The 140,003-nt window shown below is 45.8% G+C and overlaps 3 protein-coding genes across 6 annotated transcripts; 2 read left to right on the forward strand and 1 right to left on the reverse strand.

Annotated features, from left to right (window-relative positions):
* Nucleotides 1-11,110: 11,110 nt before the first annotated feature.
* cyb561a3a (cytochrome b561 family, member A3a) lies at nt 11,111-18,072 on the forward strand. Its single transcript, XM_083912278.1, has 7 exons — nt 11,111-11,129; nt 13,692-13,811; nt 15,286-15,490; nt 17,014-17,222; nt 17,353-17,507; nt 17,604-17,760; nt 17,854-18,072. Exons 2-7 carry the CDS (start codon nt 13,695-13,697, stop codon nt 17,878-17,880), a joined length of 870 nt encoding a protein of 289 aa, XP_083768404.1. The 5' UTR covers nt 11,111-11,129; nt 13,692-13,694; the 3' UTR covers nt 17,881-18,072.
* Nucleotides 18,073-22,376: 4,304 nt separating this feature from the next.
* loxl2b (lysyl oxidase-like 2b) lies at nt 22,377-69,053 on the forward strand. 3 transcript variants are annotated; one of them, XM_083912271.1, is made up of 14 exons: nt 22,377-22,442; nt 25,102-25,461; nt 25,679-25,854; nt 41,285-41,496; nt 44,845-45,061; nt 47,872-48,055; nt 51,769-51,920; nt 52,942-53,109; nt 58,461-58,626; nt 59,107-59,347; nt 60,929-61,044; nt 62,498-62,634; nt 62,741-62,852; nt 64,848-69,053. In XM_083912271.1, the coding sequence occupies exons 2-14, from the start codon at nt 25,113-25,115 to the stop codon at nt 64,916-64,918; spliced, it is 2,301 nt and encodes a 766-aa protein (XP_083768397.1). In that variant the 5' UTR covers nt 22,377-22,442; nt 25,102-25,112; the 3' UTR covers nt 64,919-69,053. The 3 variants fall into 3 exon arrangements, with proteins under 3 accessions (XP_083768397.1, XP_083768399.1, XP_083768398.1); XM_083912273.1 differs by having other exon boundaries at nt 47,875-48,055; XM_083912272.1 differs by lacking the exon at nt 22,377-22,442 and adding an exon at nt 23,271-23,277.
* A 17,853-nt stretch (nt 69,054-86,906) lies between these two features.
* On the reverse strand, nt 86,907-114,374 carry LOC310946010 (golgin subfamily A member 7-like). 2 transcript variants are annotated; one of them, XM_083912282.1, is made up of 6 exons: nt 114,329-114,374; nt 112,148-112,273; nt 106,731-106,883; nt 102,322-102,423; nt 99,584-99,636; nt 86,907-89,851 (listed from the first exon to the last, which is right to left on the reverse strand). In XM_083912282.1, exons 1-5 carry the CDS (start codon nt 114,335-114,337, stop codon nt 99,595-99,597), a joined length of 432 nt encoding a protein of 143 aa, XP_083768408.1. In that variant the 5' UTR covers nt 114,338-114,374; the 3' UTR covers nt 86,907-89,851; nt 99,584-99,594. The 2 variants fall into 2 exon arrangements, with proteins under 2 accessions (XP_083768408.1, XP_083768407.1); XM_083912281.1 differs by having other exon boundaries at nt 86,907-89,854.
* Between the last annotated feature and the right edge of the window lie 25,629 nt (nt 114,375-140,003).

A 140,003-nucleotide genomic window follows, 5' to 3' on the forward strand; every position in this document is an offset into this window, starting at 1 on the left:
GAAGTGAGACGAGAAAATACGATGGAGGGTACGAGCCAAAAGGAGCCTTTCTGACCGGTTGGGTCTAGACTGAATGGATTTTTTTGGTTCTTTTTGCTATTCATATTGTAGATCGGACTATTGGACCATAATCGCCGTATGAACGATGTTAATAATTACCAATATTCCAAATCGTAGACCATCGCTTTAATGTTATTCGTCACAACGCCGGTTTTCCCTCTGTGACGTCAAAATGTGTGACCAGTTTAGGATTATTCTAATTGTTTAATGAATCTATGGATTATTTTTTAGATCCACTGATTGTTTTGTCTATAAACTGTCCCAGTGAACTACTGCAGTGAGCCCCACCCACCCCGAACCATAGAGGCGTACAGTGTAATGCACCTTTATCCCTGATAGCAGCTGCTACATGTTGTGATAGCAACTGGCCGAGTTGGATGGGCGGACGCTCCTTTCTCTGCTGTGTTTGAGTTCATCCCAAAGATGTTCTGAGGGACATGTGTCAGGGGATCGGCCCGATCTTTGACGCCATTTTGTATGACGAACTCTTAAGTTGTACATCCACATGTTAATGTGCGTTCATGAGCTGCTCAGACTTCCCTTCATTTGCCAATCATCTCCGCAGCCCGCTGCCTCATGTTCTCCTTCATTCCTCATTCAGCAAGTTGAATACCACGCTGCGTTAGCTGTTCATTTGCTCTGTGTCTTTACATTACCATTATAATTATTGATGGGATAACCGTGTCCGTCAATTCGGATACCAGCCCTGCGGTGTGTATTCACAGCCGGAGCGTTTAATAGAGCTGTCACAGTAACATTCAGCTAAATGATACCTCTGCTGTAACAAATCAGCTGTCTGACTCTCATGCATCAAACTAATGCTCTTTGAGAACATTATTAAACATTCTCTCGCGGCCGTCCGGTGTACCAGCCAAATTACCACTCAGGAAAAGGTGATTCAAAGGGACGTATCGCAGATCTGAGCGCTCGGATGCTCAGGGGCCGTATTATACTTTGTCACATGAAATACAACCGTGTTTGACTTGAATTGAAATCAGCTCGGGCTGTTAAAGAGCTGCTTTTCAAGTAGAAAGTCTAATGATACACAACTATCGTCCAGTGTAAATGCTTTTAGATGGTCTGGTTCTGTTTACAGGGTCAAATCCCTGCTGGGGCCCTTCTGTGTGGAGTTTGCATGTTGTCCCCGTGTCTGCGTGGGTTTTCTCCGGGTTCTCCGGTTTCCTCCCACAGTCCAAAGACGTGCAGGTGTTCGGTTCATTGATGACTCTGAAATCGCCCGTAGGTGTGAACTGTTGTCTGTCTCTGTTCGTCTCTATGTGTCCTGTGATAGACTGGCGTCCTGTCCAGGGACAAGCGGTTGAAGATGAATGAATGAATGAATTAATGGTTCTGTTTACACTTAAGTGGTTGCAAGTCACAACTAAGGAATCTAACCAACAAACCACCTCTAAAAAGGCTCATTCTTCCTCAAATTCAAATTCCAAACCAGACGTCCTTACGTATTCATATCTCAATGTGACACTACCAACATGTGGTTCATGAATATGTGCCTGTGGTGCAGCGAGGAATGGAAATTTGAAGTTGCTCAACACTGAAGCTTTTCTGCCCAAGCTCACAGACTTTCACTTTCACTTATGTCAGAGCTCAACAGTGAGGTTCCACAAGTAAACATCCCATTCATATTCTGAATCAGGTTTGGATTATTGGCTTTAATGTCTGAACCATCAAAGGTAGACTCACAGCGAGCTATGAGATTGTGAATTGATGGTTTATGTTCCCGTAGAAGCCCCAAGTCTACAGTATATGGTATCAATGTTGTTTTAAGTAAAACCTGATGTAGTCATCATGGAGAAGCACTACACTGCCCTCAATCCATAAAAAGTGCAACAGCGATGTCTGGACCAGCTACCACTGAACTCTACAATCATTCATGGACACAACCGGCTGGTTTCAAGGCTTCAAACTCTTTATGCAAGGATTTTTTCTGAAGGTCAGTGGAGTTAAATCACTCCTGGTACTGAAGCCGTTCAAAAAGATCTATGATCCCATCCAGAGCATGAACCCACACTCCACTGAAGACCTAAGAAAGGCCCGGGATTCTGATCTGGGAATAGTTTTTAGAGGCGATCAATGGGACTCCATCTTAAATCTGATACACACATCGTCTACGGCTAAGTACGTGTTAATCCGACTGAGGGTGGTGCATAGAGCTCACTTCACTAAGGCCAGGTTGGCAAAGATCTATCCGAATGCTGATCTGTTGTGCCCCCGATGTAGAGGTCGGCCGGCAGACCAAGTGCACATGTTCTGGCTGTGTCCGAACCTCCTATTTTGAAAGCTTTTAGTGAGATTTTTGGGACCCAGTTAGATCTTGATCCGATCTGCGCCCTGTTGTTAGTTTTAAAGGTATTTGGGCATAAACCAAATATTTGAGAACTAAAAATTTGGACCTGATGAATTCAGTTGTCCATTTAATGACATTTACAACAGGACTAAAGAAGTGTCGGCTCTGGAGTAGGGTCTTTGGCTCACAATACCCACAGGCCCACATCAGTCCTGTACACCAGGACTGATCCTCTGTCTGATGCTACCTCTACCTGGAGCCCCTTCAGGCAACAGAAGTCCCCACCTTGTCATGTGACTTTTTAAAATTTATTACACATTAAATATACACAGGAGTATAAAAAATGGCTTTACCATGTGGTTATTTATAGTGTTATCATGATATGAGCTTACATATATCTAGACAGATGATTATGGCCATACCCCCCTGTCCTATTGCAAGTCATCAGAACAGGGACTTAAGTCGACTCCAGTCTAGGTCACTAAGGGCGCACTCACACTGTCCTTCCGCGCCCCGGGCTTTAGGGTCCTTGTCCCCCCCTCCAGGCCCGTTTGTACTCACACTACCTGGGCCTCGCGCAAATGCTTCTTGCTGCCTACACGTCATCACGCCGTAACACGTCACACGCATTGATTTGATGTCATCGCGATGCGTGGTTTTGTTTCCAGATCTTTCCATAGACCTCAGAGTTTTTGTGCGTCTTGTCGACTGTTTTTGAATCTTTTCATCGACCAAATCTGCAGTAAACACTCCACCTCCGCATCACACCAACGTGAACCTTTCACCGCCATTGTTTGAAATGTCCGCGCATGGTCCCTCCTTCTTTTTTCTATGTCCCAACAGGCGCACAGGAAATGACCTCAGAACCGCCGTAGGCCTCGTGCTCGTACACGTGCGCACGCATGTGCTTGTACATGTGCAAACGTGCTTTACAAAAGCCCACCTCTCTCAGACGGACCGTGGATGGTGAGTGCGCCCTAAGTCTCAAGTCCTCGTCTCTGGCTGATAGCAACCCTACGGGGACTTATTACCAACTCTACGGCACTCTACAGCTCTGCAGAGCCTTTGAGTGTATTTGAACACGTTGTTTTGATTCAGTCTCACCGCTCTCATCACTTTTGTCTTTAGCCATAACAGGCTAAACTCTAAAATTCGACTGGTGGATGCTTACGCTGCTGGCTATCTGCCTAACACGCCACGAGAACACGCTAGTCATATAATATGTCAATGTTGCCAAACAATCAATGAATGCAGCTTGAAATCCAAATGTATCAAGCCTTCAACAAGGAATCTAACTCTCCTTCCCTGAACCACACACTATTCTCTCTTCTAGCATCTTCCATCCCTATTTTAGCAATTTGACTCCAGTTTCCTGTAATTATTGGTAAAACCCCAAGAAGCCCAGCTGCCTCTCAGGAGAATTATCCTCCATTCTGTGATAACGGCTCCATTGGCTCCTCACAGCTGCCTATCATGGGGCTGACGGCAGACACCCAAAACCTCTAATGTGTGTGATCAGGAACCAAAAGGCCTCTGGGACTGACATCCAGTCGTGACGTTACCATTGCTCCCCTTTGAATAAAACACTCCGAGGTCGTTTCCCCATTGCTCCGACACAATGCCTATAATAAAGCACTGTTCAGCACACACGCTCTGAACACTTTCAAACAGAAACCACGTTTTCACCGCCATTGTGCCGTTCGTTTAAGAATGATAGATGAGTTATACAATTCCCGTCACATTCATGTAAGTGCTGTTCCAACAGGATGCTGGGTACTTCTTACGCGCAATTTTGAGTGAATAGGGCCTGATTTGATCATTTACGATGATCACTCCATTCAGGCCAAGTAAGAAGGATATAAGGCAGCTTGCCAGGCGTTATTCTAAGAGCTCTGTTAATCAGTGTTGAGAAGGGACTAAAAAAAGACTTCAATCTATTCACAGTGGGCAAAATTTAAAAACTGGGACAAAGTTGCGGCCAAACTCAATATCTACCAAAAAAACAAAAAACTTAAAATGTGCATGTGTCCCTTCTCTCCAGATGTGTAACGTTGACCCTTTCCAGTGCAGCTCCTTGTTCTTGTCGTGGTGTTTCTTCTGTTTGATTCTTTGGTTACAGCCACGGTGACAAACAGCTCTTTACCTTCAGACGCAGATCATCTGCTGAAAGATACTGTCCTCCATCTTTCTTTTGCGCGTTTTTGTGGTGTTTTGTGTCTGTTTTTAGTCGTTTTGTCATCTTTTTGTGGTGTTTTCATCAGTTTTTAGTCGTTTTGTCATCTTTACCTTCAGACACAGATCATCTGCCTCCCACCGCTGCTGAAAGATCCTGTCCTCCATCTTTCTTTGGGTCGTTTTTGTGGTGTTTTCATCTGTTTTTAGTAATTTTGTCACGTTTTTGTGGTGTTTTGCGTCTGTTTTTAGTAATTTTGTCACGTTGTCAGGTAATTTGGTTGGTTTTTAGTAATTATGTCATGTTTTTCATCTGTTTTGAGTCGGTTTTTTTTTACTTTTTGTGGTGTTTTCATCTTTCTTTACTAAAAAAAAAAAAAGACGTCCCTTCTCTCCAGATGTGTAACGTTGACCCTTTCCAGTGCAGGTCCTTGTTCTTGTCGTGGTTTTTCTTCTGGTTGATTCTTTGGTTACAGCCACGGTGACAAACAGCTCTTTACCTTCACACACAGATCATCTGCTGAAAGATCCTGTCCTCCATCTTTCTTTGGGTCGTTTTTGGGGAGGGGTGGATTAAGTGTGTCCGCAGAGACTGGTAGCATGGATGCTCATGTTTGTTAACAGAAAAGTAGACGTGTGTGAGCTTTATACCCGCGGGCCAGCTCTCAGAGAACCTTGATATGATCTTGTGGGCCAAATATAATTAAACCGCGAGCCAGATTTGGCCCACAGGCCTGAGTTTGACACCCCTGGCTTAGAGGTTATCGCTGTTTCCTGAAGGAATTTTGAGAACACACAGATCGCAGCCACATGCTGGATCTCAAGGCTGTCAACGACAGAGTTGTCTCGCTCCACATCAAATATCAGTGTCTCTCTTTCAGCTTCTCTCATTGCTTTGCCACCAAACCCTGGGCCTGAAAACACTGACCTCTGCTAGAGAGTGTTTCTCTGTGAGACAAAGAGCCCAACAAATGAAAATAAACTTTTTCCCGGTCTTCAGGCCCGCTCCATCGGCCAGAGAGGACAATAGAAGTGAAATTCAGCTGCAAAACATGAAGCTACGAGAGAGAGTGTAAAAGATAAGATGAGAGAAACTTGATTGTCCGTCACAAGGGACAGAAATTTGTCTTTGACAGGTTCAATTTACACAAAATAAATAAATATGTACAAAACAGACAGACCCAAACAACGACGATACATTAAAGCCAAAAGATGCAAGCAGTGCAAAGGGGGTGACTGAGTGGAGTGAGATGTGTCGCCTATTTGTGACTGTTCAGTGTTCGGATGGCAGTGGGGAACGTAGCCTACTTCCTTCAGTGCTGGAAAAGGAAAAGGCGTGAATTGGGCCCCGTTCCTTAATCTGAATTCGTCGTACTGATGTACAACTCTGCGGGGAGACTGAATTGTAAAAGGTAGGAGAGGTCACCGTGACAGGATTCTGGATGACTTCTTCAGAGAACGAAGGGGTAATTTCCTCGTCACAGAGTCGAAGTCGGCCCTCGGCTCATTGCAAACAGAGCGGCTCCGCACTAGATCGGTGTGACATCACACATCTCGACTCTTCACATCGGCACAGAATCGTTCGTTCCACTTATTTCCTGGCGTAATAACTGGAGTGTCAGTGTCAGTGGGGTGCCCAGCAGCGACTGCGTTTCCTACACTTTGTCTGGGAGGATGGAGGGCTTCTCTGACCCCAGCTGCTGCACAATCAGACAGTCTGCTGGCGTGCACACTCAGCAGTTGACAAAGCGTGCATTCAAGGATAAAAAAACAGACCATTTGAATGTGTAAATACCAGTAAATTACAAAAGGGGACCGGAGCATAAGTCAGCGGAGGAAGCCTCGACAGCTGGAGGCGTCTGTCACGGGCAGCCCCTTTGCTCTGACATCTCCATATGTAACGCATGTGTGTAGTAAAATGATAAACAGTGTAAAAAAAATTGAATTTCCCCAAGAGGCATTAATAAAATATACTTAAATATTATTAAAATGTTGTTTTTTCAGAATCCATCCACCTACAGTAGCTCTGCAGTAAACATTTAACCCTTGAACTGCGTCAGTCTGGTCGCCAGAAAAAACGTTGGCGTTAGAAGTCGCTGCAAACCTCAGAAACGTTGATAATTAGCGTTTTTGGGAACGTTTTGCATCTGTGTGCAAAGTACCTTTCCCATGCTAACATCATTTTGATCCATGTACCTGTGATAACGAGACCCTTTTCCTCTGTTTCCCGAGATAAGTAATTTGATAGATAATGAATGAAACGTGATAGGCCGGAGTTTGTCTAATTGTCCCTGTCTAGTTTTGTTGTCTAATTTCATATTACACTCCTGCTGCAACATGTCCGGCTGTGTTGTGTTTGGTTTACAAGACTTTATTTGTGACTTTTGATGGTAGAAAATCCCACTATACGCTCAGTTGCATTCAGTTATCTGAAGTAGTACAGGGACACAGCGGAGAGGGGAGCAGACTGGGGTTTTCTCGGGAGGGGGTCTTTAAAGAGACAGTCGCTGCAACACAGGGCCTCAGACAGAGGCTGCAGCAGCCGTGAGCAGAATGAGAAAACTAAAGTGTTGATCATTAAAGCATGTAAATGTGTTCTAGTAGAAACACAAAACACACGTATGAACCTGAGGAATAGTATGAGAGGTCCTGTTTAAGACATTTTGGATACAGTGGCCCGTACGTGTAGCATCGTGTACCTTTGGTCCCCACAAGATCAGTCCTGCAGAGCCTGGTTATCCCCGCACTTTTCCTCTGGACACCACGAGGCTGACTTTGTGGTTTTGAGAAAAATGTCTCAGCATTTTGTGGTTTTGACCAAATACTTGCCGCCTCACTTTGTGTCCAGTGTTAGTTTTGCTACAAACTCTATTATTGTAGCAAAACTAAGAGGGCCCATCCATCTTCAACTGCTGGTCCCTATCAGGATTGCGGGGGTGCTGGAGCCAATCCCAGCTGACATTGGGTGGGTACACCCTGGACGGGATGCAGGTCTATCGCAGGGCACGTAGAGACAAACAACCATTCACACTCACATTCACACCTACGGGCAATTTAGAGTCATCAATGAACTGAACACGTGCATTTGGACTGCGGGAGGAAGCCGGAGAAAACCCACGCAGACACGGGGAGAACATGCAAACTCCCCAGCCCGGATTCAAACCTGCAACCCTCTTGTTGTGCAGCGACAGTGCTTACCACCACACTGCCGTGCTGCCCCAAACTAACGAAACTGGTGAACATGCAAAATAATACCCACTGAAGGTTACCAATCGTCACTGTGAGCACGTTAACATGTTGACGCTTGCGTGGGTCATTCAGCCTGAGAGAGCCGCCGGCACAGGCTGGAGAAACCACCACAGCCTGTGAAAGAATGAGACAACGTTAGTTAGAAGTAGATGAAACAGAGACAAATTAACTCGGATGTCCTCAGCCCGGAGCTGTCCCACCGTGTCGCACAGCCATCTCTGCCCACTCTGCTCAAGCATCCTCATCCTCAACACTGGGGGGGCGGGAGAAGCTTTTGAAAACTTCACTTCAAGGAGTCTGTCGAAGGATCTGAGAGACTGTGATAGTGTAAGGCAGGGACTAGCACCCAGTGACAGTTTGATTGGTGTCTGTTTTAGAGAACAGTGCTGTAGGGCAGGGGCTCAGGCGCTCTGTTTGGGAGACGCATTGATGCACCTTCGCTGAATTGATGTGACACTTTGAGAGAAGTGCTGAATGTATCTCTGCCAAACCGCTGAATGATTCAACCTGCTCTCGTAGTTGACTCATTTGCAGCAAAATGTGGTTAAATCTAGGGCAAGCTTTCTTTTATCTATATTTATATCATCATCTTTAATGCTCTTCAGCTAATGCGGGCTCAACCCTCGAGACACAAGACTCAAGTTGGCCAGACCAGTGGACCACAGCTCCAAATTTGGCCTTTTCATTCCGTGTGAAGACTTCTGAAAATGTCCACATTTGTTATTTTTATGAATCAGAAATCAATGAACAGACTGATATATCTTAAGGGCGCACTCACACCCTCCGTCCGTCCCCGTGCTTTAGGGTCCTTGTCCCCCCCCTCCAGGCCCGTTTGTACTCACACTACCTGGGCCTCGGAGAATGCTTCTTGCTGCCTATACGTCATCACGCCGTAACACGTCACACGCATTGATGACGTCATGGCGATGCGTGGCTTTGTTTCCAGATCTTTCCGTAGACCTCGGAGTTTTTGTGCGTCTTGTCGACTGTTTTTGAATCTTTTCATCGACCAAATCTGCAGTAAACACTCCACCTCCGCATCACACCAACGTGAACCTTTCGCCGCCATTGTTTGAAATGTCCGCGCATGGTCCCTCCTTCTTTTTTCTACGTCCCAACAGGCGCACAGGAAATGACCTCAGAACCGCCGTAGGCCTCATGCTCGTGCTCGTACATGTGCAAACGTGCTTTACAAAAGCCCACCTCTCTCAAACGGTCCGTGGCCGGCAAGCATGGCACATCTAGGCGCGGTACGGTTGCACTCACACTGGTCAAACGAACTAGACTTTAGCCGTGAAACGTACGGATGGACAGTGTGAGTGCGCCCTTGCTCACATTTTACTTTACATCCGAAAAACACTGCGACTGCAATCACTGAGGCGTGGCACTTAAAGCAAAACAGTCACCGTGGATGTTACCGCACACTCATGCAACTGGAATGATGCATCAAATTATATGTGAACCTTTCGCCGCCATTGTTTTAAATGTCTGTGCATGGTCCCTCCTTCTTTTTTCTATGTCCCAACAGGCGCACAGGAAATGACCTCAGAACCGCCGTAGGCCTCGTGCTCGTACACGTGCGCACGCTCGGGCTCGTACATGTGCAAACGTGCTTTACTAAAGCCCACCTCTCCCAAACGGGCCGTGGACAACAAGCTGGCCACAGTTATGCGCGGTACGGCTGTAGAGGTTTTTGTTGAAGTGCCTAAAAAACATGCTAGCACAGCAGTGGTGTAGCCACAGTGGATATTCTATCAAATTCTGACCAATGAAGAATAACAGTGTTTCAGAATAAATCAAGTATTAATAATGTGTTCTCATTTTGATCTCCGCTGAGCACATGTATCTTCATATGCACAGCCATTACTGAGAAGCCGTCTTTGCCAATGAAAAGTCCCATACACATGAATAGGATTGTATACACCTTTATTTACCTGTGTAGTGTAGTTTTATGTATGATCATACAAACTGTGTGCAGCACATTAGAAGATACTGAGAGTAGCATATCAAACCACTCAAATGCATGACACAGACCGGGCCTGCACAGAAGGGCCAATAAGAGGCCAACACTGCCTCCAGGTGGAGCTGGAAGACAACACATCTCTACAGGTCAGTCACCACGCAGCCAGAGCCCTCTTCCTTTAGTTGGGTGCCTTTCTCACACACACTCGTTGTAACCAGAGCCAACAACCACACAGGCTGCGAGGAAAGCACTCATTTCAGACTGTGAAGGTTCTCATTTGTTCCAGGTCGTTGTTATCCTCAAGCAATTTCAGTCAGAAGCAACTGGACTTGGTTATTTGTCTAGGAAGACGTTTCACCTCTCATCCAAGAGGCTTCATCAGTTCCTGTACGCATCTGACCAGGCTGGGACTGGACCAGGACCAGGACCAGGCTGGGACTGGACCAGGACCAGGACCAGGACCAGGACCAGGCTGGGACTGGACCAGGACCAGGGCCAGGACCAGGACCAGGCTGGGACTGGTCCAACTAACTGGTGTGGAGATCCAGGTATTTAACCTCTCACGAGGCCGATGATGTCACTGGAACCCTTTGTGCTCCAAGTGTCATCGACCGTCGTTAGAGTGGCCGAATGTCGGTTCATGTACGTATCTGACACTTATTTCAGACATTTTTTTAAATTGTTATTAGTATCATACAACCTCAGACTTGTTCAGTGGCTGATGTCAAGTAGTGTTCCTGTTATAGTGAAGGTTTTCGTTGCCACCGTACTCTACGGGGGAATTGGAGGGATTATATCTCCACACTGGTCTGGGAACGCCTCGGGATCCCCCAGTTAGAGCTGGTTAATGTGGCCCGGGAAAGGGAAGTTTGGGGTCCCCTGCTAAAGCTGCGGCCCCCGCGACCCGACCCTGGATAAGAGGCTGAAGATGAGATGATATATATATATGTGTGGTGTGTGTGTGGAACAAGCAGTGGCAGGGCGGTTTTGCCTGGGACGGTTCGTCGCTACAGTTCAACTGGCACCCCGTCCTGATGGTAACAGGTCTGGTTGTGGTGTACGGCAACGGTGAGTCCCTGTATTGCACCTGTGCTTAAATTCTATTGTCTCTTTCCCTGCTGAGTCTCTTTGTTTTCATTTCTGCAACAAATGTATTTCTCCTAATTGATCAATAAAGTTTTATCATCTTATTTTATCTGAATTAAGAGCTAAAGGAAACCTCATTAGAAGAACTGTGGGTAAAAATCCTCAAATTATACAGCGCGGGACTTATTAATCCATTTTAAAGTGGCAGCCTACATCAGGGGCAGGCTGGCGACGGTTGAAACCACATTTCCCACAATGCCTTGCGCTGTCAATAAGGAAACGAGACGGCAGCAGGTAAATGGCTCTTCCTGAAATGATTGTTTGAAAACAGTACACGGGGCTTTTTATTCCCTCGGTGTTTCATGTTGTTGTCAGTCGTGTTTGTAGAGGAGGAGTTGGTGTGAATGAGGAACACGGATATCCGGGAATATTCAGAGTTTATGTGTGAAAGTTATGCGTAACTGTGGACGCGTTTGATAACTCTGCGCATAGAGAACAAGCGCACCGACACACAACAGGAATTAATGTGATAAAGACGGAAATTAGGACCTAAATGAGACTGTTTTGGTGTTGTTTAGACGCTTGGTTAATGTAAGAATGTAAGTTTCAAAAGTTAGATAGGAAATAGTTCGCTGTCATAATGCGTCAAAGTCTCGCGAGAGTGTCAAACTGAAGCTCTAACCTGCTGAGTCATGATTTGTCTCTTTGCCAAAAAGCAATTGCATTGTTTTTTTTTTTACTGACACTAACTTTATTACTTTATACACACACACACACACACACACACACACACACACACACACACACACACACACACACACACACACACACACACTCTCTCATACATACACACACACATACATACATATATACACACACACACACACATACATACATCCACGCACGCACACACACGCACACGTATACATACACACACACACACACACACACATACATACACACACACACACACATACATACACACACACACACTCATACACACATACATACACACACATACACACACACATACATACACACACACATACAGACATAAACACACACATACATATACACACAGACACACATACACACATCACACACACACGAACACACACACATACTTACATACATGCATACATACACACACACACACACATACATACATATACACACATACATACATACATACATACACACACACACACACATATATACATACACACACACACACACACACACACACACACACACACACACACACACACACACACACACACACACCTAAAAAGAGGCAACAACTGTCTGGTGTCACTATTTTAAGTGAGGTAGGTATTTGGTGTAAACAGCATCACTGACCTTAACACCTGTGTTTTGTTAAACTGTGCTGGAGTCACAGGATAAATGCTTAGCTGACAAATCTGCTGCGTTTAAATCCATCCCATAATGATCATCCGAGCTGCTCTGGTTGCTAAGCAATGGACCCCCACAATTTCAAGTGCTTTCAATAGTCTGACATAACATTTACTCAACCAGGGCCTGACCCATCAGACCCATCAGACCCATCAGACCCATGAGACCCATCAGACCCATCAGACCCATCAGGCCCATCAGACCCATGAGACCCATCAGACCCATCAGGCCCATCAGACCCATGAGATCCATGAGACCCATCAGACCCATGAGACCCATGAGACCCATGAGACCCATCATACCCATCATACCCATCATGCCCATCAGACCCATGAGACCCATCAGACCCATGAGACCCATGAGACCCATGAGACCCATCATACCCATGAGACCCATGAGACCCATGAGACCCATGAGACCCATGAGACCCATGAGACCCATCAGACCCATGAGACCCATGAGACCCATCAGACCCATCAGACCCATGAGACCCATGAGACCCATGAGACCCATCAGACCCATCAGACCCATCAGACCCATCAGACCCATCAGACCCATGAGACCCATGAGACCCATGAGACCCATGAGACCCATGAGACCCATGAGACCCATCAGACCCATCAGACCCATCAGACCCATGAGACCCATCAGACCCATGAGACCCATCAGACCCATCAGACCCATGAGACCCATGAGACCCATGAGACCCATGAGACCCATCAGACCCATCAGACCCATCAGACCCATCAGACCCATCAGACCCATCAGACCCATGCTGATGTTAGAGGGAAACAATCACACACACAGATTGTATTTGTTGGGCATCTCATCTCATCTTCAGCCTCTTATCCGGGGTCGGGTCTCGGGGGCAGCAGCTTTAGCAGGGGACTCCAAACTTCCCTTTCCCGGGCCACATTAACCAGCTCTAACTGGGGGATCCTGAGGCGTTCCCAGGCCAGTGTGGAGATCTAATCTCTCCACCTGGTCCTGGGTCTTCCCCGAGGCCTCCTCCCAGCTGGACGTGCCTGGAACACCTCCCTAGGGAGGCGCCCAGGGTTCATCCTTACCAGATGATCCTGAACCACCTCAACTGGCTCCTTTCAACGCAAAGGAGCAGCGGCTCTACTCCCAGTTCCTCACGGATGCTGAACTTCTCCCCCTCTCTCTAAGGGAGACTCCAGACCCCCTCCTGAGGAAACACATTTCGGCCGCTTGTACTCGCGACCTGGTTCTTTGGGTCCTGACCCAGCTTTCATGACCACACGTGACGGTAGGAACCAGGACTGAGCGGTAGATCCAGAGCTTTGCCTTCCTCAGCTCTCTTTTCGTCACAACGGTGCGGTAGAGCGGCAGAATAATGTTTCCGTGGGCCTGATGCTTCTAATAGCTCTGCAAACCTGATTAATGTCTCCCATTCACACTTTCCATCTTATCTGTCGACAGCAGATGCAGGCTGGCCCCTCGTCTCCCAGCTGTTCCTCCACCCCTGAGTGCTTCTCCCTCAGCCGCCGCAGCACAGCCGAATGTGGAAGTGAGAGCTCAGCCGAACCAGAGAAACACGAAGTGAGTATCAGTTAAAGAGTAACCAGGGGAAACCGCGTGATCGAGCAATAACTTGTGGAGTTCAGTTCAGTATTATAGAGCAGGAAGCGTTGCCAGTGTTAAAGCAGCCGCGGACGAGGTAAGGCACGCAACACAGCTGCACATTTTTAGTGATGATCGCGCAATCAGGTAGGGATCAAACCGTTGAGCTCGGTGCTTAAACTCATTGACGATGATTCAACTGCTTTTGCATTTTAGTATTTTGAGTTGAGATAGTTTATGGGGATTTGAGTACATTTTTTCACGTGTTTGAAAATACAAGGTGTTATTTTTATGACACATTAAAGTGTATGTTAAAAATGAACACTCAACACAATTTCGAGTTAAAAGTGCAATTATGTGGCGTTACGAAACAACACCAAGGGTATTAAACAGTTCAAATATCACCACAGTGTTTTAACTCAAAATCAGTGATTCAACGACTATTGCATTTAAGTGTTTTTATTTTCTACAGTGGACGAGTTGAGATGGTTTAAAGGAGTATTGGAGTTTTTCACGTGTTTAAAAAGGGTTAAAAATACACTTTAATGTGTCATAAAATAACAATGTGTATGTTAAAAATGAACACCCAGAGTGAAAGGGAACAGCACAATTTTGGGTTAAAAGTGCAATTATGTGGCGTTACAAAAAAACACCAAGGGTGTTGAATTTTAACACTATTAAAAAGTTAAATTGTTACTTTTTCTCAAAGTGTAATTTTTACTCAAAACTCAGAAAAAGTGTTAAAATAAGACTGTGGGAGTTGAATTAAAATTCCCAATTTTAAGGCTTTTTTTCATGGGTTTAAAAATACAGTTAAATGTGTCATGTATGTTAAACAACGCAATTTCGAGTTAAAAGTGTAATTATATGGCGTTACGAAGGAACACCAAGGGTGTTAAACAGTTCAAATATCACCACTTCTCACAGTGTTTTAACTCAAAATCAGTGATTCAACGACTATTGCATTTTAGTATTTTTGAGATGGTTTAAAGGAATCAGAGTACATTTTTCCACGTGTTAGAAAGGGTTAAAAATACACTTTAATGTGTCATAAAGTAACACTGTGTATGTTGAAAATGAACACACTCAGACTGAAAGGGAACAGCACGTTACGAAACATCACCAAGGGTATTAAAAAGTTAAATTATTGCTTCTTCTCAAAGTGTAATATTAACTCAAAACTCAGAAAAAGTGTTAAAATGAGACTGTGGGAGTTGAATTAACACTCCCGATTTTAGGCTACAGCATCTGAGCAAAGGAAAGAGGAGCATCTGTGCCTTTAAAGTTATTCAAAGTCATGCGGTCGTGATTTCTGAGCACAATGGTTTACAGTTATACCTTGATGGCGCCCGAGCCTGGACCAAATCAGGGCTAACTGGGCAGTGACCACCTCACGTTGGGGTTATATCGATACCATGACGGATGAGATTGAGGTGTTTTTTTATCGGTTTAGCCTCCGGATCTCTCCAGGATGAGGTCCATCGTGAGCTTCTACATATGCTACCTGCTGTGCCTGTGCCTGGGCCTGGCCTGCGTGGTGTGCGTGTGCGTGTGGAACAAGCAGTGGCGCGGCGGTTTCGCCTGGGACGGTTCGTCGCTGCAGTTCAACTGGCACCCCGTCCTGATGGTAACGGGTCTGGTGGTGGTGTACGGCAACGGTGAGTCCCCTTTTTTTAATTTTGGATTGTTTCGTTTCTGTTTCTCACTTCTCTGTGTTCCTGTGACAAACTGCATTTAGATCAGTAGAGATCGCAGGTTTCAGAGCGACCTGGCGTATAATTTGATGAGTCATTCCAGTTGCATGAGTGTGAGGTAACATCCACGGTGACTGTTTTGCTTTAAGTGCCACGCCTCAGTGACTGCAGTCACAGTGTTTTTCAGATGTAAAGTAAAATGTGAGCTTAAGGGCGCACTCACACTGTCCGTCCGTACCGTGCCCGAGCACGTTTCACGGCTAAAGTCTGGTTCCTTTGACCAGTGTGAGTGCAACCGTACCGCGTCTAGTTGCGGCACGCTTGCCGTCCACGGCCCGTTTGGGAGAGGTGGGCTTTTGTAAAGCACGTTTGCACATGTACGAGCACGAGCGTGCGCACGTGTACGAGCACAAGGCCTACGGTGGTTCTGAGGTCATTTCCTGTGCGCCTGTTGGGACATAGAAAAAAGAAGGAGGGACCATGCGCGGACATTTAAAACAATGGCGGTGAAAGGTTCACGTTGGTGTGATGTGGAGGTGGAGTGTTTACTGCAGATTTGGTCGATGAAAAGATTCAAAAACAGTCGACAAGACGCACAAAAACTCTGAGGTCTACGGAAAGATCTGGAAACAAAGCCACGCATCGCCATGACGTCAATCAATGCGTGTGACGTGTTACGGCGTGATGACGTATAGGCAGCAAGAAGCATTCTCCGAGGCCCAGGTAGTGTGAGTACAAACGGGCCTGGAGGGGGGGACAAGGACCCTAAAGCACGGAGCACGGGACAGACGGACAGTGTGAGTGCGCCCCAAGTGGAAGAAGGGGCCTTTCAGCCATGAGCTCATCACATTATACCGGTGGTTACTGTCTGTCCTCTTTCAGATACTGACCCTCTGCTCCCAAAGGCTGTGCCAACAGTGTGTCACTGTGATAAGATTGAATTAGGTCCTGATGGGCAGGTGGTACCTTGCATGGCAGCAAGACCTTGGCATGTAGAGCCCTTTGAGTGGTTAAGACTAGAAAGGTGCTATGCAGTGTAAGAGCGCTGTCTCCATCCTGTCCTGTCTCTCATACAAAGTGCCTCAACAAATGCACGGTCTCCTTGAGTGCTTGGAAGGCACCTTTACATAAAATGTATTATTATTAAATGCAACTTCTGCAACTGAAACAGGCGCAGCGTCTCCACACGGCCACGACACAGACTTGTAGTATAAAAGGTCAAATAGCCCCTGCTACAATTACAATTAGGGGTGGCCGATACGGCAAAAATATTTTTTAATATATATTTTTTTACGGTAAAATCACCTTCAGTGAGAATCTACAATGTCAATAGTCATGAAAAGAAAGGAAACTCATTGAAGGAGGTGTGTCCATACGTTTGCTCTGTACTGTCTAACAAAGCATTTCTTATATAATATAATTGTCTAATATCGTCACATGCACATACCCCTAACAACAGTGCACATGTTGTCGCCTCGTCCCTGCAGGAGCTGTGTTGTACCGCGTCCCCCTGACCTGGGGTCAGAACAAACTCCCCTGGAAGCTGTTGCATGCGACACTGATGCTCCTCGCCCTGGTCCTGTCGATCGTGGGACTCTGCGCCGTGTTCGACTTCCACAATGCTAAAAACATTCCCAACGTCTACTCGTTGCACAGCTGGATCGGAATCGCTGCTACCGCTCTCTTTGCCACGCAGGTATACGCCCTACTTATAGAAGCTGAATCGCTTTATCAGTCGAATGCAAGTGAGCCATGATTGAGCTTCGGTCGTCTGCTTTTGTGTGTTTTGTGTATCTGTGAACGCCCGCGTGCATCGGTCCCTCCAGTGGGTGCTGGGTATGGCTGCCTTCCTCCTGCCCTGCTCCCCCGTATCCCTCCGTGCCCTCCTGAAACCCGTCCATGTGTGGATGGGAGGCAGCATCCTGTGGCTCAGCATCGCCGCCTGCATCTCCGGGATCAACGAGAAACTCTTCTTTGTTCTGTGAGCGCTCCATATTTCTCAGTTACTTGACATTGATTCTTTACCTTAAAGATAAAACGATGAAGTAACCCTCTCAAATGCGTTTTTTCCCCACAGCAGTGGAACTCAGCCGTACGCTAAACTTCCACCCGAGGCTTTGCTCGGAAACTCGTTGGGAGTCTTGATCGTAGCCTTCGGCCTGGTCGTCCTCTGGATTTTGTCCAAGCACGAATGGCAGCGGCCGGTCTCCAGGCCCGAGGACCTGGCTTACACGGTGAGGACATCAGTGCGGTCGATACGCAGTGAAATCAGAGGATTTCTTTTAATCAAGTGTTACATTTTCATTCTTATCCGCTCTCTCCCGCAGCCGGTGCTTCAAGAAGAAAACGAATGAAGTGAATAAGACAAAAAACGCTCACTGCATCAAATCCATCCATGCGAAATCAATGCAACCGTCACAGATCAGGACTCCCCGTAACGACCCAAACGTTCTCATGGATACAAGCAGCTGTCTGAGTAGTATGTGAGATCTCTATGTTTGTCGTGGGTGTAAATATTTATTATGAAATTATATTTAAGATTGCTTTTTGCCAAAGAATAAAAAAAAAGTGTTCTATCAACGCTGTGACATTTTCCTCTGACACTGTTTAACCTCTCGCACGATGCACACGAGCGAGGGGAAGCTGGCGTTTTAGAATGAAAAGTGTTAAAATTAGCTTGTGACTAAATCTTGTTACACCATTGGATCCTCAACAAAACAGCCTAAATTTGGCATGCGCTTAAACTGATATTGATTTGTTGTAGGTGTCCGCTGGTCCTGTCCGTAGCAGCACATTTCTTCTACGCCCGTCGTCCTGTGAGTTTCCCCAAACTGGAGATAAATGCTGCTACTGTAGGTTACACAGTGACTATGGATAAGTCCCTCATATAACCACACTTCAAAAAATCCAAACCATCCCTTTTTACTTAAGATGAAGTCAGATGCCATCATAGATTAGTATTACACTGTAAAATATGCACTGTACTGTAATTCTCTAATGTGAAGTCTCGTGCAAATCTCATCTCATCTCATCTCATCTTCAGCCTCTTATCCGGGGTCGTGTCGCGGGGGCAGCAGCTTTAGCAGGGGACCCCAAACTTCCCTTTCCCGGGCCACATTAACCAGCTCTAACTGGGGGATCCCGAGGCGTTCCCAGGCCAGTGTGGAGATCTAATCTCTCCACCTGGTCCTGGGTCTTCCCCGAGGCCTCCTCCCAGCTGGACGTGCCTGGAAGACCTCCCTAGGGAGGCGCCCAGGGTTCATCCTTACTAGATGCCCGAACAAATCTGGAAAATCAAAATGTATTTTCTTTAGAAGAAAAGAATATAAATACATAATACAAGAAAATACAATCTTACTTTCATGACCGAAAGAACCAGGTCGCGGGTCCAAGCGTCTGAAATGTGTTTCCTCAGGAGGGGGGCTGGAGTCTCCCTTAGAGAGAGGGGGAGAAGTTCAGCATCCGTGAGGAACTCGGAGTAGAGCCGCTGCTCCTTAGCGTTGAAAGGAGCCAGTTGAGGTGGTTCAGGATCATCTGGTAAGGATGAACCCTGGGCGCCTCCCTAGGGAGGTGTTCCAGGCACGTCCAGCTGGGAGGAGGCCTCGGGGAAGACCCAGGACCAGGTGGAGAGATTATTTCTCCACACTGGCCTGGGAACGCCTCGGGATCCCCCAGTTAGAGCTGGTTAATGTGGCCCGGGAAAGGGAAGTTTGGGGTCCCCTGCTAAAGCTGCTGCCCCCGCGACCCGACCCCGGATAAGAGGCTGAAGATGAGATGAGATTTTCTTTAGATTGTGTATTTTACATGTCACCTTGTGTAGAGCGAGCAACTGATTGTGTTTTCCAACAACTATCAGGACATGAAAGCAGTTTGATTAATAGATCGTCAGAAATCTGCAGAATGCCTCTCGTCTGCTTCAGGGCACCCTCCTGGGTAACCATGGAAACCACTTTCATCTATTTTTCCCCTTAAACTACAATGAAAGCAAACAATAGGATTGAGTTAACGCGCTGCTCATCTTTACCTCAGCTCTGCCACGCGGACCTCCGTTGAGACAGCGATGCAGCTGCTCCTCTCAGGTCTCTCCTGTAATCTTTCCCCCAACAGTGAGATGAACCCTGGCTCCGTCAAAACAGAAAAAGACGTCAAAGTTAGCCGTAGGTTTGATTAGGCTGATACTATTCTGGTCCAGCACAGACAGCCCCTCCAGAGTTTGGTTTAACAGTTGACTTTAACAACAATTGTGAACTGAAGTTCTTTGTTCGCCAAAACCACAAAAGACAGAAGTGAAGAACAGCCCCGAGGGAAGTCTGCGGTAGATGTGAACAACACGGGGCTCAACATAGACGTGTGCGAGTGAAACCAGCCTGACACATAGAGAAGCGTTGGACAGGATGACAGAAGAGGACACCATGGAGTGTATAGATCAGAACTCCTATTGTCATGGGAAGCCTGGGAAGGAGGCGTTATCCTTGGTTGTTGCATTGCAGGACCTGGGGGTGTGTCGCTTTGAACGGACGCCGCACTAGTTCACAAAAACGCTGACAAAGCTGCACCGCGGAGTCACTAATGATGCGTTTGTGGGTTATGCTGAGAGGGAGAGGAGGTGACCCGACAATAAGACCTAAACACATCATTATGAAGTGGAACATTAGCTACGGTAAGTGTGCCACAAAGTCGGCAACACCCTTTTACACAAGATGGCAGCAGAGTAGAGTCCAGAGCACCGAGGGGTTCAAACACACTAAAGATGTGAATGCTGCACTCTTGTGATCAGAGTTACATCCTAAAGCGTTGCTATCACAGAGGGCCACATGAAGATGAGACCGGCGGGCGAAAATCCTCCTACACACGACCGGTCAAAGCTGCCTTTGTGTACTTTTGGGAATGTAGTTCAGGTCAAATATGTCACTGATGTCCTCAAAAGGCATTGCACCACAAAAGCAGTATATTCAATGTGTGTTATTGCCATTGAGTTTAGAGCAGTGGTGATGATGATGACGTACCACCCCAGTTAATACCAGGCTCTCTCCAGTCCCACCACTGAGACCAGTGTTCAAAGACGGCAGCGTAGGCCGACGCTATTCAGCTACGGACAGGAAGGTTTAGTCCTGATCAGAAGATTATTTACTGTGGACTGTCTTCGGCCAGGAGGGCGACACGGTGGAGTGGTGGTCAGCACAGTCGCCTCACAGCGAGAGGGTCCCTGGTGCAAATCCCGGCTGGGGCCCTTCTGTGTGGAGTTTGCATGTTGTCCCCGTGTCTGCGTGGGTTTTCTCCGGGTTCTCCGGTTTCCTCCCACAGTCCAAAGACGTGCAGGTGTTCGGTTCATTGATGACTCTAAATCACCCGTAGGTGTGAATGGTTGTCTGTCTCTGTTCGTCTCTATGTGTCCTGTGATAGACTGGCGTCCTGTCCAGGGTGGACCCCACCTCACCCCCTATGTAGTAGTATTAGTGTTTAAAAAAGACGTTTTAATGCCTTCACCCTGCTGCCCCGAGCTAATCAGTGTTAGCCACGTCTGGCTGTTAGCGATGCTACTGGATTTCTTGATTTGTTACACAAAAAAAATGTCTCGATGGCTTATTTGATGCATGTAAGTGCCGAAAAAGACGATGAAACTGCACCGGAGTTACACTTTAATATGACTCATCAGTGTTACAACTGCCCCCAACCACTCTGACTTGTCGCGTCACATTTGAATCGTATCGTCTTCGATCATTAATTAGCAAACAAATAAGTTTCTCATATCAAAAGAGTGTATGGTAGTAGTCTGTGAGTTGTAGGAAAATGTCTAAAATGTTGCAGTTGCCCCCAGTCTCCCCTACTTTTTTACATTTTCTGAAACAGCTAACCTACATTTAACGACCCCCAAACTGGGTTAACCATATCATACTCTTACGTAGGCTGTTGAAATCACATTCGTCATCAGGTCTTTTTCCAGCAAAACGATGTTCCTCCATTTTCCTGGTTGTTTAAAGGTTGAATATTTAAAATCTTTATTGAAAACTACATTTAAAAAAACAAAAACAATACACATTTTTTTGACGGGTTTGACAATAACTTTCTGTTTACATTGTAGCCTTCCAGCCGCTGGCATTGCCGGTTGCTAGGGTTGTCTGTTGTTCGGCTCAGCTACGTTCTTTGTCCCAGCAGCTGAGTGAGCGGAGACGGGCAACAACCAGAGTCAATATAGGCCGAGCATTCACTCCATGGACTGAGAGAAAGGAGAGAAACGCCATTCAAACGCACGCCCACATGGCTACGCTGCTCCTTGATCGCTAACATCACTTTCATCTTTGCTGTAACGGCTAACGCTAACAGCTAACAGCTAACGCTAACTGTCAAACTCCTCTAATATTTGTTTTTATGGTGTGATTTTCTGGAGGGGACGGGTTCAAACAGGCTCAGACAGACTCCGCTCTCCTGTAGGCTACTGGACCGGGTCTGACGGTTGCCGACATGGTCTGACGGTTGCCAACCTGGCAACCCGAGTGCTTTTAATTATTGTTTTGTTGTTGCGACTACTACCTTGAGACACTAGATGGCGCTGCTCTGCTCACTCTCCATATTCCACCTTTAATAATGCCTTTGGACACTTTTCCCGACGGTCTTTGAACGCAGCATTGCCGTTTCACAACACATACACGTACACATACTGTCATGTGTGCTGCGTTCAGGGCGGGTCAGGGTTTCACGCCGTCGCCGGTGAGCTCATCGTAAAGGTGGGCGTCAGTGGGCGGGCCCGACATTAGAGAAGGAGTGAAAGTTTCCGAGGGGAGGAGGAGGAGGAGGAGGAGGAGGAGGAGGAGGAGGAGGAGGAGGAGAGCCAGCTGACTCCACACACCGCTACTGCAGCCCGCCGGAGCACACAGCACCGAGCACACAGCACCGAGCCCCAGGACGGAGCAACACAGTAAGTCCAGCCACATCTTAAAAACGTGTGTGTGTGTGTGTGTGTGTGTGTGTGCATGTGCATGTGTGTGTTCGTGTGTGTGCATGTGTGTGTGTGTGTGTGTGTGATGGTCCCTTCTGACAGTGCTGCTTTGTTTCTGCAGGTTTCTTTTTATTGTTTTGGACCTTTAGTGTCTACATCATGCTTTAAGTGTGTGCCCTGTCTTTCTAAAATATGTTATTATTAATAAAACATAAGCTTTTAGGTCACTTTGTGCATCATTTAAACCTGTTGCATCACATCTGAGCCCTGCACAGAGCTACTGTGTGCTGGTTTCATGTGTTTTTAATGTTGCAAACACTGTGTTGCTGCAATCTCGGCCTTGCAGAAATGTTTTTGTAACCTCAATGGGACTTACCTGGTTAAATAAGTGTCATAAATAATAATAAAATAGGTATAAGTCAACTATTAACTAACACGTAACCAATCTATCAAAGTCATCCATCGAGCAGAAATACAGAACATTTGCTGTATCCTTCAACGGGAGGATTTGCTGCTTCCCTCTGTTTCCTATAATACGTTTTATTGCGTCTGTGGGGACGAATTCTCCTGATTCGAATGAGATCCTTTGTGTTTTTCTTGTATTGGTAAAAACAGAGAAAACGTCCCAATCCAAACCTTCTTCCTTTGGTGAATCTCGGTCTCAGCTCTCGCACCGAAGCTCTCCTAAGGGCGCCTCAGAAAAAGGGCACGAGGAGAAGAGCAGTCGACATTCTTATAAACTGACATTTTGACCTTCTCGACCGAAGCGCCGACCCCTGCAGCCGGAGCTGGGACTCGTGTGTGTGACCTCCATGTAGGTGAAAGCACTTAGACACTTAGACACTTAGACACAGACGCCCGCCTGACGTTCCTCACGACATTAGATTACTCCAGATTAGATTAGAGTTTAAAAAAAGCGGTTATTTATATAGAATCGGTTTGAAACCAGACCGATATGGGACTTTTGAGGCCGATATCGACTTCAGAGAGTAAATTTTAACAATTACTCGTGGTTGATTAAGTGAACGTGTGAGTTTGAATGAAAATAGACCTTTCCTAGATGTATCGTGCACTGATTTCGCAACAATATGACTCTGCGATGGTACTCAGACGGCTGCTTTCCTACACAAATAACCTTTTTAAAAAGGATATTAAACATTATTATAAGCCAACATTATGTATACAATGTATTCAACATACTCAGGTAATGAACGCTGGGAGAGTAAAGACTAAATAAAATAGAAATAACTAGTTAAATAGAGTTAAATAGACATCCTGTTGAGTATCAGTACCATTTAAATAAAGTATGAAAAACATAAATAGATGTATGACCATTTCTAAATCACCTCGAGCATCATTTTATACAATATATGTTAAAATCTTTTCATATCTGCACATATGAGTAAACATATACGCCGACGACATACATGTATCTGTGAATATCGTGTGGCTCTATCCGTCCGTCCGTCCGTCCGTCCATGTTCCTGCAGAATAAGGGAGCAGAGGATTCAGATGTTTAGCTCTCTGGTTCAGGGAAGACGTTGTGTTTTGTTCCTCTGTTCGATTGGATGTTTTCGGTGCCGACCATGTTTTCCTAACGGCAGCGCGGCCGTTTGGACTGACTGACACGCCGTACGCACACCCAGAGGCTGCGGGCTTCATTCCATCTGCTCATTTTGTAATGTGTGTCCCGTCTCCAGCTTGTGTAACCACTGCCACGTTACAGCGGGGGGAAAGTGGAAACCCTGCAGTTGAAGTGTCGACCGTCTCCTGCCAGATGTTTTTAAAAAGCACAAGATTCTGAGCTAAACAACGAACGGGTCGTGGAAACACAGCTGTCGGTGAAACTGTGGCGCGCGTGTATGTGTTTGCGCAACCATGAAGACTTGTTTACATCAGTCTGACTTGGAAGTGTGATTTATTCGCCTTTAAGGCTGGGGAGAAGCAGCGGCCGAGCCCTGCGTTATGTCAGCGGGAGCTTGCTATTACATCACCCTGCAGGTCTGGTTCAGGTTTGAGTCCTGCTGTTCTTTCTTCTCGTCTGCTGAACTTAACCCAAAGAAAACTATAGGATTATGCAACTGTTTCTCATGAATTCATATTTACCCTCTCTGTACCATATATCACAATCATCTTTCAAACCATAACCAGTGGTGACCCCCCAACCCTCATCCCCCCTTTGCTATTTAAGGGCGCACTCACACTGTCCTTCCGCACCGTGCCCCGGGCTTTAGGGTACTTGTCCCCCCTCCCTCTCCCCCCGCTGGCCAGGCCAGTTTGTACTCACACTGCCTGGGCCTCGCGCAAATGCTTCTTGCTTTCCATACGTCATCACGCTGTAACACGTCTCACGCATTGATTGACGTCACACACGTCGTACACGTGCGCACGCTCGTGCTCGTACATGTGCAAACATGCTTTACAAAAGCCCACCTCTCCCAAACGGGCCGTGGACGGCAAGCGTACCGCTCCTAGACGCGGTACGGTTGCACTCACACTGGTCAAAAGAACTAGACTTAAGCCGTGAAACATGCTTGGGCACGGTACGGATGGACAGTGTGAGTGCGCCCTAAGTACCTTTATGAAGAGCCGTCTGAATTTTAATGAGTGCTTCTCTCTCTTTTTATCTTTTCATCAGTTCCAACCACAATGCTGACCACCCAGTGTTTGCCCCGCTGCACTCTCATTCTGGTAGCCATATTAGAGGTGGCCCTTGCCCAGTATGAACACCTCGGCTACCCACCGGGCTACCCCGACCCAGAACAGGAGCAGTACATCGCCCCCCAGCTGTCTCCAGACACTCCCAGGATCCAGCTCCGATTGGCGGGAGATAAGAGGAAACACAACGAGGGTCGCGTGGAGGTTTTCTACAACAATGAATGGGGCACTGTCTGTGATGACGACTTCACTATACATGCCGCTCAGGTGGTGTGCAGGGAGCTGGGCTACCTGGAAGCCATCTCATGGTCACCGTCCTCAAAATATGGGAAAGGACAAGGTATAAAGTAAAGCCCCGTTACCCCTGTGCATGGCCTTTCAGCATTTGATGTCTTTGTACTTTTACTCATTGGAAACTCATTCATGGTCAGTGCTTCACATTTTTAAAGAAGCCAGGTTAGCCTTCAAACTCTATTCCTCTTTGTTTCCACTGCTAAAGGGAAGAATTCCTCCTCACGGGAGGAGGACACTGATGAATTTCTCTTTTGTCTCATCAGGACCCATCTGGTTTGACAATCTCCACTGCACTGGGAAAGAAAAGACCTTGGCGCTGTGTCCTTCCAATGGGATCGGGGTTTCAGACTGCAAGCACAGTGAAGACGTGGGCGTGGTGTGCAGCGACAAGAGGATCCCGGGATTTAAGTTCGTCAACACCCTACCCAACCACGTAGAGGTAAACTTGTCCGAAATCCCATACACTCCGTCAAGGCTCCACCAAAAGGCGTTGTAGCCCTTTTGTTAACTCAAGCTGTTTTTCCTGTCATCTTTTTTACTGTCTGCCTAAAGGATTTGTTTTCTCACACCTTGACAGCTGGGTTTTATGATCTGTTTTGTTTCTTCACTTTAAAGGTATAATCTCAAAGATTTTCAGGTCATTTTTTGTTATCATTGGGCCAAAAATCCTCCATACGAACCTTTCAGCACATGATAATTAAAGAAAAAGCTAGATTTCTGCACCTCCTCTTGGCTGTTTTCAGACTTAAGCCTGTGACGGGAGACTTTGGCGTTCTTTATTGGCTGTTCTGCAAATACAGACGTGTGTGTACGTCCCTTCAGATGGTGAAAGCCTGATTCAGTGACAGGAAATTCAGCAGAAAAAGTACTTAATACTTAAAAGAGCCTGAACCTGTCAATAAACGCAATAAAACTTGTGAAAACTGTGTCAATATCGGCGAAGCGTTTCAGAGATGGAGAGAAAATGTCGCTAGCAAAGTTTAGCCTTCCGCTAACTGTAGCTAAAGGTTATCACCGAAAAGACTGTGAATGTTCTCATGTGTCCAGGTCGTCGTTATCCCCAAAGCAATTTCAGTCAAAAGCAACTGGACTTGGTTATTTGTCTAGGAAGACGTTTCACCTCTCATCCAAGAGGCTTCATCAGTTCATGTACACATCTGACCAGGCTGGGACTGGACCAGGACCAGGACCAGGCTGGGACTGGACCAGGACCAGGACCAGGATGAGGACCAGGCTGGGACTGGTCCAACTAACTGGTGTGGAGATTGAGGTATTTAGGGCGCACTCACACTGTCCTTCCGTACTGGGCCAAAACCGTTTTTTCAGCTAAAGTCTTGTGCGTTTGAGCAGGGTGAGTGCACCCGCTCCGCGCATAACTACGGACAGCTGGCCATCCAACGGGCCTGGGGCGCGGGGGGAGAGGGAGGGGGGACAAGTACCCTAAAGCCCGGGGCGCAGTGCGGAAGGACAGTGTGAGTGCGCCCTTTAACCTCTCACAAGGCCGATGATGTCACTGGAACCCTTTGTGCTCCAAGTGCCAACGCCCGTCGTTAGAGTGACAGTCGTTGGTGGGAAGTAGGTTTGGACTTTGTTAGTGCTCTATTGGGTCTTAACGACAGTCGTTGGAGTCACAGGAGGCCATTTGTCAACAGTTCTACCTTGAGGTTAGATCGTTGGATCTCCTGCGAAAGGATTCCTGTTGCTTTTGACTGAAATTGCTTTTGGGGGTTATCACCAAAGACATTGAAATGGAGATCTTTCAGATTGTGACTTTAATAGCGTGATCACACTGTCCTTTTGGTCGCGGCCAAAACCGGTTTTTCAGCTAAAGTCTAGTACCTTTAAGCAGTGTGAGCGCACCCGCTCCGCGCTCAACTGGGGCCAGCTGGGCCGCCACGGCCCGCTTGAAAGAGGTGGGCTTTAGCGGAGCCGTTTGCACATGTACGAGCACGAGCGTGCGCACGTGTACGAGCACGAGCCCTACGGCAGTAGCGTTATGTCCGCCTGTTCGGACATGTAAATAGAAGGAGGGACCATGCGCGGACATTTAACAACAACAACAATGGCGGTGAAAGGTTCACGTTGGTGTGATGCGGAGGTGGAGTGTTTGCTGCAGATTTGGTCGATGAAAAGATTCAAAAACAGTCGACAAGACGCACAAAAACTCCGAGGTCTACGGAAAGATTTGTAAACAAAGCCACACACACGCGATCAATGCGTGTGACGTGTTACGGCGTGATGGCGTATGGACAGCAAGAAGCATTGGCCGGCCCTGGCAGTGTGAGTACAAACTGGGCTGGGGTGCGGGGGGGAGAGGGAGGGGGGACAAGTACCCTAAAGTCCGGGTCGCGGTCCGGGAGGAGTACGCCCTTAAAGTCAATAACCCATAGTGACTGTGTTTTAGTTACAGTCCATTCTCTGTAGCCTGCAGTAAAAGCATGTCAGCGAAAGTGAAGTTAAACTGGTAATTATTAGGTTTTGCACTCATAACTGTCAGACACGTCCGGCCCGGACCTTTGAAAAGCGCCGCTGAGCGTTGCTTTTGTGAGCCGGCCAATAAGCTTGAACCTAATTGCCACCAATAGCAGAATGCTATCTGTCTGCTCGCTGTGCAGGCCTCATGAAGCCACATTCCTATGTTATGAGCAAATTGCAAACCCGAGCAACTGCCTCGCTGTCTCTCTTTCTGACTCTGCTTCCTCTGAGAATTTAATAACGAATGCAGTTTTTTCTCATAATGCCCCTCAAACGTGTGTGGACAGCTCAACGGAGCTTTTCTTTTCCTTAAGCATCTGTCAGGACTTTGGGGGGTGGGGGGGGGTTGTGGTTGGCTTGAATTGGAAACTATTAAAGCGGTCCATGAGCTTGTCAGTACACCCTGTGACTGAAGAGTCTGTTCAAATGGCTGTAACATTTTCATAATAACAAGGTATTAAATGACACTGAGAAATCAATTTGAATGTAGTCGCTTATAGCAGAGGTTTGTGTGTGGAAGTGCAGGGGAGGCTCTGGCTCCTATTACATTAGTTGTCAAAAGAAGATCACATGTTGGCCTAAATGTTTGCTATTTGGTTAAAGAGATAGTTTAGAGATACAGTAGTATGAGTGAAAGTCACCCCCCCCTATAGTACACTAAAGGGGGGTGAGGGAGTACCTTATTCTAAGCTTTGTCGGAGCCCCACAGTCTCAAATGTTGAAAATCCCTGGATTAGGGTACATCCACACGATCGAAAACACCCTTTTCATTCTCCGTTGTTCTTAAAAAGTTTTCCGTCCACACGGCCTCGGCTCAAGAATTATCCGCATCCACACAAAAACCAGTGAAACTGACTCCAAACGCTGTAGTACACATCCCAGGCCTGGATGTGGCGCTGTAACTGCAACAGAAATACACCAACAACGGAGAAGAAGAGACGGGGAGACGCTGTGGAGAATCCAAACACCGGAGTGTTCCTCTCCAAATCCTCCTCCATCCTAGAGACAAACGTGTCCCTGGTTCTGGTCTTAGTGGAGATTTTTGTGCTGTTCTGGACTCTGATGCACGGATCACTCTGCAGTTAGTGTCCTCACTGAGCAGAGGGTGCTGCTGGGAGCCCCTTCACTCTGCAGTTAGTGTCCTCACTGAGCAGAGGGTGCTGCTGGGAGCCCCTTCACTCTGCAGTTAGTGTCCTCACTGAGCAGAGGGTGCTGCTGGGAGCCCCTTCACTCTGCAGTTAGTGTCCTCACTGAGCAGAGGGTGCTGCTGGGAGCCCCTTCACCGTCCCAAAGCACTCCCAGGCGCCACTTTCTCACTACATTTAGAGACTTTTCACAGCTTCTTAGAACTGGATTAAGAAACAGAGCCTAGAGCAGTTTAGCTCCTTATTCAGAGCATCAGGGAAAAGGGAGACATCTGTGCTGGGCCTCATTCAGTCCCATGCATGTGGCTCAGAGTCCAGTTCAGTAAACAGTCTCTGGGTCCGTCTCTGTCCTCTCACGCAGCAGCACTGTTCTGTTGTGACTCTGCGGGGTTAGAGGTCAGAGAAGGGGCGATGATGGCATCGTTTAACAAAGTATGAGGTTTCACCGTCCAGACGATAACGCCATGGGGGGCGTTTTCGAATCTTCCCTCTCTGGGACCCCAAAAAGATACTGTTTTCAGGCTCTGATGACGCCGGCTGCTGTGGATGGTCGGCCAAAATGATACAAAAGTTGTGCGGTTACAGGAAAACGCGCGTCCGTGTGGATGGGCCCTTATACTTATGAACCTACAGAGACTCATCACAGCTTTTGGCTTCCCAGAGCTCAACGTTTAGCTGTCCGGCTCACAACTTTACTGTTTTGATTCGCTTTCATTGCTCTATAGCATTGTTTTCTAAAGCAGCTGGCAGCCATATTATAGCAAAAAAGCTCCAAAGACCCACCGTACACAAGGCGCCTACATTACCCACAATGCAGGCGCAACTGCAGAGAGTTCAGGTCAGAGATTCAGCGTGTTATGCTAGTACTGTAGCAGCCTCTCGTCTCAAGCAGAGATGAGCAGAGGCTACAGAGGTCTCAGAACACTTAATTTTAAGGGTCTGGTGTGTCTCTGCCTTTACTCAACACTTCCAGATGCGTTTGAGGCAATTTACCGTATCAGATGTCACACAAAAAAAGAGGTCTTTAGGTTCACAGACACAAATGGTAAAGATTAGGATTCTCCAGCGAACACGGCTGGAGAGGTCTGGAGTCAAATGGGGATAGTAGCTGAAAAAATAAAACTCACACTCAGCTTTTCCACTCACTGAAAGAAGTCACGTGGACTCCCAGCATGTAATACCCAGACGGCCAGGCCCGGCTACCACACACACCCTTATCATCTGGAAGTGGTAATCTGGTGACTCACCCACACACACACATTCTGGGGTGTAGCGGTATGACGGCATGTCGCGGGGGGTTTTGTGGCATGGGATGATTAAGGGTTAGGAGCATGCAGAGGCACCACTGGGGCCTTCTCAGGTGATGGAACAACGTCCAGCCAGTCCACCACAGAGGAAATACCCAGAGAGTGAGCTAAGAAGGAGGTGAAACATGAACCTCGCACGCACGTGTTGCTGACCTTTGACATGTGTTCAGATGCTCTCTGTGACCGCCGTGTCTTCTCACATCGTTGAAGTCTTTTTAACCGACTTGTCTACTTGCAGAAAATAACCATCTCTTTCCATGAAGTTGTACTTTTGTGGTCTGCGGAGTTCACGTGTTTGCATGGACTCCAGCGACCGTACATTGAGCATTGTTTCTCAGTCAACTGCATGGTAAACACCCAGTGTTCACTTCTGGGACATTTACAGTCACACTGTTTATTTATACTCCTGTAATGCTTTGAGGAAGTCCGCTGCCTCGCCTCAACATTTCAGTTTGTACAGAAACGGCCAGCGAGAATTGCTGAGGTCTGACCTGTGATCATGCGAATGCGTTACATTCCATTTCAAACCAATTTCAACATCAGGGCTTATGAAATGTGATGTTTGGCAGTGCCCGTTTCCATGCCGGTCCAACAAGCCGCCTCATTTATCCAAATTATATGAACAGTGATGCAGTCAGATTTCTCAACCTGAGTTATTCAAGTCAACACTCAGAACGGGACAAAAACAGCAGTTAGAAACGTCTGCGCAGCGTCCTGTGAGGGAGGATTATTCTTAGTCGTTTGACTTTACGGGGAAATGTCAAGTGATGTGGAGACCGGCTACACAATGGAGCATTATAGAAATGTCTGTCAGCAGTGAAGGGAAACTGGAGGGATGTAATTTGGGCTGAGTGTTGTAATTGTTGTAGCCATTTTTGGTGCAAACGTCTTCAATTATAAGTCATCAAAAGCTCTCGAAAATGGGTTATAATGGTGTGTTGATATCTGACAATAACTTCTCTAAAACTGGTCTTTTTGCTTTATTAAGACATCTGCAGTCTTACCTTGACTGGGGAAAACGTCCCAGACATCTATTTTCAGCGTCTTCTTATTGTCCCGCTGACATAATGAAACATCATCTATTTTGATTTTAAAATAATCTTTTGAGAAGACAAACATTGGCTAGTTCCAGTGTCGATGTTCTTGTATGTCTTAAGTCATCATGTCTAGTGTTGACTGGATTCAACTATTTAATGGCATCACCTTGGAGCGACTGTGGCTCAGTAGCAGAGTGGATCGTCCTCCATTCGCGAGATTGGTAGTTCGATCCGTAATTGACAATGTAAATAATGATAGTTGCAGCTCTACCAACTATAAGATGAATCATGATCCTAAACATTTGATTCGCTGCAAGAATGCATTTGGAAAACGGACGACAGGGTAAAAGTACAAGACTGGGAACGTAAACCATCGCAGCGTTCAGTGTTAGCAGCTCACTACGTGGTCGTGGGTTTGTGGGGGGGGGGGGTTTCAACATTTCCATGATAACAGTGAGTTCCACCAATCAGAGACGCAGCTTTGTCCCTCCCATCGGACGCTCAGGGTCTCTGGGGGTCTATGGGGCAGTGGGCTGGCCCAGACGCTCAGCTTCTGCATCATGATTGGATGAGCTGTCTGAGGCGGAATCCTTTTTTGATTGACAGCTAAATGAGCGAATCAGCGATCTTGAAGAATAAACATCCAGCGGAGCATTTGCCAAGTTTTTCATTCCGTTGTTCTGAACTGATCCGGAGACTTTACCGATCCCCAGAGACTTTGTCTTGTTAAAAACGACTAGCGTTGTGTTTGGCGACTCTGTTCTGTCACTCTACGGTTTATTTCCCCAACGAGCAGCTGCAGCTGCGGAGCTACCCCCCGTCACTCACACTCACAGGCGGTCACACATCACAATAGCCTGGCGCAGCAGCTCCAGCTGGGCCAATGGCTGTTTAAGCAGCCTAGCTCTGCTGCCATTAAGATGACACTCAAGTCCCTCGAAAAAGAGTCTTTTCAAATGTAATACATGACATTTGCAAGCAAGCCAACACCATCTTACACAATATCTGAACAATAGCCTAAATTGGTCCACTGGAGCATTTTCAAAGTGTCAAAGTATTCCTAATAGTAGAGCATAGCTTTAATATGAATGTATATAAATGAATGGAGCCCCTACCCCTACGGTACTAGAACCAAAACGGTCCTTTCTATTCGCATTTTCTTCTTTTACTCTCCTTCCACTTTCTCCCCTCTCATAAGTAGATTACAAGCAGCGATGAAGTCACCCCAAGCGCAGTTTACAACCCCCTATTTTCCTCTCTTTAGTCATTTTTTCCTTCTGAGGCCTTAAGGTCAAATCTTCCACTTTCCTGCCTGTAAATCTCCAAGCGTGTTGTGGTAAGGCGCCATAAATTGCGCCCTGTCAGCCCTTCAGCATGTTTGCACTATGAACGTGGATTAACGCTTGGCTGCCCTTTGTGTCACAATCTTAAAGTGGTTTTAACTATTTCATTATTTTTTCACACAGCTATTGGATGTTTCTGCAGCGATGTAAAAGCCTTCGCCCCGAGGCATAACATTCCCACCGTGCAACACAGGCGGATGTTTGGCCTCCGGAGACTCTAAAATGAAGTGCTCCATCTAACATGAGTGCGAATGGAGGATCACACTTGGGGCAGAGCTTTCACAGACAGTGTAATTTTTTTTTTTATGTTAAAGTAAGACACATCCGAGCTGTTCTGGCCGACAAACGTGCGTCAGTGTCACAGGAAGTATGCCTTGGATTGATCTGAGTGTTGTGATGTGTTTCTAGTCATGTGCAGAACAGATCTGTCACATTTAATCCGCGGCGTTGTTCGAGAGGAATGCGATGTTGTCATTTGTCTGCTGTTTTTTCCTTTCTCTGGTTCCTCTGCACAGCTGTTCTTTTCTTTTCTCTGTCACAACGTGTAACGCGCTGACAGAAGAAATACACCCACGCCGTCAGTGTCTACAGTTTAACGTGGATTTAAAACTAAGCATCGTTTTTGGGTTTTGGGAATATTAGTTTGACAAAACATTCCCAACTTGAGCTGCAGCGTTTTATGGCGCTTTCGACCATGCCACGCGGTTTTCATCAGTGAATGGAGTTGTCATGGAGGCGGATCTGTTGACATGTGAGCTCAGTGGCTGCACTTTTAGGACTTCTCATTCGTGTTGGCTTAAAGTTTAAAGGCTTACAGCGTGCTCACACTGTCCTTTTGGCCGCGGCCAAAACCGGTTTTTCAGCTAAAGTCTAGTACCTTTAAGTAGTGTGAGCGCACCCGCTCCGCGCTCAACTGGGGCCAGCTGGGCCGCCACGGCCCGCTTGAAAGAGGTGGGCTTTAGCGGAGCCGTTTGCACATGTACGAGCACGAGCGTGCGCACGTGTACGAGCACGAGCCCTACGGCAGTAGCGTTATGTCCGCCTGTTCGGACATGTAAATAGAAGGACGGACCATGCGCGGACATTTAACAACAACAACAATGGCGGTGAAAGGTTCACGTTGTGTTTACTGCAGATTTGGTCGGATGAAAATATTCAAAAACAGTCGACAAGACGCACAAAAACTCCGAGGTCTGTGGAAAGATTTGTAAACAAAGCCACACACACGCGATCAATGCGTGTGACGTGTTACGGCTTGAAGGCGTATGGACAGCAAGAAGCATTGGCCGAGGCCCAGGTAGTGTGAGTACAAACGGGGCTGGGGCGCGGGGGGGAGAGGGAGGGGGGACAAGTACCCTAAAGTCCGGGTCGTGGTCCGGGAGGACAGTGTGATCACGCCCTTAGAAACACCAACCCCACATCAAAGAACTAGTGCCGACAGAGACTGACTGTTGACCTCACGTCTCTTGTGTCTCGCTCAAAAAGTGGAACTTCAGCAGTACTAGCATGTACGTGCGGCTCCTGCGTGAGAGGAATAACTCTTTATACCAGCAGGTGGCAGTAGTCTGTAGTACTGGTCATTCAAAAGGGAAAAACCAGAAGACTGGCAGCATGGATTCAAATGTGTACTTCCACACAGCTGACATTTTTTTTCTTTCTGCATGATGATGTTGGCTTGCTTGCAAATGTGAGGTATTACATTTGAAAAGACTCTGCTCGTTGGGGAAAGAAACCGTAGAGTGACAGAACAGAGTCGCCAAACACAACGTTAGTCGTTTTTAACAAAGACAAAGTCTCTGGGGATCGTTAAAGTCTCCGGATCAGTTCAGAACAACGGAATGAAAAACTTGGAAAATGCTCCGCTGGATGTATAGCCTCAGACAGCTCATCCAATCATCATGCAGAAGCCGAGCATCCGGGCCAGCCCACTGTCCCGTAGACCCCCAGAGACACTGAGCGTCCGATGGGCGGGACAAAGCCCAGCATTTATCCAATGAACGTCTAGTTTGGCTGCAGTGGAACAACCCGCTCTACGCTTCCCCATTGAAGTCCGACTGTGTAAAGCGCTGTGGCGCTGTGGGGATGAATGGAGGAAGTTACCTGTGATAAGTAGCTGATTCGGAACAAAAGATGAAGGCTTTCTAGCGCGTATATAGTCAATGAAATGCACACAGAGCAGTGCATAATTCACCACTTTTTTCTTCTTTTTTGTGACGTTTTAGGGATCGGTGAGCTTCCCTTGCAGTGTTAGAGCAATCGCCATAACCCTCTGCTTATCTTCAGCCTGCCATACATGTATGCAGTCACCTACAGAGGAACACAACAGCAGTGTAGCTTAATTTCTGAATATTAACACGTGTCCAAACTGTTATTGAGTATTTGGTAGCTTTGTCAACCTGTAAACTTTGTCAGCTCCTATAATGATGTATGTGTCTGACAGCAGTACCACCAACCAGATCCTTGTACCCTTTAGCCCCTCCAAAGTCTGCCCTTATTCCACATTTTAATGTCACTTCAGCTTGAATGCCATATAAAAGTATAAAAAATCATTATCTTTGTAATTTACGATCCAGTCCGGGGTTTTTTCTTTGTCAAACATCTGCTTTCAGTTTGTTAACAAAAGCTCTTTCAATGGATCTTAAAGCAGGAACTACACTCTGCGACTCACTCTGCATGCTGTACACGCCGTCTCTGAAAACACAGTATCCTCAATTCAGCTGCAGCTGGTGGAGTAATCATTTCTCAGGAAAACACTGGCTGTTGAGAAGAGACTGCTTTCATATCTTAGAGTTAAGGCAGGGACTTGTAAAGATGTTGACAACAGATACATACCTGAGGATGGCTGCAGCTCATTAGAAGTCTCAGAGAGACACGTGCAACCGAATACCACACTGCACGTGAACCCAGCGTCTCTGTATTTCGCTGTAGATATGAGGTGATTTCTGCTGGCTGAGAGACTTGTTGAAGACCTCTATTGGAAACATATGTCCCAAAGTTCCTTGCACTTTATGTTCTTTCTGGCAAATGCACTCTCTTCTCCACGGTGGAGGAGTTGTGTATACGTAACTAAAAACTATGGCGCAAGCTGGGTTCACTCTGCTTTTAGTAGATAAAGATTATATGCAGTACACAGTAAGGGAGAATAAACAATAATCCATGACCGTGAAGGGTGTTTGTATTTAGTATTTTAGGTGTTGAGCTGTGGTGTTTATCCTAAGTGACTACGTGAGAAAGAAATGTTGCGTCACACCCGAGTTGACCGAGTTCCAGTAACAAGTTTGGAAACAGTTATATCTAATGGTGTGAGGGGACTCAAGCCAGGTTAGCCAATGTTAGCAATACCAGATGATAACAACGACTGTTCTGCACATGCAAACACTGTAACAACATGTCCAAAGATAGAAGATAGAAGTTGTCCTTACGCACCGGGCCAAAACAGGTTTTTCAGCTAAAGCCTAGAGCGTTTGACCGGTGTGAGTGCAACCGCTCCGCGCATAACTGCGGCTAGCTGGCCGTCCACGGCCCGTCTGAGAGAGGTGGGCTTTTGTAGAGCGTGTTTGTACACGTGTACGAGCACGAGCGCGCGCACGTGTACGAGCACGATGCCTACGGCGGTTCTGAGGTCATTTCCTGTGCGCCTGTTGGGACATAGAAAAAAGAAGGAGGGACCATGCGCGGACATTTAAAACAATGGCGGCGAAAGGTTCACGTTGGTGTGATGCGGAGGTGGAGTGTTTACTGCAGATTTGGTCGATGAAAAGATTCAAAAACAGTCGACAAGACGCACAAAAACTCTGAGGTCTACGGAAAGATTTGTAAACAAAGCCACGCATCGCGATGAGGTCATCAATGTGTGTGACGTGTTACGGCGTGATGACGTATGGACAGGCAAGAAGCATTCACCGAGGCCCAGGTAGTGTGAGTACAAACGGGCCTGGAGGGGGGGACAAGGACCCTAAAGCACGGGGCGCAGTACGGAAGGACAGTGTGAGTGCGCCCTTACACATCTCACAATACAGTAAAGTTTTTTTTTTTAAGAGTTTTTGTTTTGCTTGGTATCCCGGGGAGTGCAGCGACGAACATGGTGCAATTTGTGAATGACATTCAATGCTACATTTTATCATCTTTCTCCAACAAATGTCGCAAAATGCCGTCTGAGCACTGCAGTGTAGCTATTTAGTATTCACAGATTTAAACTATGCGATTCTCTTCTTTAAAAACTACACTTATCGTTTCTATTTTGAACAACAAAGCAATAAAGGAACATTTGAAATAGGAAAATATGTATTTCAACCTTGAAATAGCCTCTGTGAATCAGACCTGAGCTGCAACTGATTGAGGCCCCTTCACCTCTCCCCAACAAGTCATCCCACTAATGGCTTTTCCAGCTGTGCAGCTTTTCCTCCTGGACCAGCAGAGTCAGGAAAGGCCCCCTTCCCCGGAGTGCGCCGAAACAAGACACACATGTTGGAAACCTCTTCTTTTGTGCAGTCGAATGGCAAATTTTTGACCACATGAGGATCATCTGAATAGGAGGGTAAGGGGGGCACCCGAGGAACAAGATGGTTCTCGAAATGGGCTAAAAAAGCAGTTTTTCAGGATCTTAAATTCTCTTTTATGCACAGATTAATGTTTGGCATGGATAATGTTGATCTAACCCAGATTTAGGGTCAGAGGGAGAGGGTAGAGTATTAGTTTCTGTGTTTATCAGGCATCCAATCTCAGTACCCCCATTGTCCTGTTTGTTTGAATGTGGATTTCCTCGCTAACGTTCAGCTCAACATACCCTAACCCGGGGAACAAGATGGTCCTCGAAATGGACTAAAAAAGAAGGCAAGGCAAGGCAACTTTATTTGTAACGCACTTTTCATACACAAGGCAGACTCAAACTGCTTCACAGCACAACATGGCATGAATTAAAATGCATTACAGAAAGACAAACAGAATAAAAACAGTGTGGACGTAAAAAGTGCAAAGATTTAGCAGAAATCTAAGGTGAACATGAAAGTTTTCAGTCTAGTTTTAAAAGTGGTCAGAGTGGGTGAAAGTCTCACATCTCCAGGAAGTTTATTCCAGCTGTTTGTTGCATAGTGACTGAAAGATGCTTTCCCTTGATTTGAGTTTACTCTGCGAACCTCAGAGGATCTTAGTGATCTAGAAGGCTCATGTAGTGGGAGCATATCAGTGATATACCTCGGCCCTAGACCATGTAGTGATTTATACGTGAGCAGGAGGATTTTGAAATAAATTCTCTGACGTACAGGAAGCCAGTGTAATGATTTAAGAATTGGTGTAATGTGCTCACATTTTTTGGTCTTTGTCAGAACTCGAGCAGCAGCGTTCTGAACAAGCTGTTTTTCAGGCTCTTAAATTCTCTTTTATGCACGGATTAATGTTTGGCATGGATCATGTTGATCTAACCCAGATTTAGGGTCAGAGGGAGAGGGTAGAGTATTAGTTTCTGTGTTTATCAGGCATCTAATCTCAGTACCCCCATTGTCCTGTTTGTTTGAATGTGGATTTCCTCGCTAACGTTCAGCTCAACATATCTACCATCGAGTGATGCACTGTAGGCCTATATTCAGTGAATCCAGACGAGATCACCATCACCACATTTCCAGTCATTATCATGTTCCATAATTTCAGCCTTTACGCAGTCGTATATCCTCTGCAGTCCAGACCCCGTCGACTCTGACCAGAATGATTAATGTGGTTATCTTTGGGAGAAAATAGCAGAGGGCAGAAAGACGGATGGCTTGTACCTTTCACTCCGGTGGCCTCTGCCTTTCCCCTGGAGGCAAATGTCAATTTGGGAAACCCTACTTTGTCATTATTTGATGTCTAGGTTCTTCTTGGCTGCATATGAGAGAGGTTTGTACTGGCCCATCTGTTGAGCAAAGCAACGCACCCCCCCCCCCCCCCAGCCAGACTGAGCTCCCTCCACTCAGCCTGAACCGTCACGTAGCACAAGAATGTGGGTTTGGTCTATTGGAGAGAAAACTGTTTATTCAATCACTGCAAATAGTCTGAGAGGGAGGGCTCTGGGTGGTTTTTGACAGCCTCACACTGCCTGCAAGCTAACAGCTAGCTGACTGAGTTTTGCTTTGATGCTCAGAGGATTTGTTTAGACCAGGGCTCTGCAACTTTTACTGTCAAAAGAGCCGTTTTGCCTCCTCTTCCACCAGATAAAATTTGTCTGGAGCCGCAAAAACAGATTTGATGTCACAGCTTATAAAGGTTTATATATGTAGTTACTGTTACCTGGCTTTGTTACCCGTCCTAAAATGGTGGTTGTTCGCTAATTTCTAACCACATATCAAGCACACACGTAAGCCATCATCATGTGAAAGCAAATTAATATGTCCACGAAACACTATTTTCCTCGCTAATTGTGTATTTTTTGGGGTGTGGGGGGTTTATCCACGAGCAGTGCGGGTCACCGACTCCAGATTAGCCACCTGCAGGGAAAGACGCCGGGCCGTAGACCAAGGATGTGACGCATATTTTAGTTTCACCAATATTTGTTCAACTCCAAGATCAAATGTTTTCCCTTGTCCACTGTGCAAAAAAACCCACGTTATTTACTCATTGTTTCTATAATTTTTTTGGCAAAGCTACAGGGAGCCACTGAAAAGGGCCCGATGAGCCGAGTGGGGCCCAAGAGCCGCGGGTTGCAGGCCCCTGGTTTAGCCTGTATAATATTTGTTGTTTGTATATCTGGAGTTTTGTAACAAAAATAAGAGATTATTAAAGTATTTCTGATTCTGATTCTGATGTAGACGCAGCATTCTGGGTTGGTCTATGGTCAATGTACCCAATCAAATCATAGACACTTAGGGCGCACTCACACTGTCCTTCCACACCGCGCCCCGGGCTTTAGGGTCCTTGTCCCCCCCTCCAGGCCCGTTTGTACTCACACTACCTGGGCCTCGGCGAATGCTTCTTGCTGTTCATACGTCATCACGCCGCAACACGTCACACGCATTGATGACGTCATGGCGATGCGTGGCTTTGTTTCCAAATCTTTCCGTAGACCTCTGAGTTTTTGTGCGTCTTGTCGACTGTTTTTGAATCTTTTCATCGACCAAATCTGCAGTAAACACTCCACCTCCGCATCACACCAACGTGAACCTTTCACCGCCATTGATGTTGTTTTAAATGTCCGCGCATGGTCCCTCCTTCTATTTTCTATGTCCGAACAGGCGCACATAAATGACGTCAGAACTGTCGTAGGCCTCGTGCTCGTGCTCGTGCTCGTGCTCGTGCTCGTGCTCGTGCTCGTACACGTGCGCACGCTCGTGCTCGTACACGTGCGCACGCTCGTGCTCGTACATGTGCAAACGCGCTCTACAAAAGCCCACCTCTCTCAGACGGGCCGTGGACGGCCAGCTGGCCGCAGTTATGCGCGGAGCGGTTGCACTCACACTGGTCAAACGCAATAGGCTTTAGCCGAAAAACCTGTTTTGGCGCGGTGCGGAAGGACAGTGTGAATGCGCCTTAAAACCACATGTCTTAAGTAGACGGATGCTAACGGATGCTAATGTTTTTAGCGTACAAATGAATATGAAATGTGCAGCGCTGGGGGAGTCAGGGGCCCACGCGAGCTGGGGAAAGTTTGGCTCTGGCAACTACATATGCTGTGTTTACCTCACAGACCACACCTTAAAAACATTGTCTGTCTGCTCGTTTGCGTTGGAAAGGTAGTGTACCGTTATTAAAACGTTTATGCTGGAAACAGCTACTTTCTGCTGCAGGAGACAAGAATGATAACAGCAGTGACCGTTAACCCAACAATAAAGCTCAGCTGAACGATAAAAAAGCCCAGTAGAGCTGAGGGGAAGTGCGTGGATGGGTGATAATTCCCTGTAGGTTTCTTGTTCTCGCTCTAGTGAAAGTGGAACCCTGACTGTGCGGTCTCCGCTGCTCAAGTCTGGGGTCGCTGATAGACGAGAGGCGTCTGGAAAGAAATGGCAGCATCTTAATTGACTGCACGTGTACTCACAGTGTTGTTTTCATGCATTTTTCCTTTACAGTCTGACGCTTTTTCCGACGACACGCGAAAAATCCTTGCATGTGTTACCATGGAAACCCTTTGATACTTTCGTCTTTTAAAGCCAAAGGTGATTTGCAGTAAAAATGTTTGAGCAATCTGGAGACGATTTGCAAGCGCTGCACGCAGATCTGAGCAGCTGCGGATGCGGTCTGGACCCGGGGTGTAGGGATTGAACGTTATGTAACACAGGAATGCTGGTTCCAGACCGATGTACAGCCTGTTTACATCACAACACATCGCAGTGGTCCGTGTAGGCAGAAAAGACTTTTTATGGCCCTTATGCAAAACGAATACATCTCTCAAATTAACATACTATACAGAGATGTACCAAAACATGTTGTTGTTGTTTGGGAATTACACAAAAACACATGTTATTACTTACTATGACAAATGGCACGTCAGTTAGTTAGACAGGCATAATTTGTTGGGCTTCATATTTTAACATCTGTCATTAAAGTAAGTTTCTTCATTTCACTCATGTGCACATTTCTAATTGTCTTTGTCTGCAGAACCTTGATATTCAAGTGGAGGATGTGCGCATACGAGCCATCCTGTCCTCGTACCGTAAGCGAATCCCGGTAACGGAGGGCTACGTGGAGGTCAAGGATGGCGGCAAATGGAAGCAGATCTGTAACACAGAATGGACCGAGCTCAACGGCAGAGTCATCTGTGGCATGTTTGGCTTCCCCGGGGAGAGGAAGTACAACGCCAGAGTCTACAAGTGAGTATTCCACTACTGTATGTGTGGTCCTGGGTAGCTCAGAGACCAGAGGAGGATTAAGGGTTTGATTCACGAGTGGCCACAAAAAAATCCCGGTGTTAGAAATGACTTTGCAACAATCGAATGCTGCTAGTTAGAGGGTGTCATCACTGATCCGTTTTTTCCTGTTTGGTAACATTCATTCATCTTCAACCGCTTCATTAGTGCATTCCACAAAGACGTCAAAATGCGTGAGCGACTGCTGAGGAAGCTCGCAGCCAAACGGCTACAGGTTAATCACGGCCTGTAACATAAAACTTCCAGCACTCGAGTTAACCTTGAATTTACTGTCTGTGCCTGGGCTGGAAGTTTCCACTGTGCAGAGCGCGGCAGCTCCCTAACCTTTCCATTAAGTGTGAGCCTACCGCCGCTTTCAGCCTCGTGAAACGTGCGCTTTTACAGGCTGCCGTTTGAAACAGAGACGACACAGAGCCAAGCGCTTCGGCAGTTTAATAATGCTGAGTTTGCTCCTGTGCTGATGCTCCTGTGTAGTTTAGCTGCATCAAGAGTCTCTTTGAGGATGCCAGATATAAACAGGTCTCAATATGGAAGTGTCACCCCCCCTCTCTCTCATTCCCCTGTTCCCTGTACATAAAGTCAAGAGTCAAAATCATTATTTTAAAAATCTAGACTGAATTATGAAGATAACTTGTTACATTTAGCTGCTATTTGAGCTCCTGGTGACTTCGAATAGCGTCCCAGATGTCTCGTCCACAAGGTTCACGACATAGACAGTAAATAAAGATGGACGGCTTGACTGCTCCCCAAAAGTGAAGCTGAAACATCTGGATCGCCCCCTGGTGGCTGGCTGCAGTACAGGTCATAAGTCCCGCCCCCTCCCCCTCAAGGTACACCTAAAATCCATGTTTACCAAAGATGGTTTCTGTCGATGAAGGTAGTTTTAATCGCACTCATGTTTGTACCTTTTTCTCGTACGTTTGTTTTTAATTTGTTATTTGACGCTATAAAAGCGCAGGGGGGAAACGTCAGGATTGACAGCCATGATTGGTCGGGGGGTGTGGACATGTAAAGTCATGCTCTTCGATGACGTGACTCTACCACCCCAGGTTAACTGCCTCCCCGCACCTCCAGCTCACTGCGCTAAGCTAACGTTCCTCTCATCCAAAGGGTCGAGCACAACAAGAACGATAATAACTTTAACTATAACTATATCTACAACGATGTTTGTGCATCAGGAACATTTTATAAATATAAAAATAAGGTTATTGTCCATCGGCGGTCCCCGGGAACTCCCATGCCACCAATACCACAGCGCGCAGACACGCCACCAACCATCAGCTGTTTCTATCATTCATCAAATCGCTCTGGTGTTTATGAAGCGTTATTGGTGAGAAAATCCAATTTTATTGATAAAATATATCCCGCAATGCATCATGGGAGTTTCCGGTACGGCTTCTTCTGCCGTATCTGGGTAACAGAAGGTCGTAGAGAGATGGAAGTTGATCCGTGAACATGTTTTCATGTACGGGCTCCAACGGGGCCACCGCTGAGTGTGTTGGACCTTCAGTTCCAGAGAAATGTCACAGTTATCACAAAAATGAGAAAGAAAATACTAAATACTTAAAAACCCAACTTGAGTCTAAATATGTAAGCTGGGTTAAGAGATGTTGGTGTATCAACTCTCACAGCCTCGGGATCACCAGTTGATTCAACCATTGCCCCGTTTGAACAGCGCTGATACGAATTACAGCTGTGTTCAAATTGCAGCTGAGGAGATAGCAGAGCCAGTTCTCCGGCTGCGGCTTCGAACATTAGTTTTGGATCGCTTCCAGTCTGCAGCTCCACTCTGCAGCTTCCCTCTCGCCAACCTCTAAATGAAAAACAACTGCTGCTTGTCCCATTTGAATCTATTGTTTTTCACGTACACATCAGACACAAGACACAAGGAGAGGACATGCGGCTGTGCAACCGAGGCTGTAAATACATAACAAGGGCTCACAAATAAAAAGGGATTAGCGCCCCAGCGGGCCTGAAAGAGTGTCATTAACCCCTGTTTTTAAGTTCCCATGGAAGTGTCCGACCTCTCCAGCTGTTAGCTAACTTTTCACTTTTGGTTTTAATTATGCAATGTGAGGCCATTGCCCTTGTCTTGTTTTATGGTGTCAAGATAAAGCATTTTACGTCAGATCTTGGTTAAAGTCACATGTTTCTCAAACTATAGAGAAACTGCAGGTCCATTGTTGAGTGTTCTTTATCGAGTTAATGAAATCCACTCACAAATATCATGGTAGCCTTTATTTCATCTTCATCTCATCTTCAGCCTCTTATCCGGGGTCGGGTCGCGGGGGCAGCAGCTTTAGCAGGGGACCCCAAACTTCCCTTTCCCGGGCCACATTAACCAGCCGTAACTGGGGGATCCCGAGGCGTTCCCAGGCCAGTGTGGAGATCTAATCACTCCACCTGGTCCTGGGTCTTCCCCGAGGCCTCCTCCCAGCTGGACGTGCCTGGAACGCCTCCCTAGGGAGGCGCCCAGGGTTCACCCTTACCAGATGATCCTGAACCACCTCAACTGGCTCCTTTCAACACAAAGGAGCAGCAGCTCTACTCCGAGTTCCTCACGGATGCTGAACTTCTCCCCCTCTCTCTAAGGGAGACTCCAGCCCCCCCTCCTGAGGAAACACATTTCGGCCGCTTGTACCCGCGACCTGGTTCTTTCGGTCATGACCCAACTTTCATGACCATAGGTGAGGGTAGGAAATGCAAATAAAGGATGAAAGGGAACTGAGAAAAGAGTTCAGACATACTGTAAACCATCATGTGCATTCAGAACTTTACATGAACATCACACACTTAGTTGACATTTGGCCTCACAGGTTGTTATGCTAATGTAAGCACATGCTGTAGACATAATTGTAATATTAGCTTTCTTTTAGCTGTGTTTTGTGTCTCCACCAACTCCTGAGGGAAATATTTGGCCAGTTAGCGACTAAATGTTCCACTTTGTTCACAAGCTAGCTGCTAACCTCGTGCGTCGGCCACGTTTCATGGAATAAAAGTAACAAAATCACAATAAAAGTTAAGGATAATCATGGGGAAAGAAATGCACGACAGATGTAGCACGTGCTTAGCTGAAAGATGCTTAAAGACTATGTAGAGCTGCAGTCTGGTGATTCATCACTGCTAGCAACATCTCACACATTACACATGGTCATCCGACCCATTGGTCCCATGTAAATATTGATAGCTGTCTCATTTTGACGAAAACGACAACATTTACTTGTGTGTTTGAAGGTGTTGTAAATTAAATAACCACTCCAATGCCCTTTTCCTTCTCCTCCGTCTGTCCAGGATGTTTGCTCGCCGCAGAAAGCCCACATACTGGGACTACGCTGTGAACTGCACTGGCAATGAAGCTCATTTGTCCAGCTGTAAACTGGGCCAGGCTACATCACTCAAGTCCAATGGGACCTGTGCTGGAGGGTTGCCTGTGGTGGTGAGCTGCGTGCCCGGGAGAGACTTCGCCCCAACGCCCATGACGGGATTCAGGAAGGCCTTCAGACAAGAGGTAAAGTCTAGTCTGAAGGGAATTTTAAAACGCTTGGCTATTGGTACTTGTTGAAACTTTGTCGTTATCCAAAAGCATTTAACGGTTCTTTCTTCTACTTCTACTCTCATTTTCAAGGCTGTAGTACTTGAGTCTCGACCAGATTCTTATTTTCTAATGAAGTGTTGCAGTTGTCTTGGTGTCGTGCCTTGTCGGACTCTTGGATTCGGCAATTGAGCACTGGTCAAGTTGTTCCTGGCGGTTGATTCTGACTCATTTGTACAGAACGTTGTCTAAATTCAATGCATTAATTAGTTGGATGTTAGAAAATAACTCCTAAATTACTATATTGGCAATGGAAAGACACTATTTAAGCGATTTTACACAAGATCGAAATGCCGCTCGATGAAAGTAAATCTTTATTTTTTCAATGATCATCTATTCAACATCAAATAATTCAATGTTAAAAGTCAGTGTTCACATCTGCGGAACCAAGGAAGAGCAACCGATTCTTGAATTTTTCATTCATTCATCTTCAGCCTCTTGTCCCTGTCGGGGTCGCTGGGGGGCTGGAGTCGATCCCAGCTGACATCAGGCGTGAGGCGGGGTCCACCCTGGACAGGACGCCAGTCTATCACAGGACACATAGAGACAAACAGAGACAGACAACCATTCACACCTACGGGTGATTTAGAGTCATCAATGAACCGAACACCTGCACGTCTTTGGACTGTGGGAGGAAACCGGAGAACCCGGAGAAAACCCACGCAGACACGGGGACAACATGCAAACTCCACACAGAAGGGCCCCAGCCGGGATTCAAACCTGGAACCTTCTCGCCGTGAGGCGTCAGTGCTGACCACCAAACCACTGTGTAGCCATTCTTGAATTTTTTAACTTTAAATTCTTTAATGTTGAATTGATGAACACAGAAAGATAAAGAGTTGAACTTCAAAACATTCAGATACATAATTTATTTTCACTTAAATCCGCCTGAAAACCAACGCTGATTGGTCGTTCGCTTGGCAAACAGCTCGGCAAAACGGGCGGCATTTGGACTCTGCTTGACGAGATGCGGATAATTGAATTAGAAAAGTACTCGGGCTGCGACTGATGGCGTCTCAAGTCCACGATAACACAAGTGCCTTTTGACCTTCCATGTGGGTTGAAATGGACATATTTCTAACTCCCACCCATAGCAGATTAAAATAAGCTTTAATTTGTTGTAGGTTTTTAGGGGATATAAAACTCACCCAGACTGTAGCTCAGAGACTAACTTTCATATCAAGACAGGAAATACTAACAATATTTACAGCCCCCCTGAGCTGACACGAGTCTGTCTGTGGGACTCTATCCACATTCCAGTGTGCGGCCTGAGCTTGCCTGCTCTCCGTCACGTTTCACAGCCGAGGGCCGGGCTGGGAGCGACATCACAGTCTAAATCTAAAGCTCCAAAGAATTTTATCGGATATTTACACTACGGAAAAACAAAGCTGACACCCTCTGTTTGATGACAAATGAATGAGAGCTGGTGTTGCTGAAGGTTTTGACAGTAATTAGGAGGATTTTGAATCCAATCCTAAACAGGAGTCCTTGACCGAAAGCCAGAGATTTAGAAACAAATGGAGGGGGAGAAGTTCAGCATCCGTGAGGAACTCGGAGTAGAGCCGCTGCTCCTTTGCGTTGAAAGGAGCCAGTTGAGGTGGTTCAGGATCATCTAGTAAGGATGAACCCTGGGCGCCTCCCTAGGGAGGTGTTCCAGGCACGTCCAGGTGGGAGGAGGCCTCGGGGAAGACCCAGGACCAGGTGGAGAGATTAGATCTCCACACTGGCCTGGGAACGCCTCAGGATCCCCCAGTTAGAGCTGGTTAATGTGGCCCGGGAAAGGGAAGTTTGGGGTCCCCTGCTAAAGCCGCTGCCCCCGAGACCCGACCCCGGATAAGAGGCTGAAGATGAGATGAGCTAAAGGGAACTCTGCAGTTTAGGTGTTTGGTTTAAACCAGAACCCGGTTGATTGCCAAGTAGGTTTTTGAAGACAAGGATTTTGGCAGGGGTGTCAAACTGATCCAGTAAAGAGTCGCTGTGGCCCCATGCTGTTATTAAATAACTGAAATATAAAGTATTTCATGTAAAAGAAGTTATGATGTTCCTTATTTTATTGTTATGTTCATGGGGGGGTCACCAAAGGTTACTATGGTAAAAATATGGGTCCGTTAAGAAAAAGGTTGGGAACCACTGGTAAAGATAAAATTAATGCATTTTAGTCAGGAGTTCCAGCATCTCAGTGTGGTTAATGTTTATATTGTACTATTTATAATCAAGCATCCTAATTCTTTAACAATAATTACACATGTCTGAACAAACTGCATCCAGCTGCGTGCGCTGTAGGCCTATTATCATAAGTAGTTCAGATTTCAAAACCCTATACATCTGAAATACACGCACACTAATGTAATGGATACTATCCTGTTTTATGGGATGATGTGTCCGCTTTCCACGACGAATACCTCGACATTAATTAGAGCTTGTTTTTCAGAGCGCACGCACATTAAGACATCTGGGCTTTGCTTTGTGAATGCCACGAGCGGTTTGTCAGATTAAACGGCGACTAATGTGTTTACTTGTAAAATAAAACACTTCCAGTACGTCTAAACGGTTTATGGGAGAACCGCATTAATAGCATGTTCCATAAACATGAAGCCACCCAGTGTCTGCTGCCTCAGCTTTGTCGTCACAGAAAATACAAAATCAAAGTGCAAAATATGTGGTTTTGAGAATTTGAACATTTACAGCGACGTGTTTTTACAAAGCGTCTGTCTTTCCTCCTGCAGCAGTCGCTGGTGCGCCTCCGCGGTGGGACCATCGTAGGCGAGGGCCGAGTGGAGGTGTTGAAAAACGGAGAGTGGGGCACCATATGTGACGATAACTGGAACCTGCTGTCTGCCACCGTGGTGTGTCGAGAGCTGGGCTTCGGTACGGCCATAGAGTCCCTGTCTGGAGGTCGCCTGGGACAAGGTATGCTGGCTTTACATTTTCACTGTTATTTGTGCAAGAATGGTTAAACTGACTCTTTTTCCAGCCACTCCTTGCTGCACATTTAGATCAGGGGGGGAAAACCCGTGTTCCTCTGTGTAATAAAACGGGAAAAGCATAAAGAAATAGATTGTGAGCAGCAGCAGCAGCCTGGACTAAGTACACAGTAGATCTGAACAGTCCCTTGCCAGCGACCTCAGGATGATAGTGTTTATTGTTGGAGCAAATGTGCATGTATAGTCCCCACATAGAAGGTTATGACTATATAGCAAAAACCACATATCCCAAACATTTCAGGCAGTAAAGCTGTCCTCCTCAGACTGTGTCACCCCTGAGCATTGGTGAACCCACAGACCTGATGGTAAAGGGGATTTACCTCGGTGGAACAGGATTGGTGGCATTATGCAGCTCTGTGAGGATGGGAACCCGTTCCTGAGCTCAAATGTCTTTTCTGTAAGGGTGTATAAATATTCCCGTGTTCTCAGTTTGAAAGTTATTCACTGAGGAAAAAAAAAATAAGGCAAGTCTAGCTCAGCTGACTGTGGACGGCCTGTGAAGACCAGTGCCTGTACTGAAACTTACACCTCTAACCCAGGGGTGCGCCTTACGTCGAACCTAGTATACCGGTCGAACGGAAAGGTAGTGTGGGTAGATTGCACAGCATTAAAAAGATCAGCCTATAACCCATCCTCACTATGACTATTGGTGTTACTACTATATGTGTGTGTGAAGCACGTTTCACCGAGAAATACACTTAGGGCGCACTCACACCGTCTCTCTGTACCGTGCCCAAACAGGTTTAACGGGTAAAGTCTGGTTCCTTTGACCAGTGTGAGTGCAACTGTACCGCGCCTATTTGCGGCACGCTTGCCGTCCACGGCCCGTTTGGGAGAGGTGGGCTTTTGTAAAGCACGTTTGCACATGTACGAGCACGAGCGTGTGCACGTGTACGAGCACGAGGCCTACGGCGGTTCTGAGGTCATTTCCTGTGCGCCTGTTGGGACGTAGAAAAAAGAAGGAGGGACCATGCGCGGACATTTAAAACAATGGCGGTGAAAGGTTCACGTTGGTGTGATGCGGAGGTGGAGTGTTTACTGCAGATTTGGTCGATGAAAAGATTCAAAAACAGTCGACAAGACGCACAAAAACTCAGAGGTCTACGGAAAGATCTGGAAACAAAGCCACGCATTGCCATGACGTCATCAATGCGTGTGACGTGTTACGGCGTGATGACGTATAGGCAGCAAGAAGCATTGGCCGAGGCCCAGGTAGTGTGAGTACAAACGGGCCTGGAGGGGGGGACAAGGACCCTAAAGCACGGGGCACGGGACGGAGGCACAGTGGGAGGGCGCCTTTAATACCTTTTATCTTCACTACAGTTAACATGTTAGTCTGGAGAGTTGGGTGTGAATGGAAACCTGAGTGGTTGGCGGAGGTATACAAGGCAGTAACTCTAGTTTTAAAACGTACAAGGCGAGGCGTGTGCTTCCTTAAGGGCCCAGCGGAGACCGCCTCCTCGTATTTATTAGTTCTTTTCTGATGGAGGCCTTCGCTCTGAGCCGTCTCACTTCATGGTCTCCAGTGAGGAGTCTCTTCCCAGCCTGCACCACAGGGTCCTGTCATCGGCAGTTTGGGACCCCCCACTTCTAAATTACACACTCAGCAGATCTGTACCCTGTTATTGGGTGTTTTAAAGCCCAGGCTCACCTGTCGAAAGGATATATTAAGGCAAAAAGCACTTTTTTCTCTAACAACTAGCAAAAAGAACCGCATACAGTGTGGTACTTCGGTGTAGGTGGGGTTTCCTTTTTCATAAACGGGGACATGATGCACATTCCTGTAACATTAGACATGGAAAGGTCAGGGAACGTTCCTTTCCCAGATTCATTTTCCATCATGATTTGTCATCAGTGGCTCTCTGTAACCCCTCATGGAGAACAACAGAACTCTGACGGTAACACTATCAGCACGTAGTCGACGTGAAGCGTCAGTCAGCTGTTTTGAATCTCCCCGTGAGTCTTGGGCCTCAGTGCGAGGAGGAGGTCGGGGTAAAGTGGATAAGCCACTTGTAGTCAGGACAAATGTCTTTGGCAACTTACAGGTCGTCATAAATGTATACAATTTGGTGACTATGATGTTGTTGTGTCACTTGAAGGGTTCTCTGATTAACTGAGTACTTGCTGTGTTGTGTGCAGTATGTATTTCATGCATAGTTCATTGTTATTGCTATCCTTTCAGCCTCCTCCTATACCATATTTGTATGTATGTATGTATATATATATATAAAGCAGTGATACTCTTGCAGTCAACAGTCCAGCCTCCACCTCCTCCAGTTGACCCGCAAAGTCACCCAGCAGCGCTGCAGACAACACAAGACAGAAGCCACAGCCTGTCTCTCTGAGCACATGAGAGCTACTTCATCACGTTAACAACACTGAGCAGGCCGAACACAGCTTGTGCTGCTGCGAGGGGACCTTAGCTAACAGATTTAGTAGAAAATGGACTAAGCATAAGTGCCGTTTGGAAGTATTTAGCATATGAGGCTAACAACCAGGGAAAGGATGTAAACAAGCAGCTATTGTCTAGTCATAACCGGTGGATTGCTTACTCCAGGTAGGGAATGAGTCATTACCCCAAGTGAAGGAGTTCAAGTACCTCGGGATCCTGTTCACGAGTGAGGGGACGATGGAGCGTGAGTTTGGCCGGAGAACCGGAGCAGCGGGGGCGGAGCTGCAGTCGCTCTACCGCACCGTTGTAGGGTGGCTGGAGTCTCCCTTAGAGAGAGGGGGAGAAGTTCAGCATCTGTGAGGAACTCGGAGTAGAGCCGCTGCTCCTTTGCGTTGAAAGGAGCCAGTTGAGGTGGTTCAGGATCATCTAGTAAGGATGAACCCTGGGCGCCTCCCTAGGGAGGTGTTCCAGGCACGTCCAGCTGGGAGGAGGCCTCGGGGAAGACCCAGGACCAGGTGGAGAGATTAGATCTCCACACTGGCCTGGGAACGCCTCAGGATCCCCCAGTTAGAGCTGGTTAATGTGGCCCGGGAAAGGGAAGTTTGGGGTCCCCTGCTAAAGCTGCTGCCCCCGCGACCCGACCCCGGATAAGAGGCTGAAGATGAGATGAGATGAGATATATATAAATGTATATACTGTATATTTTAAGTAGAGGAGGACTAAAAAAAAAAAAGTCTTCTTGTTCCTCCTGTGGGATGTTTGAGCTTTAATGTACAGAATGATGTATGTGCAGAATTTGACAGGAATAGCTGTTTTTATGTTTATCTGAATATATATTATATATATTATATTATCTGAAAATCAGATTTGAAGAGGCGGGTCTACGAGCATGATTTGTGACATCACAACTAGTTAAGAAGTCAGTCCCGGGCCAATTTTCAACATATGTGATGTAGAGTGGGAGGAGGTAGAGCGGGTCACCTTCCAAACACAAGGTGGATGGTTCGATCCAGGGCTCCTCCTCCTCCTCCTCCTCGAAGTGTCCTTGAGCAAGACACTGAATCAAGTGTTGTCCCCTTTAGGTGCATGTCGGTGAATGAGAGGCACGTTGAAAAGCACTGGCACTCTATTTTTAAATGGTTAAATTACATGAAATCAAGAAACAACATCTCTCTGCTTAATAATAATAGTCATTCCTCAACGGGAAGCATCCTTTCAACACCCTTTCTTTTGTGTGTGTTGCTCAGGTATGGGCCCGGTGCATATGAACGAGGTGGAGTGCTCTGGATTTGAGAAGTCCATCACAGAGTGTTTCTTCAACAAAGAGTCTCTCGGCTGCAGCCATGAGGAGGATGCAGCCGTCAGATGCAACGTCCCTGCGATGGGCTTCCAGGAGTCGGTGAGCCTCCACACACTACGGCACTAGCAGCTGTAACATGTCTTTTATGCAGACGTATGTACCTTCTGTAAAACCACTAAATGTTAACATACATGAGGACTTTTAAACATCCTCTGTATATCTTTATCACAATCATCAACAGCTGATTCCTAAGCTGTAGTTGTTTTTGTTTATTTTCATTATTGTTCAGTATTCTTTACTGCATTTATTTTGTGCATCCTCCAAGTCAGAATCTTGTGTTATTACACCTATCGTGCAGGTTTTACCTTGTAAAGTTAATCCCAAAAGCTTTGAATCATTGGATGCATTGAATGTGATAACTCTAAGGGCGCACTCACACTGTCCGTCCGTCCCGTGCCCCGTGCTTTAGGGTCCTTGTCCCCCCCTCCAGGCCCGTGACTTGGCTGGGGACCGTAGGGTCGCTGGTTCAAGTCTCTGTGTAGACCATGTTTGGAGCTTGGAGTTGCTGTTGAGCTTCTTCTTCTTATCCATGTATTTGGGAATATACAGGAAAAAACCACATATCTTACTAATCTACCTTAAATTAGATTGAAGGATATTTGTGTGTTTTATAGTAATTATATTATTAGTCAGTACAATTTTGTGTTATTTATATTATTTGGAATTAATTTCCAATATTAAGGACATTAGCGTGTATTTCTGAATATTTTTATCTTAAAATAGATAAAAATAATAATGATTATATCGTCCAAATTAACAATTAGACCCAAAGGAACGCCGTTACGACAAGTTTGTGTTCACAACAATGAGAAAACATAAGCATGTCCATTTTAGGTTTTCCCAGTTGTCCCCGTTAAATTAGGAAAAGTCATTAAATATAAAGCAAACACAAATGATGTTAAGCATGTAGTTAGAGATGTTAAACATTGGATGGGGTCTAATTGAACCTGAGGAGAACAGGAGGGTTAAACAGTTAAATGCACGATATATTCTGTCAGACATCATCAACATTGATTCACCCAGTGTGGATTTAGTCTTTACGTGTTTTTCTTGCCCATAGCTCCGTCTGAGTGGAGGTCGCAACCCCTACGAGGGCCGCGTGGAGGTGCTGGTGGAGAGGAACGGTTCTCTGGTGTGGGGGACGGTGTGCAGTGAAAGCTGGGGAACCATGGAGGCCATGGTGGTCTGCAGACAGCTGGGCTTGGGCTTCGCCAGCAACGCTTTCCAGGTACGAGTTACAAAAGCCAGGGGGTAGGAATAACAGGTTTTTTCCCCTTCAGCACAAATGTTATAGCCTCAAAGTAAATATCTTAAATATTGACGAACAAAACCAACAAATGGTGAACATTGGGTTCAATGTTCTTCCAGTCTATCAAACCTAGACAGTACAAATCTGAACAGAGCATCTTCTGCAGGAGAAATTCCAGTTTAACCCTTAAATTACCGTATTTTCCGCACTATAAGGCGCACCCCATTATAAGGCGCACCTTCAATGAATGTCTTATTTTGAAGCTTTTTTAATATATAAGGCGCACCGCAGACGCTACAGTCGAGGCTGGGGTTACGTTCTGACGTAACCCCAGCCTCCACTCCACTGCACTAGCACACGAGCGCTAGTTCATCACGTTAACAACACTGAGCTGGCCGAACACAGCTAGCTAGTGCTGCTGCTAGGGGACCTTAGCTACTAGTTTTAGTAGATAATGGACAAAGCAAAAGTGCCGTTTGGAAGTATTTAGCATATGAGGCTAACAACCAGGGAAAGGATGTAAACAAGCAGCTATTGTCTAGTCATAAACAGTAACGTTAACGGTGGAGCTAAGCAGCTAACGCCATCAGTCCTGCCGTCTAACGTTAAGAGACGCTAATTTAACAGGATGAGACAGTTTTGTGTTTTTTAAAAGTCAACCAGCAACGAGACAGAAACAGTGGCAGCTGCTATAAACACTAATCAGCAGAGATAATATGAAGCCAAGTCACCAGAAACACAAGATTAACAGGACTGTAGCTGAATCCATTAGCATGGAGCAGATCCCTGTTTACACTGTGGAGAAACCTGATGAACAACGACCATTTAATGTCCACACAAATCCCTGATCTCTACAACACAATGAAACAAACAAGAGAGTTTGAACATATTTGTCATATAAACATACATTTTCTTTCTTTTTCACTACTTAAAATTACCTTTTAAAAAGTGTTATTAATGTCGTTTGTATTGTTCTTAGCTTTATTGTAAAAATTCTGCCTTATTTTCTGAAATCTTCTGAAATCCCACCCACCTACCTACCTACCAACCTACCTACCTACCTACCTACCTACCTACCTACCCACCTACCTACCTACCTACCTACCTACCTACCTACCTACCTACCTACCTACCTACCCACCTACCTACCTACCTACCTACCTACCTACCTACCTACCTACCTACCTACCTACCTACCTACCTACCTACCTACCTACCTACCTACCTACCTACCTACCTATCTATCTATCTATCTATCTATCTATCTATCTATCTATCTATCTATCTATCTATCTATCTATCTATCTATCTATCTATCTATCTATCTATCTATCTATCTATCTATCTATCTATCTATCTATCTATCTATCGATCTACCTACCCACCCACCTACCTACCTACCTACCTACCTACCTATCTATCTATCAATCGGTATTGACTTTGAAATTCTAGCATTGTGAGCCTAATAGAGACAAAGTTCTGACTGATTTCAGTTTATTTAGTTGCATTGATTTTTCCCCCCAGAGGAATTCACTTCTCTATTGAAACCTGATCAATTATTGATTTGCTTTCGACTCATTATGGACAACTTCATCCTCAGTCTCCGTTTTCCTCGAAAGCCGTCAAATCATCCCCCTATGAATTATAAGATATCAGTTGAAAGCACTTTGCATTTGAATGACGTCCTGAATGTTTGAGCTCATTTGAAATGGAACGGCGGCTTTTAATTATGGTCATTTTTTTGTCTTCGTTGAATTTGAAAGAGGCCATTGTGACATTTTTCATTTTAATTAGAAACTAGCTAAAGTCAGGACATAATTCAGATTAAAATGCATTAAAGTGAAGTTTGGCTGCACATTGTCTGCCAACCAAATATTGTTATATCATCACTATGTCTAAGGGCGCACTCACACTGTGCGTCCGTCCCGTGCCCCGTGCTTTAGGGTCCTTGTCCCCCCCTCCAGGCCCGTTTGTACTCACACTACCTGGGCCTCGGTGAATGCTTCTTGCTGCCTATACGTCATCACGCCGTAACACGTCACACGCATTGATGACGTCATGGCGATGCGTGGCTTTGTTTCCAGATCTTTCCGTAGACCTCAGAGTTTTTGTGCATCTTGTCGACTGTTTTTGAATCTTTTTATCGACCAAATCTGCAGTAAACACTCCACCTCCGCATCACACCAACGTGAACCTTTCACCGCCATTGTTTTAAATGTCCGCGCATGGTCCCTCCTTCTTTTTTCTACGTCCCAACAGGCGGACAGGAAATGACCTCAGAACCGCCGTAGGCCTCGTGCTCATGCTCGTACACGTGCGCACGCTCGTGCTCGTACACGTGCAAACGCGCTCTACAAAAGCCCACCTTTCTCAGACTGGCCGTGGACGGCCAGCTGGCCGCAGTTATGCGTGGAGCGGATGCACTCACACTGGTCAAAGGAACTAGACTTTACCCGGAAAAACCTGTTTTGGCCCGGTGCGGAAGGACAATGTGAGTGCGCCCTAAAATCATTTGCCATTGCCAGTAATAGAACTTTTCATACGACAGCCTTTGAAAGTGTTTGCGGAGCTGTGGTATGAAGAGAAGAACGTCATGAGAGGAAACTGTAAGATAATGGTTTCTGTGTGATTATACGACGTCAGGTTTACCTTTAGGGGCGGCAGTAGCTCAGTCCATAGGTGACTTGGCTGGGAACCATAGGGTCGCTGGCTGGAGAGGTGCCAGTTCATCTCCTGGGCACTGCCGAGGGGCTGTTCGGCAAGTCACCGAACCCCCAACTGCTCGGGGCGCCGGTCACTGGCAGCCCCCTCGCTCTAGCATCTCTCCTTAACTGCATGTATAGGTCCTGTTTGTGCTTGTGTGTGTTTTTCGGGCCTGTGTGTGTGTGTGTGTGTGTGTGTGTGTGTGTAACATGATTAATAATAAGAGTGAAAAAATTCAATTTCCCCGTTGCGGGATAAATAAAGTAATTCTTCTTCTTCTTGAGGCAGGAGTGAGAAAGGCCGTCTGTTGTAATAGGGGTGCGTTTACTATGTTACACTATGTTTTCCTCATGTGGCAATACCATTACACATCCATATATTACAGTCAAAACATTAAGTTACACAGGCTTTATGTTGCAGTACAAGTTGCACTTTGTAGAAATATATATGCCATTATATACCAATACAATACAATGGCTCATCCATGATGATATAAAAGGATAGGGTGTGCCCTCTAGTGGTCAATGTGAAGAATTACCTATCTTCACAACAATCCACATCCATTGGAAAGGGACCAAATGGTTGCTTGGCATCAGCACAGTAAACATTCAGTGGGAATACAGTGAGTTTGCTTTTGTATCAGACAGTTCTGTGTGTCGTTCATCATCATTTTGGCTTCCTATTGTACTCTAAAATGAATCTGGCTCATGAAATAGTGATGGATAGAAGCAAGTACTGCATAGCAACCAGGGCTCAATCCATATGGGTTGTTTTTCAGCTGCTGATACATCGTCTCGTCTTTCCAACAACATTTAAAGGTTATTATTTCTATTTTTCCCTTAGTTTTGTATCAGAATATTCAGCATCACTCGCTTTCAACACGCTCCAGTAAGAGTCAAGTTTTATGAGGTAGTACCAGTGAACAGTGGTGGAAAATAACCAATGATGAATGAGGCACTTTTACTTGAGTTTTCCATTCTCTGCTATTTATCACTTCTGCCCCGTTTTCCCCATTTCTTACACGCTACTCCATTTCACAACTAAAGAACCTGAAGTGCACGGTGCTTAGATTACGTTTCACTTCAAACTGTTGAGTGAAACCCTCGAACATTTCTAACTAATGTTCTAAGTTTTCACTTATAATAAGCTAAAAAAGGTAATTGTGATCAGTGAAGCACTCGTATCATCTGAAGTGGGTGCCAGTGTATTGATTATAGGAGCCCACATGCCAGAGATGTGGACTTGAGACTTGGTGGCTTTGACTGTTTCGATGACTTTGATGAGAGAAAATAAATAACTTGAGACTAAACTTCGACTTGGAAGTTAGAGACAACTTGACTTGAAACATGACTTGTCTGTGTTCATTTTATATTTTATGTTTAGATATTAAATATTACAAATGTTCATTATGGTCAGTGTTGACGATACATGTGTGTGTGTGTGTGTGTGTGTATGTATGTGTGTGACGTTACCTGATGTCTGTTAGGGCTGATGGTAGCTGAACATTAGCCTGATACAGTCTGTTCTCTCCAAACTCTGTAGCTAGCTAACGGTAGCCTGATACAGTCTGTTCTCTCTCAACTCTGTAGCTAGCTAACGTTAGCTTGATACAATCTGTTCCTTACCTACCCCATAGCTAGCTAACGTTAGCCTGATACAATCTGTTCCTTAGCTACCCCATAGCTAGCTAACGTTAGCCTGATACAATCTGTTCCTTACCTACCCCATAGCTAGCTAACAATAGCCTGATACAGTCTGTTCTCTCCCAACTCTGTAGCTAGCTTAAGTTAGCCTGATACAATCTGTTCCTTACCTACCCCATAGCTAGCTAACGTTAGCCTGATACAATCTGTACTCTCCCAACTCTGTAGCTAGCTAACGTTAGCCTGATACAATCTGTACTCTCCCAACTCTGTAGCTAGCTAATGTTAGCATGATACAATCTGTTCCTTACCAACCCCATAGCTAGCTAACAATAGCCTGATACAGTCTGTTCCATCCCAATTCTGTTGCTAGCTAATGTTAACCTGGAACAATATTTTCTCTCACAACTCTGTAGTTAGCTAGCATTAGCCTGATATAATCTCTTCTCTCCCAACACTGTATTCAGCTAACATTAGCCCGATACAATCCGATCCATCCCAACTCTTTAGCTAGCTTATGTTAACCTGATACAATCTTTTCTCTCACAACTCTGTAGCTAGCTAATTTTAGCCTGGTAATGATTGATATCACTAATCAATCACCAGAATAAAACATTGGAATTTTAATTGAAAAGTTAATAAATACTTGTCTTGCCTTAACTTGGACTATACTAGACTCGACTGCATCTTTACTTGACATTGAAAAAATGACCTCACTTGAGACTCAGACCAAATAACTTGAGTCACATGTCTGGTATATTTATTTTTAAAGGTCTATATCAGCTGTGATATCAAACATACATCTGCTCATGGTGCCATCTAATCAAAAAAGTTGCATTACAATGTTGCTAAGGGCTTCCATGCGAACCACTTGTATAGACTACAGCATCCAGTGAATCAAAGTGCATCATATCAGGGGTGGATAGTAGTCTATGTGTCCCTTTAATGTCACTGCGTTAACCACGGATCATGTTTTCTCAACAGGAGACTTGGTATTGGCCGGGAGAGGTGAGTGCTGATGCCGTGGTGATGAGCGGCGTCCGCTGCTCTGGTACTGAGATGTCTCTGTCCCACTGCCTGCACCACGGAGAACACCTCAGCTGCTCTAAAGGAGGCGGACGCAACGCCGCCGGAGTCTCCTGCTCTGAGAGTAAGACGCCTAAATTCACATGTCGGTGGCGGTGAATGCTTTTCAGAGCGTTCTGTCACAAAATAAGCCCAGAAATGAGATCCTGAACGTTGCATGTAAGATGAGAAATGAAGTAATTGACATTTCCACTTTTAAACAGGGATCGACTCGAGCGTTTGCCATTCAATTTGTCAGCTCCCACGCTCACGTGGAAAAGCTTTGACTCTTTTGCTCGTTGAGTTTTAATTCAACAAGTGAAATTAATTTTTGCCTCTGTAGAAGCTCTGCCTCGGAGAAATGTTTGCATAGCGGGAACGCCAATATCCCCCCCCTGAATCACGAGAGGGCTTTGCAGTTTGAAACAGAAAACTCATTTGCTTTACGTGCCGGAGCGTTTATGTGTGTTTTCTTTGCCAATGAAAGGGTAATTCCTCTGTTTCTAAATATGTTTTGTCTCGGTCTGCTTCTCTGTGGTTTTCCCTTTCATCCTCCTGTCCGCAGCGGCTCCTGACCTGGTGTTGAACCCTCAGGTGGTGGAGCAGACCACCTACATGGAGGACAGGCCCATGTTCATGCTGCAGTGCGCGTACGAGGAGAACTGCCTGTCCTCCAACGCCAGCCAAGTGCCGGCCAGCTCCTACCGCCGTCTACTGCGCTTCTCCTCCCAGATCCACAACAACGGCCAGTCTGACTTCCGGCCCAAAGCTGGCAGACACTCGTGGGTGTGGCACGACTGTCACAGGTCAGTTTCACACAGTCACAGAGTACAGGGACTCTTTGACAGTCTACGTCCTTGGGTTTTGTACCAGATTTCATCATATGATGATCCCAAAGTAGCAATGTATTTAAACTAGTGGACACCAGATGTGGGTCAGCTCTCTGTTAAGTTATGGGCGTCCACGATGAACGATTCATTGAAACTAGTTTGATTCTAAAGTTGAGTCAATGTTGTTGCACCATTGAGACGTAAGGTTCACCTTAGGGCGCACTCACACTGTCCTTCCGCACCGCGCCCCGGGCTTTAGGGTACTTGCCCCCCCTCCCTCTCCCCCCGTGCCCCAGGCCCGTTTGTACTCACACTACCTGGGCCTCATGCAAATGCTGGGTCGCGGGGGCAGCAGCTTTAGCAGGGGGCCCCAAACTTCCCTTTCCCGGGCCACATTAACCAGCTCTAACTGGGGGATCCCGAGGCGTTCCCAGGCCAGTGTGGAGATCTAATCTCTCCACCTGGTCCTGGGTCTTCCCCGAGGCCTCCTCCCAGCTGGACGTGCCTGGAACACCTCCCTAGGGAGGCGCCCAGGGTTCATCCTTACCAGATGATCCTGAACCACCTCAACTGGCTCCTTTCAACGCAAAGGAGCAGCGGCTCTACTCCGAGTTCCTCACGGATGCTGAACTTCTCCCCCTCTCTCTAAGGGAGACTCCAGACCCCCTCCTGAGGAAACACATTTCAGACACTTGGACTGGACCTCGTTCTTTCGGTCATGACCCAGCTTTCATGACCACAGGTGAGGGTAGGAACAAAGATTGACCGGTAGATCGAGAGCTTTGCCTTCCGGCTCAGCTCTCTTTTCGTAACAACGAACAAGAAATAACTCTGGTGGTGTTAAGAGTGATCGGGAAATCTAAGTTATTTGAGGACACTAGTGCAATCCTTACACAACAGTTGGCCTAGTCAAATGCATGTGATATTTAGCATAAATTATAATTTGTGAAAGCAGTCGCACCCAGTTTATATTCAAGGTACACATCATAACAAGCCTTTCCTCTGTAAACCGCAGAGTAGAAGAGGACATTCGAATGACTCCGACATCTCTAATTAGACTTAATTCAAAGAAGGAGACACGACTCGGCCGCGGTCGTGTTTCTGGAGCAGTTTTTCCCCTTCACATGTTCTTCTGCCCTGTAATTGCCTATGTGCTGTAAACTACAGCTACTGTACAAAAAGTCCCACATTTTTGTGGTCCCCCTGTTTTGGCGTGAGGAACAGTTCACTGTTGGCAGCTTCGCACAGCTGCCAGCTTTCCACGCGTCAAACCCTTCGTGCCCCTGAGTGGCAGAAGTCGACGGAGCGTATCAGGGCAAAATCAAACCATTTAAAGGAATTGTCGTGGGTTGCAGATGACAATTTGCGTTTTCCTTTTTGTCGCTAAAGACCGGTGGCGGCCTTTCGTCAGCAGACTAGAACTACAACAGTCAACAGGAAGTGCCGTTCTTGTACTTTAGTGTGACATTTTGAGCCTGACTAGGTTTGTAAAGCTACGTTTCTGTCCCTGTGTGTACGTGTGTGTGTGTGTACGCGTGTGTGTGTGTGTGTGTGTAGGCATTATCACAGCATGGAGGTATTTACGCTCTATGACCTGTTCACCCTCAATGGCACCAAAGTGGCAGAAGGACACAAAGCCAGTTTTTGCCTGGAGGACTCCGAGTGTGATGAAGGTGAGAATGTGATTTAAAGCTGCACCAATTAGTATTTTTATTTTAACAATGGATCAAATGACTGTAATGCCAAAGGGGTCGCTTGTAGTGATGAAGAGAATCATCTAATGATCGTTTTAGCATCTTTCAGCTCATTGTTTTGGTTTAAGGTTCCACGACTGAACTGTGTCGGTTCATTATCATTATTATTATTATGGCTTAGATTTATATAGTGTCTTTCTCAGAGCTCAATGCGCTTTACAGAGTCCAGGTTCAAGTCATTCATTCATACAGACGTACATGGTGGTGGTAAACTACGCAGTAGTCACAGCTGCCCTGGGGCAGACTGACGGAGGCGTGGCTGCTAATCGGCGCCTACGGCCCCTCCGACCACCTCCTCAAACACACAGCAGTCAGACACATTCACACGAGGCAAGGTGGGTTAAGTCTCTTGCCCAAGGTCACAACGAGCATGACACAAGTAGGTCTGTAGGTTGACAAGTAGGGGATCGAACCGATCGAACCGCGCCAAACTCGCTCCACTAAATGAGCCACAGTCGCCCGACGGTTTACTCTTACTGCTCCCCTCAACTTTGTTTTCTCCAGCCACACGGCAGTGTAGCGTTTTGGCAAGACATCTCTGAGTAGGTGTGTCATGATTCTACCAATTCACACTGACAGGTATGCCGTTGTTAGGCCATCGAGTCTCTTAAAGATCAACAGACCGTTGGATTTCTGCCCTGACAGCTGTCATTCTTCTTCATTTTCCTTTGGATTGCACCACACTTTACAAATCTGAACAAAGACACATCTAAAAACCCTGCTTTTGATCTCGCTCATTGAAATCGAAAGCTCATATCGATGAATTTTCTGTTCAAGATTAGAATTGTTACAGCTGGAAAACCCACTTAATGCTATTTTCACAGCTCCAAACAGCAGACAAACAGCTGCTAAAGGAGACATATACATACTAATGTTGCTCTTTGTCTGGAGGGAGTGTAAAGGAGCCGTCACATGATGAGCGTTTTGCGCTTGGCTCACCACGAGGTTGGGCGCAGAGACCCAGTAAACGGCTAAATCAACATCAGTATTATAACAACTGTTTGCTCTTAAACTGCCTCTTCACGAACCAGGTGTGATGCTGATAAACCTTCTTTATTACGTTTTCTTCCGAGATCGTGACACGACTTTAATTTAACATTCGGGAAACTCAGACACAAGTTTTTCCTCCATCTGTCTAACCGGCTTGATGTCGCCTTTTCTAGGTTGCCTAGGAAACGTAAATGTCACACTCAAAGCTTGTATCTCATTGCGCTTTTGAAAGGTCAGCGACAACAAGGTCAAAGTTCAACTGATTTGAACTTAGATCTTGTTGCACTGCCCCCAAGTGGCCAAAAAATCAATCCATGCAGCTTCAACATTTTATAAAGGATTCCCTGAAGTTTTATTTGGCAACATGTTTTTTATTTTGCAGGAATTGAAAAGAGATATGAATGCGCTAACTTCGGAGAGCAGGGTATCACCGTGGGCTGCTGGGATACCTATAGGCACGACATCGACTGCCAGTGGATCGACATCACTGATATCAAACCTGGAGATTACATCTTCCAGGTAACGTTTCCCATGTTACATTGTTCTTTTTTCTTTTAATAATAAACTATACACACGCTGCAGCCTCATAGCGGTCCCTCATTCGTTCACGTTTTCCCCCCCACAGATAGTCATCAATCCAAACTACGAGGTGCCCGAGTCAGATTACACCAATAACATCATGAAATGCAGATGTCGATATGATGGCCACCGCGTGTGGATGTACAGCTGCCATAATGGTAAGACCTCGCAGTCACTGTATACGGAGGAATATCTGTTTCACCTGTTTTAATGTTGACGGTCTCTAAGACTTTAAGACTAAGACTTTAAGCTTACAGCGTGATCACACTGTCCTTTTGGCCGCGGCCAAAACCGTTTTTTCAGCCAAAGTCTAGTACCTTTAAGTAGTGTGAGCGCACCCGCTCCGCGCTCAACTGGGGCCAGCTGGCCCTCCACGGCCCGCTTGAAATAGGTGGGCTTTAGCGGAGCCGTTTGCACATGTACGAGCACGAGCGTGCGCACGTGTACGAGCACGAGCACGAGCCCTACGGCAGTAGCGTTATGTCCGCCTGTTCGGACATGTAAATAGAAGGAGGGACCATGCGCGGACATTTAACAACAACAACAATGGTGGTGAAAGGTTCACGTTGTGTTTACTGCAGATTTGGTCGATGAAAAGATTCAAAAACAGTCGACAAGACGCACAAAAACTCTGAGGTCTACGGAAAGATTTGGAAACAAAGCCACACACACGCGATCAATGCGTGTGACGTGTTACGGCTTGAAGGCGTATGGACAGCAAGAAGCATTGGCCGTGGCCCTGGTAGTGTGAGTACAAACGGGGCTGGGGCGCGGGGGGGAGAAGGAGGGGGGACAAGTACCCTAAAGTCCGGGTCGTGGTCCGGGAGGACAGTGTGATCACGCCCTTAGTTACATTTGAAGTGACTTAAGACTGGATGTGTAATATCTCAACGCTGATTTTCCTAAATGTAGTTTAACTGCATTATATCACTGTAGCATAGCATAGCATAGCATAGCATAGCATAGCATAGCATTGCATTATTATATAGATTTAAGAACACACAATATGCCATGGCTTCCACTGAGATCCAATTTTTGATAACTATTTCATCAAGTTATTTGAAATTATATAGTTTGACCAAAGATTATCGAACTCAAGGTCCACGCAAACGCTCTTTCTGAAGCGTTCGGGCCCATCTCATGGTCTTCGGCACATGGGAGTTTGCTCAGTGTGTCCTGGGAGTTACCATTGACGTAGAAAACCACAGAAAACTGCCAGAGGCCGATCTAAAATGACAAAGACACTAAAGTTAGGGTAGTGACAAACCAAAATCACAAAACTACAGTGGGCTGTAATCGCCCTCCTTTTGAGGACAAAGGAGTAAAAACTATCACAAGTTATATGAACACACAACACAGTCAGCTGAGCGATGACACACAACACAACACAGGATGGGATGAGAGAGGGGGCACCCGGGATCTCCTGTCCGTCTTTTATCCTGGAGGTATTCTTTGGCCGCACTTGGTTGCTAAAAGTTAAACTATCCTCAACTTTTACTCTGGCGGCTCACAGAACTCGGAGCGACCGCACTTCACGTAGTGTGTTTTTTGGCGTTTTGAGATAGAAAAATTGGCTTTAAGTGAGTCACAGACGTGCTGACGTCACAGAGGGTTCTTAAAAAACGTCCCCATTGACTTTTAGTTTCACATGTGACATGAATTCTAGTCTCCTGAGTGAAAGTCCTGTGATAGTTTGATCCCTCCACCACTCCAACTTTCCTCCCTACGCAGACTTTAGGCCTCTTATAACTCTGTCACCCTTCATTCATTGTAAGCCCCAATGGTTGTGTTTTGGGTGTGGACAGTCACTGACAGTTTGGTCATATGGGAGGGAGATTGTGAACCCCTGTCCTCATATGACCGCTCTGTAGACGATGAAATGAAGTTGAAAGCGTGTACGTAGACCTTGAGTAAGGTACAAAGTACTTTTAACCATGTTAAGAATAAAGCTCTAGCCTTGTACATACTGTATTACAATATGTATGGTCACAATCATGAGAGAACTGTACTTATTATGATACTTGAAGTGTAGTCTGGGCCCTTAACAAGGCAGAGATCCTCTACATGTCTAACTGGAGGTGATTGAAGCTGTTGGTAAAGGATGTGAAACAAGGACAAAGTGTGAAGGTGCTAACTCTGTCTGTCCCTGCCAGGTGGCTCGTTAAGCACCGAGACAGAACAGACGTTCCCCGGCCTCCTCAACAACCAGGTGACCCACAGGTAAAGGCAAAGCAGAGGAGAGTAGTCGACCGGCCGACACCCCCACCCTGCAGGGACACCGCCTGAAGCCCACCGACAACTACGCCTATCCATCTGTGGTGGATCCCCCCCCTGCCAGCCCTGCCCTGGTCAAATCATTTTTTTTTATGTTTGCCACCCGTGAGGCAGCAGCTTTACTTCGACCCCACACCCTCCTTCCACCTCCACGCCGAGAGAGTATTCAAGTCCCCCTCCTGTCCAAACAGAGGCAGCTACGGCCGTACCAACACTTCCAACCTCGCTGGTTAAGATCAAGAGAGCTCTTCTTGTGCCCTGTGACTTTTTTTTTTTTTGAACGAGTGATGAAATGAACCTGCCGTGAAGCAGGCGTGTATTTTACACGAGGTGCTGCAGCATTGGGGAATGTCATCAAGAACGTGTCGTCTTTGAAGTGCAGCACTTTAACAGAAACCCCCGATGCAACACTTTTGTACAAAGCTCGCCCCGGAGACGTCGCGTATGTCTGCGCCACTTTTTCCAGAGTTTCATAAAGTGCCTTCTAAACACTGAGTTTATGTAACACGGGGCACAGTGAGCATCTTCTTTGCATGTCAATTATTTAAGCTGAAGTTTCACGTTTTCATCGAGGAGTTTATACGCGAATCGAGCCGCGGCACGCGCGAGTCCTCAGACAGCAAACCGCCCATTCATTACGAATCACACGCGCTAATTACCTGATTCAGCCGTAACCATCGAACCCTCCCGGGCTGAAACATTACACGCTGAAGAACCTCAAAGGGCCTCAAAGCCTTCTTTTAGATTACTGGAGCATTCAGTGCGCTCTCTGAAATTGCTGTGGATCTACACGGACACGACTGCGTAGAGTCTGAATCAGGTCACATTTCAAAGAGGAGTTACATTCAAATCCTTTGTGCGCCCGACCTATAATTTTCATTTTAGCACGCATTTTAACTTTACTGTTTTTGAATTATTGTGCCAAAAATTGGGTTACGTCTACTCTTTGGTAGGTTCGGGCCTTTTCAACGTGACTGGGAGCAAATTCGACTCCCAGACTCTTTCCTTTTTACGATACGTAGCAATAATTTTGCTTTTGAAGCTGATACGGGACCTCGCGTTTCTTCTTTCTCTGTGTTCAATGCCTTTACACCTGCCATCTTTAAAGAGCAATTCAGCACAATCTAGGAATCTTGTTGTTGCGCTCTCATCGGTTAAACACTGTGAGAAAAATGACAGATTTGTTCTATAACAACTAAAATGTAATGGCGGGCCCTACAGCCTTCAGATCCGCTCTGTTAACTCATCATTTATTGTCTGTGCCATTGGTTCTTTGTTTATGTATATGGAGAATTTCTCCGCATACAGCCAGTGAAATCATTTTAACCTTGATAAAGGCCTGGTCACACCGGCATTTCAAACGGCTACATTTGCTGCAACTTTATAATTTTGATTCAGTTTAGATTCATTGCTTTCTTGGGCAAATCTTTCCCGTGAATTTGTGCAGTTGAGGTAAAGCAAGCTTTATCGATAGTGCTGACCATTGATGAAGCTGGAGAATCCAAAATGGAGGAAGCTGGTACAAAAAAAAGCATTATAGTCTGTATGTTTAGGTCATATCTCCATGACAACACTGAGGGGGGTGCATTTTTTTTAGTACTAGGCTAGTTTTTATTTTATTGGAGGTTAAAGTTTATGAATAATTAGGGGCGTGGCCTCTTGAGTGACAGCTAGCCGCTGGTCCTCACTTCTCCTCGGAGGTATACGTCAGCCAGATGGACGTATGCCCCTCCCCTCAACGTCACATACATGCCCTTTTTTGGTGAGAGGAAATGAGGTGGAGGCAAAGTCTGACAAGATGGCGACTCCCATAGGCGAGGACGATTGGATCAAGTTGAGAGAACGGACCTTGACGGGTATGCTATGTCCATTTTTATACAGTCTATGTGACTGACTGGTACTAGCCAGGGTGGCTAGCGCTTTATCCGTTAGCTCACCATGCAGCTGCAGCAGTTCACCAACTTGCCCTGAGACTAGTCACTACGTCCCAAATCTTCTAGAACCAACTATTTTGCAAATACACTTCACTGTGCCACTTCCTGGTGTGGCCAGGCCTCAACATCAACCTGCATTAAGGATTTGTGAGCATGAGCTACTCCGTCTTAAGCTAGAAGCCAGAGAAGTAAGTCCCCAAACCTGTGATGTCATCTAACTATAAGTCAGGGAGTCAGTGTGGCCGCCTGTATCTCAACAACTCTTCATCCCATTGACTTCACACTCGGCGGATGTATTGCTGGGGACTTAATGATGTGTAGTGTGGAGTTTGGTGCTGTATGGTCACATGGTGGCGCTGTAACAATCAAACTTTACATTGTGGCCTGTAACTTTTAACTGGGAGTCAGTGTCCAGATGAATCTATCCATACAAACCGTTGTGGATTGTGTCCAAATGTGTTTATTTGCTACTCCTCCTACAAATGATGAGCAGTCATCTCTCAATTTGGTTCAGAATATCTTAAGTTTTCAGATTTTTAAGTATCTTATACAGTTTTCTTATAGCTGCCCTTAAAATTTGTTCAAATGCTGTTGCAGGACTTCCTGCACCCACATCGGCGTCTGAGTGGACATGACAAGTTTAGTGCCATTTGGCCAGCAGTTGGTGCTGTAGCAGCATCTAACAATAAAGGAAGGAAGCTCTGTCTGTCCTTATATGATGCATGCACGATCGGCCCGTCTCAAACAGGCACACACAGCCCCTGCATCCGTCGAGTAAAGTCTGGAGATGCACCATACACATAAATGGGAGACTGAGTAAGTTTATGTATTCTGTTGTAGCTTTGTCAGTTCTGAAACAATACCGAGAAGTCAGAAACACTCCCCCACCCCCCATGGGTGCTCCTAATGGCACCTATAACATCTTTACCAATTCATTTTCTATGGAGAACTTCAGACTTTATACATTTTTAGCTGAAGCACTCTAGTTTTTGGATTTGGGAGAGAATTGTTCATGTTTACTAGTATTTTTGGGATCTTAGACCATAACAATAACATCTCTCATCTCATCTCATCTTCAGCCTCTTATCCGGGGTCGGGTCGCGGGGGCAGCAGCTTTAGCAGGGGACCCCAAACCTCCCTTTCCCGGGCCACATTAACCAGCTCTAACTGGGGGATCCTGAGGCGTTCCCAGGCCAGTGTGGAGATCTAATCTCTCCACCTGGTCCTGGGTCTTCCCCGAGGCCTCCTCCCAGCTGGACGTGCCTGGAACACCTCCCTAGGGAGGCGCCCAGGGTTCATCCTTACCAGATGATCCTGAACCACCTCAACTGGTTTCTCACCCTATAACATCTCTGAATTTTGAAAATTGGTGTAGTTCCCCTTTAACGCTGCTCTGTTACAGACTGACCAACAGCCAGAGAGACACAATATAAAAGAAGACAAACTTTGAACAATTTTACATTTGCTTTCGTCGTCTTATTCTAATGTCTTTTTCATATCTAGCAAGAATATCTCTGGACCAAGAACAGAGCTTAGCTTAGCGTAGCTTAGCTTAGCTTAGCTTAACATGCTACACTGTGGTAGTTTGCAGGGTAGATGAGCTGTCAATCAGACAAGGAAACACCCACTTACAGGCTTGAAGGCTAAAGAGCTTTTTTCTTTCTTTGAATAATGAATATTTCAACGCTACGAACACTTGGACCTGCGTGTTCCTTCGCGTGTAACACGGCCGGTGCTCGGTTGGCTCTACAGAAGAGTCAGAGGGACGTTCAACAGCTACATGCTTTTACATAAAGTAAGGTTTCATCCATTTCCTGTCACTGCTTCACAGAAGATGTTGCCTTTACAAGGAAACAGAAGAGCACAGATACTCCCTGTTTAGACAATCAGAGTTGCCTAAGCTAGGTTTTTTATTTTAAAACATTTTTATTCCTCGTTTTAAAACTTAATGTTACGTACAATAATGCGTATGTGAATCCTGTTTTATTGTACTTTTATAATGGTGCTATCAACCTAGTCCTCTGTTTTTAGAGGGTACAGTACATGTTGAACAGCTACATTATGTATACGGACAGTATACTTGAACTGAGCGTACGAAACGATTTGCTTTGTGTGTGAAACTATAATAAAGGTCTGAGTTATGGAGCAACCAAATCATTTCTGCCTCCGTGTTCTTTCTATTCATGTTTTCTTCGTCATTGTCGTTATTTTTTGTGTGAAAGCGGGCGATTCATAACTGTCCGATGTGACATGACACATAACGTAACTTGGGGCCTTGTAAAATGGGAGGAATTGCGTGATCTCAAGTGATTTAAAGTGATATAAAGTGATAAAAAAGTGATCTCAAGTGATTTAAAGTGATTTAAAGTGATTTAAAGTGATAAAAAAGTGATCTCAAGTGATTTAAAGTGATATAAAGTGATATAAAGTGATAAAAAAGTGATTTAAAGTGATATAAAGTGATTTAAAGTGATAAAAAAGTGATCTCAAGTGATTTAAAGTGATATAAAGTGATATAAAGTGATATAAAGTGATTTAAAGTGATATAAAGTGATTTAAAGTGATTTAAAGTGATATAAAGTGATATAAAGTGATATAAAGTGATATAAAGTGATTTAAAGTGATTTAAAGTGATTTAAAGTGATATAAAGTGATATAAAGTGATTTAAAGTGATAAAGTGATATAAAGTGATTAAAGTGATATAAAGTGATTTAAAGTGATATAAAGTGATATAAAGTGATTTAAAGTGATTTAAAGTGATTTAAAGTGATATAAAGTGATATAAAGTGATATAAAGTGATATAAAGTGATATAAAGTGATATAAAGTGATATAAAGTGATTTAAAGTGATTTAAAGTGATATAAAGTGATTTAAAGTGATATAAAGTGATTTAAAGTGATATAAAGTGATTTAAAGTGATTTAAAGTGATATAAAGTGATTTAAAGTGATATAAAGTGATTTAAAGTGATATAAAGTGATATAAAGTGATTTAAAGTGATATAAAGTGATTTAAAGTGATATAAAGTGATTTAAAGTGATTTAAAGTGATATAAAGTGATTTAAAGTGATTTAGTGATATAAAGTGATATAAAGTGATATAAAGTGATTTAAAGTGATATAAAGTGATTTAAAGTGATTTAAAGTGATATAAAGTGATATAAAGTGATTTAAAGTGATATAAAGTGATTTAAAGTGATTTAGTGATATAAAGTGATATAAAGTGATATAAAGTGATATAAAGTGATATAAAGTGATATAAAGTGATATAAAGTGATTTAAAGTGATATAAAGTGATATAAAGTGATATAAAGTGATTTAAAGTGATATAAAGTGATTTAAAGTGATTTAAAGTGATATAAAGTGATTTAAAGTGATTTAAAGTGATATAAAGTGATTTAAAGTGATATAAAGTGATTTAAAGTGATATAAAGTGATTTAAAGTGATTTAAAGTGATTTAAAGTGATATAAAGTGATAAAGTGATTTAAAGTGATATAAAGTGATATAAAGTGATATAAAGTGATTTAGTGATATAAAGTGATTTAAAGTGATATAAAGTGATATAAAGTGATATAAAGTGATTTAAAGTGATATAAAGTGATATAAAGTGATATAAAGTGATATAAAGTGATTTAGTGATATAAAGTGATATAAAGTGATATAAAGTGATATAAAGTGATAAAGTGATTTAAAGTGATATAAAGTGATATAAAGTGATTTAAAGTGATATAAAGTGATATAAAGTGATATAAAGTGATTTAAAGTGATATAAAGTGATATAAAGTGATATAAAGTGATATAAAGTGATTTAAAGTGATTTAAAGTGATATAAAGTGATATAAAGTGATATAAAGTGATATAAAGTGATATAAAGTGATTTAAAGTGATATAAAGTGATATAAAGTGATTTAAAGTGATTTAAAGTGATTTAAAGTGATATAAAGTGATATAAAGTGATATAAAGTGATTTAAAGTGATATAAAGTGATATAAAGTGATATAAAGTGATTTAAAGTGATTTAAAGTGATATAAAGTGATATAAAGTGATATAAAGTGATATAAAGTGATTTAAAGTGATATAAAGTGATATAAAGTGATATAAAGTGATATAAAGTGATTTAAAGTGATATAAAGTGATATAAAGTGATATAAAGTGATATAAAGTGATATAAAGTGATATAAAGTGATATAAAGTGATTTAAAGTGATATAAAGTGATATAAAGTGATTTAAAGTGATATAAAGTGATTTAAAGTGATATAAAGTGATATAAAGTGATATAAAGTGATAATTTAAAGTGATTTAAATTGATTTAAAGTGATATAAAGTGATATAAAGTGATAATTTAAAGTGATTTAAAGTGATTTAAAGTGATATAAGGTGATTTAAAGTGATATAAAGTGATTTATAGTGATTTAAAGTGATAATTTAAAGTGATTTAAAGTGATTTAAAGTGATATAAAGTGATATAAAGTGATATAAAGTGATATAAAGTGATTTAAAGTGATTTAAAGTGATATAAAGTGATATAAAGTGATATATAGTGATATAAAGTGATTTAAAGTGATATAAAGTGATATAAAGTGATTTAAAGTGATTTAAAGTGATATAAAGTGATTTAAAGTGATATAAAGTGATTTAAAGTGATAATTTAAAGTGATTTAAAGTGATTTAAAGTGATGATTTAAAGTGATTTAAAGTGATATAAAGTGATATAAAGTGATTTAAAGTGATATAAAGTGATGATTTAAAGTGATTTAAGGTGATATAAAGTGATTTAAAGTGATATAAAGTGATATAAAGTGATTTAAAGTGATATAAAGTGATTTAAAGTGATTTAAGGTGATATAAAGTGATTTAAAGTGATATAAAGTGATATAAAGTGATTTAAAGTGATATAAAGTGATTTAAAGTGATATAAAGTGATTTAAAGTGATATAAAGTGATAATTTAAAGTGATTTAAAGTGATATAAAGTGATATAAAGTGATAATTTAAAGTGATTTAAAGTGATTTAAAGTGATATAAAGTGATAATTTAAAGTGATTTAAAGTGATTTAAAGTGATATAAGGTGATTTAAAGTGATAATTTAAAGTGATTTAAAGTGATTTAAAGTGTCTCCATTGTTCGTTACCTCACCTGTAGGAGATGAATTATAGAGTTTGACGCCACTGGAAGAAGAGACTTCCTCTTCCTGCGGCGTTCAGTGTGACACCGTGGGAGAACGAGTCTGTGGCTGCAGGTGCTTCTGATGGAGCTCAGCATAAACAACATGTCTTACCTGGTTTCCATGGTTACTCTATATTCACATCAATAGATGCGTGATCCTTTGTCACAGACAGTGAATAAGATGCACCTGGATGCAAGAAATGCCGTATGTAAAGTAAATGTAACAACACATGGACAATATTTATATTTTTAATAACCTTTCTTTATACAGGTAAAATCTCACTGAGACCCTTCAGCCTCTGCTGGAGCTGGTTCCAGGTCTCAGGTGCAGCTTCAGCCTCTGCTGGAGCTGGTTCCAGGTCTCAGGTGCAGCTTCAGCCTCTGCTGGAGCTGGTTCCAGGTCTCAGGTGCAGCTTCAGCCTCTGCTGGAGCTGGTTCCAGGTCTCAGGTGCAGCTTCAGCCTCTGCTGGAGCTGGTTCCAGGTCGCAGGTGCAGCTTCAGCCTCTGCTGGAGCTGGTTCCAGGTCTCAGGTGCAGCTTCAGTCTCTGCTGGAGCTGGTTCCAGGTCTCAGGCGCAGCTTCAGCCTCTGCTGGAGCTGGTTCCAGGTCTCAGGTGCAGCTTCAGCCTCTGCTGGAGCTGGTTCCAGGTCTCAGGTGCAGCTTCAGCCTCTGCTGGAGCTGGTTCCAGGTCTCAGGTGCAGCTTCAGCCTCTGCTGGAGCTGGTTCCAGGTCTCAGGTGCAGCTTCAGTCTCTGCTGGAGCTGGTTCCAGGTCTCAGGTGCAGCTTCAGCCTCTGCTGGAGCTGGTTCCAGGTCTCAGGTGCAGCTTCAGCCTCTGCTGGAGCTGGTTCCAGGTCTCAGGTGCAGCTTCAGTCTCTGCTGGAGCTGGTTCCAGGTCTCAGGTGCAGCTTCAGCCTCTGCTGGAGCTGGTTCCAGGTCTCAGGTGCAGCTTCAGCCTCTGCTGGAGCTGGTTCCAGGTCTCAGGTGCAGCTTCAGTCTCTGCTGGAGCTGGTTCCAGGTCTCAGGTGCAGCTTCAGTCTCTGCTGGAGCTGGTTCCAGGTCTCAGGTGCAGCTTCAGCCTCTGCAGGAGCTGGTTCCAGGTCTCAGGTGCAGCTTCAGTCTCTGCTGGAGCTGGTTCCAGGTCACAGGTGCAGCTTCAGCCTCTGCTGGAGCTGGTTCCAGGTCTCAGGTGCAGCTTCAGCCTCTGCTGGAGCTGGTTCCAGGTCTCAGGTGCAGCTTCAGCCTCTGCTGGAGCTGGTTCCAGGTCTCAGGTGCAGCTTCAGCCTCTGCTGGAGCTGGTTCCAGGTCCCAGGTGCAGCTTCAGTCTCTGCTGGAGCTGGTTCCAGGTCTCAGGTGCAGCTTCAGACTCTGCTGGAGCTGGTTCCAGGTCTCAGGTGCAGCTTCAGTCTCTGCTGGAGCTGGTTCCAGGTCTCAGGTGCAGCTTCAGCCTCTGCTGGAGCTGGTTCCAGGTCTCAGGTGCAGCTTCAGCCTCTGCTGGAGCTGGTTCCAGGTCTCAGGTGCAGCTTCAGCCTCAGCTGGAGCTGGTTCCAGGTCTCAGGTGCAGCTTCAGCCTCTGCTGGAGCTGGTTCCAGGTCTCAGGTGCAGCTTCAGTCTCTGCTGGAGCTGGTTCCAGGTCGCAGGAGCAGCTTCAGCCTCTGCTGGAGCTGGTTCCAGGTCTCAGGTGCAGCTTCAGACTCTGCTGGAGCTGGTTCCAGGTCTCAGGTGCAGCTTCAGCCTCTGCTGGAGCTGGTTCCAGGTCTCAGGTGCAGCTTCAGCCTCTGCTGGAGCTGGTTCCAGGTCTCAGGTGCAGCTTCAGCCTCTGCGGGAGCTGGTTCCAGGTCTCAGGAGCAACTTCAGCCTCTGCTGGAGCTGGTTCCAGGTCTCAGGAGCAACTTCAGCCTCTGCTGGAGCTAGTTCCAGGTCTCAGGTGCAGCTTCAGCCTCTGCTGGAGCTGGGTCCAGGTCTCAGGTGCAGCTTCAGCCTCTGCTGGAGCTGGTTCCAGGTCTCAGGTGCAGCTTCAGCCCCTGCTGGAGCTGGTTCATGGTCACAGGCGCAGCTTCAGCCTCTGCTGGAGCTGGTTCCAGGTCTCAGGTGCAGCTTCAGCCTCTGCTGGAGCTGGTTCCAGGTCTCAGGTGCAGCTTCAGTCTCTGCTGGAGCTGGTTCCAGGTCTCAGGTGCAGCTTCAGCCTCTTGAGCTGGTTCCAGGTCTCAGGTGCAGCTTCAGCCTCTGCTGGAGCTGGTTCCAGGTCTCAGGAGCAACTTCAGCCTCTGCTGGAGCTGGTTCCAGGTCTCAGGTGCAGCTTCAGCCTCTGCTGGAGCTGGTTCCAGGTCTCAGGTGCAGCTTCAGCCCCTGCTGGAGCTGGTTCCAGGTCACAGGCGCAGCTTCAGTCTCTGCTGGAGCTGGTTCCAGGTCTCAGGTGCAGCTTCAGCCTCTGCTGGAGCTGGTTCCAGGTCTCAGGTGCAGCTTCAGCCTCTGCTGGAGCTGGTTCCAGGTCTCAGGTGCAGCTTCAGCCTCTGCTGGAGCTGGTTCCAGGTCTCAGGTGCAGCTTCAGTCTCTGCTGGAGCTGGTTCCAGGTCTCAGGTGCAGCTTCAGCCTCTGCTGGAGCTGGTTCCAGGTCTCAGGTGCAGCTTCAGCCTCTGCTGGAGCTGGTTCCAGGTCTCAGGTGCAGCTTCAGCCTCTGCTGGAGCTGGTTCCAGGTCTCAGGTGCAGCTTCAGCCTCTGCTGGAGCACGATCAGATCTTTAGGTGTCTTTTATATTGTATTTTTAAATTACTGCTTAGATGTGTCTGTGTGCAATGCTGCTGTTACACTGCAATGTCCCAGCTTCAATACACATCAATAAAGTATTTCTATTCTATTTCTATTTCTCTTCTGTGATTTTCTGTGGCACTGGTTTCGCGGGTACAAGCGTCTGAAATGTGTTTCCTCAGGAGGGGGGCTGGAGTCTCCCTTAGAGAGAGGGGGAGAAGTTCAGCATCCGTGAGGAACTCGGAGTAGAGCCGCTGCTTCAGGATCATCTGGTAAGGATGAACCCTGGGCGCCTCCCTAGGGAGGTGTTCCAGGCACGTCCAGCTGGGAGGAGGCCTCGGGGAAGACCCAGGACCAGGTGGAGAGATTAGATCTCCACACTGGCCTGGGAACGCCTCAGGATCCCCCAGTTAGAGCTGGTTAATGTGGCCCGGGAAAGGGAAGTTTGGGGTCCCCTGCTAAAGCTGCTGCCCCCGCGACCCGACCCCAGATAAGAGGCTGAAGATGAGATGAGATGAGACACTTCATCAGAAGCCTAAAATGATGCAGCACTGACCACTTGTGGCTCCAAACAGACATTGCACTTCTTTTCTCTGTAGAGTAAAGTGACAGTCCACAGTTCATCCATTCTCATCTTATCTTAATTACTTCCATATAGGGTACTGGAGCCTATCCCAGCATGCATTGGGAGAGTCGTGGCATCCAGCCGAGCCTGTCACAGAGAGATGTACGCTCACAATGTGACCTAGAGAAAGTCTAGAGTTTCTAACCCTGCGTGTTTCCGCACAGTGTGGGAGGACAGACGAGATGGAGAGAGAGGCGATTCAGCTGCGAGCCAAAACAATAGGAGTGGTGCGTCCTCATACCGAGCAATCTTCTGTTTCCCCATCTGCCACAGACAGATCTCCTTTCAAAGCCCACTGGCAGAGGGGAGGGCTGTTTACAGTAAAGTCCAATTAAACTTTTCTTTTTATGCCAGAGTACATCCAATAAACCATAAAGCCCACGAATTACAGTTGTCATAAGCACAGTCATTTAGAGCTGAGGCCGTAAGCTGACCCAAATCTTTATGTAGTCTTTAAATTACATCTGCTTTTTCCGTGGAAGAACACTGTGGCTGCGGACGCTGGAGTGAAGCCAGAGAGTTTCTGTTTAGGCAATCTGTTGTGCTGTAGTGTGAAAATGGGGCTCAATCACACAGTAGGATCCGCGGGGGGACGAGCCCCCAAACCCGCTGCTTCCCACAGAGATGTGAAGCCCACCAGGCCCAGACAAATGTGCGGTGTCTCTTCTGGAAGTGCGGCATTTAAACGCTCTTGTGATTCATAGCAGGTTCGTCGTGGCCCTACAGAGAGTGTGTGTGTGTGTGTGTGTTAAACTGCCACAGATGCAAACAGTATCAGGCCGTTCTGTATACGTCGATTGTTCAAGCTGTTATTTTTAATTGTTTAATAGTCTATAACAGGGGTGTCAAAGTGATCCGGTAAAGGGCCATGTGGCTGCAGGTTTCCATTCCAACCAAGCAAGACTACGTGGTCTCATGGGAGGGCGTATAAATAGCACGCCACTTTTAATGACTTTTCGCGTGCATGTCTACGCATATTAAGCTTTTTGCGTGTCATTTAACGCCCGTCATTTCTGCCATCCTTAACATGAAATATTGATTTAACAAAAACGCTCTGACAGAAAGCTCCACCACTTCGTATTTCTCCGCAAGGTGGAATTATACGCGAGATGGCTTGAGAGAAATAGCGTGTCATTCACACGCCTTTTGGTGAGACCAGGCTGAGCAAGACCACACCTGACTGGACTTACTCCATCACCTGAACTGTCTTCACACAGCTGATTTGTTGGACCAGGTGTGTTTTTGCTTGGTTGGACTGAAAACCTGCAGCCACAGCGACTCTTTACTGGATCAGTTTGACACCCTTGGTCTATAAAATGTCAGAAAATGGTGAAAAATGTTGATTATTGTTTCTCAAATCCTGAGATGACGTGACCAAATGTCGCTTTGTCCGCACCTTCAAAAGTATTCAGTTTACTGTCGTAGAGAAGGAAAGAAACCAGAAAATAAAATGAAAGAAGCAGAGACATTTGACTTTTACTGAAACTGATTAATTGATCATCAAAATAGTTGGAGATTAGTGACAACTACTCAATTAAACTTGAAAATAATGCCAAGCGGCGACCTCTAGTGGTTATAGTAAGTATGGTGAGCAAAGGAAGTGGTCATGCAACTTAGGACACACTCCCACTGTGCCTCCGTCCCGTGCCCCGTGCTTTAGGGTCCTTGTCCCCCCCTCCAGGCCCGTTTGTACTCACACTACCTGGGCCTCGGAGAATGCTTCTTGCTGCCTATACGTCATCACGCCGTAACACGTCACACGCATTGATGACGTCATGGCGATGCGTGGCTTTGTTTCCAGATCTTTCCGTAGACCTCGGAGTTTTTGTGCGTCTTGTCGACTGTTTTTGAATCTTTTCATCGACCAAATCTGCAGTAAACACTCCACCTCCGCATCACACCAACGTGAACCTTTCGCCGCCATTGTTTTAAATGTCCGCGCATGGTCCCTCCTTTTTTTTTCTATGTCCCAACAGGCGCACAGGAAATGACCTCAGAACCGCCGTAGGCCTCGTGCTCGTACACGTGCGCACGCTCGCGCTCGTACATGCAACGTGCAAACGTGCTTTACAAAAGCCCACCTCACAAACAGTCCATGGCCGGTAAGCGTGCCGCAGCTAGGCGCGGTACGGTTGCACTCACACTGGTCAAACGAACTAGACTTTACCCGTGGAACCTATTTGGGCACGGTACGGATGGACAGTGTGAGTGCGCCCTTAGTGTATTTCTTGGTGAAACATGCTTCACACACACAAATAGTAGTAACGCCAATAGTCAAAGTGAGGATGGGCGATAGGCTGACGTCTATTTCTTTTTAATGGCGTGCAATCTACCCGTCCTTTTTCTATGTCCTACATTTATCCTGCTTTATATGAAATTACACCTGAGGACCCTTGACTATTTGTCCATCAGGGTGCGGGCCTGTTGCTGTGCAGTGGAGCAGTGGAGCAGATTAGAAAGTGAGGATCTCGTGTAATGAACTCATATCCAAAGAATTACTCTTCAGCCCGTGAGTTTGATCCTTCCAACCGCAGATGTCTGGCTGATCGACGAGCTTTGAGAGATGTCAGATCTTGTTCTACGAGGCCACTGAGAGATGTGATCAAGTTTTATGTATGTGTGGTTGGCAGAGAGCAGAGGGCAGGGGGGTCCCTCTGTGGACCATTTATATGAGTTTGGAGAGAAAGTTGGTGCGCTTCCATATTCTTAAAGTACAGTTGCTCTCTGGTCTCAGATAAGTAACACCACCGTCAGCCTTTCTGCGGAGGGAGGTAAAGAGCTGGAAACCACAATTTACTGCAGAGAATTACATCGGAAATATTTTGAAATCCACTATCCTTGTAATATGAATCGTTTCCAGAGCGATTTATCAAATTCTTGCACTTTTCCCCCGGTGACATTCCTGAAAAACACTGATGAGGGCAAAATAAATGGAGTCATTATCATGATGTTGTGAAACTTCAGCTGTCCATTGTCAGCAGATCGGATTTCTGCAGACAAACCCCGAACACACTGTGCCACAGACCAGGTTCAGGTTGCAAAGAGGGGTTTTATGGGTTAGTCAAATAAAACACAAAGGCAGTAATGAGGTGACACATACACACAAACCAACAAAGTCATGAAACAGGAAGCGGTGACACTGAGATCAACTGTTGGGATGCTGCCAGTTACATTTAAGCAATAGCTCAAGACAGGCCGTGGCATAATGGGATTATATCACAGTTTAGGGTTCTTGTTCAGCCCTGAAATATATAAATGTTATAATATAACAGAGACGGTTTCTACTCCCCGTTTAGGGGGTTTACCTTTGTCTCCCAGGTCCCTTTTTTCCCCAAAAAGGGTCCTATGTTCCCCGGTCGCATAAACCTCTACCTTCAAAGATTGAATTCAGCATTTTGTTTGGGCTAGGGTAGGGTGAGGGGTAGGGTTAGGGTCTACATAAGCAACATAGGACCTGGGGAACATAGGGACCTGGGGAACATAGAACCTGGGGAACATAGGACCTGGGGAACATAGAACCTGGGGAACAAAGGACCTGGGGAACATAGAACCTGGGCAATAATGGACCTGGGGAACAAAGGACCTGGGGAACATAGGACATGGGGAACATAGAACCTGGGGAACATAGAACCTGGGGAACAAAGGACCTGGGCAATAATGGACCTGGGGAACAAAGGACCTGGGGAACATAGGACCTGGGGAACATAGAACCTGGGGAACAAAGGACCTGGGGAACATAGAACCTGGGGAATATAGGACCTGGGGAACATAGAATCTGGGGATCGTAGGACACGGGGAACATAGAATCTGGGGATCGTAGGACCTGGGGAACAAAGGACCTGGGGAACATAGAACCTGGGGAATATAGGACCTGGGGAACAAAGGACCTGGGGAACATAGAACCTGGGGAACATAGAACCTGGGGAATATAGGACCTGGGGAACATAGAATCTGGGGATCGTAGGACACGGGGAACATAGGACCTGGGGAACAAAGGACCTAGGGAACAAAGGACCTGGGGAACATAGAACCTGGGGAACATAGAACCTGGGGAATATAGGACCTGGGGAACATAGAATCTGGGGATCGTAGGACACGGGGAACATAGAATCTGGGGATCGTAGGACACGGGGAACATAGAACCTGGGGAACATAGAATCTGGGGAATATAGGACATGGGGAACAAAGGACCTGGGGAATATAGGACAAAGGGAACATAGAATCTGGGGAACAAAGGACCTGGGGAACATAGGACCTGGGGAACAAAGGACCTGGGGAACATAGTACCTGGGGAACATAGAACCTGGGGAATATAGGACCTGGGGAACATAGAATCTGGGGATCGTAGGACACGGGAACATAGAACCTGGGGAATATAGGACCTGGGGAACAAAGGACCTGGGGAACAAAGGACCTGGGGAACATAGAACCTGGGGAATATAGGACCTGGGGAACATAGAATCTGGGGATCGTAGGACACGGGGAACATAGAATCTGGGGAACAAAGGACCTGGGGAACAAAGGACCTGGGGAACATAGAACCAGGGGAACATAGAACCTGGGGAATATAGGACCTGGGGAACATAGAATCTGGGGATCGTAGGACACGGGGAACGTAGAATCTGGGGATCATAGGACACGGGGAACATAGAACCTGGGGAACATAGAATCTGGGGATCGTAGGACATGGGGAACATAGAACCTGGGGAACATAGGACCTGGGGAACAAAGGACCTGGGGAATATAGGACAAGGGGGAACATAGAACCTGGGGAACAAAGGACCTGGGGAACATAGGACCTGGGGGACAAAGGACCTGGGGAAGATAGGACCTGGGGAACAAAGGACCTGGGGAACATAGGACCTGGGGAACATAGGACCTGGGGAACAAAGGACCTGGGGAACATATAACCTGGGGAACATAGGACCTGAGGAACATGGGACCTGGGGAACAAAGGACCTGGGGAACATAGGACCTGGGGAACAAAGGACCTGGAGAACATAGGATCTGGGGAACATAGGACCTGGGGAACATAGGACCTGGGGAACATAGGACCTGGGGAACATAGGATCTGGGGAACATAGGACCTGGGGAACATAGAACCTGGGGAACATAGAACCTGGGGAACATAGGACCTGGGGAACAAAGGACCTGGGGAACAAAGGACCTGGAGAACATAGAACCTGGGGAACAAAGGACCTGGAGAACATAGAACCTGGGGAACAAAGGACCTGGGGAACATATAACCTGGGGAACATAGAACCTGGGCAATAATGGACCTGGGGAACAAAGGACCTGGGGAACATAGGACCTGGGTAACATAGGACATGGGGAACATAGAACCTGGGGAACATAGAATCTGGGGAACATAGAACCCGGGGAATATAGGACCTGGGGAACAAAGGACCTGGGGAACATAGAACCTGGGGAACATAGAACCTGGGGAATATAGGACCTGGGGAACATAGAATCTGGGGATCGTAGGACACGGGGAACATAGAATCTGGGGAAGAAAGGACCTGGGAAACAAAGGACCTGGGGAACATAGAACCTGGGGAATATAGGACCTGGGGAACAAAGGACCTGGGGAACATAGGACCTGGGGGACAAAGGACCTGGGGAACATAGGACCTGGGGGACAAAGGACCTGGGGAACATAGGACCTGGGGAACAAAGGACCTGGGGAACATAGGACCTGGGGAACATAGGACCTGGGGAACATAGGACCTGGGGAACAAAGGACCTGGGGAACATATAACCTGGGGAACATAGGACCTGGGGAACATGGGACCTGGGGAACAAAGGACCTGGGGAACATAGGACCTGGGGAACAAAGGACCTGGAGAACATAGGATCTGGGGAACAAAGGACCTGGGGAACATAGGACCTGGGGAACATAGGACCTGGGGAACAAAGGACCTGGGGAACAAAGGACCTGGGGAACATAGGACCTGGGGAACATAGGACCTGGGGAACATCGGACCTGGGGAACATAGGACCTGGGCAACATAGGACCTGGGGAACATAGAACCTGGGGAACAAAGGACCTGGGGAACATAGAACCTGGGGAATATAGGACCTGGGGAACATAGAATCTGGGGATCGTAGGACAAGGGGAACATAGAATCTGGGGATCGTAGGACCTGGGGAACAAAGGACCTGGGGAACATAGAACCTGGGGAATATAGGACCTGGGGAACAAAGGACCTGGGGAACATATAACCTGGGGAACATAGAACCTGGGGAATATAGGACCTGGGGAACATAGAATCTGGGGATCGTAGGACACGGGGAACATAGAATCTGGGAAACAAAGGACCTGGGGAACAAAGGACCTGGGGAACATAGAACCTTGGGAACATAGAACCTGGGGAATATAGGACCTGGGGAACATAGAATCTGGGGAATATAGGACCTGGGGAACATAGAATCTGGGGATCGTAGGACACGGGGAACATAGAATCTGGGGATCGTAGGACACGGGGAACATAGAACCTGGGGAACATAGAATCTGGGGATCGTAGGACATGGGGAACATAGAACCTGGGGAATATAGGACAAAGGGAACATAGAACCTGGGGAACAAAGGACCTGGGGAACATAGAACCTGGGGGACAAAGGACCTGGGGAACATAGGACCTGGGGAACATAGGACCTGGGGAACATAGGACCTGGGGAACAAAGGACCTGGGGAATATAGGACAAAGGGAACATAGAACCTGGGGAACAAAGGACCTGGGGAACATAGGACCTGGGGAACATAGGACCTGGGGAACATAGGACCTGGGGAACATACGACCTGGGGAACATGGGACCTGGGGAACATAGGACCTGGGGAACAAAGGACCTGGAGAACATAGGATCTGGGGAACATAGGACCTGGGGAACATAGGACCTGGGGAACAAAGGACCTGGGGAACAAAGGACCTGGGGAACATAGGACCTGGGGAACATAGGACCTGGGGAACATAGGACCTGGGCAACATAGGACCTGGGGAACAAAGGACCTGGGGAACATAGGACCTGGGGAACAAAGGACCTGGGGAACAAAGGACCTGGGGAACATAGGACATGGGGAACATAGGACCTGGGGAACATAGGACCTGGGCAACATAGGACCACAGGAACAAAGGACCTGGGGAACATAGGACCTGGACAATATAGGACCTGGGGAACATAGAATCTGGGGATCGTAGGACACGGGGAACATAGAATCTGGGGAACCAAGGACCTGGGGAACAAAGGACCTGGGGAACATAGAACCTGGGGAACAAAGGACCTGGGGAACATAGGACCTGGGGGACAAAGGACCTGGGGAACATAGGACCTGGGGGACAAAGGACCTGGGGAACATAGGACCTGGGGGACAAAGGACCTGGGGAACATAGGACCTGGGGGACAAAGGACCTGGGGAACATAGGACCTGGGGAACAAAGGACCTGGGGAACATAGGACCTGGGGGACAAAGGACCTGGGGAACATAGGACCTGGGGAACAAAGGACCTGGGGAACATAGGACCTGGGGAACATAGGACCTGGGGAACAAAGGACCTGGGGAACATAGGACCTGGGGAACATAGGACCTGGGGAACATAGGACCTGGGCAACATAGGACCTGGGGAACAAAGGACCTGGGGAACATAGGACCTGGGGAACAAAGGACCTGGGGAACAAAGGACATGGGGAACATAGGACATGGGGAACATAGGACCTGGGGAACATAGGACCTGGGCAACATAGGACCTGGGGAACAAAGGACCTGGGGAACATAGGACCTGGGGAACAAAGGACCTGGGGAACATAGAATCTGGGGATCGTAGGACACGGGGAACATAGAATCTGGGGAACCAAGGACCTGGGGAACAAAGGACCTGGGGAACATAGAACCTGGGGAACAAAGGACCTGGGGAACATAGGACCTGGGGGACAAAGGACCTGGGGGACATAGGACCTGGGGGACAAAGGACCTGGGGAACATAGGACCTGGGGGACAAAGGACCTGGGGAACAAAGGACCTGGGGAACATAGGACCTGGGGGACAAAGGACCTGGGGAACATAGGACCTGGGGGACAAAGGACCTGGGGAACATAGGACCTGGGGGACAAAGGACCTGGGGAACATAGGACCTGGGGGACAAAGGACCTGGGGAACATAGGACCTGGGGAACAAAGGACCTGGGGAACATAGGACCTGGGGGACAAAGGACCTGGGGAACAAAGGACCTGGGGAACATAGGACCTGGGGAACATGGGACCTGGGGAACAAAGGACCTGGGGAACATAGGACCTGGGGAACAAAGGACCTGGAGAACATAGGATCTGGGGAACATAGGACCTGGAGAACAGTGGTTAAAGTCCCTAAACTGCAAAGAGATGAAAGCGGAATGAGTGAATTGTGTAAAGGAATTAGACATCGCTGTCATATATACGGGTATTATATTGCTGTTAAAGACCAATGTGACTGCTTGATTTGAGCCATCTGTTTTATAATTTAGTGATCAACATTCTTGACCTTTGATAAAGTCTCAACGTGACGACCTCTTGGTAGCTTTTTCCGTGGCTTAATGTTGGATAAATATCCTGTATCTTACTGTTACGGTTCTGTGGTTTTCATCTCCTTAGGATTAGATCTCTGGCATAACGGGTTAAAGTTCAAATGTACACCGTATCTCTGTTTAAAAACCACACTGAAGAATGTGGTACACGTTATGTAATTCGACTTTTCCATCTTGCTTTCCCCCTACACAAGTCAGAGGTGAAAAAAAGTATATAGAAGCCACTGAGGAGTGGTGGAAATCCTCTTGCTCACGCACTCTTCTGCAGGCTGCACGCTTGCAGATCCAACAGCTTTCAGATCTGAAGGACGTTTTGCCTGCTCAATAAATCTCTCTGCTCGTCCTCAGAGAACAGAACCTCATCTGTGGTCAGGGTTGACCTCTGCTGTATTAATATTGCACCATGTGAACGTGTTCCAGTATCCCTTAATATACTTATTTCAAAACTTTTGAACAACTTGACAGTTTGTAAAGGATCCTGGATCACCTGTTTTAAACAGTGGAATAATTCAACCTATTCTCATCAACAGGTTTATATGATATAATATGACACGTTATGTGCAAATGTTTGTGTGATGCTGTTCTACTTAAAGCAGGAATTGGCAGGAAAATAGACTGTGATGGTTACGTTTAGGGAGCGAATTGTGTAATTAAGGTCTAGGCACCAAAACTACGGTTACGTGAGTTAAGGCTGCAAAAGGTGATGGTTAGGGCGAGGCATCAAAGCGACTTGGTTAGGATTAGAAAAGATGTTGGGGTTTAGGTTAGTGCTTATGGGACACTAATGCCGGTGGTCCATGTTGAAGTCCTGTGTTTTGGGACCCATCCACCACCCCGACCTGTGGAGATCAGTCGTGTTATACCATGGCTCCTCATTTTAGGGTTTACAGAGAATGGTCCCAAAAAGAGAAAATACCCAGTGAGCGGCAGTTCTGTGGGCGCAAATGCCTCGTTGGTCCCAGAGGTCAGAGGAGAACAGCCAGACTGGTTGGAGCTTCTCCTCCTCCTCTTCTTCAGACTGGTTGGAGCTGATAGAAAGGCAACAGGAACTCAAATATCCACTGGTTCCAACAGAGGAATGCAGGAGAGCATCTGTGAACGCATAACACCACCTACTTTCTACAGAGAGGGAACAGCAGCAGAAGACACACTTTATTAAGCACCAGGTGTGCCCAATAAAGCGGCCGGTGAGTGTAATTGTTAGTACTGTATAGTGAAATTGACTTCTGCTTATGGAGCAATTAGGGGTCCAGTGTCTTGCTCAAAGATGGGAGCAGCTGGGAGGAGGCCCTCGGGGAAGACCCAGGACCAGGTGGAGAGATTAGATCTCCACACTGGCCCGGGAACGCCTCGGGATCCCCCAGTTAGAGCTGGTTAATGTGGCCCGGGAAAGGGAAGTTTGGGGTCCCTGCTAAAGCTGCTGCCCCCACGACCCGACCCTGGATAAGCGGATGAAGATGAGATGAGATGAGTGTCTTGCTCAAAGACACTTCAACATGTAGATGGGAAGCCGGGGATCGAACCTCCAGCCTTGTGGTTTAAAGCACAACAGTACAGATGAAGGAATACAGGAAAAAGGGGACAACAAGCAGCGAAGGACGTTGGGTTAGAATGCAATCAACGAAACCGCAGTAAGAATTCAGCCTCAGCACATGGGCTCCATTCTCTACAACATGGGTGTCAGAGTGATCCAGTAAAGGGCCGTGTGGCTGCAGGTTTTCATTCCAACCAAGCAAAAACACACCTGACTCTACTCATTCAACCACCTGAACTGTCTTCAGACAGTTGATTTGTTGGACCAGGTGTGTTTTTGATTGGTTGGAATAAAAACCAGCAGCCACACGGCCCTTTACTGGATCACTTTGACACCCATTCTCTACAATATGAACAAAAGTGCACCATATAAACCTAGTTTTTCCTTTGCGTTATTTTAAATCCACTACGTTTTCTACTAAACATGCTAGCTCATTAAGCATCCACTTACTGCATAAGTGCCTCACTTCAGAACTGTTTGAGTTTTGTTTCGTTTTCTTACATTTGGAGTACGTCGCTCCGCCTTCTCTAGACTTTTGGCCTTAGCTTATTTGGCGTGCACAGCTCTGCAGTCTCATGCTCGTTTATGGGGATCGGGGACTTTAGCCATGCTAATAAGGATCAACTAGCGTTCACTTTCAACTTACAGACAACGGGATTCATCATAGGAACAGAGGTCCGAGTCTGCGCTTTAAGAAGACCTCGATGAATCGGGCAGAGTATTCTAAGAGCGTGCTCACACTGTCCTTTTGGCCGCGGCCAAAACCGGTTTTTCAGCTAAAGCCTAGTACCTTTAAGCCATGTGAGTGCACCCGCTCCGCGCTCAACTGCGGCCAGCGGACCGTCCACGGCCCGCTTGAAAGAGGTGGGCTTTAGCGGAGCCGTTTGCACATGTACGAGCATGCGCGGACATTTAACAACAACAACAATGGCGGTGAAAGGTTCACGTTGGTGTGGTGGTGGAGTGTTTACTGCAGATTTGGTCGATGAAAATATTCAAAAACAGTCGACAAGACGCACAAAAACTCCGAGGTCTATGGAAAGATTTGTAAACAAAGCCACACACACGCGATCAATGCGTGTGACGTGTTACGGCGTGATGGCGTATGGACAGCAAGAAGCATTGGCCGGTGTGAGTACAAACGGGGCTGGGGCGCGGGGGGGAGAGGGAGGGGGGACAAGTACCCTAAAGTCCAGGTCTCGGTCCGGGAGGACAGTGTGAGCACGCTCTTAGAGACCTTTCAAGAACAAATTTAAGGAAAAACTAAGGACGATATTGGTGAATGAGGCCCTTTGTGTCTTGTTGCAAACATGCAAGTGTGTGTGTACAATCTGAAATATGCACATCAGCATCAACATAAGACCAGAAGCCAAAATGGTGTAAAATATGTACACTTTTTATTCGTTAGCATCGAGTTTCAGATTAAGAAAACATTGTATTTCAACTGAAAAAAAAGAAAATACAAAAGTTCAATGAACTGAAATCCAGATAAATAAAATACGAGCTAAATCAAATAATCTGAAATAAATTGTATTTACATATTTAGAAATTAAGATAAATGTGTATCTTGTAGCTATGGCATTCAGAAATCGATACTTGTACATGTTGTTAATTCGTAATTAACATTACCAGCCATACATACGACAGTATATTCATCCTTTGTTAAGGTTTCAATAAGATATCATGATCTTAGGTTTTCAGAGTGAAAAACCCATGATTCGACAGACAGGATTTCACAATTAAGGTTTGGTCACACCAGAGAGAAGCGCAGAGACGATAATCTGCATGTGGCTTAAGTCCATTTTCAGGGGATATCCCTGTAAACGCTTGGCTAACCCGGCCCCAAACCAGATCCAGTGAGCCCTAAAGTCAAGGTTATCCCGCTTTTAGCTTTTCATACTACTACTACATTCTCTTATCCCACGGTTATCCCACTGCAATTATACTAACACTGGTTCTGGTCTGGAGAACCCTGCCCCAGACCAGATCCAGTGAGCCCTATTCTAAAGCCAGGATCATCCCTCTTGTAGCTTTTCATACTACCTTCTCTTAGCCCACGGTTGATCAAAGCACAGGACTATACGGTTCACAATGCAATTCTGCTAGCTCTGGGTTAAGGGGCCATCCACACAAACGCGGGTATTTTTGAAGTTGTGCGTTTCCCTTTTCCACGGTTCGGCCTTTCATCCACACGTAACCGCAGTTGTGAGCTCCTGAAACCAGAGTTTTTTGTAACCTGAGTCCAGGGTGAACTTTTTGCAAAAGTCCGGTTTCAGCAGTCATGTGTGGGAAAGGAAAATAAAGACGTCACACTGCGCGACGGTAAACAGTCAGTTGTATCCATGGAGCGCTCTGGACGTGACCAGCTGACAGAAGTGGATTTTGCTGTTTCATGTGGACGGAGATATTTTTATCACCTCGGTGGTGTTGACGGGAATTTTCTTTTTAACCAGGGGCCATAAAAGTTCAGTTTCAAAAATACCCATGTTCGTGTGACCTAGGCCTAAGTGTCAGTTGTAGCACAAACACTGACAGTGTGTTAACATCCTAGTACAAACATTTTGTTAGCCCAGCTTCACACTGGCAACTTTAGCCATTGTTTATATTGATTTTCAGGGGATAAGCCTACAAACTAAGGGGGTAACACAGCTTAAGTCAGGGTTAGCCCTCTTGGAATGTGCTCGTGTGAAAACTCCCTTAGCACCAGGCTAACAGCTCCTTCAGCTTGTGGCTAAGTGGAAAGGGCTATAGTGACTATACTCGCAGGGCTAGCGGGGGAACTGTTGTAGCTAGCGAGCTAACCGCTAGCTCTGGCGCTAGCACAGCTGGCTAGAGATTTTCCCTCTACTGTTCAGTTTACTCCCCCCTGATGTTTTTGTGCTAATGGTCAAAACTTGAGGGTCAAATTCACCAAAATTGAACTTGATGTGAAACATTTCAGCTGGTTTTTGCCCCAACAAGCGAATCCACTAGTAGCGGCAATTCCACCGGAATGAACTAAAACGGTCCGCAGGTTCTCAGTGTTTTAAATACTAGTGTGACCAGCCCCTTTACACTCTAACAAAGGCAACATTCAAAACCATCACAGGCACGGTCAACTAACAAGAGCACTTTTAATACTTCGGTCGAAGGCAATCTCACAATATATGAATATTTACGTATTAGACAGGAGTCAAAAATCAACATAAGTCACCAAACACTATGCATAGCACAGTTTACAGACGAGGAGAGAAAAGTAGCATTAACAATATCACATGTTAAACACAACACAAGCACTGCTTTTGGCTTTTCTTTTATTAAATCACAGACGTCTATTAAACGATAGTTTGTTTTTTTAAATAGTGCGTAAGCTGCAGTAGATGGTGGTTAGTGGGTCACCAGTTTGGCGTACTGACACAGAAGCTAAGTGCTGTACTGCTGCGGAGGGGGGCGGCACTCTGAGCATATTTTAGCCAACATTTATTAAGGTGGACCTTTTTTTTTTAAGGTGATCAAAGTAGGTTTTGCTGCAGCTGCTTCCCTAGCCTAAAGCAGCTTCTGTGCTAGAACTTCTGTCTGTTTCTCCAAATCTGTGACGTACTATAAGTTACACACTGACTGAGGATTAACACCTCATACAACCTCACTTCGAAAAAGACAAACTATCCCTTTAAGGTCAGAATCTGTGATGGTTCGACTGGAATGTGTTCGGATCCTGACAAAGTTCAGCGTTGTCGGCTAAAGTCAAATGCTACAAAATAAACATGCAGGAAAAATGACAAACTACCAAGAACCCTCGCAAGAATACATAAATAAGAATACAGCAAACAAACCATGAGGCGTGGACCATGCAGCAAATCCCACTAATCCCACAGAGTTCTGTTTCCTGCTTAGATTATATCCCCGGTTCAGCCAAGACAATCGATTAAAGCATGGGCGTGGATGGGTTTCATAGTCCTTCATAAAAAACAAGTTACCCTGTCTGTTCATTGTTTAAAAAGGAGTGTCAAAAAAGAGACGTACAAAAGCTCATTAAGTGGTTTTTAGTCCAAAATAAAGGAGAATTACTCACGATCCGAAGACTGTCGATACGTATTGTAAGTAGGTTGGTGTTCTTCAACCACATACAGGCATATACCAGGCTTTAACCCTTAATGACATCACAAATGATACAATAATTGTTGAATAAGTGAACTCAGTCACAAAGGATACTCTGAAAGGGACATGCGCATGATAGTTAGTGGACAGGGATAGATTGTAGAGACGCAGTGTTTAGGGTGCAGGTCTGGGGGGTCCTCAGAGAGGTTGGGCACTGGTGCTGCTGCTGCACACTTTGTAGCTCTGCTGTACGGAAACAAGATCGGTAAGTGACACGACACCAACTCAGCATTAAATACATCATTTTTACAACAGGCATTCTGACGTGTCTTAGCAGGAAAAGCATGTGTAACTCGGTGCACTGCATTGCACTGCACTGCCTCGGGCGCTTTTCCGATATGAGTTTCAGCTCTTTTTTCAACTCGAGGTGGTGATCCTGCAAAAAAGCGAGGGGCTCAACAACGCCAGAGCAAAACACTTCACTGTCATTGAGTGGCTGCTAAGAAGTGGCTCACCTATATAGAATGTATTAGGCAGAGACGTACTTTAATTGACAGTTCTGCTACTTTCATCTATTACTCTTAGCTTCATGAAGCTATATGAACCATTTTCATATTTTACGAGTCCCCTAGACCAGGGGTGGGCAATTCAGGTCCTGGAGAGCCACTGTCCTGCGTGTTTTAGGTTCCTCCTTACCCTAACACACCTGAGTCTAACAATAATCAAACTGTGACGAGCATCAGCTGCTTGATAACGAGCACATCATTATAGAAGAGAAACCTAAAACATGCAGGACAGTGGCTCTCCAGGACCGGGATTGCCTACCCCATCATTTGCCCATCACTTCTGAGTTTATCTGCCTTTTGTTCAACTACTTTCATTGATTAGACTCGAACAGTTGACAGTTAGTGTTTGTCACCCTGCACTATAGTTAGTTCTTTGGGTGTCTGGGCCTTAACACTTTATTTGATACCTGAAATGATTCAAATTTGATTAATAGTATCTCATATCTTGCATCAGTGGTAACTAGCCCTAAAAATAAAGTTTATTCTGTACTTTCAATCCAATAATATTTTCTACTATTTCAAACTACTCTACAATGTTTCCACATACCCCCTGGCAACTGCAGAAGTACCCCTGGTTGGGAATCGCTGACTTACATACACTTACAGCTCAACTCCTTTTAGTGCTTAAACCTTTACTGACATTTCAACTCGCTTAGACTGATTCTCGTAATTGTGATAATGTTTGCTCTCAAGTCACACTTTTATAGGATATGTCTCATAACATTAATGTACTGTTAGTTAATGGTACCATTTCATCTACAGCTTCTAATGCATTTACTGTTTCACCTTTACAGTGAACAGGAACTGCCCCTGTCCTGACTGACAGTGATAGTTATCGAGGATTTGGGCTAATTCACAGATCTGTCTGCTGACTCACTGCGAGCAGAGCGCTCTTTGAGCTGGCATGGCTTACACAACTCTTCTGACTAAGCCATGTCTATCACACAATCCTTTCAAAACACTATATGAGATGCTTTGTTTGTTGAAACAGGCATCGCATGCAGGGAGAGTCTTTAGTTTTTAATATCAAAAGCAGGTAGAATGCATTCAGCCATTTTTAAAGGAGGTGTAAATATATGTTGATAAAAGTTTTGCACAAATATGAAAAGTGCAAAAAACTACTGATGAACACCATTTCTGCATTTGCCTTGTCCAACATTCCCCACTGACACTAAATGCTCTCATGTGTGCAGCCTAATTTACAGATTTCTTTGGCGTGCTGCGGCCAAGCAGCGAGTCTTCACGCAGAGCCAAACGACACCTTATCAGGAGCCCAATGTCTTTTGGACGAGATGCCAGGACACCGACTTGGCGGCATCTGCCCCCTGAACGAACGCTCAGCAGTAAGGAGCGCTGTGGGCCAAGTCTGGTTTTCCTACAGTGGAGTCATCCCACTAGAGGCTGATCCATCATGCTGTTCAGCGCTTCAGCTCCCAGCCAAACTAAAAGCCCTACTTAAAGCCAGCTAGGCCTTCAGCCACGGTGGGGAGGGAGCGAGGATGGGGCAGGACGGCTTCATAGATACGTGATGATTATTTATTTCTACGTTGATTCAAATAACAAAAATAATTTGGGGGACGAACACAAGGCTGTAATTTCTCTACGTTTTACTTTTTCAAAATAAAAATCCTTCAAAACTCTTCAAATCATAGGACACTAAGGGTGCACTCACACTGGCCCTCTGCACCGCGCCAAAACAGGTTTTTCGGGTCAAGCCTAGTGCTTTTGAGCAGTGTGAGTGCAACCGCTCAGCGCATAACTGCGGCCAGCTGGCCATCCACGGCCCGTCTGAGAGAGGTGGGCTTTTGTAAAGAACGTTTGCACATGTACGAGCATGAGCGTGCGCACGTGTACGAGCACGAGGCCTACGCCGGTTCTGACGTAATTTATGTGCGCCTGCTCGGACATAGAAAATAGAAGGACGGACCATGCGCGGACATTTAACATCAACAACAATGGCGGTGAAAGGTTCACGTTGGTGTGATGCGGAGCTGGAGTGTTTACTGCAGATTTGGTCGATGAAAAGATTCAAAAACAGTCGACAAGACGCACAAAAACTCAGAGGTCTACGGAAAGATCTGGAAACAAAGCCACGCATCGCGATGACGTCAATCAATGCGTGTGACGTGTTACAGCGTGATGACGTATGGACAGCAATAAGCATTTGCGCGAGGCCCAGGTAGTGTGAGTACAAACGGGCCTGGAGGGGGGACAAGGACCCTAAAGCACGGGGCGTGGTGCGGAAGGACAGTGTGAGTGCACGTATCAATATTTTCTATACAATGGATCGAATAATAACAGGTGGTAAGGAACACGCAGATAATTATTACACAACTCTGCAGTTTTCCTTCAGCTCTCCAGTGTCTTTCAGCCTCTTTCAGCCCATTGTTTGGGTTTCCTGGTCTGCAACTTCTCAGATTTAGTTTTGCGTCACTGCTCTAATTAGGGCCGGGCGACATGACGATAAACTGTATATTGTCAAAACAACATGACAATGTTTAGCAAATATATTTCTCTATATTGTCGCAGTGTCAGAAACACAGCAGCCAAAGTGCATTTATGGCAGTATTTCAGTCATCTGGACGGCACTTTATGTTGATGATCCTTGCACATTTTATTTTTTTGCACGACAGTTCTAGAGAAGAAATTACTCAGTATTTTGTATTTGTCAAGTATTTAATCTACACATTTAAATTCCATGTGGATAAGTAGATTATGTATTTATTGAATTACCAGAAAACATGCTATTGTTTATATATAAATACACGTATATGTATCTATATCTTTATATATGGGGCGGCAGTAGCTCAGTCCATAGGTGACTTGGCTGGGAACTGTAGGGTCGCTGGTTCAAGTCCCTGTGTGGACCATGAATGGAGCGTGGACTGGTGGCTGAAGAGGTGCCAGTTCATCTCCTGGGCACTGCAGAGGTGCTGTTGAGCAAGACACCGAACCCCCAACTGCTCTGGGCGCTGGTCACTGGCAGCCCCCTCGCTCTAACATCTCTCCTTAATTGCATGTATATAGGTCCTGTGTGTGTGTGTGTGTGTGTGTGTATGTGTGTGTGTGTGTGTGTGTGTGTGTGTGTGTAACATGAATAATAATAAGAGTGAAAAAATTCAATTTCTCCGTTGCGGATAAATAAAGTAATTCTTCTTCTTCTATATATATATATCTCGCTATCAAGATACGAAATGATCCCTATTGCCCAGCTCCAGCTCAACGTATCCAGTGGCATACTCTAAGGTTTTAGTGCTTTTTCCTCTGTGGTTAAATACAAAGATGATGAGAGTAAATGATCTGAAAGACACTTTTTCATTAAAAATTCTCTATGGATTTGTTACTACCAGGGACCTCTTTTACACAGTCACAGTCATGATCCATTGGTATCTAAGTGTGGAGTAGAGTGTCAACATTTGATGCACTTTGGCCATGTGGTGGTGCCAATGAACCTTATGTTTTGGCCAGAGAGGCAACTTTGAACCACAATTCTCAAACACACAATTCTGAATTGTGTCCAAACCAGTTTCTCCTTCACATTTTGTATTACCAATCACCACCACATTTGGTACAGGACATCTCTGGACCGAGCTGGAAAAAGTGACTTTTGTATTTTACTATAAAGGCTTACATTACAATGTCATATATCCTGAACCATTTGTGCTATTGTAGATTGGATGTTTGAGTGGCCATGCCTCATTTGATGCCATTCGGCCAATAGGTGGCATTGTAGCGGCATCGTTTAAGTATAAAGAAAGATGCATGAATGCCTGTAAAAGGGAAATTTCCCTCGCATATCTCAAGAATCGCTCATCCAATCGACTTCCCACATGGCAGAGGTATCGCTGAGGTCCAAAGGGAGTGCCGTGTTGAGTGCGAAGCCGATTGGATGAGCGGTCTCGAGAATGTTGCACCTTAAGAGGCCAAGAAAACGGTCCGTACTGAACGGGAACGCGCTCTGAACGGGCACTACACTAGTCCTTAGAGTGAAGACAGGGAGGTTTAACTGCAAGATGGTGAACTGGCAAAAGAGGGAGCTATGATACCGTCAATTTGTGACAGAGATTTATGACGACTTAATGGGCAATTTGAGTTTCAACAAAAGGCTGATGTTGGATTGAAATGCTGGTGTATCCGTCTAAGCCTGCAGGAGACATAGGAGAAGAGACCCTGGCAGGATAAAGAGGCTTAAACACTGGGGAGGATGGATATACTGTATGTGCGCTGTGGTCTATCCTGTCTTTGACCGTGGCAACGTTCCAACGCGCTCTTCTCTCAACAGCTACTTATAAAAGTCCTGGGTTTACATTCCTCAATAGGACATGTTTATGTATCGAGGCGCTCAGCAGGAATTTCAAACGAGAAGATTAATCCCTGTTTGCTTCTGTACGGTAATAGGGCAACGGTTTATCCATGCGGGGGTCTATGGTCTCAACAATGCTGCCAAACTCAACATTCCCATAGGTAAAATATATATGGGATATGTCTTACTCTGCCTGATGGTAGTGTCTACGCTAGACTACAGGCTGGGCCCTGTCCAGCGTCTACACAAAGTACTTTTCAGTATGATTTGGGCCCAGAAAATCCTAAGATGACACCATGAATATGAACCTCCCGGTCTTTTTCAGTACACAAGAGGAAAAGGAAGGGATTCACTGTGACAGAGATTGAAACAATTTATGGGATGAGATGTGCTCTTGAGGCGAAATCCATGTGGCGTCCGCCGGGGTGAAAGATCCGCAGATATATATAAAAGCCATCTGTGGCTGATGATCCTAATGTGCTGTCCCAGAATGTTTTAGCATTAAAAACGACACGACGTGCACTGTGGGACGGTCCATGACAGCTACGGTATGATACCGGTTGAGGAATGCGCTTAATGAAACAAATTGTACAACGGGGAAAAGAAGGGTGAGAATGTTTTTCTTTGTTGGGAAATATTTCCCAGAAACTGTCAAATCGGTGATGCACAGTTGTATTTGAATCACTTTTTTTCATGACTTGTTCTCAATACGATTTCATATCCAGAGTAATAAAAGTAAAGGACATGAAGGAGGAGTGGAAATGGAGCGTTAATGTTTGGCCTTGATGCTGGCAGTTAAGAAAATTCTACGCGAGCGACACTGAACACTTTTAACAGATTAAAATACATTAATAATAAATGCAATACAGGACATTTAACAACAACAACAATGGCGGTGAAAGGTTCACGTTGGTGTGATGGAGGTGGAGTGTTTACTGCAGATTTGGTCGATGAAAATATTCAAAAACAGTCGACAAGACGCACAAAAACTCCGAGGTCTACGGAAAGATTTGTAAACAAAGCCACGCATTGCGATGACGTCATCAATGCGTGTGACGTGTTACGGCGTGATGACGTATAGGCAGCAAGAAGCATTTGCGCGAGGCCCAGGTAGTGTGAGTACAAATGGGCCTGGAGGGAGGGACAAGGACCCTAAAGCACGGGGCTCGGTACGGAAGGACAGTGTGAGTGCATCCTTAGTGTACACTGGACGAGTCAGTAAGTGAATGTAACCAGAGTATGACGGACGGACTTCTGTTTTCAAGTTCTATTTAAGCTGTTCACTAGGAAGTGGAATTAAACCAGTGTTAGGGCGCACTCACACTGTCCGCACGTACCGAGCCCCGGGCTTTAGGGTCCTTGTCCCCCCCTCCAGGCCCGTTTGTACTCACACTACCTGGGCCTTGGAGAATGCTTCTTGCTGCCTATACGTCATCACGCCGTAACACGTCACACGCATTGATGACGTCATGGCGATGCGTGGCTTTGTTTCCAAATCTTTCCGTAGACCTCGGAGTTTTTGTGCGTCTTGTCGACTGTTTTTGAATCTTTTCATCGACCAAATCTGCAGTAAACACTCCACCTCCGCATCACACCAACGTGAACCTTTCACCGCCATTGTTTTAAATGTCCGCACATGGTCCCTCCTTCTTTTTTCTATGTCCCAACAGGCGCACAGGAAATGACCTCAGAGCTGCCGTAGGCCTCGTGCTCGTACACGTGCGCACACTTGTGCTCGTACACATGCGCACGCTCATGCTCGTACATGTGCAAACGCGCTCTACAAAAGCCCAAAGGGGCCGTGGACGGCCAGCTGGCCACAGCTATGCGCGGAGCGGTTGCACTCACACTGGTCAAACGCACTAGGCTTTACCCGTAAAACCTGTTTTGACCAGGTGCGGAAGGACAGTGTGAGTGTGCCCTTACTGTTGTCGACAAATACTATAGTGAAGAATATTTGTTTGCAACTAGAAAACATTTTTTTATAAACATTATTATTCAAACAGCGACCCGACCCCGGATAAGCGGTTGAAGATGAGATGAGATTATTCAAACAGTATTTCTCGTGTCACAAAACTAATCATTTCATAAAAATGTACCCAAATTTTCAAGTATGTAGGATATTACAACAGAAATTCGTGTTCTTATGTCTCACGTATTCGCATCAACAGGTTCTTAGGATATCGTAGGAAAAGTTCTGCACAAAAGTTTGGACGTGGACCGCGAGATAGGCCACAACGGTTGCTTTTGGTGTTGGTTAGGTTGAGACTACAAAAGGTAACGCTTAGGATACGTCTGGGACCATCCACCACCCCAACCTGCCTCCTTAAGCGTAGTTGTCGTATACACACACACGAATAACACACAACACGCAAATTACTGCACATTGCTTTTGGTTGTTATATGTACAATAAATGCACGGGGACAGCCTGCGTCTCAACATCTGCTGTTGTTATTTAGAAGCTGGCGAGCCTGAGTGGTTAAAAAAGTGTCTGTAAAACAAATAAACACATTTAATTTTGTCAGGAAATGTTGAGTCCTACAGCTGAAAGTGAACATGATGAGTAAAATAAAGCCGATATCTGAAAGTTCAAACGGGGTCGCAGGAGAGGAACTAAACTTTTAAACCAGAGATTCAGTTAGAAGCAATGAAAGCAAGCTTAACACGCAGAGAGACTTCTTTCTCTCCGCTCTTCTGCACAAACATGAATTCAGTTTCGCAACAACCGCTTGTTTGAGGGGGACAAGGGGGGGGGGGGGGGGGGGGGGGTTCGACGAGACATCACGTCGATTTGCAGGCAGATCGGGCGGGCTTTGGTCCTACTCTTGAGAAGGTCTGTCTCGGGCGCGGCGTGGCTCACTAAAACTGGTAATGGAAGCGGAAATCACCACAGCATGATTTGGCTCCTGAGATGCCTACAAGACTCACCACAACCACTTACTCTAATGGATGAAAACACCTGCCAAATGGTAGGTTAACATCATGACACTGTAGCTGCTTTAGTTGGGTTCTTGTTGGGCAGTCTGCATCTCATTTTAGGATGAGCAACGCGTCCAAACTGAGGCTTCCTCCAGCTTCCTCCGACATGAATGAATGTGGTAGAGGCCGGTGGCAAGCAAAGTAAACAAGGAAATGGGCTATTTGGAGTAAAAAATGTGATAATTGTTTGATTATAGCTACTTAAAGTAATGTAACTGACGGGTGTGTGCTGAAAGGACACCGAATCACCGGGTCCGGCTGCTGGGTTTGGCTGCTTCACGCACTCTGGACAGCAACACTGTGAGAGTGAAGCAAGTGACAAAACACTGAGCGCTGTGCAACATGAAGTCATAAAGTAAGCAGAATAATCCTTTAAATGCTTTATGAAACAGCCGTCCTGACTGTAGAGCAGTTAAGTGATATTGCTCACAGATGAAGAGGCTTTCAACTTTGATGTGGGATTTTTCTTTGAATGCAGAGGAGGCATTCTGCATGAAAGCAATGCTACACATAAAGAGTGAGCCCTCTTTTATTAGCGCTCTTTGACTCGAGCCACTTTCTTTGCACTGCACTTCACAAAAACTCAGACGAGAATGTGTGTTTCATAATCGGAAAAACACAGTTGTATGCTTTTAACAGATGTCGGCGCAAACACACATCTGGTTTTTGTCATATTTGCTGAAACCATCACTTTATCCAGACAATCGTACATGAGACGGATAATCGGCGAAAAACAAGAATCCTCTGCCTTCACCTGGCGCTGCTGATGGCATCTGCAAGATCCCAACGCGCCCGAAGGCACGCAAGCACTCGCAGCCGAGTAGTCTTTGACGCGATGTCAGTGACTACGATCAAACTGTGAAACTAGGCAGCGCTGATCAAATATGAACCAAGATCCTGTAACTGTACTGTTTTGCCATTTTGTTGATTCAAACGTCTTCAGAAAAATGAGAAGGTTTGTCGGCCGGTGGGGCGAGCTTGGTTTTGGGTCGACTTGGTCACAAACTTTATTACTTTTTCATTCATTCATTCATTCATCTTCAACCGCTTATCCCGGGGTCGGGGTCGCGCTGGAGCCGATCCTAGCTGACATTGGGCGTGAGGCGGGGTCCACCGTGGACAGGACGCCAGTCTATCACAGGACACATAGAGACGAACAGAGACAGACAACCATTCACACCTACAGGCAATTTTTTAGAGTCATCAATGAACCGAACACCTGCACGTCTTTGGACTGTGGGAGGAAACCGGAGAACCCGGAGAAAACCCACGCAGACACAGGGACAACATGCAAACTCCACACAGAAAGGCCCAGGCCGGGATGCGAACCTGGAACCTTCTTGCTGAGGCGACAGTGCTAATTCAAACAGTATTTCTCAGCTAACCACTACACCACTGTGTAGCCTATTGCTTATACTAATTTTACAGCTAAACACTAAAACATCATTCTCATCTTCTCATCTTCAACCGCTTATCCGGGGGCAGCAGCTTTAGCAGGGGACCCCAAACTTCCCTTTCCCGGGCCACATTAACCAGCTCTAACTGGGGGATCCTGAGGCGTTCCCAGGCCAGTGTGGAGATCTAATCTCTCCACCTGGTCCTGGGTCTTCCCCGAGGCCTCCTCCCAGCTGGACGTGCCTGGAACACCTCCCTAGGGAGGCGCCCAGGGTTCATCCTTACCAGATGATCCTGAACCACCTCAACTGGCTCCTTTCAACGCAAAGGAGCAGCAGCTCTACTCCGAGTTCCTCACGGATGCTGAACTTCTCCCCCTCTCTCTGAGGGAGACTCCAGACCCCCTGTACACCAAAATATGCAATACAGTAACAGAGTCTTGACTGAGATTTGATCACTGCTGCCTAGTTTCAGTTTGAGTTCACAAGCGGTCATTGACACTGTATCAGAGACTCGTTGGCACCGACTGGTTGTTCGGAAATGGTGGAATCCGGCAGATAGGAGAACCAGGTGGAGGCAGAGGAGCATGATTTTCCCTTAGATTATCCGTCTCATTTAGTGCCGTCAGGATAAAGTGGCCGTTTCAGCGAACATGACAAAAATGCATTTTTACATCAAAGCTGTAGAAGAAAGAAAGTATCCTTGTTACGTGTGTTAATTATAAAACTCACCATGGCAGCTTTTATCTAGTCAGGCTTCTGTCTTCAAAGATGGTGACCTCAATCTAAACAGGGTTCAGTCAAGGAAAAGCATTCAAAAGCAAGGTTCGTTTCAATCAAAACCCACTGATAATGAAACTTTCTTCGCGCTTCACGTAAGGAAATATAAACTATAATGATACTGCAGCTATTGTGCATGTTGTTCCATCCATCAGCAGACTCTGAAACTGTTTTTGGACACGTTTGTGGAAACAGCATCTTGCCTTCAAGCCTCGCGGTGGGTATTTCCCATGACTGTAGCTGACTGACATCAGACTAGACTAGACTCGACTTTTGGCAGGATTTTCTCAGGGTACTTTCACACTTAGTTTGTTTGCTTTCCTCCGAATGAGATGCAAAAACGATACAATTGTTTACATTTGTCCTGTGGTTCGTTTACGATCCTGCGGAAACGTTCAGCTCTACTCATTTTTGTCGGCCTTTGGTCTTCTAGCCGAACGTTAGGCTTCAGAAAACCACTGTCAGCTGTAAAAGTGCCTTGTCATGCACAGTGTGAGTCTTCTTTGTCTTTTGGCCACCTCTATAATTGTAGAGTCAGTTATTTCGGTTGCTGGGTCGATTGTGCCCGCACTACAAACAAACCGCTCCAGAGATCGTTTGGAGGCGAGCCAACACCACCCTTTGTTGGCGATCTCGGCCCGCCTGTTTCGTCCTGCATTAGAGTGCGATTGCGGTGTTCATACGTGCCCCAATGAGCCAATCTTTGGGGGCCAGGTGTGAGAACACCCTTAAAAAAGAAGATCCGTCTCCACCGTCATAAGCAAAGTTAAGAGTTTCTGTTTGACATAAAGAGGAAGGACTAGAAAGAGACACTGAATACCTCAGACTTGGAGTGAACTATGAATACTCAGATGGTAGTATTAGGCAGTTGCATTGGTTCAGGTGAGACATTCCTGTCAATTTCCTAGCACGCTCGCGCCAAAGTGAGCACAGCAGCCCGACAGTGTCGGAGAAATAATCCAGATCCCCGCCAACATTCAGAATCATAGGCGAGAGAGGGAACAAAGCTCAGCTGTGAACAATTTCAGTCATATTTTGTTATCCCTAATCTCCCATTGCTGCCCAGTTACAATTAATTGGGATGTTGAGTCACCACACACACACACACACACACACACACACACACACACACACGCTGGTACAGCCAGGATGTTGGTGCACCCGCTGATTTTATGCAGATGCTATGGATTACATACTAACTTTTATCTGGTGTTTTTACAGGGTATCCCTACATAGCGTTGGATTTCCTGGAAGCTGCCTGAACTGCTGCTTTCCATTTTCGTCCGGCAGTTACAGAATAAGTATTTGACATCAATTAGATCACTGTGAAAGATCTCCTTTCTACTCGAAGCTGTGCTGTGATCACATTCATATCCCCTGATTTCTGGGTACAGTTGACAAGTTAAAGGAATACTTCACAGGTGGGAACATCTATCTGTATGGAAAGTGGGTTATATATGTCAGAGGTAACATACATTCATAGTTTGGTGCCTTCATGACCGAGAAAAGGCAGAAAGTGACTGTATGTTGCTTGTGGATTGAAGACAACAGCTCCCACAGCTTCAGCTGCTCGTCACTATATTGGGGCTCATGAGGGCAGCCCCGAACATCTGATTTGAGCATCAGATCTTCAAAATGCCCTTCTTCTATATCATGGGTGTCAAACTGATCCAGGAAAGGGCCGTGTGGCTGCAGGTTTTCATTCCAACCAATCAAAAACACACCTGGTCCAACAAATCAACTGTGTGAAGACAGTTCAGGTGTTTGAGTAAGTCGAGTCAGGTGTGTTGTTGAATGGTTGGAATGAAAACCTGCAGCCACACGGCTCTTTACTGGATCAGTTTGACACCCATGCTCTATATCATGCTGAGTACCTTCTACCATTGTCGTTACTTCACCAGCTTTCTCCCAGCGCCTGTTAGCTTAGCTTAGCTTAGCTTCCAAGTAAGATGGCGAATGTTAGTTTCGGCAAGTGAAGCCCCACCCACTGATCTGGAATAGCTCTGGAGCGTCAATGGGTCCCACCCCGTATACAAAAATGATGGTAAATGGACCTGTACTTATATAGCACCTTATTAGTCTTCTACTACTACTACTAGACTACTCAAGGCGCTTTCACAGTGTTTGTCACATTCACCCGTTCACACAGACATTCACACATCTACAGACCATCTAATCTAACCATTCACACACCCATGCGCAGCACGGGGAGCAATTCGGGGTTCAGTGTCTTGCCCAAGGACACTTCGACATGTGGACTGGGGGAGCTGGGGATTGAACTGCCGATCTTTCGAACGGAGGACGACACACTCTACCAATGAGGAAAATAATTGATGCACAACCATTCATTCAAAAGTATGACTGGGTCAGTGGGTTTATAACGATACAAAGCTTAATGTAAAAGCATTCCTTTAAAGTTACTCCAAACATTCATTCCTCTTTCCTGTATGCGCTCATTCTTGCATAATTGTTTTTTTATATTGGAAAAAAATTGTGTCTTTGACCAAATTTGATTTGTGAGAATTGGATAAATGCCTAAAAAATAATCTATTTATGGGTTTGTTGTTCGCAGTTTGTTTCTAAACTGTTACACAAGCCTCAACTATTAAGGCTGCGGGAAATTCCACCTGAGCAAAGACAACAAACAGCATCTCCTGGTGACAACGCAACGGCACTGGAGGGTAGGATACAACTCGCAGGCCTCTCTCAATGGGATCGGTGAGCAGGAGGCCTCGTGGTGCGTAGATCTTGTCGTTCTGCTCCTGAATGTACTTTGCGATCTTCTTCAAAACCTAAAAAAGGGCAAAGCAATCACAGTTTCAGATATGATTCTCATGGATGGCAAACTGCTGGTACGATTGTAACAGAGGATGTTAGGTTGTAGTGTAACAGTCTGACCTACTGTAGGTGTCATTAGATTAGTAATCCAAGACAATTTACCCCAATTATCCTTTAGACAACCAACCTCTTGTATTATTAAAATTATTGACAACATGGATGGTAAATGGACTTGTACTTATATAGCGCCTTTCTAGTCTTCTGACTACTCAAGGTGCTTTCACAGTGTTTGTCACATTCACCCGTTCACACAGACATTCACACTGATGGCAGTGGACATCTACAGACCATCTAATGTAACCATTCACACCACATTTACACACCCATGCGCAGCACGGGGAGATATTCGGGGTTCAGTGTCTTGCCCAAGGACACTACCACATGTGCACCGGAGGGGGTGGGGATCGAACCTCTGATCTCTCGAATGGAGGATGACCCACTCTTCCAGTGAGCCACAGTCACCCCATATATATATATATATATATATATATATATATATATATATATATACACATATTTAACTACCGTAATTTCCGGACTATAAAGCGCACCTGACTATAAGCCTCACCAGCTAAATTTAGGGTAAAATACAGATTGCTCCATATAAAAGCCGCACCCGACTATAAACCGCAGGCGTTTTGATGTGTAATTACCGTAGTATATAGGGGTTCCTGCTACCACGGAGGGGATTGTCGGGACAGAGATGACTGTTTGGGAACGCAAAGCGTCCCATTTATTAACAATAAATCTTTCATTCAATCAAACTTTCACATCTTTGACATGGCGAACAGCATTCGTGCAGAGTACAAATAAAACAACGGTGCAAAGTAATACAAAGTGCTCGCCTGTAACACGGCAGTAAAAGTGCAGTCCCGCGGCCGTTTACGTTATCAAAATAACCAACCAGGTACGTGCAGCAGCTCTATTTCCTTCTTTGACAGCCAGATCGATTGCCTTTAACTTAAAAGCAGCATCATATGCACTTCTCCGTTTGTTTTCCATGTTGAGGGTGTTTGCATGAACACTTCCTTCGCGCAAACTGTCGCTGAAGCTCTCCTTCTCTTTGTTTTGCTCTTGTTACCTGGCGCCAGATGTCTGCCTCGGTCTCGCGCATCCTCGGTAGTGCGCGCCCCTGGTTACCGTAAGCCGTAGAAAAGCCGCACCGTTGTATAAGCCTCAGGGACCAGAACGAGGGAAAAAAGTAGCAGCTTATAGTCCGGAAATTACGGTATATATTACGTAGTAAAGCCTGACCCAGCTGGTTCAACAGCTAGCTTAAACATGTATTAGAACTTTTTGTAATTGCTGAAAAACTGGAGCAAATGATAGTTGACTTAAATTAATAAATTAGCAAAGCTGTTTCCTTTTCTGACAATCGAAGAGTAGCTAATCACTCCGGCTCTACAATGTCCAGTTAAGTATTAGAGATGTTGTTTTTCTCTAGGAGCTACTGTTACACAGTATCAAACTTGCAAATCTGTGTCCGGCCGTGTAGATCCATGTAGCCAACCACCACATTCTTGAGCTGAAAATGTCACTTTGGTAACAGCCAGTTAATTTAAACTGCATGACTTTATGAGTGCTCATAAAACCCAAACCACGCCAAATGTTTTTAGCCCAGTTCACCCCTGTCCACTAAAAAGACAAATTCTTAGAACAGGGAAAGGACCACTGACATGCGGATCCATTTATACTCTAAACTGAACTGAAAGAGATTTTGGATGTACACAAATCACATTTACTCGCCAGCTCTCAGAGGTCGTGAAACTATTGATTTACAGCCAACCTAAAAAGGTTTTCACACAGCAGCAACACCACTTCAAACATCTCCACTGTCGCCTGTGTCATTGATATGTCTCCATGCAGCAGCAACGCATGGTTCAGGATCTCTGACTGGATATTCATTATTAGGGCTGGGGATCATTTGGAAAATGTAGTAGTACCCAGTTTTGACTTTGGTAGCAGCATCAATTTGGAATACATACAATTTAAAAACAACTTCATTGAAACAGGAACTATCCAATAAAATAAGTAATTAAGATTATGAAATTCAGCTACAAATGCAGATTTGGTTCTTGGTTGGGCCAATGGTGAATGTCCGCTGTCCTAATTTTTGCTGTGTGTCCTGCACCTTTGGCACTAGTAATTGTTCTCCCCAAAGCAATTTCAGTCAAAGCAACTGGACTTGGTTATTTGTCTAGGAAGACGTTTCCCCTCTCATCCAAGAGGCTTCATCAGTTCATGTACGCATCTGACCAGGCTAGGACTGGACCAGGACCAGGACCAGGCTGGGACTGGACGAGGACCAGGACCAGGACCAGACTGGGACTGGGCCGAGGAGTTGGTTTTGAGCCTTTTTTCAATGATCTTCTCCACTCTTGCCCTCTCATAGAGGAATTCAAGCATAGGCTAGTTGGTGTAAGCCTTTGTTGTTTGCATCTCAGACTAAACCGTAGGTGGACCAGTCCCAGCCTGGGCCTGGTCCTGGTCCTGGACCTGGTCCTGGTCCATCCCAGCCTGGTCAGATGCGTACATGAACTTATGAAGCCTCTTGGATGAGAGGTGAAACGTCTTCCTAGACAAATAAACAAGTCCAGTTGCTTTTGACTGAACTTGCTTTGAGGATAACGACGACCTGGACACATGAGAACATTCACAGGCTAGTAATTGTTCATTCACCAATTGACATTTCAGTCAGTGCATAATATGAGCAATGGAAGTCAGGAAAGCAGGGTTTTCTCTTGAAGCAGTGACTAAGACTTTTTGCCCATCAATCAGCTCATTACCAAGAGGTCCACGTGGTGAAGACCTGTACTGAGAGTCATCTTCAGACGCGCCTCACTGAAAACCTCACAGGGAACTTTTGCAACATGACTTGGTCCGTCAACCCAAATCAAAATGATGCATACTTTCTCTAGAGTATTATACAGATTACACAAGCAAACAGATGGTAACGTCATAAAACAATTTCCAACCACCACATAATGATTCATATCGGTGGAACACTACAATTAAAATATCCATCGTGAATCACTGTAGTATAAGACAAATTGTGGTCTAGGAAAATGTTCTACAAGTCGTTACAGGGAAGGAGACATTCCTCATTTAAATTGGAGACATGGCATTCAATGTGAAGATCCACTGAGTTTCATAGTGAAACAGTAATTTTTCAAAATTACCATGTCAAAGTAGTTGGATGACTTCTTCTACACAAGCACTTGTTGGGAACAGAATGATTGCTTTCTTCATAATGAGGAGCAAAGGGGATGTGATCCTTTGTCCTCAGATTCTTGTTCTTTATTGGTTCATTATGTCGTTATTTTGTTGTTTGGATCTTTTTTCAAGCAGTAGTTGGGACGAAGCACCTGAACACAACACAAAGACTACAATCGGTGGCCAACCAGCGTGTACGGCGGTAGTCTGTATTCGTTACTCAAATAGAGAAGCTAAAACACTGACCGGATGGATTCAAGGTGCTATTCAGCCAGTTAGCAAATGAACAACAGATTTGGTCGATGAAAAGATTCAAAAACAGTCGACAAGACGCACAAAACTCAGAGGTCTACGGAAAGATTTGGAAACAAAGCCACGCATCGCCATGACGTCATCAATGCATGTGAGTGAGTATGGACAGCAAGAAGCATTTGCGCGAGGCCCAGGTATTGTGAGTACAAACGGGCCTGGAGGGGGGGACAAGTACCCTAAAGCCCGGGGCGCGGTGCGGAAGGACAGTGTGAGTGCGCCCTTACTCTACCTGCTAGTAGGCCATTATCATCTATTGTAATGGTAAGCTGGGTCACACATCAACGTTGCTGTAAACGGCTTAACCACAGCGTAGTATGATGGTAGGAAATATTAAAAGAATTAACAAAATTTCTGCGTCAGGAGGAAGGTTGGGGGTGGCGAATGGGTCAGATATACATAGGACTTTAACCTTTGCATCCCATTGCATTTCCACTTTCTTCCCATCAATCTTCAGTGATTTAACTTAAACCGTGACCTTTTCTTAAACCTTAATCATTTTGTTTCAATTCACAACGAGACTCCCAGACTATTAAAAAGTCTTGCAAGGGGTCCTAATCGCAACCGTTACCATGTCTATAAAAGCCTTCTCAACCTGCTGGCAGGTGTAGCAGGTAACCCAGAATTATGGGGCTGATAACCACTGATTATGGCTGTTTAATGGAGTGATAACATGCGAAGCGTTTCAAAAAATTTGCCGAAGCGATTGAGAAAAGCCGTAAGGTGAAAAGTCTCTCACCTTCTCATAGTGAGTCTCCATACACAGGAAGACGGTGTACGCCGTGAGGCAGGCCAGACAGCCTTCAATGTATGACTGGCTTCCCAGCTTCTCCGCTTCGGCGTACAGGTTATTCAGCGTCCGCACCGTCTCCTCAAACTGCTGTTTGTCAACCTGAAACACATGGAAACACAAGGGTTAAAATCCTTGAACATAAGCGCAGTGCTGAGAGAAAGTTTGGACAGAAGAGTGTGAGAGCTTTCTGCCTCTGTTAGGATATTGGAGTGGAAACTTGTCTTCCTAGCACCAGATCGTTTTCTCCCCCATTCTTTCCATGGCTCGATAAACGAGGGGCTGCATTTTCTTGGACTGCTCATACATCAAGGGATTGCTGGGCCACCTTCCCACATCGGAAACACCTCCTGAAATTATTAGGATGCCTTGGCCGAATGCTCTGTGAATATTTTCACTTCATAAGTGGCGGGACAAAAGCCCTGAAAGCGGCACACACACGGTGACACTCCAAGGGATCTTGATGGTTTCTCCTTTTTCAGTGGCGCGGGGCAGGAATGAGATAAAGAGGGGTCTCCGCTGTTCTGTAAACCGTGGACAGCTTCTGGGATACAAACTGTAAACCAGGATTGGCTGATCATCAAAACCGTGTTTCACAAGAACTACTCGAATGAAATCTTGCTGCAGGGAGAACTGCTGGACCGTGAGGCTGTTTTGACGGGGGTGTTGACACTAGTCCCATGCTGGTGTCCAGAACGGATCGGGTGATCTGTCTGTGATACGGAGGGAAAAAGATGGAGCCTCCAGACCAGACAAGGAGCCAGCCAGGGGCCTTATGAGCCTCTGTAAACCCTCCAATGTTCTGCTTCCATGTGCCCAAGGAATGCAACAACAAGCTCCAACACATCAGTGGTGTAAGGCGTGTTTGATTGCCGCCGTCATGAACCTTTGTTCTCCATCTAATATTCCAATTCAGAGGCTGCGATTCAAACCACATTTCCCCTTCTGAATGTCTTGTTAGACGCAGCCACGTTAGCATTCCAGAAATGTTCGACGAGAGCCCGAAAGGCTGAACAGGGCTTAAAAATTAAAGTTAAAAAGAGGATATTGTCTTAATTCTAACTGTCACCACATATAGAGTAATGTGAACTGAGGCAAATGCGTATTAGACACAGGTCAGCGAAAACGGTCAGTTCCAATTAATGAAGCTCTCTTGAGCCGTTTCGCTGATCGCGCTGCCAAATACGGGTGGAACACTGAGTGCTTTCCCAGTTATTTGGTACAATTCTCCAAAAGCAATAAACAAGGAAAGAGCTACCAAAAATAATAAACCCCACAGGCAGGCTCGGGCTGAAACGAGTCGAGAAATTGGAGTAACTAAATTGCTAAAAAATCGTTGATGCAAATTCTTTTCAGGGTTAAAGTGGAGGAAGAGAAAAAGTTCAGTGAAGAACTTAGAGAAGAGACAGAGGGGAGAAGAGACGGGGCAGAAAATACAGAAAGTGTCCAAAGTTTGGGGTCATTTCAGGCTGAAACTAAGGGCGCACCCACACTGTCCTTCCGTACCGGGCCAAAACCGTTTTTTCAGCTAAAGCCTAGTGCGTTTGACCAGTGTGAGTGCAACCACTCCGTGCATAACTGCGGACAGCTGGCGGTCCACGGCCCGTTTGAGAGAGGTGGGCTTTTGTAGAGCGCGTTTGCAAATGTACGAGCACGAGGCCTACGGCGGCTCTCACGTCATTTCCTGTGCGCCTGTTAGGACATAGAAAAAAGAAGGAGGGACCATGCGCGGACATTTAACAACAACAACAATGGCGGTGAAAGGTTCACGTTGGTGTGATGCGGAGGTGGAGTGTTTACTGCAGATTTGGTCGATGAAAATATTCAAAAACAGTCGACAAGACGCACAAAAACTCTGAGGTCTACGGAAAGATTTGTAAACAAAGCCACGCATCGCCATGACGTCATCAATGCGTGTGCCGTGTTACGGCGTGATGACGTATAGGCAGCAAGAAGCATTCTCCGAGGCCCAGGTAGTGTGAGTACAAACGGGCCTGTGGCGCGGGGGGAGAGGGAGGGGGGGGACAACTACCCTAAAGCCCGGGGTGCGGTGCGGAAGGACAGAGTGAGTGCGCCCTAAGGGAACCAGAAAGGAGCCGACCAGCTCTCTGCACAACGGCATTACGCGTTATAGCATTAAATGGTCTGAAAATAACACAGACCTCTACACGCACCAAACATCAAAACTAAATACCTACCCAACAAATGAATATCTGAAAGGCCAGATCCAGCCCTAATTTTGACAGATAATATTATTGAATGCAATTCAAGCAATGGAAATGTCCATTTTTTTTAAAGAAAAGAACCAATTGCTCATTTCAAGAGAGCTTTCTTATTTTCTCGTTTGTATATTTGCTATTGCTCTCAAACCAAGCAAAAGCAAATTTGCGGATAAAAGGCACAATTTCAGGTGCCCGTTCCATATTCCAACAGAAGAATCTGATCTGCGACTAACAGAATTGGGGCCACCCCGTCTGAAAGTGTGTCGAGATCAGGTCGGATTTGCGTGGACTGCGTCACACTTAAATCCGCCTCAAAATCAACGCTGATTGGATGTTCGCTTGGCAAACGGCCACAAATTTTCTCCGTCGTATGTTGCCAGACTGATCTGCGAGGAAAATATGGACGACTAAACTCAACAACGGGTCCCCCGATTTCACCCCTATATTTATCCATCGTCCAACCAACGCAGATTGGACGTTTGCTTGGCAAAAGGACCAATCTCTCGCATGTTACCAGACTGATCTGCAAGGAAAATACAATGGAGGCCGCGAGATCAGGATGGTCTCTTGAGGCCAGTATTATACTGCGTAGTTTAAACTGAGATTAAAGTAAAATATTAAAAATATACATGTGGGAGGAAAAGATAGGGGACCTAAATTATTACATTCCAGAGGTTAAGCATTTTTCATTTTCAAAATGCACCGATCAGAAGAAGAAGAAGAATTACTATTATTCGATATTTTTTCTCGCACACACACACACACACACACACACACACACACACACACACACACACACACACACACACACACACACACACACACACACACACACACACACACACACACACACACACACACACACACACACACACACACACACACACACACACACACACACACACACACACACACACACACACACACACACACACACACACACACACACACTATAGACATGCAATTAACGGTGCCCCGAGCAGTTGGGGGTTCGGTGCTTTGCTCAATAGCACCTGGGCAGTAATAATAAAGGATTTAGTTAAATAGATCTGCCCCATTGTCACCAATACCTGCTCCAGCTATTTCAGTATCTGCCCATTATCTGATATTATTGGTATTGGTACCCTATTTCGTTTGGCAGTTCAGTGGGTCTGTGTATGTGTATGTGTGTGTGTGTGTGTGTGTGTGTGTGTGTGTGTGTGTGTGTGTGTGTGTGTGTAAGCTGGAAAACATGGGAGACCACCCAATCATGAGGGAGGTGCCAATAAACCACCAGTGAGCGGTTTAAGTGTTATGAAGCTGCTCTTTTCATGTGGCGCGTGCATTTCAAAACTGAAGCTCTCTGTCCTTCAGACTCGGAGCTGCTCGGCTGGCACCGTCTTTAATGTGGCGCGGAGGCTGTTCAGTCTCAGCGACCTGCTCTGCCTCCTCCGCATCATTACCAGCGCCTGCTCCTAACACACTTCTACCGCGGTTCACATGAGGACAAAGTCCAGCAGGGTTCTTCTGGAGAACTTGCTGACAGTTTGTTTTTTTGTGAGCACCGATGATACCAGCTGCATTTTTGGTCCCAGTGCCAAGACGATGACTGTACTGACATGGATGGTTCGCTGTGAAGAACGCTCCATTGCAACAGCGTTTTCTTGAACAAGTGTAATGATGACGTTAAAGTAATTCTCTATTATCTCTTGCAGTCATGGTCATTTGTTATCAAAGCGGTCGTTAACCTTGTTCAGAGTAGGTCGAGTCTTTTATTTGAGACTTATTTTTATTCTTTATTCTAAGACAGTAACATAAAAGGAGATGTGAATTGAATTTAATTTAATTGAAATCCAGCAGCAGCTAATGGACACATATACTTCGTGGAGACCTGCAGTTTGAACACGTCTAAGACCATAGCCAGATTAATTCTGGGGTTATTTGTTGAAATTAATTAAAGATCCACTCCAGACTTGAGTGAAATTGTAAAATAGTCTTTTCCCAGCAAATACACTCATCAACTAAGCCATTGAGACAATTTCTCCCAGATATCCCAGACAGTCGCTAACGGTAATTAAAGTAATGTAATGCGGCTAACGCTGATTAGCTCGGGGCAGCACGGTGAAGGCATTAAAACGTCTTTTGTAACCACTGACACTGCTCATTCTGCAGAAGCATGATACTACACAGTAGATTGACACTTTAAAGCAGGGATGTCAAAGTCAAATACATCAGAGGGCCAAAAAAACAAATTTGCTCCAAGCCGAGGGCCGGACTGGTTCAATGTTTATTAAAACATATTAAAATGATGCATATAACCTGTTGAACCAAGACCTAACACAGTGTACCGTATTTTATTTAATGATTAAATGAATAATCCAATATTTTTTTTACAGCTCTGTCAGTCACATTTTCAACAGGCAAACAGCAAAAAAGAAAATGTCCTTCAAAAATAAAATGTGTTCCTTAATATCAAGATAAAGACACACAGCTTAGTGAACATGTGCTCTGCCTCCCACCGAGCTTGAAACACCCTGTTCTCATCGTCCACCCTCCCTTTAGCCGTTATTGGGGGGGGGGGGGCTGAAAGTTGACATCTGCCCTGAAAGCTGATGAATAATGAAGCAGAGGCGGCCCACATGCGGCGCTGCAGTGAGTTCGCGGGCTACCGTTGCGATGTGGGTAATGTAGTTTTGGTGGGTGAAAAACACCAGTAGGCTTCGTGCTCGTACATGTGCAAACGTGCTTTACAAAAGCCCAACTCTCCCAAATGGGCTGTGACCGGCAAGCGTACCGCTCCTAGGCGCGGTACGGTTGCACTCACACTGGTCAAACGAACTGGACTTTAGCCGTGAAACGTGCTCGGGCACGGTACGGATGGACAGTGTTAGTGCGCCCTGGGAGTCGAGATGAGTTCACACGGCTTTTACCTGCAACGATCTAAAACCGCTTTGTCTTTTCTTTCTTGTGGATTTTTAAAATTATTAAATAATAGCGAGTTAATAGCGAGTTAATAGCGAGTTAATGCATTCAGCAGCGGCGCACCTCCGCTGCTGAATGCATGCAGGGGGAACACTGTGGTAACATGAGGCCCCCATTTCACTAATTCAACGTGTTACTGACTGAAAAAGACATTCTCAGGAAGAGTGAAGAGGAGCATCCTACCCGGGTCTCCAGCTCAGAGGGGAACTTGGTTTGGAACTGGCACACCGTGCCGTTCGTGTAATCTCTCTGGATGAAGACTTTAGCAGCGACGGCCGCCTGTTGCCTCATGTCCTGTAAGCTGTGAGTCTGTGAAAACAGGAGATTTACACTGATATGTGATCAAACATTAACACAATATCCACCTGGTGTCTGTCGGTTCATCAGGGAAAACACGGAGCATGTTTTATTTATAGTGACTTTATTTATACAACCATGTGGAGACACGCTGAAACGTGCTGATGTGGCGTTTTCTTATCGTATCTCATTTATGTCTGTGTACACTTATAAACATTAAATCATAAAAATGTAAAGACATTTCTATGATTTAAACTGTGAATTATTAATATGTCCAGTGATTTACCATGGCACCCTTTACTTTAGACTCTGACGTAGAGATAAAATCCCTTTACAGGTTATTAAGAGTAATATTGTTTTATTTCTTACATTTTCTGCTGCTTTTCTGTGCAAACATAGTGAAACTATTCTTTACAACCTTAAACTGTTCTATAATGGTATGACTTGACATTTCTATGGGTGTGATCCTTGTTGTTCTTGGGGGTTCTTGTATTTTTCTGACGTCATCAATGCGTGTGACGTGTTACGGCGTGATGACGTATAGGCAGCAAGAAGCATTCACCGAGGCCCAGGTAGTGTGAGCACAAACGGGCCTGGAGGGGGGGACAAGGACCCTAAAGCACGGGGCACGGGACGCACGCACACTGTGAGTGCGCCCTTACTCACATTGATCTGGGCCGCGGCTCGAATGCCTCTTGCTTAGGCCACATCACTCCTCGGAGATCTAGGTTTTGAATATTTTCATCCGACCAAATCTGAAGTAAACACTCCACCGCCGCATCAGACCACCGCAAACTGTTCGGCAGCATCTTTTTAAATGTCTGTCGCGGAGAACAAACACATATAAATAGATTTGAAAACCGCCGTCAATGCGGGCCCTCATGCTCGTACATGTGCATCCGTGCTTTACAAAAGCACACCTCTCTCAACAGGGCTGCAGCCGGCAAGCATGCCGTGCCTGAGCGCAGTACAGTTGCACTCACACTAGTCAAACGAACTAGGCGTTAGCCGTTAAATGTGCTTGGACACGGTACGAATGGACAGTGTGAGTGTGCCCTTAAGCGCCATTTTGGCTCCCAAGAGGGCACTTTAGCACGCATTTTGGCTTCCAAGAGAACACTTTAGCACACATTTTGGCTCCTAGAGGGCACTTTGGCACGCGTTTGGCTCCTAGAGGGCACTTTAGCACACAATTTGGCTCCCAAGGGGGCACTTTAGCACACGGTTTGGCTCCAAGAGAGCACTTTAGCACATGGTTTAGCTCCAAGAGAGCACTTTAGCACATGGTTTAGCTCCAAGAGGGCACTTTAGCACACATTTTGGCTCCTAGAGAGCACTTTAGCACTGAGCACTTATAAGAGGAACCCAACCACCTTTACCCCTCCTCACCATCCTTAACAGCCCTGTGACGACTGTGGGACTACTGTACTTCCTGGGAACCACAATAGCCTGGGATCTCAAGTGAAAGCCCAACATAGACTCATTTAGGAAAAAGGCCCAGCAGAGGTTGTACTTCCTGTGACAGCTGAAGAAGTTCAACCTGCCTCTGGAGCTGCTCATCATCTTTTACACCTCCATCACCCAGTCTGTCAGTCTGTCCTGTGCACATCAGTAACTGCCTGATTTGGATCGGCCACCAAACAGCACAGGAACGGACAACCAGTCAAATCCCCTGTATGTTTGCGCACACACGGCGAATAAAGCTGATTTGATGTAACACCATCCTTCCCTTCCTTAAGCTAGTGATGCCCCGGGGTCCAGCTGTGCACCCACATGTTATTAGCACAATAACTAACGAGCTAATTATACGCGTTGCCGATAATGTCGCATACATGGGTTGTGTAAATACCCTAGCTTGCTAGCAACGACACAACCAGTCCAGTGTTAGTAAACATGACCGTCAACCGTCAACATCCAGCCCGGGCAGAGAGCTCCAAGGCTGGGCAGCTTCCCCCAGTCTCTCGGTCAGACACACCTCCAGACACCTCGCACACACTGTGACATTATAAACACATCGTTCACACACCACTGACAGGCGAAATATAAGGTTTATCATCGTTAGCTTACCTCCGCCATGGCGAACAAGTGCTCTGTTTATCTTCCGCTAGCAGCGTTTAGCGTGTGCTACGGAAGAACCTTCCGGGGGGGAACGTTTGTGTGGTAACAAGGGTTCCGGCTGTGGAGGAGAGTTCAAACAATACACAGAGTGGACTACCAGAGCTTTTTACACACATGTAGATCAAGATGCAGTGTGACCAGGGGTGGGGAGTAGTTCAGTGTATAATATTGACTCAAAGTATTTGCATTTTATGCCACTTTATACTTCAGCTCCATTACGTTCAAATGGGAACTGATGTTCACACCACTATCTTAATGAACGCTCTGGTTACTTGCAGTTTAAGACTAGAGAACATATTTAACAATACAATGCACTGTTATGTAGTAATTGACATTATAGGCTTAAGCCATGAAACGTGCTTGGACACGGTACAAATGGACAGTGTGAGTGCGCCATTGAGCACACATTTTGGCATTTTGGCTCCTAGAGGGCACTTTAGCACGCGTTTTGGCTCCCAAGAGGGCACTTTAGCACATGTTTTGGCTCCTAGAGGGTACTTTAGCACATGTTTTGGCTCCTAGAGTGCACTTTAGCACATGTTTTGGCTCCTAGAGGACACTTTAGCACACGTTTTGGCTCCCAAGAGGACACTTAAGCACGCGTTTTGGCTCCTAGAGGGCACTTTAACACATGTTTTGGCTCCTAGAGGGCACTTTAGCACATGTTTTGGCTCCTAGAGATCACTTCAGCACGCGTTTTGACCCCCTAAGAGAGCACTCTAGCACGCATTTTGGCTCCAAAGACCATGAGGGCACTTAAGCACGCATTTTGGCTCCCAAGAGGACACTTTAGCACATGGAAAAAGTATTTTCATTATATAATACTTCATACTTTATAATACTTTATATTCTTCGGCTCCATTATGTTCAAATGGGAACTGATGTTCACACCACTATCTTAATGAAAGCTCTGGTTACTTGCAGTTTAAGACTAGAGAACATATTTAACAATACAATGCACTGTTATGTAGTAATTGACATTATAGGCTTTAGCTGTGAAACGTGCTTGGACACGGTACAAATGGACAGTGTGAGTGCGCCCTTAAGCACACATTTTGGCTTCCAAGAGAGCACTTTAGCACATGTTTTGGCTCCTAGAGGGCACTTTAGCACATGTTTTGGCTCCTAGAGGGCACTTTAGCACACATTTTGGCTTCCAAGAGAGCACTTTAGCACATGTTTTGGCTCCTAGAGAGCACTTTAGCACATGTTTTGGCTCCTAGAGGGCACTTTAGCATGCATTTTGGCTCCTAGAGGGCACTTTAGCACATGTTTTGGCTCCTAGAGGGTACTTTAGCACATGGAAAAAGTATTTTCATTTCATAATACTTCATACTTTATATTCTTTGTTTCCATTACACTCAAATGGGAACTGATGTTCACACCACTATCTCAATGAAAGCTCTGGTTACTTGCAGTTTAAGACTAGAGAACATATTTAACAATACAATGCACTGTTATGTAGTAATTGACATTATAGGCTTTAGCCGTGAAACGTGCTTGGACACGGTACAAATGGACAGTGTGAGTGCGCCCTTAAGCACACATTTTGGCTCCTAGAGGTCACTTTAGCGCATGTTTTGGCTTCTAGAGATCACTTCAACACGCGCTTGGCTCCTAGAGGGCACTTTAGCACATGGAAAAAGTATTTTCATTATATAACACTTCATACTTTATAATACTTTATATTCTTCGGCTCCATTACTTTCAAATGGGAACTGATGTTTACACCCCTATCTTAATGAAAGCTCTGGTTACTTGCAGTTTAAGACTAGAGAACATGTTTAACAACACAATGTACTGTTACGTATTAATGTACTGTTATGTAGTAATTTGCATTATATGTATAATGAAAAAATAAACATTTAAAACCTGTTAATGCAACAGCAATCCATCTTTAAAAAAAGCCTCCAGGCCTTTAACAAATAGCCCCCCTGGGTTTAAAAAATTACAGAACACGCAACAAAAAATATTATATTACTTTACTATTTGGAAAACGTTGTGACCACCCAGATAAGGTTGTTGTTTGAGAGTCAGCCACTTTACCTATAAAAACACAACGTACTGTAATGAGTTCGACAGCTAGCTAGAAAGGCTGCCCTCGCTACATGGCTGTGAGGGAATTAGAGCATCAGTGTAACAACTTTGGCAAACTCAAAACACATTTTCTGAGTCGGGATCTGGCGTTTAGTGTGGAGATCTGACCGGCGGAGGAATGTAGTTGCATAGCCATCCCGTGCACCCTGAGCCCTGAGTCTTGTTTTCAGGGGGTAATTAGTGGATCCGTATGAATGTAAAAGTCCAACGATTCCTCCTGCACTGGGCTTGTTTGTCTCCGGGAAAGGGGGCGGGCCTTTAAAGTCCTTCTCCTCTGTGATGGCGGGTGTGGGAGAGACCACTAATGAGCACCATTTGGGCCATTCATTTACAACACATGCTGGTTAATAGCCCACGACAATGGTTTTACTGCTCCTCAGGCCGCCCTCACTGAAGTGGCTCTCTACTGGAAACACTGCACGTCCTCCGTAGATGACCACTGGGCCACTCCTCCCCCAGTCTGCTATTATCAGAGCGAGAAAACGCAGCTGGATCGTTCAGCTCAGTGAACGTCACTTATCTGAACATGTATTACACAAGTTTGACTGTCGAGAGTTTACATTACATTGCACTGGCTGCTGCAGCAGAGCTTGTGTCATTCGGTGGATTTCGGCAGCTCCACCGTAGCTCCATACCACAGGGACTGGTTCTGCTTCCTGGATTAAAATGGGCAGAATATCCCTTTAAGTTTTAACGACTTACAATGACATTGCAGATATCTACAATGTGAACAGTACATCATCTCCGTTGTTGTCATGTCACAGACAGCAGGTCAGGTTCCGTACGCTGGACCCTGCAAAGCAAAGCGAGAGCCCTGAGAGCGAGGTGTTTTCCACTGTGGCAGTGCAATAAAAACACGCGCTCCCTCATACAGTGAAGTGGAACCAAGGAGGCCACCAAAGTGCCCTGTGTGAACATTAGGGGTAGAGGTTAACCTCAGTCTGTGAAGGAAAACTCGCTCACTTACGTCTTCAGTTTTTCTGGTCACTTTTGGGTTTGGATGACTTTGCCTGAAGCGCCCGTGTTTAACCGTGATTACTCACTTCTTGACTCACGCAGTGCGCATTTATCAGCGAAGGTGGAGACAAATGAAACAGGACACCTCGCACCATAACATCACCATTTTAAAGCGTTACAGACTCGAGACTGTATCCAAATATCAAACCACTGATTGACATAATTCATCTCTATAGTCTAATGGGAATTTCATCATGACCACTGTGTGATGTTCAGAGGCCTCAGAGCCCTTCACCATCTGTATGCATACATGTAAGGGCGCACTCACACTGTCCATCCGTACTGTGCCCCAGCACGGTTCACGGCTAAAGTCTGGTTCGTTTGACCAGTGTGAGTGCCGTTTGGGAGAGGTGGGCTTTTGTAGAGCGTGCGCACGTGTACGAGCACGAGGCCTACGGCGGTTCTGACGTCATTTCCTGTGCGCCTGTTGGGACGTAGAAAAAAGAAGGAGGGACCATGCGCGGACATTTAAAACAATGGTGGCGAAAGGTTCACGTTGGTGTGATGCGGAGGTGGAGTGTTTACTGCAGATTTGGTCGATGAAAAGATTCAAAAACAGTCGACAAGACGCACAAAAACTCCGAGGTCTACGGAAAGATTTGGAAACAAAGCCACGCATCGCCATGACGTCATCAATGCGTGTGACGTGTTACGGCGTGATGACGTATAGGCAGCAAGAAGCATTCTCCGAGGCCCAGGTAGTGTGAGTACAAACGGGCCTGGAGGGGGGGACAAGGACCCTAAAGCACGGGGCACGGGACGGAGGCACAGTGGGAGGGCGCCCTAAGAAGGCTCCAGATAGCCTGGACCTTGTATGATATTTCTGACTCCGACAGTCCGACAGATGGTTACACACCAAGGTGACGTGATTACAGAAGAAGAAGAAGAAGAAGAAGAATTACTTTATTTATCCCGCACGGGGAAATTGAATTTTTTCACTCTTATTATTAATCATGTTACACACACACACACACACACACACACACACAGGCCCAAAATACACGCATGCACAAACAGGACCTGTATACATGCAATTAAGGAGAGATGTTAGAGCGAGGGGGCTGCCAGTGACCAGCGCCCCGAGCAGTTGGGGGTTCGGTGCCTTGCTCAACAGCACTTCGGCAGTGCCCAGGAGATGAACTGGCACCTCTCCAGCCACCAGTCCACGCTCCATACGGGGACTTGAACCAGCGACCCTATTTTTCCCAGCCAAGTCACCTATGGACTGAGCTACTGCCGCCCCCCGTGTGATTACGTGTGATTCTGTACGATGTGGGACACACTTTATAAAGCTTAAATGACTGTTCGTACTGTCTTCTGATCTCTATGATTTGTGTTGTAGGACAGTTTCTTCTGCATTTACAGAAGTTACGTTTTCAAAACAGTCAAACACTTTAAGACTTTAACTAAATTTCTGTCCAAAATGACACATTTTGTTTGCAAAATGCTCACAACCCTCACAAAACGTTTACCCCATGCAGCAAAAGCAAATGTTTCCATGGAACAACACAACTTGAGGGCAAATTAATATATTTTTTGAATCAACCATTACACAATAAACAACAAAATAGAAAATACAGCTATCATCATGAACCAGTTCAACCCTAGTTTGAGCATTGCGCCTGTTTGTTGATCCGTTGCATATTTCAGTGTGTGCCAAAAAAGACAGTCAAGCATAATAACACAGCATGAACTGTGTTCTTGTCTCCAAAAATGATTTAAGCAGAAATAACAAACCTTGCTGCACTCTGTCCTTTTTTCTTTCCTTTCTGTTTAAATACTTAAAGCTGCAGTCAGTCTGGCGGATCGAGTTGACTCGTTAAATTTCGAATATTTACGACTCTCACGCCCCTCCCCCTCTACCAACAAGCTCCTCCTCTCCCTCCCATCGAGTGCTCGTCAGAGCACGTGCACCAGATTCCTATGAACGTGCCCGTACCTTGTCTCATCAATAACGGGCATGGATCACACAACACATAGAGGTGGGCTGGCTAACTTACTCATAGATAGCAACTGCTAACGTCATTTAGCGAATGCATAGCTTGAGGGGTGTGTCTGTGATATTGTAACATGCACAGGCGGGAAGGGTGAGATCACAAAATTGTGCCTGAGAGTCAGGACTGCGATGAGCGGACAGGATGATACGGGCACGGCCGATTATTGCAAAACAAACAACAGGCTCTAGTGCACGTAGGGGCGCATTTTTTTTTGCTATAACCGGATGATTTATGTTGTTCTATCGGAGCATATTGTCGGTTCGAGTAGATATGATCAAACAAATGTTCATTCATTCATTCATTCATCTTCAACCGCTTGTCCCTGTCGGGGTCGCAGGGGGCTGGAGCCAATCCCAGCTGACATCAGGCGTGAGGCAGGGTACACCCTGGACAGGACGCCAGTCTATCACAGGACACATAGAGACAAACAGAGACAGACAACCATTCACACCTACGGGTGATTTAGAGTCATCAATGAACCGAACACCTGCACGTCTTTGGACTGTGGGAGGAAACCGGAGAACCCGGAGAAAACCCGCGCAGACACGGGGACAACATGCAAACTCCACACAGAAAGGCCCCAGCCGGGATTCGAACCAGGAAACCCTCTTGCTGTGAGGCGATAGTGCTAACCACCACAGTTGCCGAATGCCATTTCATAAAAAAGAGAGACCTTTTCGAAGAAAGTGTCTGTATTTGTGTGTCCATGTCGTCTTCATGTAAGACCTACGGTAAGAACCTGGACTAGACACATTGATTTATTATGGTAAAGCTGTTGTACTGCAACCAAAGAACCAATTAACAATAGTATCCAAACTAAAAACAGCTTCTTTTCTAGTTTTTTTTCTATTGTACTGCATCAGATTCTTCACTGTCATTCCCTTTGTCTGGACCACAACAGCCATATACAAGGTTTGGACCTAGAGGCTTGTTTCCACCCTTTCAAACTCACACATGATGAATGTTGTAAGTAAAAATAAACATGCGAGCAAGCAAAGAAAACGTACGGGCAGGACAAAACTAAATAAAGAGGTGAAACACTAGCTTTTAGTCCACGGGTGTGGAGTGAACCCAATTGCAGCACAGATGAACCAGGTGTTTGTCTTTATTCAGCAGGCAAAAGCAGGTAAACGGCCGACAGGGGGAGAGCAGACACAGGCCAGGCGCCAACCAGCCACAGGCAGACGAGGAGCAGGAAACAGGCAGGCAGTACTCGTGGTCAGGGACAGAAGGATGGTGGATTTACCGGGGCTTAGACGAGAGGCGAAGCTCAGAGGCAAGTCGGGTCGATATCAGGTAAGCAATCCGGGAAGCAAGCTCTGGAGAGCGAAGGTATGAGAGCGAAGACAATCTGGCAAAGAGTGAGTGGAGTGAGGCTGCGTATATACTGGCTTGGTTGGGGATGGTGAGCAGGTGAGAGCTGTAGACTGATCAGGGGTCAGCAGAGCAGCCGAGCAGGGGAGGAGCCGAGCAGACTGTGTGGTCAGGGACAGAAGGATGGTGGATTTACCGGGGCTTAGACGAGAGGCGAAGGTCAGAGGCAAGTCGGGTCGATATCAGGTAAGCAATCCGGGAAGCAAGCTCTGGAGAGCGAAGGCATGAGAGCGAAGACAATCTGGCAAAGAGTGAGTGGAGTGAGGCTGCGTATATACTGGCTCGGTTGGGGATGGTGAGCAGGTGAGGGCTGTAGACTGATCAGGGGTCAGCAGAGCAGCCGAGCAGGGGAGGAGCCGAGCAGACTGTGACACATTTGTTCTTTACCGATTGCTGACGGAGGAGTTTCGCAAAGGGCTTCCACACAAGTGCATTAGAGATTCGTGATTAAGAATGAAAAGCCCCCTTGATCCCTCGGGAGGCGTCCAGGGTTCATCCTTACCAGATGATCCTGAACCACCTCAACTGGCTCCTTTCAACGCAAAGGAGCAGCGGCTCTACTCCGAGTTCCTCACGGATGCTGAACTTCTCCCCCTCTCTCTAAGGGAGACTCCAGCCCCCCTCCTGAGGAAACACATTTCGGACGCTTCCACCCGCGACCTGGTTCTTTGGGTCCTGACCCAGCTTTCATGACCACAGGTGAGGGTAGGAACCAGGACTGAGCGGTAGATCCAGAGCTTTGCCTTCCTCAGCTCTCTTTTCATCACAACGGTGCGGTAGAGCGACTGCAGCTCCGCCCCCGCTGCTCCGATTCTCCGGCCAAACTCACGCTCCATCGTCCCCTCACTCGTGAACATGATCCCGAGGTACTTGAACTCCTTCACTTGGGGTCAGGACTCATTCCCTACCTGGAGTAACAATCCACCGGTTTCCTGCTGAGAGCCACGGCCTCAGATTTAGAAGTGCTGATCCTCATCCCAGCCGTTCAATGCTGCTATTATTTATATTTTCCCTTCCTTTATTCGAGTATTTGTTTATCTATTGATGATTTAGTGATGATTTCCCATCCTCCACAGGCAGCCTCTACAGCCTCTGACGCTGAGCGGTTGAAATGTCAGCGTGGAGGAGTGCGTTGAATAGCGAGTGTGGACTTTTTGTTCCGACGCAGGCTGGTAAATGAAAGCCAGAAATCTCAGCACCTGCCCACATAATTATTTAGTCCCCGGCGTTTATCGACAACCACATTAACCACCACAGACAACAGGCAAATTAACTCCGGGTTAATCATTTAATCTTATAATTTGGGGCTTTTAACGGTAAGTATTAAGCGCCGGGATATTCTTCAAAGCTACGCATGAATGAAAGAATTGGGAAATTTGCTGCGTGTCATGCATGAAGGCCTCAGTCACACATGGTTTATGTGTACCACTCAGGGGTCCCTCATGCCACCCCAAATTACCAGTCTAATGACATGACGTTATACCCCCACTCCCCCCCACCACCACCCTAAATGACTCACTTGCATCGGTTGTGGTCGACAGCATGCACTCAGACCGTGGAAACTCAAACAATCACTTTCCTCAAGATGCCTGGGAAGGATTTAAAGGGGACCATACATGCCTCTAAATGTTTATTAGCTGTTTAATATCCTGTTTAGGGCGTCTTTTATCAGTTTGGTGTTGCTAAGTCCCTCGGTTAAGTCACCCTTTCCTGTAGGTACCGGAGTTCCTCTCCTCCCTGAGCCACACCGTCTCACTGGCCCTCGAAGAAATACAAATGATCTAAGACAGAATCCACCTGGGATATCACGTGCTGATATACACACGGACCTTTGTGGCTAAAATTAATATTATGTAATCCGTTTTCGCTGTCAGAAAATCTCGTTTTGTGGTGCAAAACACGGCACAGAATGGCAAAAGCCCCCTATTCATTGGAGCAGGATGTGGGTTGCCCTCATGTCGGGCATGTTTTGACTGGGATCAGGGAGTCGGATTACCTCATATTTCATTCAGCCGCCTGAGAGGCATTAATCATCCCGTTAAATCAAGACAGTTTTATAGTGTTGTGTTGGAGAGTACTTATAGCCCACATGACTCTGCTGCTCACTTAAGACCTATATGTACCTAAAATGTCCTCTTTAACAAGCAGACATCGCTGCAGCTGGGCATTCCTTCAGCTCCGACCACCGAAAACCTTCGTTCACAGAAGCAGCAGCCGAAACGTTCGCACCAGTAAAGTCACTTCAGGTTATTTTTGGTTCATTTTTGTTTGTTTGTTTCATAATTTCATTATATGAAGACAATAGTAAAGTGGTTAAAACTGTTAAACATCAGACGATATGATCATTAATACAAATCAATTCAGGATTGTGACGAATATCAGAAATTGATTATTACTTAGATTTATTTTGAATTTACAAAACTGCCAAGAAATGTCTTCCTTATGCTTTTAGCAGGGTTTCTTGAATCTGTCAATTAACTGATATGAATTAATTGGAAATGTACTAATGGGATGTTGCCTCTATTCTACTTGTACGCTTATTAGTACCAAATAAATAAATAGTTCTCTTTTGAAACTATCAGAAAATGATTTGGAAATTCATTCATTCATTCATCTTCAACTGCTTGTCCCTATCAGGGGACTGGAGCCGATCCCAGCTGGCATCTGGCGTGAGGCGGGGTCCACCCTGGACAGGATGCCAGTCTATCACAGGGCACATAGAGACGAACAGAGACAGACAACCATTCACACCTACGGGTGATTTAGAGTCATCAATGAACCGAACACCTGCACGTCTTTGGACTGTGGGAGGAAACCGGAGAACCCGGAGAAAACCCACGCAGACACGGGGACAACATGCAAACTCCACACAGAAGGGCCCCAGCCGGGATTCGTACCAGGAACCCTCTCGCTGTGAGGCGACAGTGCTGACCACCACTCCACCATGTCGCCCTGATCTGAGCTGATATTTCAAGTATAGTCAAATTTTGCCCATAATTGGTGCTAAATGACATATTTCTTTCCAGGATACCTTAAATAAAATAATTAGGGAATTCAAAATGCATAAAATAAAGTTTTTACAGAATAATTTACTGAATACTTAATTGGTTCAAGTTGAGCTTTTGTCCTTTCCTTTCCTTTTAATATCAAAAACTTCTTTCTACAAACCTTTCTAGAATAATAAGGAAATAAACAGACTCTTAAAATAAAGCCTTACCAATAAGTGTTTCAGGGTGTACACTTATGTTATTTGATATATTTTGGTTAAATCTGAGAAGCGATTTTGGGATAATTGAGCAAAACTGGAAAAACAATAATAAACAAGAACAAGATCCATAATTCATGTCCTGCCTGGCATTGGTAAACTTAGAAACTCATATTTACAGGTATGGCATTTGGCCAAATGAGCATTTTTGACCTTGGAAAAAGTTGTTTTGCCAAAAAAAAGAATAAATTACTGTATTCCTCAGTTATGGAGAAACTACCATGTGCTGATAAAAGCCACTTGTTGTGGTTGAAAGCTCCAATGAAAGCTAGTAAGTAGACTTTGAGTAAACATTTATTAATTCTAATGTTCTTTGTTACGTGTTTCAGTAGCTTAAAATAGTTTTGCTCTGCTAATTTTCCAATGCATTGAAAAAAGACCCCACAGCCACGACGCTTAACTGACTTCTTATGATTCAAACACCATTGGAAAAAGATCTGTTGGTCTGATCACATGTTTACAACATCAATATTGTATTTGAAGTTGACAGTGTATACACGTTTGCTCCGGGGCAGAACTCGTCTTACGGCAGAAGAACTATTCCAATTAGCAGAAACGAGGAGCTTGGCAGTGTCTCTCAGGGAAGAGAGCAAACAATCATGTGGTGCTGATTGGCTAGATACACACAGATGTTGAACATAAATGCCGTCGCCTATGGCAACATGCCTATCCTCCCATTAAACAAAGCAGACTTTGTGCTAAAACTGATTCCATTATGAAAAACACATCCCTAATCAAAAGCTGTATTTTCCCGTTAAATGTGAGATCGGCAACACAAACATCCTGTTTGCACCGTCTCTTTCACTTTGATTTACACGGTCCGACCCTTCTCTGCAGCAGGTAACAGAAGTGGTGGGATTTATTTGCCTGTTTGTTAAACTGGAAGAATAGCAAAGGCCTTAATTTGCCATAATACGCTTGTTTTGGCAATGCAGCCTGTTACGTCCCGACACAGAACCAAGAGTAACCATTGATGTTAATGGGAAGAAGGATAGATGTGAGGCACTCGTGTAAATAAATCACCAGTACAATTATAGTAATGAAAAAATGACACAAACAAAAGGAACCATGCCGGTCACCATACGGAAAACGTGCTTGCCACACAAACAGGCAGAGGCCGATCACAAGTTATATGAACACAGCGCACAGTCAGCTTCCTGCCGGCACACAACAAGACTTAAGTTGAGAGGGGGGGACGGCCAGGATCTCCTGCCTGTCTTTTATCCTGGAGCTGATTAAGCCCAGGTTTGCTTAATCAGCTTCACCAGCAGCCGCCTGGAGAACATTAGGAGGAGGGAGAGGGAGGAGACACACACCACAAAAAAAACACGTACTCTGGGATGCTGTTTCAGGACCCTTTGGCGTCACTTGTCACGACCATAGACCCGTCGAGGTCCGTTCTTTCAACTTGATCTAATCGTCCTCGCCTACTGGAGTTGCCAGACTTTGACTCCGCTTCATTTCCTCTTACCAAAAAAGGGCATGTATGTGAAGTTGGGGGGAGGGAGATACGTCCATCTGGCTGACGTTTACCTCCAAGGAGAAGTGAGGACCAGTAGCTAGCTGTCACTCAAGAGGCCACGCCCCTAATTATTCATAAACTTTAACCTCTAATAAAATAAAAACTAGCCTGGTACAAAAAAATTCACCCCCCTCAGTGTTGTCATGGAGATATGACCTAAACATACAGACTAGAATGTTTTTTTGTCCCAGGCCTTAAACAGGTTTAATGATGCTGTGTAAACGGCCTGTTTAACATGGGGGTCAATGAGAAACTGCTCTATTATGAAAACTACTCCTAGTGGACACTCAGACAACTGCAGTTTTCGGCACTTCCTGATTGGATCAACCAGGAAGTCGCTGTTGTGGGGGCTTGGTCACAACGTATTCTCATCAACAGATTCATATGATATCTTACAAGATATGATATTCTTGGCTATGCAACGGCAAACTGGTACGTGACCTTGACAACTAAGTTTTGGCAATAAAAGGTGACGGTTAAGTTTAGGAACCAAAACAACTAACTTAGTTAACATGACAACTAAGATTTGAGGAAAAAGTTGTGCTTTGGCTAGGTACTTCCATGAACACCAGTTTCTGATCTAAAGTCTCTTGTTCTGAGCGACTAATTATGCCACAGATGGGTTTGCACTTGAAAGACCTGTGAGTTTTAAACGGGCGCACAGGGGTGTACTGTGCGACGGCAAAACGGCGGTATTCGTCACCATGGGAATGAGAACAGGCTGGATGAAAAAGCCTAGCCCGAGTCCTGTACAAGAACTAAAGCTTGTTCACTTCTTAAGTGAAAACAAAAGATCCACTGGCTAGTTATTTTCTCTTATGCATCTTGTTCACCAGCTGGCCGTCACTGTTTCCTTTGTGGTGTGCAAACACAGGATGTGAACCAACAGAAAATGTTTGATCAAACACTCTCTGTCTGCGCTAGTTCTTAAGAGCCAGGTTACTGTAACAGGGCCATTATTGATCATGGGGATGCAGGCCAGTGTTGAAAGGCACAGGACTAAAGCTCTCAGCATGGTCTGTGCATTGGCCGTTGCAACATCTCCCCTGATGGGCGTGCGCACACTCTCCCTAGCACTTAATGAGCACATACTTAACATACTCACATACTCAAAAAAAGACATGACAACGACACTGGTTTTTTTTCCATCTTATAAGCCTGTGTGTGTCCTCACAGTCCTAGAGACACCTACTGAAATACCAAGACTGAGAGAACTTGGTCAGGTGGTACAAGAACACGGTACAGTCATGAAATTTTACAGGTTTGTAGTTGCGCTCAAAAGGAAGGTGAAGTTCAAAAATGGGTTTGTTTCGAGCAAGGACGCCAGAAAAGGGGGGATAGGGAGTAGGGAAGGGGCCACCATTTTACACCCGTTGCCCGGATTGGCGTCACGGCTGGTGTGGTCCCATCATAAGATGGTGTCTAGTTTGAGTTGCCATTGGTCTTCCACACTGTGGTGAGCATTGTGGATGAAAAAGAAACCTGACAAAGCTGTATGTGACGCTTTTTTGTCAAAATTTTACTGTGACTGTATATCTGTGTGTTTTCAAAGGAGACGTGAAGAGGAAGTAATTGGGTTGGTGGGTTTGACCAATGAGCCTTAAGCAGACGACCACCATGTATATAATTTCAAGTTTATATAATGCCGGAGGTCTGTGGGTGCCAGCCCGCCTAGAAAGGCCTTGCATAAATCCAAGTGTGTAACACTAACTTACTGTTGTGTAGCAGGTAGGCTAAGCTCTTACCGTGTTCGCCATCTTAGTCTGAAGGTCAGGTTTCATTATCTGGCATCGCCATCCGTAGAGCCGGCCTGCTAAAAATAAATTATTAGAGCACAGAAAAGCATCTTGTCTGTTGCCTCACATCAATCAATCTCAGAACTATATCCTCTTTTTATTTACACGTTGTCTTGGTCTGCAATTGTGGTTTAAATCAACTAATGGGATTGTTTTGGCCACCAGAGCAGCTCTGTTTGTGGAAGTACAACTTCAATCTGCATCAGTTTACCCTCAATACCCCAATGTTTTAACCACTCATACTTCATTCCCGTCCGTCATCAGATGTGGCAGACTGAAAACATTCAGCCAGCACAGTAAATGTATACCTGATGCACAATTTGATATACCACAGGGGATTAATTGCATTGCACTGTTTGGACTTCTCACTTCTCTGTTTTTACTTGTATCAACTGCAACCGCTCCCAAAAATTCTCACCCCTCAGAGAAAGCAAATTAGACTGATCAAAGCAAACCACAGTCTTTGTACAGATCTCCCTCCCAACACTGTCGTAATTACGAGCTTCATGAGAAGCATGATAGACAATCAGAACCAGTGACTTGCGCGAAACCGAGCTGTCTAGAAGACCGATCGTGTTTACCCCTCAAAAACTGTGTGATATAGCACGGTCCAAGACTAAGTCATCTTCTCCTTCCTCTGGCTTTCATTACCTTGGTTTAGAGTCTTCTGTGGGGAAGTGGTACGTTCCATGTACTCTAATTCGGTGATTGCCAAACAATAAGGTGCTTGAAAAGCCCGGTGTCAGATCAGGCTCACATTGGCACTATGGTTACACATTATTGTATCTTGAGATTTGTTTATCGTGCTTTTACATTAGTAATGTTAAGCGTTCTCGAGTACACAAAAGGAAAAGTTTTTTTTAAGCAGTGTGTTTACATGCACAGCAGTAACCAGAGAACATACCTATGATCCCTGGGCCCGATGTTCTCTCCGTTCACACACTCTCTGTTCAACAAAGGGTCGAAAACACTCTGAGGGCGCACTCACACTGTCCATACGTACCGTGCTTCAAGGTACAAGGTTCGCGGGCTATCGTTGCATTGTGGGTAATGTAGTTTTGGTGCGTGAAAAACACCAGCAGGAGGCTGTGGCGTGCGGGCCGGTTCTAATACTAATCAAATATCATCCCGGGGGCCAAGATCATTCATTCGCGGGCCGGATCTGGCCCGCGGGCCTTGACTTTGACACCCATGCCTTAACCCAACTATAAATGGATTTTAAAACTGCATGTAAACACCCTGAAGTTCTGTGTTGGATCTAATAAACTGTAACTGGTCATTTTTAAGGTGCAGCCTTTTCCAATATACTAACTGCTCCAAAATGAATTAAAAACTATTAACTTTTATGAAGACATATTAAATACAAAACCAATGGTGCAGTAATAAGTTCACCATGAGAAAGCGTAGATGTAAATGTTGGTGTCAGAGGGTTTGAAGGATTGTTTATCATTGGTTTTAACAATAATCACGACTGTTTGTTGAGAGAGTAATTGGTCATCACTCCTTCTATCCATACTGACAGTGAAGTGATCCCTTGCTAGTCGGACTCTAATGTAACGTCTTGTTTAAACATTTGGATGCACACACTCGAGGATAAAATATGCTGTGAATTGAAGAGAAAGGTTCAACATCCTCAGATGCACAAGAATGACAATCATGCCGGTTTTGTGGAACAAAGGCAAATTACGCAACCACATAAAAGCAAGTTGACAACATGAAAAAAGAACACATTGTTGCCGTCAATTGCTTTCTAATGCTCCATGATATAACTTTAATGGACAATGAATAAGTCAAACACTCTGCAAATGAACCACTTTATTGTGAACCAATTTAGTGGCGAATGAGAAAATGAATGTTCAATCAAAGCTGAGTATTGTCCGAATCAGTTGGAATGGACATCAAAGGTAGTTTACCCTGCCAGCGCCCAAGTACTTCAGCATAAACGTTCATTATTAATCTTGGAAATAGGGTGAACAAATAATCCCATATTGAAGTCCATTTGCTAGCTTTCAACCGCATTTTATGTTCTTCATCAGTTGTCAAGGAGACGGCTCAGTTAGCACTTGCCATACTTCCAAACTTAGCTCATACGATGACAACTGAGCCCCCTCTTTGACAACTCCACACCAGGGCTGTAGTCAAGACCCACTTGATCAGGTCCTAGTCAAGCCAAGACCAAGGTCCAGTCGATTCTAAGACAAGGTCAATTAAAGTGCTTTACATAAAACATTAAAAGCATTGGGGGAAAAACACATAAAAGGTCATTTAAAACATATAAGAGATGGTTATAGTCACAGAAGTTAAAGTGCAGTTTACTGAAAAGCAGCGGCAGAGAGAAAAGTCTTCATTCTTGTTTTAAAAGAACTAAGAGTTGCAGCAAACCTGCAGTTTTCTGGAAGTTTGTTCCAGATTTGTGGAGCATAAAAACTGAACGCTGCCTCTCCATGTTTAGTCCTGACTCTGGGGACACAGAGCAGACCTGTCCCATGTTTAGTCCTGACTCTGGGGACACAGAGCAGACCTGTCCCATGTTTAGTCCTGACTCTGGGGACACAGAGCAGACCTGTCCCATGTTTAGTCCTGACTCTGGGGACACAGAGCAGACCTGTCCCATGTTTAGTCCTGACTCTGGGGACACAGAGCAGACCTGTCCCATGTTTAGTCCTGACTCTGGGGACACAGAGCAGACCTGTCCCATGTTTAGTCCTGACTCTGGGGACACAGAGCAGACCTGTCCCATGTTTAGTCCTGACTCTGGGGACACAGAGCAGACCTGTCCCATGTTTAGTCCTGACTCTGGGGACACGGAGCAGACCTGTCCCATGTTTAGTCCTGACTCTGGGGACACAGAGCCGACCTGTCCCATGTTTAGTCCTGACTCTGGGGACACAGAGCCGACCTGTCCCATGTTTGGTCCTGACTCTGGGGACACAGAGCAGACCTTTCCCATGTTTAGTTCTGACTCTGGGGACACAGAGCAGACCTGTCCCATGTTTGGTCCTGAATCTGGGGACACAGAGCAGACCTGTCCCATGTTTGGTCCTGACTCTGGGGACACAGAGCAGACCTTTCTCATGTTTAGTTCTGACTCTGGGGACACAGCGCAGACCTGTCCCATGTTTAGTCCTGACTCTGGGGACACAGAGCAGACCTGTCCCATGTTTAGTTCTGACTCTGGGGACACAGAGCAGACCTGTCCCATGTTTAGTTCTGACTCTGGGGACACAGAGCAGACCTGTCCCATGTTTAGTCCTGACTCTGGGGACACGGAGCAGACCTGTCCCATGTTTAGTCCTGACTCTGGGGACACAGAGCAGACCTGTCCCATGTTTAGTTCTGACTCTGGGGACACAGAGCAGACCTGTCCCATGTTTGGTCCTGACTCTGGGGACACAGAGCAGACCTGTCCCATGATTAGTCCTGACTCTGGGGACACAGAGCAGACCTGTCCCATGTTTAGTCCTGACTCTGGGGACACGGAGCAGACCTGTCCCATGTTTAGTCCTAACTTGGGGGACACAGAGCAGACCTGTCCCATGTTAAGTCCTGACTCTGGGGACACAGAGCAGACCTGTCCCGTGTTTAGCCCTGACTCTTCACCAGTTGTCAATAGCAGAGTCCAAGACAATTCAAGTCCTATGAAGCATGATAGCAAAGTTCCTTTTCCCACATACATGGAAAACATAAAATGATCTAGATATTCACCCGCGGAGCTGTATGTAAGAATGCAATGTCCGATTCAGTCAGACTAGGCATCAATTAGAATTTACCCTGCCATCTCCCTAAAACAAAGACTCCAAGTGAGCCCATGTTTAATACAGCTGCTCATTCTCCAGGGTATGAACAAAGAGCCAATGGGCGTGTGGATGTTTTTATTACACTGTGAGAAAACAAACCACTGACAAAGAAGAAGAAGGGGGATTTACACAAAGACGGCAACAAAGATGTCTAACTGGAGAGAAGATGACATTTGAGCACTTCTTTTCAGTAAGGGCCGCTGCTTAAAGCCCCTGAACACCCACACAGGTGTTTTCAGTTATTCTGGATCATTAGACCTCTGCTCGGGTTGAAGGTGGGCGGGGCTTTAATGGGAATTTGATGGAGATTTATGAGGTCATAAATGTCCGTCTACCACAAAGAAGGATAAAGGTGGACTTTGTCCCACCTTAACAGGTGAAACAAAGCTAACAGGAGACTCGGGAAGATGTCAGTCAATCACAGGATACACACCCACACAGTCCTGAGAAGAGGTCTAGTCAACCGGAGTAATTGAAAACACCTGTGTGGGTGTTCAGAGGCTTTAAATCATCAGACGAACAAAAGTAATGGCAAGATACTCGTTGTTTATGACCAAATTAAGAACCAGCTACATCACCACGGTGAAATCAGCATCTAGTCCTGCCTCCTGCAAGCTCTACCCAGACGCCCCCTCTCCCCTGAACCAAACAGAGTATTTCCCCAATCTCGTACGTATGCAAAAGAACAACTCTAGACTATGTCCTGGAATAAGCATCATGTCCTGCCTCCTGCAAGCTCTACCCAGACGCCCCCTCTCCCCTAAACCAAACAGAGTATTTCCATAATCCCGTACGTGTGCGAAAGAACAACTATAGACTATGTCCTGGAATCAGCATCATGTCCTACCTCCTGCAAGCTCTACCCAGGCGCCCCTTCTCCCCTGAACCAAACAGAGTATTTCCATAACCTCGTACGTGTGCGAAAGAACAACTTTAGACTATGTCCTGGAATCAGCATCATGTCCTACCTCCTGCAAGCTCTACCCAGGCGCCCCCTCTGCCCTGAACCAAACAGAGTATTTCCATAACCTCGTACGTGTGCGAAAGAACAACTTTAGACTATGTCCTGGAATCAGCATCATGTCCTGCCTCCTGCAAGCTCTACCCAGACGCCCCCTCTCCCTTGAACCAAACAGAGTATTTCCATAACCTCGTACGTGTGCGAAAGAACAACTTTAGACTATGTCCTGGAATCAGCATCATGTCCTACCTCCTGCAAGCTCTACCCAGGCGCCCCCTCTGCCCTGAACCAAACAGAGTATTTCCATAATCCCGTACGTGTGCGAAAGAACAACTATAGACTATGTCCTGGAATCAGCATCATGTCCTACCCCCTGCAAGCTCTACCCAGGCGCCCCCTCTGCCCTGAACCAAACAGAGTATTTCCATAACCTCGTACGTGTGCGAAAGAACAACTTTAGACTATGTCCTGGAATCAGCATCATGTCCTGCCTCCTGCAAGCTCTACCCAGACGCCCCCTCTCCCCTGAACCAAACAGAGTATTTCCCCAATCTCGTACGTGTGCGAAAGAACAACTCTAGACTATGTCCAGGAATCAGCATCATGTCCTGCCTCCTGCAAGCTCTACCCAGGCGCCCCCTCTCCCCTGAACCAAACAGAGTATTTACATAATCCCGTACATGCGCGAAAGAACAACTCTAGACTATGTCCAGGAATCAGCATCATGTCCTGCCTCCTGCAGGCTCTACCCAGGCGCCCCCTCTCCCTTGAACCAAACAGAGTATTTCCATAACCTCGTACATGTGCGAAAGAACAACTCTAGACTATGTCCTGGAATCAGCATCATGTCCTGCCTCCTGCAAGCTCTACCCAGACGCCCCCTCTCCCCTAAACCAAACAGAGTATTTCCCCAATCTCGTACGTATGCAAAAGAACAACTCTAGACTATGTCCTGACATTGTCCAGGGTTAATATGTCGAAAATGGTTTAAGACAAGTACAAGAGTTAAAAAAAAGTGGTCTCAAGACCAGACTCAAAACCAAGACCGTACTTGAGTACTTCAGCCCTGCTCCACACACACACGCTGTCAAATGCTTTTGAAAGACTGAAAAAACTAGGAGGTGCATTCTGACTCAAGGTTTTTGCATTTCGCAGTATTCTCTTTATATAAATGAATGAACTACATAAAGGGATTTGTGTGGGACCAAAGAAATTAAAGCTGTTTTAACATAAGAACCCTGGACAATGTCAGGAGAGTCATGTCCAGATTACCCGGTCTGTACTCGGGAGTCTTTGCGTTCAAACATACAGCCCTTCCGGTTGATGTCGAGATAATTTTAGGTTTGCAGTGCGTATGTGAAAGGGCTTAAAGTAAAATCATCCAAGGGTCTTTTTCGGCAAATAAGCCATCGAGAATTTTTTGTTTCGTGGAACAACTATTAACGGAGATATCCCGGAGAGTCGCTAACCGCCGCTAACCGTCGCTAACAGCCGAATGCGGCTAACACTGATTAACTCGGGGCAGCGCGGTGAACGCATTAAATCAGCTTTTTTAACCACTAATACTGCTCATGATAACACCAAACCTTTGCAGTAGCATGAGAAGAGTCCTTACAGATTAACTGAAGGATCAATGGGCTCCTTCCTTTGGGATTGACTTTGGTAATTGACTTGAATTAACTTTACTATGAGAGGAGCTGCTACTTCGGCCAGTTGGTAAGTCTTTAAAACACTCTTTTAATAAACTCTGGGTTCACTAACTACGCTGTTGGTGCTTAGGTGAATGTGTAGGGACTCTTCTCATGCTACTGCAGAGATTTGTTGTTATCATGAGCAGTAAAAGTGGTTAAAAAATACGTTTTAATGCCTTCACCGTTACAGCGCTGCCCCCGAGCTAATCAGTGTTAGCCACATTCGGCTATTAGCGACTGTTAGTGACTCTTTGGGATATCTCCGTTAATAGTTGTTAAACAAAGAAAATGTCTCAATGGCTTATTTTATTATTATTATTATTATTTACTTATTTAACAGTACTCCTCTCCAGCTGTGCCAGTGCACCGAGAAGTAGGTCATACGTGACACATGTGTGTTTCCACTACCACACCACACTGCGACCATGAGACAACCATTATGCTATCTTTTGCCTGAGGTTTTTGAAAAGCAGGCGTTAAGCATTATTTTGTTAAACATATTATGTACCAAAATCACAACTTGGATGAGTGTGGGCAGCTACATGTTTGGCTGCAGGTAAACAAAGTTTCAAAGACAAAGTTGAGCGTGGGCGTAACACTAGACAGTATGTACCTTATAAGGAGCAGTTGAAAGCACCTCAGTGGTCCACGGGAAGGAGAAAAGTCTCATTGATTGGTGAATGGTTATGGAAATGCCATGTACAATGACCCTGAGATCAGCCACCCTCGAGCCCCCAAACAAATCCATGGGGTCTGACTATAGGGAGCTGGATAGGAGGCAGGGGGAGCAGAGGAGGAGGGGGGTTATATCCATGTGAAACCAGCCCTAACAAAGACTCCCTGTTTCTGGGGCCAGACAACCCCCACCTCTTCAAGCAAGATAAATAAATAAATACAAATGGAAAAAGAAACCATATACGCCCACTGAAAAGGCCTGTAAGAGAGTGACTGACAGACAATTGAAAAGACAAATTGTTACATTGTCTTTGGGTGGGGGTGGCCAAGGGGTTGATGCGCAAAGGTAATTACGAGGAGATGTGGACCGGGGGGTCAGGGGTCGGAGTATGTGTCTGACCCTAAGTTTTAGGCCATCACCGGGGAAGAAAGAGGCTCTGAATTGGCCCAATGTCTCTCTTAACCCTTTAGCTAACTCCTGCATTGGTCACCCTGTGACACAAAATGTCTTAGCTCTCTTTTGGAGGGTTTTCTTTTCCACTTTCAATACTCTTTCAATTCCCCTTCTCGAGAAAGAAACAACAAAACACCAGCTTTTCTCTGGCTGAGCTGAAAAACGCTGACGAGACATTTGTCCCGCAGCTACTCACCCATGTTTGATTTAATTGCTTTTCCACCCCTCTGTGCCACAGCTCTCAGCAGCACGGCTCTGACGGACAGTGCTGGAAGCCGGAGGGGAAGGTACTGTTATTTTGATAGTCAGGCGAGGAGACAAGGTTGACCTGACCCACGCTCACTTGGCTGGCTTTCCCATGGTGCTGGAGGGGCTGGGAACTGGAGGGCTGGGAATAGCTCCAGTCATCCCCGCAACTTTGCCTCTGGTACTTGGATTTACAGTGCCTCCTTAGGTTAAAGGGAAGCTTGAGCTAAGTCAGGAGTACGTTAATATTAAGCTCTTTTCATCCACAACTTCTTCTCTCTGTTTCAAACACCTGCAGTCAACACGTTTACCTATTGGTTCATCATCGTGGTAGGGGGTATAGCTGACCACAAAGCATGTATAACATGTATTAATGTTGACATCATGATTGTGAAATAATGATTTGGTCAACGTCACAGAGCAGCAGACTTGAAATAACCAGGTATTTAGAATAGAATAGAAAGCCTTTACTCCCATTGTATAGAATACAAGAGTATATATAGAAGTATATAAGAGTATATATAGAAGTATATAAGAGTATATATAGGAGTATAAATACATTTAAACATGTTAAAATCATGGATGTAGTTATTGCTCTGGTAGGCATATATAAGAATATATATGTTATGTATTGTGTGATTAAATTACTATTTCAACAGAGTTGAGTAATGATAATTTGATCTTTTGGGAAGGGGCCAAGATACTGGTTGCTGATTGGATGAACCATCTGTCTATCGGGCCAAATCAACAAATCAGATCAACGAAGTGTATGACGTACTAACAGAGCGTCGAGGCAAAGCTCAGAAAGTAAACAACATGGGGCATTTTTTGCTCTTCTTTCAGAGAAGGAACACTCTTGCTCGATAGCCGTGCTCATCTCATCTGTGGAAGCTGCTATGCAGTGGCGTGCACAGACTTTTTGAAGGGGAGGGGCACAAAGGAAAAAAAAAGGCACATATAGCGCGGCCTCGCCACTGAAGAGGGCACTTTAACACACGTTTTGGCTCCTAGAGGGCACTTTAGCACACGGTTTGGGTCCTAGAGGGCACTTTAGCACACATTTTGGCTCCAAGAGGGCACTTTAGCACACGGTTTGGGTGCTAGAGGGCACTTTAGCACACGGTTTGGGTCCTAGAGGGCACTTTAGCACACATTTTAGTTCCTAGAGGGCACTTTAGCACACATTTTGGCTCCTAGAAGGCACTTTGACACACATTTTGGCTCAGAGAGGGCACTTTACGCACATTTTGGCTCCTAGAGGGCACTTTAGCACACGTTTTGGCTCCTACAGGGCACTTTAGCACAGGTTTTGGCTGCAAGAGGGCACTTTGACACACATATTGGCTCCTAGAGGGCACTTTAGCACACATTTTGGCTCCAAGAGGGCACTTTAGCAAACGCTTTGGCTCCTAGAGGGCACTTTAGCACACATTTTGGCTCCTAGAGGGCACTTTAGCACACGTTTTGGCTCCGAGAGGGCACTTTAGGAAAGGTTTTGGCTCCTAGAGGGCACTTTGACACACATTTTGGCTCCAAGAGGGCACTTAGCACACGTTTTGGCTCCAAGAGGGCACTTTAGCACACATTTTAGCTCCTAGAGGGCACTTTAGCACACGTTTTGGCTCCGAGAGGGCACTTTAGCACACATCTTGGCTCCTAGAGGGCACTTTAGCACACGTTTTGGCTCCGAGAGGGCACTTTAGGAAAGGTTTTGGCTCCTAGAGGGCACTTTGACACACATTTTGGCTCCAAGAGGGCACTTTAGCACACGTTTTGGCTCCTAGAGGGCACTTTAGCACACATCTTGGCTCCTAGAGGGCACTTTAGCACAGGTTTTAGCTCCTGGAGGGCACTTTGACACACATTTTGGCTCCAAGAGGGCACTTTAGCACACGTTTTGGCTCCAAGAGGGCACTTTAGCACACATTTTAGCTCCTAGAGGGCACTTTAGCAAACATTTTGGCTCCTAGAGGGCACTTTAGCACACATTTTGGCTCCTAGAGGGCACTTTAGCACACGTTTAGGCTCCTAGAGGGCACTTCAGCACACATTTTGGCTCCTAGAGGGCACTTTAGCACACGCTTATGCTCCTAGAGGGCACTTTAGCACACTTTTTGGCTCCTAGAGGGCACTTTAGCATGCGTTTTTCACCAATTGGGCCATGAGGGGGGCACGAACCCCCGCCCCTCCCCTGTGCCTGCCACTGCCACCATGTAGTTTACACTGAACAGTTGCTTCTCATTGCGTCACACTTAAACCCACCTCAAAACCAACGCTGACTGGTCATCCGCTTGGCAAATGACTCCAAGTTTTCTCTGCCGCACATTACCAGACCGATCTGTGAGTAAAAAAACAATGAAGCTCAGAGATCAGAATGTTCAAATGACTTATGAATTGGACACATTTCCAACCATAGTGTCATAAGTGGAAAGGGTGGAGCTGTGCAGAGAATCTCCAGTTGTGAGGATGGCTGAACTCGGGGTAACATGCTTTCCTGATTAACTGCGCTGGGTTCCTGTTGAACGCACTCTGAGGTCGGTTTGGGAGGGGGGAAAAAAAGGGAAATAACTGGAAGGATTCCCATTTGGTTGTTCTAAGAGGAGAATGATGCATTTGGCCTGCATCACCCCAGCTATGGGCAACAGCTCATGATAAAATGTAGTTAAACCCGCTGGCGTACAGGACAAGTCTAAGGCCCTCCACTGTAGCTAACCTCTGTTGACTCCTGTTTTTAATACTGCAACAACGGGACTGATCGTTTTAGTCAAATTGAATCTAATCTAATCTAATATGCAGCTCACAATAGCAATTTGTGGCTTTGCTAATATGTAATTGTTTTACATGACTCATCTGCATGCGAGCTGGAGCACCAGCAGTGAGGATGCGTTTGGAAAGCTATTGGCCATTCTCACTGACCACAGTATGGGCAGTTTCCATTTCTTCAGTGGGAGTAAGAAGAAGAAAAGGCCCCACACAGTCTATTTGGGAAGCAGAACCGTGGTAGCTGAGGAGTGTGTGTGTGTGTGTGTGTGTGTGTGTGTGTGTGTGAGTGAGGGACGAGGGGGAGCGCAGCTGGGTTTGTTTATCGCTGTGCACTGCAGTTGCAGCGTTACTCTCAAGGTGAGGGATGGGACATAATCGATCACAAGAGAAATGGCTCTAAATTTGTTAACGAGAGGGCGGGGTGGGGGACATTTAGCTTGTGCTGTCACAAAGGCTCATGAATTATAATGTTTATGCATGTTAATGTTAGCCAGCACACCTCGTGAGCCCTGCTTTGTGTCAAACAGACAGCATGCATTATGGGGGAGCCTGGAGTGCTGGTGCTCGGGTGTATGGGAGAGTTGGGTGTCGCAGAGCCCATCTCCGTGTCCACAGCGCAGTGTGCCCAGTGCATTGAAGTGGTCCTCGACTGCTTTCACTCAAGTGCTTGACCAAGCTTGGGAGAGTGCTGCAAAGATGGAAAGTTGCTAAAAGGGCCCCATAAAGCACCTCCCGACTGCTATCCGTCTCAGCTGTAAATACTTTTCTTGAGTCACAATGTTTAGATGTCGAGTCAATGTGGAACACGTTGTTACACTACGAAATGGAAAACAGAGTGTTAAAGCTTAATTTAACATGTGAAAATAAACCAATTCTACATCGTGTCACGTATCACAACATTGAGCGATTGCGAGAGCATTCAGTCATAGCTGAGTGATAGATTGTAACAGGGTATGCTTCAAATACAGCCCTTGTCTGGTTGTCAGCAGTGCTTAAAAACCCCTCCCCCAACACTTTTCTAATGTTGGAATTGCGGAGGCTGTTTTTGACAATTTGTGTAACTTTCCAAAATCAAACATCCAACACACACGGCCTCTTCCCAGAGTGATTGACCCGGCTCTCGTTTTTCCATTCTTTACACACTTCCATGTGTACTTCTTTGTGTTTATATGAAACACACAAAGCGACTTTTAGAAGCAGCACGATTTACAAACAAAGTCAGTGTCAAGTAGACCCGAATTTGCCTGCGGTGGCATGAATTGACACACGTCCATGCAAGTTAAAATGCCTCCACTTGAGTGAAAATATGCACTTATCCCAGGGCTTTATGAAACTGCTTTATGAACGCAGGAGCAAGAGGAAATAGGAGACAGACTGGAGGGGAATAACAGAAAGAACTGAACTTCTGGAGGTCTTGGTTTAGTCCGAGGCTGAGCTGAACAAACAGGTCCACTCCCCCCAAACAATGATCTGCGTCTGATGCTAGCTAACTAGCGGCTACAGTTGGTACTTTGGCAGTTTGGGGGCGAATAAACATGTACATGTGCACAAGTGGTCCAGTTGAGAGGAAAATTCGCTTTTCTTTTTTCTGCCAACACCTTAATGTCTTTTCATCACCGTAAGGTCGCCAGGCAACCAGCAGAGAGTCCAAAAAGTTACTTCTCCCAGCCAAGAAATAGCGCTGCACATAACCCCTATTCATGTTTTACACTTTGGGGTGATTTGGGCATCTGATCAGGGCGGCTCCTGTAAGAGGTTTTCTGGGCATGTCCAACTGTTAAGAGGCGTCCAGGGTAGACCCCGAACACACTGGAGCAGCATTAGAATGCCTCGGGGTTTCCCCAGGAAGAGCTGAGGACTGAGGGACACCTAGCATACCTTGCTTAGGGCGCACTCACACTGTCCTTCCGCACCGGGCCAAAACAGGTTTTTCAGGCTAAAGCCTAGTGCGTTTGACCAGTGTGAGTGC

This window comes from Echiichthys vipera, assembly GCF_963691815.1.
Source record: "Echiichthys vipera genome assembly, chromosome: 4".
Taxonomy (NCBI): Eukaryota; Metazoa; Chordata; class Actinopteri; order Perciformes; family Trachinidae; genus Echiichthys; species Echiichthys vipera.

Bases quoted from the DNA above. Each gene is read 5' to 3' on its own strand.
- cyb561a3a (XM_083912278.1), top strand. From the start codon at position 13,695: ATGCAGGCTGGCCCCTCGTCTCCCAGCTGTTCCTCCACCCCTGAGTGC. The intron at 15,491-17,013 runs GTGAGTCCCCTT...TCGTCCCTGCAG, and splicing joins GGTGGTGGTGTACGGCAACG to GAGCTGTGTTGTACCGCGTC. The intron at 17,761-17,853 runs GTGAGGACATCA...TCTCTCCCGCAG, and splicing joins CCGAGGACCTGGCTTACACG to CCGGTGCTTCAAGAAGAAAA.
- loxl2b (XM_083912271.1), top strand. From the start codon at position 25,113: ATGCTGACCACCCAGTGTTTGCCCCGCTGCACTCTCATTCTGGTAGCC. The intron at 41,497-44,844 runs GTGAGTATTCCA...CCGTCTGTCCAG, and splicing joins TACAACGCCAGAGTCTACAA to GATGTTTGCTCGCCGCAGAA. The intron at 58,627-59,106 runs GTAAGACGCCTA...TCCTGTCCGCAG, and splicing joins CGGAGTCTCCTGCTCTGAGA to CGGCTCCTGACCTGGTGTTG.
- LOC310946010 (XM_083912282.1), bottom strand. The intron at 106,884-112,147 runs GTAGGATGCTCC...CATGTGTTTCAG, and splicing joins CCTCTGAGCTGGAGACCCGG to GTTGACAAACAGCAGTTTGA. The intron at 102,424-106,730 runs GTGAGAGACTTT...GCCCTTTTTTAG, and splicing joins TGGAGACTCACTATGAGAAG to GTTTTGAAGAAGATCGCAAA.